At 40.5% G+C, this 144179-nt stretch overlaps 6 protein-coding genes across 8 annotated transcripts in view; 3 read left to right on the forward strand and 3 right to left on the reverse strand.

Annotated features, from left to right (window-relative positions):
• The first annotated feature begins 2905 nt into the window (after nt 1-2905).
• Nucleotides 2906-19186, forward strand: cntd1 (cyclin N-terminal domain containing 1). Its single transcript, XM_052038387.1, has 7 exons — nt 2906-3110; nt 3224-3299; nt 10093-10261; nt 10370-10532; nt 16609-16753; nt 18832-18928; nt 19079-19186. The coding sequence occupies exons 1-7, from the start codon at nt 2921-2923 to the stop codon at nt 19184-19186; spliced, it is 948 nt and encodes a 315-aa protein (XP_051894347.1). The 5' UTR covers nt 2906-2920.
• A 5659-nt stretch (nt 19187-24845) lies between these two features.
• On the reverse strand, nt 24846-50229 carry becn1 (beclin 1, autophagy related). 2 transcript variants are annotated; one of them, XM_052038568.1, is made up of 12 exons: nt 50123-50229; nt 45163-45291; nt 42953-43020; nt 41346-41404; nt 38529-38619; nt 34246-34382; nt 33195-33389; nt 31849-31995; nt 30203-30352; nt 27913-27973; nt 26512-26654; nt 24846-25614 (listed from the first exon to the last, which is right to left on the reverse strand). In XM_052038568.1, exons 2-12 carry the CDS (start codon nt 45287-45289, stop codon nt 25446-25448), a joined length of 1347 nt encoding a protein of 448 aa, XP_051894528.1. In that variant the 5' UTR covers nt 45290-45291; nt 50123-50229; the 3' UTR covers nt 24846-25445. The 2 variants fall into 2 exon arrangements, with proteins under 2 accessions (XP_051894528.1, XP_051894529.1); XM_052038569.1 differs by lacking the exon at nt 26512-26654 and having other exon boundaries at nt 25454-25614.
• Nucleotides 50230-50339: 110 nt separating this feature from the next.
• On the forward strand, nt 50340-81030 carry psme3 (proteasome activator subunit 3). Its single transcript, XM_052038570.1, has 11 exons — nt 50340-50424; nt 55262-55294; nt 56938-57000; nt 57879-57986; nt 64331-64379; nt 73170-73288; nt 75478-75546; nt 75866-75933; nt 76196-76250; nt 77829-77915; nt 80598-81030. The coding sequence occupies exons 1-11, from the start codon at nt 50383-50385 to the stop codon at nt 80676-80678; spliced, it is 774 nt and encodes a 257-aa protein (XP_051894530.1). The 5' UTR covers nt 50340-50382; the 3' UTR covers nt 80679-81030.
• A 12116-nt stretch (nt 81031-93146) lies between these two features.
• Nucleotides 93147-121532, forward strand: LOC127583024 (membrane primary amine oxidase-like). Of its 2 annotated transcripts, none has more exons than XM_052038722.1 (4): nt 93147-94877; nt 112308-112596; nt 113836-113965; nt 114706-121532. In XM_052038722.1, the coding sequence occupies exons 1-4, from the start codon at nt 93308-93310 to the stop codon at nt 114979-114981; spliced, it is 2265 nt and encodes a 754-aa protein (XP_051894682.1). In that variant the 5' UTR covers nt 93147-93307; the 3' UTR covers nt 114982-121532. The 2 variants fall into 2 exon arrangements, with proteins under 2 accessions (XP_051894682.1, XP_051894681.1); XM_052038721.1 differs by lacking the exon at nt 93147-94877 and adding an exon at nt 101998-105346.
• Nucleotides 121533-128112: 6580 nt separating this feature from the next.
• Nucleotides 128113-134596, reverse strand: LOC127582922 (glucose-6-phosphatase catalytic subunit 1-like). Its single transcript, XM_052038574.1, has 5 exons — nt 134293-134596; nt 132592-132701; nt 132370-132475; nt 130977-131092; nt 128113-130117 (listed from the first exon to the last, which is right to left on the reverse strand). Exons 1-5 carry the CDS (start codon nt 134520-134522, stop codon nt 129606-129608), a joined length of 1074 nt encoding a protein of 357 aa, XP_051894534.1. The 5' UTR covers nt 134523-134596; the 3' UTR covers nt 128113-129605.
• Nucleotides 134597-139786: 5190 nt separating this feature from the next.
• The window catches only part of LOC127583049 (glucose-6-phosphatase catalytic subunit 1-like), a 10036-nt gene continuing 5643 nt past the window's right edge, over nt 139787-144179 (reverse strand). The window contains exon 5 of the mRNA XM_052038767.1: nt 139787-141497. Coding sequence (XP_051894727.1) covers nt 140986-141497 — 512 coding nt within the window. The 3' untranslated portion in view covers nt 139787-140985. The remainder of the gene's footprint in view (nt 141498-144179) is intronic.

Raw genomic sequence — 144179 nt, forward strand, 5'->3', positions numbered from 1 at the left:
TTATTAGGCAAAGCCATTGTCTGGTATGTTTTATCATGCGCTGTGTATAATTGACAACACTTTCAACGTAAAACCTTTGGTTGTGTTCTGGACCGCAAGCATCTTAAGGTAAGAAATACTGTACACTTGAAAATATATCCACACAAGCAACTGAAATAATATTGTATCAATAACAATCAAATCTTAAATTAAAATGACAAAAGCATATATAATTCATTTTTTCAAGGTACTCACCTAATGATACAAGAGGTCTTGACAAGGTGAAAACATTCTCTTGTGGGTGAATCTAGAAATAGGGGTCAGTGTCTCAAGAGAAGGGGTCATCCACTTAAAGTGTCAAGAGTCTTTGGAGCTCTTTTCCTTAAAAGCCAGCAGAAGCAGAATCTTCTTTGAGGCAGATTCTTGATAAGCAAGGGAGTGGAATGTTATTGTAAGTAGGCAGGAGTGCAGAGTTGAGGTAGCAATCAAATCGGCCTTATTTTCCAACTTAACAATGTCTTGTAGATTTTCCACATTTTCCTCTGCACACCATTCATTGTTGCATGGGTTAGATCATCCCAAGAGACATTGATGTGGTCCATGGCTATCTTGACATTATACCTCTTCCAAATTTCCTGAATGATAGATTTGTCATTGCCACTTGATTCTGAAATTATATGCCTCACACAGCTACACCTGGAATTTCAATTTCCACTTGTTGCCAATATCAATATAATCTTTCTCTTCCCCCTACATTAAGGATTGTTTGTATTGACAAAAAAAATACTTTGTTAATCATGGGCTAAGCAGGCAATTCCTTCTTTAGCCATGATTAACAAATTTTTCACTAAAGCGAAAATTCATAAAGCAAGTGATCCCTGTATTAAACATAGACCTTGCCTTCCCTTTTAAGATAGACATGAAAGATCCTATTTTTAAAGAAGGGCTGACTAGATCTCTCCTGGCGTACATTTACACCCCTACCAAAATTGCTACATCTGATTACCTATTCACAGATTATCTGATTACAGGATCTTCCTGTGCAGAGACTCACTGTATTTGCTACATTTTAAACAGCAGCAATACTTCCAAGAAAAAGTATTTAATTGGGACCTGTTGCAGGGAGTGGCACTCTCATATCTGAGTTAAGTTTCATTACAGAGATTTGGTTATTAAATCTAATTTTAGATTCTCCTGTAGTTTTGACAGAGTGCTACATTAGTAGAAGTGTCATTCTTCTGGTGAGGCATTAACCAAGGCTCTTTCAGGGGGGATATAAAAGATCTAATGGTACTTCTTTGAAGAATAGTTGAAAATTATCCCTGGTGTCCTGGCCAGATGCTATCCCTCAATCAGAATAACTAAGCAATGATCTGATTATTATTGCATTTATCTTTGCTTAGGCCAAACTGTTTGCCATGTTTTCATTTATTCATTTATGGGATGTACCTCTGGTACCGCAAGCATTTATTACCTGTACCCAATTGCCCTAAAGATACTGTTTCATCCACTGCAGTATATATGATGATAGGACCCTCACATTGAGTAAAGTGCTATTGGATTTAGACCGAACGATAATGATGATCATGACGATGTGTGCCTTGTTGGGGATCCTGCAAGTGATTAATCCACTGCTTCCCTTGTTTTCTTGGTGTTCAATGTTGCAGGTTTGGGAGGTGCTGTATGAGTCACCTAGGCAAATAATGCAGACATTTCGTAGATGATATACAGGATAGTCAGAGTAAGCAGATGGTGAAATGAACAAATGTTTAGGTTGATCGATTATGTGGCAATCAAGTTGGCTCCTTTGTCTTGAGTTGAGTCAAACTTGTTGGAACTACATCCTCGATGAATATCATCACATTCCCGATGTTCCTTATGGATGATGGAAAGGCTTCAGTGTCAAAAGGTGAGTTAGTCTCATGACTGCTCTTGAAGTTGCAGAATTTATGTGGCTAGTCCAGTTGATATTCTGGGTCAATGATATTCCCAAGATGTTAATAGTGATGGAACTCAATGATGGTATTGCTATTGATGTAAGAAGACAGTTGGCAAGACTCTGTTTCATTAAAGATGGTCAATGTGCATTGTAAAATATTACTTCCCTATTTCTGAATGTTGTTGCACGCAGGCACAGGCTGCTTCATTTCCTAAAGGGTGGTGAATGGAATTGATCATCAATCAAAACATTCACACTTCTGACATGACAGAAGATCATTGATGAAGCAGTTCTGTAAATGACTTGGTGAAGGGACACTGCCTTGACGAATTCTGGGATGAGATGAGTTAACTTCCACCAATCATTCATTTGTTCACAAGCGATGACTCAAGCCAGTGAAGAGTTTCCTTCTTATCCCCTTAATCATAACAGGGGACTATATGAAATATATGAAAGTACTTTCATTGCTGCGAAGTGCTCTGGGACGTCCTGAAGATGCGAAAAGTGACAGCAATGGAAGTCATTTTCACCCAAGAGTTTTCTTGAAGTTCAATAAATAAATGTAAGTTTTTCTTCCTAAGTTCATGTTGTTCCTTCACCACTCCTTAGAAAGTAAGGTTAAAGACAGTTTGAGCGGACCTGCTGGATTTAATTTTAGGCAATGGTCCCAATGACGTTGGGCGCCAACCAACCGCTCGCGCGCGGCCGATTCAAACTGTTACCAGTTCCCGCCAACACTCCGTTTGCGCAGGCGACTTTGCGCGCACGGGATTGGGCAGCTGATCGGTACATGTGCGGTTGGGCGGGAGGTTTTGATCACGTGACCTCCAGCGTGAGGCGGGTGTGGCGCCATTTCAATCGCACCCCTCTCGGAGCGGAGAAAACCGTGTTGCGATTCCCCAGTTTGGAAAACACTTTACACCCCTCGTTGGTTGATCGAGGGAGTTACCCAAGAGTGTCCTGACACGCGGTTCTGGGCCTCGGTTCAAGAGCTGAAGGAGAATGACGAAGGTGGTAGTTGTGAAGGCGGAGGAGAGTCGGGCCTGCTCCCAGCAGTCGCCCGAGCTGGCGTTCATCGCCGCTTCCCCGGAGATGCTGGAAGAGTTTCTGGTCGATGTGGCGAAAGAGAATGAAAATAACCTGTTGAAACTCTCCCAGCATGCGGGAAGTTTCAAAAAGTTACGATTGATAGGTGAGGTCGGGACTGTGTGTGCCCTGTCGAGTCCTAAAGCGACTCTGTGTAAACTTCACTCGCAAGTAACTTTTCTCTCTCTTCCCCCCCCCCCCCCCCCCCCCGAATCACAGAATTTGTTTTCCTTCTCTGTGATCGACTGGGCCTTCATCAGGTAACCAGATACCAAGCAGTGGAAATTCTGGACAGGTAATGAGCACTATAATCAGCTAGCTGTGAATCCTTGGTGCCATTTTAAGTTTGATGACTGAGTTTATTATGTTAGTAGTGTTGAAAAAGGCCACTTCAAGCCCAACCTTGAATTACAATGCAGAAAACAGTTCAGTGGTTGATTATTAAACTCAGTTGGTTTCACCCTCACCTTTCAAGTGGTGATATATGAAAAAGCTCTGTACCATCACAAATTTTAATTTTGATGGTACTGTAGACCCAGTTGTTGTTTGGCTGCAGACTGTACTTTTTCATATATCTGTACAGTTACACAGGATGGAAACAAGCCCTATGGTCCAACTCATCCATGCTGACTAAAATGCCTGTCTAAGCTAATCCCATTTCCCTGCATTTGGCCTATATCCCTCAACATTTCCTATTCAAATGTTATTTAAAGGTTATAATTTTACCTGCCTCTACTACCTTCTGGCAGTTTGTTCCATATACCCACCACATTTGCAGACATATTTAATCTCTCCCTGCTTCAATCTCAGGTTTCCACCTGTTTTAAGAAGACCACTATCATCCCAGTACCTCAGAAAAACAGGGTAACATGCCTTGATGACTACCGACCGGTAGCTCTGACATCCACCATCGTGAAGTGCTTCGAGAAGCTGGTCATTGCATACATTCAGTCCAGCCTCCTGGAAAACCTTGATCCTCTGCAATTCACCTACCACAGAAACAGGTCTACAGTGGATGCCATCTCCCTGGCCCTACAGTCATCTCTGGAGCATCTGGACAGTAAAGGCACTTATGCTAAACTATTGTTTATTGACTACAGCACTGCCTTCAATACTATAATTCCAAGCAAACTCATCACCAAACTCTAAGACCTGGGACTCAACACCTCCCTCTGCAAATGGATCCTTGACTTCCTGACCAACAGACCGCAATCAGTGAGAGTTGTCAGCAACACCTCCAGCACAATTATTGTCAACATTGGTGCCCCACAAGGCTGCATCCTCAGCCCTCTATTCCCTATACACTCATGTCTGTGTGGCCAGATTCTGCTCTAACTCCATGTAAGAGTTTGCAGATGATACCTCTGTAGTAGGCTGTATCTCAAATAACGATGAATCAGAATACAGGAAGGAGATAGAGAACTTAGTGACATGGTGTCATGACACAACCTTTCCCTCAATGTCAGCAAAACAAAGAGCTGGTCATTAACTTCAGGAAGGGGGGGTGGTGTACATGTACCTCTCTACATCAATGGTGCTGAGGTGGAGGGGGTTGCAAGCTTCAAGTTTCATGGCATGAACATCACCAATAGCCTGTCCTGATCCAACCACGTAGACGCCATGGTCAAGAAAGCTCACCAGCACCTCTACTTTCTCAGGAGGCTAAAGAAATTTGGCATGCCCTCTTTGACACTCACCAACTTTTATCGATGCACCATAGAAAGCATCATGTGCGGATGAATCATGGCTTGGTATGACAACTACTTTGCCCGGGACCGCAAGAAGCTGCAGAGTTGTGGACACAGCACAGCACATCACGGAAACCAGCCTCCCCTCCATGGACTCTGTCTATACTGCTTGCTGCGTAGGTGAAGTAGCCAGCATAATCTAAGACCCCACCCACCTGCGTCATTCTCTCTTCTCCCCTCTCCCATCAGGAAGAAGATACAGGAGCCTGAGGGCACATAACACCAGGCTCAAGGATAGCTTCTATCCCACTGATATTAGACTATTGAACAGTTCCCTTATATGATGAGATGGACTCTTGACCTCATAATCTACCTTGTTATGACTTTGCACCCTATTGTCTCCTGCAATGTACGTTCCCATAGCTGTGACACTTCATTCTGTAGTCTGTTATTGTTTTTAGCCTGTACTACCTCAATACATTGTTAATTAATTGATCTGTATAAATGGCATGCAAGGCAAGCTTTTCACTATACCTCAGTACAAGTGACAATAATATACCAATACTCTCTGTGTGCCTCTCAGATCCCATTTAATTCTTTCCCCTTTCACCTTCAACTATGCTCTAATTTTACATCCCCCTACCCTGGGAAAAAGACTGTAATTCTCTATTCTATCTATGTCCCTTGTAATTTTATAAACTTATAAGGTCACCCCTCTGCCTCCTTTGTTACAGGGAAAACACTCCCAGCCTATCTGATCTTTCTTCATAATGTAAGCCCTCCAGTCCAGGCAGTGTCTTTATGAATCTTTTCTGCTTCCTCTTTAGCTTTATCTCTTAAATCAGGGGTTCCAATGTTTTAGACATGATACGTATTAAAGAGGGAGGGGTAGCATTACTCATGGGGGGGAAAATGTCACAGCAGTGCTCAGAGAAGACATACTGGAGGGCTTGTCTACTGAAGCAATGTGGGTGGAACTGAGGACTAAGAAAAGGGTGACCACATTAATGGGACTATTATAGACCTCTCAATAGTCAGCGGGATTTAGAGGAACAAATTTGTAGAGAAGTAGCAGACAGTTGCAAGAAAAATAAGGTTTTGATAGGTGATTTTTAACTTTCCACATATTGACTGGAACTCCCATACTGTAAAGGGATTGAATGGAATAGAATTTGTCAAATGTGATCAGGAAAGTTTCCTTAATATGTAGCAGCCCCAACTAGAGAGGCTGTGATACTGGATCTCCTCCTTGTGTTGGAGACAGGGCAGGTGACAAGTGTGTGTGGAGGAATGCTTTGGATCTAGTGATCATAATTCCATTAGTTTCAAGATAATTATGAAGAAGGATAGGACTGGTCCTTGGGTTGAGATTCTCAGTTGGAGTAAGGCCAATATTGGTGGCATCAGAAGGGATCTGGCAGGCGTGGATTGGGATAGGCTGTTTCCTGGCAAAGACATGCTTGGTAAGTGGGAGGCTTTCAAAATTGAAAAATTGAGAGTACAGATTCTGTATGTTCCTGTTAGAATAAAAGGCAAGGCTAACAGGTTTAGGGAACCTTGGTTATCGAGGGATATTGAGGCCCTGGTAAAGGAAAAGGAGGTGCATATCAGGTATAGGATCAAATGAGGCACTTGAGGAGCATAAGAAATGCAAGAGAATGCTTAAGAGAGAAATCAGGAGGGCAAAAAGAGGATATGACATTGCTTTGGCAGACAAGGTGAAAGAGAATCCCAAGGGTTTAGCTGTATAAAGAGCAAAGGGGTAGCAAGGGACATATTGGTCCTCTTGAAGATCAGCGTGGTCATCCATACATGGAGCTGAAAGATAGGGGAGATCAAAAATTTTTTTGCATCTATTTATTTTGAGGACAGACACAGAGACTATAGAACTGAGGCAAAAGAGTAGCGAGGTCATGGACTGTATCTGGATTACGGAAGAGGAGATGCTGGGTGTCTTGAGGCAAATAAAGGTGGATAAATCCCCAGGGCCTGACAAGGTGTCCCCTTGGACCTTGTGGGAGGCTAGTGCAGAAATTGCAAGGCCCTGGCAGAGATATTTAAAACATCCTTAGCCATGGGTGAGGTGCTAGAAGACTGGAGGATAGCTAATGATGTTCCGTTGTTCAAGAAAGGATCTAAGAATAAGCCAGAAAATTATCAGCCAGTGAGCTTGACGTCAGTCATGGGTAAATTATTGGAGGGTGTTGTAAGGGACAGGATGTATAAATATTTGGATAGACAGGGCCTGATTAAGGATAGTCAACATGGTTTTGTGCATGGTAGGTCACGTCAGACCAATCTTCTAGAGTTTCTCGAGAAGGTTACCAAGAACGTCAATGAGGGAAAGGTGGTGGACATTGTCTACATGGAGTTTAGCAAGGCCTTTGACAAAGTCCTGCTTGGGAGGCTGGTCCAAAAGGTTAGGTCACTTGGCATTCAAGGTGAATTAGCCATTTGGGTTCAATATTGGGTTAATGGGAGAAGCCAGAGAGTGGTAGTACAAGTTGTCTCTGTGACTGGAGGCCTGTGACTAGTGTTGTGCCACAGGGATCCGTTGTTTATCATCTATATTAATGATTTAAATGATAATGTGGTAAGCTGAATCAGCAAATTTGTGGATGACACAAAGATTTTGGGCATAGTGGACAACGAGGAAGGCTATCAAAGGCTACAGCGTAATCTTAACCAGCTAGGAAAATGGGCTGAAAATGGCTGATGGAATTTATTGCAGACAAGTGTGAGGTGTTGCATTTTGGGAGGACAAACCAGGATAGGACTTGCACAGTGAATGGTAGGGCTCTGAAGTGTGTGGTAGAACAGAAGGACCTGGGAATACAGGTCCATAGTTCCTTGAAAGTGACACCACAGGTAGGGTTCTAAAGAGAGCTTTTGGCACTTTAGCCTTCATAAATTAGAACATTGAGTACAGGAGTTAGCATGGTATGTTGAAGTTGTACAAGACGTTGGTGCAGCTAAATTTAGAGTCTGGTATGCAGTTCTGGTCATCTACCTACAGGAAAGATATCAATAAGCTTGAAAGAGTCAGAAAATTTACAAGGATGTTGCTGGGACTTGAGGACTTGAGTTATAGGGAAAGATTGAATAGGTTAGGACTTATCCTTGAAGTGCAGGAGAATGAAAGATCTTATAGAAGTATACAAAATTATGAGGGATATAGATAGGGTGGATGTATACAGGCTTTTTCCCCTTAGTTTGGGTGAGACTAGAACTGGAGGACAGTTTTAGGGTGAAAGGGGAATCTGAGAGGAAACTTCTTTACTCACAGGGTGGTGCAAGTGTAGAACGAGCTGCCAGCAGAAGTGGTAGATGCAAGTTCAATTGTAATACTTAAAAGAAGTTTGGATAGGTACATGGATGGGAGGGGTTTGGAGGAATATGGTCCGGGTGCAGGTAGATGGGACTAGGCAGAAGATCAGGTCGGTGTGGACTAGTTGGGCCGAAGGGCCTGTTTCTGTGCTGCAGTACTCTCTGAATCTATGATATTTTTCCTATATATGAAATGAAAATAAAATAAATGGGAGCAGTTGTGATGCCTAACAACATGTGCTCTTAAGAAGTGCCCACAGAGCCACAACAATTCACCCTTCATTATTTTACCAGCTTCCAAATCACACGTACCAGCAGAAGGTGCTTTGAAGTGGTAGTGTGTTTCATTTGGGCAGGTTTGGTTTATGGGATGGGGATGTGGAACAGATTAAAAGCTCAATGTGAGCATTGTGAATGTGTAGAGAAGAGGAAGGCGGTTGTGTAAATGCAGGAAATGTAGTAAGTGGCTTAAGAACAGTTTGAGAGAAAGAGAGCCAAAGACTAAAAACAGGAAATTAGCAGCAAAGGAATAGAGAAGAAAGCTGAGGACCAGCAAGAAAGACAAAAGGAACTGGATTAGCAACATCATTAGCAGAGGCAACAAACTAAGACTAATGTAGTGACAATGTGGAAATGTCAGAGAGAGAATAGAGATGGTCACATTCAAGAAGACCATGAAAAAGTTCTGAATCTGGAGTGGCTGGAATCAAAGAGTGCAGACGGAATTCCAATATGGACGAACACTCAAACCAAATAATAATGAAGCAAATGTTCTTGGATGCAAATGCCAACTGTGAGATGATCCCTTATTGAGTAATCTCCATGTTTAGTTTATAGGTTAGTGCAATGATTGCTGAAAACACCAAACCCTGAACCACCAACTCCCTGATATGTCACAGACAATGGTCAGTGGGTGGATCAGACTGTATGTGTCCATTTCCTCTTCTATCGTTCCTTTATCTCTGAAGTGAGACATATTGTTCAAAGTAGGATATATCCCATCTCACAAGATGATGCTTGTAGATTAGTCCTGGACTAATAGATTCCTGTTTCTGTTGTCTATGCCAAACTCAATGAAGTCCTGCCTACCACAGCTTATGTTAGATAATCATTATTTTGTGACTGGTGGCATTGGTATAAGAGAAGAAGCTGGCAGCTATGTGATGTTCCACTCACTTTTGATCTCCACTCTTTTGGAGGCAGCACCAGCAAAAGTTACTGGCTTATTAGGTGATTCTTGAAGATGATCCAGGTTTCACAGATGTGGAGAACAGTTGAGACTGTGAACTTTATTTGGGTCCTGATGTCATAGCCATTGAATACTCCATAATTCAGCCCACTAAAGATAAAACGAGCACTTCAGTTCCTGTACTGGTTGATGTTAGTCTTTCAGTGAGAGACGAAAGTATGCGAAGTGTTTTGCATTCAGTTTTAAAGCCAAATTGAAACCTCAATTGTTAATGAAGTTTGAAAATTACTGTTTCATTACCTTACTACGAAAACAAGAGTTACATTAGATTCAGTTTGTATCCAATAGCAGTCCCTTTTTCAAAGCAAACAGTAAACTTTAGTGAAAAATGTAGTTTGTAATCACGAAGTTTGTAAGGAAATAATACCCACCTAGGTATGAGTTCATCTTAGGGAAAAATAATATCCACTTGGGTATGAACAATCTGTAACTTATGAACTAAGCTAAGCTAAATGAATTAAACAGGACTATTTTGAATGGCAAAAGAGGAGGAGCAACTGAGAAGGTACAGAGAGCCCTGATGCCAGACTTCAATGGCAGACTTTTTTAAAAAAAATTGTTTAAAGAATAGCCTAACATTTGAGTCTGGTGATACAACAAATCTGCAGTACACCAAGGCCTAGAAATCATCAATAATAGTTTCTGTGATTGCCACATTAGTGATATAAAGAGAGGGAAAAGAAGGGGAGAAACATTGAAAAGTTAAGAGTTCATCTAACTAGTGTCAGCTTTCATACTGGTTTATAAAAGAATTACCAAGATTTTTTTTAAATATGACAAGGACAACTTAGAATAACATTTGCAATTTTCATTTTATTTTTCAGGTTTATGATTCAATACATTGATAAACTGTATTCATCTACATGCCCGGGTTCTGACAAAGACACAGAAAAATTTGACTGGACACTAATGCAGATTACAATCCAAGAACATTTTGTGCTACGAATCATGTCTTGTGTTCAAATAGCAAGCAAGATCTCATTCCATTACCAGGTAACATTTCCAGAATATTTTTATACAGTGTCATCAGGACATTCAGTACAAATTCTGTCTAGGTGGAACCCAAAATGTGATTTTTTTTTTATTGATCTCTTTCTCCAGATTGTTAATAATAGTATGGCCCTTAAATTTCTTCAGTCTCTTGGTTACTCATACAAAAGGGAAGATCTTCTGGATTCAGAGCTCCTTGTCCTCAAAACTCTGAGTTTTCGAGTCAATGTTCCCTCCCCTTTCACTCACACTGAACTACTATTAGAAGTCATGGGTGAGTCGAAAAATTGTAATTAATATTTACTAAACATGAGTTGTATTTTAATCAAATATTTAATCTATGGGAATAAATTTAATACAAATGCAAATTTAGTTTAGAAGAGGAGTCATCCCTTTTGTCCTGCCCAGTATTTATCACTCAAACAATAACACGGAATTAGATTATCAGGTCATGGTCACATTGCTATTTGTGGAATTTTCTGAGTCCAAGTTAGCTGCCTCATTTTTAACATTACAACATGGGTTATATTTCAAGATGTGCTCAGCAGCCAGCCTATATGAGTATGTCACCACCATCACGGACTTTATCAGCAAGTGTGTTGAGGACTGTGTACCAAAGAGGACAATCCAGGTGTTCCCAAACTGGAAACTATGGATGAACCAGGAGATCCACTCTCTACTGAAGTCTAGGACTACAGCATTCAAATCATGTGACCCTGACCTATACAAGAAATCGAGATGCGACCTCTGTAAAGCTATCAGGGATGCCAAGAAATGATACAAGTCCAAAATCGAGTCCCAAGCCGGCCATAAATTGTGGCAGGGTTTACATCCTATAATGGGCTACAAACCGAAGTCAGGCAGCATCGCTGACAACAGCGCATCCCTTCCCGATGAGCTTAACGCATTCTATGCAAGTTTTGAACAGAAGGGAATTGGAATGTCAGCACCCACCCTGACAGCCTCCAATGCACCTGAACTCACAGTCACCATTGCAGACTAAGATCAGTCTTCTAGAGAGTGAACCCGCAGAAAGCATCTGGCCTGAATGGTGATCCTTAGATCCTAATCCTGCGCAGAGCAGCTGCGGGGAGTACTTGCAGACATTTTTAATCTCTCCCTGCTTCAACCTAAGGTTCCCACCTGTTTAAAGAAGACCACTATCATCCCAGTACCTGTGAAAAACAAGGTAACGTGCCTTAATGACTACCGCTTGGTGGCTCTGACATCCACCATCATGAAGTGCTTCAAGAGGCTGGTCATGGCATGCATTAATTCCAGCCTACCAGACATTCTCGAACCACTGCAATTCGCCTACTGCTGAAACAAGTCTGTGGCAGGTGCCGTCTCCCTGGCCCTACACTTGTCTCTGGAGCATTTAGACAGTAAAGACACCTACGTTAGACTTTTGCTTATTGACTGCAGCTCCACCTTCAATACTGTAATTCCAAGCAAACTCATTTCCAAACTCCCATACCTGGGACTCAACACCTCCCTTTACAACTGGATCCTTGACTTCCTGGCCAACAGACTGCAATCAGTAAAGATAGGCAGCAACACCTTCACCACAATTATCCTCAGTGCTGGTGCCCCACATGTCCTCAGCCCCCTACTCTACTCCCTATACACCACGACTGCATGGCCAGATTCTGCTCTAACTCCATCTACAAGTTCGCAGACAATACCACCATAGTGGGCTGGATCTCAAATAACGATGAGTGGGAGTATAGGAAGGAGATAGAATGCCTAGTGACATGGTGTCCTGACCACAACCTTTCCCACGATGTCAGCAAAACAAATGAGCTGGTCATTAACTTCAGGAAGGGGGGCAGTGCACATGCTCCTGTTTATATCAATGGTGCTGAGGTTCAGGGGGTTGAGAGCTTCAAGCTCCTCGGGGTGAACATCATCAATAGCCTGTCTGGGTCCAACCACATTGATGCCATGGCCAAGAAAGCTCACTAGCACCTCTGCTTCCCCAGGAGGCTAAAGAAATTTGGCATGTTCCCTTTGACCCTCACCAATTTTTATAGATGCACCCCCTGTCTGGATGCATCGTGGCTTGGTATGGCAGCTGCTCTGCCGGTGACCACAAGAAACACAGAGAGCTGTGGATACAGCTCAGCACATCACGGAAACCAGCCTCCCTCCATAGACTCTGTTTACGCTTCTCACAGCCTCAGTAAAGCAGCCAGCATAATCAAAGACCCCACCCACCCCGGACATTCTCCCTTCTCCCCCCTCCCATCGGCAGAATATACAAAAGTCTAAAAGCACATACCACCAGACTCAAGGACAGCTTCTGTCCCACTGTTATAAGACTATTGAATGGTTCCACAGTAGGGTAAGATGGACTCTTGACCTCACAATCTACCTTGTTACGATCTTGCACCTTATTGTTTACCTGAACTGCATTTTCTCTGTAACTGTAACACTTTATTCTGTACTCTGTTATTTTACTCCTACCCCTCTTAGCCCCCCCCACCCTTCCTCCTCTGGCCCCAACTCTAACCCCTGCCAGGTCTTTACCATTTCCCCTGACATCCTTCTCTCTGAGGCTGAGCAGTCTGTTCTCAGCAAAGGCCTCACCTTTGTATCTCTACGCCTCCACCTCAACGAATTCTGAGCCCTTCATGATGCCGAGCTCTTTATCCACCGTCTCCAGCTTCATGCAGCCTTCTTTGGTAAGGAGTCCTCTTCCCCCTTCCGCTGACCTGTTCTCCTGCCTCCAGCCCTCTTCTTCCACCTGGACTGCCCTACCAGACCTGTTACCTTCCCTGGACCTATTCATAGCCAACTGTCAATGTGACATCAGCCGTCTTGACTTTTCTGCTCCGCTCACCTACTCCAACCTCACCCTTTCTGAACACTCTGCTCTTCACTCCCTCCGCACCAACTCTGACGTACTCATCAAACCATCCGACAAAGGTGGTGCCATGTAGTCTTGTGTACTGACATCTACCTTGCAGAGACCAGACGCCAACTCTTGTACACTTTCTCCTACCTACCCCTGAACCATGACCCCACCGAGGACCACCAGGACATTAGCTCCTGCACCATCACAGACCTCATCACTTTGGGAGATCTCTCCCCCCACAGCAACCGACATGATAGTCCCGCAACCGAGGACTACCTGCTTATAGAACACAGAAAAGCTACAGCACAATTCAGGCCCTTCAGCCCACAAAGCTGTGCCGAACATGTCCCTACCCTAGAAGTTACTAGGCTTACCCATAGCCCTCTATTTTACTCAGCTCCACGTAATCTAACACTCTCTTGAAAGACCCTATCGAATCCGCCTCCACCAACGTTTCTGGCAGCCCATTCCACGCACTCACCACTCTGAGTAAAAAACTTACCACGGATGCTGCCTGGCCTGCTGAGTTCCTCCAGCATTTTGTTGTTTCTTCATCTGGATTCCAGCATCTGCAGTCCTTTGTTTCTCTGTTATTTTAACCCTGTACTAACTTAATGCACTGTTGTAATGAATTGATTTGTATGAACGGTATGCAAGACAAGTTTTTCACTGTACCTCGGTACGTATGACAATAATAAAACAACTTACCAATTTGCTTATTAGGCTGCAGAGATCTTCAGGATTTCCTGAGCAAAACATGCCATATAAATGGAGGATTTTCTTCTTTGGGCAGATAAGGTCATTAAGTACATGTACAGGCACTTCTGTTTTTCTTTTACATGGCCTCCTGTCTTTATGAGGTTCGCCTTGGCCAAACTGTAGGTTTCCTTAACCACTTTTATTGCCATCAGGGACCTGTGTCTATGCTCTGCCTCTGCTTCTCCTCACTTGGCAAAATCTTACTACTTATTATGTAATCCCTTGATTTATTTATCCTCTGCTAATGCACTACAAATTATACTGTTTCTCAGAATTTCTTCCCCTGTATTTCTGTCATCAATGTTGCACTGATTTGTGGCTAGAGAGGACTGGAAAATGATGGTCAGAGCCTTCACTGTTTCCTTCCATGCCTTAGATGTATTCATTGAACCCGACAATTTATCTGTTTTTAATACTTCCGCTTTCTAATTTTTATTATATCCATTATTTCACAATTTTCATTATTAACAATAACATCTGTGATCTCTTCTGATACAAAATATTCAATTTGGACCATAACCATCTTTTCTACTTCCTCATACTGATTACCTTTTTTGATCTTCAACAAACCTTTTTGGTATTGCTTTGCCCTTGATGTATTTATAAAATGTCTTGGAGTTTTCTTGCTTGATAGTTTTTTTTATACCCCACTCAGTTTCATTTTTAATTTTATCCCTGTTTTCTATACTATAGGTTTTAAACTGAATTGACCTCTTGATTTGTGACACACATTTTTCTTTTTACCTTATCTTAGTCAAGATTCTTCCATAAGATAAAGATGCATGGAGTTGGAGGTAATGTATTAGCATGGATAGATGATTGGTTAATGAATAGAAGGCAGAGAGTTGGGATAAATGGGTGTTTGGTTTGGCAACTAATGGTGAGTGGAGTGCTGCAGCTGGGCCCGCAACTGTTCATGATATACATTAACGATTTGGAAGAGAGGACCGAGTGTAGTGTATCTAAGTTTGCTGATGACACTAAATTGAGTGGAAAAGCAAATTGTGCAGAGTCTGCAGAGAGATATAAATAGGTTAAGTGAGTGGGCAAGGGTCTGGCAGATGGAGTACAATGCTGGTAAATGTGAGGACATCCACTTTGGAGGGAGAAATATAAGATCAGATTATTATTTAAATGGTGAAAGATTGCATCATGCTGTGTGTAGAGGGACATGGGAGTGCCTGTGCATGAATCGCAAAAGGTTGGTTTGCAGGTACGACAGGTTATCAAGAAGTCAAATGGAATGTTGACCTTTATTGCTAGAGGGATTGAATTTAAGAATAGGGAGGTTATGCTGCAACTGTACAAGGTCCTGGTGAGGCCGCACTTAGAGTACTGCGTGCAGTTCTGGTCTCCTTACTTGAGGAAAGATATACTGGCTTTGGAGGCGGTACAGAGGAGGTTCGCTTGGTAGATTCCAGAGATGAGGGACTTAGCCTATGAGGAGAGATTGAGTCGCCTGGGACAATACTCGCTGGAATTCAGAAGAATGAGAGGGCATCTTATAGAAAATATAAAATTATGAAAGGGATAGATAAGATGGAGGCAGGAAGGTTGTTTCCCTGGTAGGTGAGTCTAGAACTAGGGGCATAGCCTCAAGATTCAGGGAATAGATTTAGGAAGGAGATGAGGAGAAACTACTTTTCCCAGAGAGTAGTGAATCTGTGGAATTCTATGCCCAGGGAAGCAGTAGAGGCTACCTCATTAAATATATTTAAGACATAGATAGATTTTTGCATAGCAGGGGAATTAAGGGTTATGGGGGAAAAGGCAGGAAGGTGGATCTGAGTCCACAGCCAGATCAGCCATGGTCTAATTGAATGGCAGAGCAGGCTCGATGCGCCAAATGGCCTACTTCTGCTCCTATTTCTTATGTTCACATTTCGTTCCTTTGCCATAATGCCAACTGAAATAAAAACTTCTGCTACATTAAGACTTTCATATTCATATAACACAGAAGGGAAATTGATATTAAACAATCTTTTGACTTGGGCATTAACAAAATTAATTCAGCATTGTTTTCCACAATATAATAAAGTTTTGTTAATTATGTTTAAATGACCAAGTAATACAAAAGTGTTACTTTGAAATAAAATGGATTTCATAATATGTGTCATTAGTTGATTGTATGAGTGTGAAAAGTCAGTACAAAGTCAGGCGTTGGAGAGGATGCAGAGGAGATTTACCAGCATGCTGCCTGGATTAGAGCGTATGGAATATGAGGAGAGGCTTAAGGTGCTAGGGCTTTATTCACTGGAAAGGAGGAGGATGAGAGGAGACATGATAGAGGTATATAAAATATTGAGAGGAATAGATAGAGTAGACAGTCAGCGCCTCCTTTCCAGGGCACCAATGCTCAAGACAAGAGGGCATGGCTTTAAGGTTATGGGTGGGAGGTTCAGGGGAGATGTCAGGGGGAGGTTTTTCACCTAGAGAGTGGTTGGTGCATGGAATGCACTGCCTGGGGTGGGGGTGGAGGCAGATACATTGGACAAGTTCAAGAGTTTGTTGGGTAGGCATATGGAGGAATGTGAGACAAAGGGATATGCAAGAGGAAAGGGTTAGATAGTATGAGGGTGGTTTGATGGATGGCACAACATGGTGGGCCGAAGGGCCTTTTTTGTGCTGTATAGTTCTATGGTTCTAAATAACTTTTTTTGATCAAGTTCTTAAACCATTCTTTACATTTAATTGATTTAATTGTTTTGAGCATAATTTAATGTTACTTTTATAGGGTATAATGATCCATCAGTTCCAGTTAAGCATCTGCACAGTATTTCTCTGAAGGTGCTAACATTTGTTTACCTAATGAGGAACACTATCTATGAAAACTTATTAAAAATTGCTATTGAAAATTCTACACCCACTGAACTCCAGAGGCAAGTACTTTTGTTTGTACATTAGAGTCAGTAATTTTGCTTAAACCTAATTTTTGGCTATATTTGGTATTTTTTATTCATAAACAAGGAATTCAGCATGATTGCAGTTCATGTAACAGAGTTAAAACTATGCTTTGTAGCAAAATAAAACAAATCCCCTAGTTGACTAGGATAATCATTTAATTAAAATGAGCCATAAATCGCAAACCTAATGCACAGTTTTCACTTAAACTGGCGTTATTTTGTTGCTTTTATATCTTTTTTCAAACTAGCTTTCCAGCTTTGATCCTTCTTTCCCATTAGGAATGTAAAACTGGAAGGTAAATAATAGTATAATTATTTTAATGAGTGGAAACGTATATAGCTCTGGCTGGCAGCAACCTCCTTACAGGACAACTAGTCTCTAACTTCCATGCTTGTATATTGAAGTATTGAAATTAGAGACCAGATGGATATTAGATGTTGCAGCTTTTGATCTCCCACTCAGCTATTAAACTCATTAGAATTCAGCAGCAGAGCACCGAAACACTGAGCTGAGGGACCAGATACAACTCAGTTTAGCAGCGGCATAAGTAGCAGAATCCCATACATTTGAATGTGGTCGCCAACTTTGATTAATAAAGATAAGTGCAGGTAAGTGTTTTGTTTTCTTTCTTTTACTGCTCATGGCCTGCTGTGCCATACAAGACAGCCACAGAATCCAGATCTACCAGTTGATCAATGGAGCTGCAAGTAGTAGGTGCAACTACAGGAAAATCATGGAGGCTGGGCTGGATCAAACACAATTCAGTCCAATAATATCTTGGTAATAAGAGGAATGTCTCTATTGGCAATTGAGAGTATTTCCATGAAGGAAGTCTTTATTGTCACATATCTTAAAGATGTATTTTTAAAATTTACGGGAATTTCTTGTGAAAACAGGAAAAAAATGTTTAAATAAATGTTTAAATAAGGACTATTTTGTGAAAAGTTTTTTAAAAAAATACATGGAACTAATTAATTATATTTCTACATTGTAATTATTTGGACATAACTTAAGTAGATTTGGAAAAATCAGTACATTTCAAATCACATTTTTGTATAAACCACATTGTAAACACAAATGGTTATCAGCTGTTACCCTCACTTACCCCTCACACCACCTCCCAGTGAATTCAAGAAGAAATTACTTTGTTTCCTATCTTTTGATTAGTCCAACTGGGATTGAGGGAAACTTACTTCCACTCCAAGTTTGTGGCTGCTAATGTGACCACTGTGGGAGCTGCAAACTCTTCCACAGATGATCCATGGGAGGGCAGGTCAGTGGTTTGTGAGGTAGCCTGTTCCTCCACCATCACATAGGGCCTCTTTATGCTCCTGATGCATTGCCTCAAGGTTTGCACTATCATCCTGCATGGTCCTTCTCTACTTTGAGCAGTTATGGAACAGAGATTTGCAGGAGTCAGTGGAGATTTTTTTTAGGAGGGCCAGGGGCAGTGGTGGATGGAGATGAAAAGGGAATGGTAAAGGGGTGAGAGAGCCAAAATGGAGGGATTGTGGAAGGGGGCTGAAAGGGGTGGGGGGGGGGGGGTGCTGAGGAAAGGGAATTAGGGAAAGGAGAGACTGCAGAAGAGAGTGGACTAGGGTTAAGAGATAGTGAGGAAGAAAGCCAAGGAAGAGAATGTGGGAGAAAGCACATGAGTTTGTGTCCACCCAACTATGTGATCAGAGTTGTGTGTGTGTTTGGTTGCAGGGGTGGGGGAGCAGTCTCCAATCACTTTAGGCTTCCTTGGCATTGGCCCAAGACCTTATTCTTTCATGACACATAGTAACTAGTATGCAAGGACCACTTCATGGTTTTAAAAAAAAAGGTTATGCACAAGCATCTTCCATTCCTCAAATGCTGGTGTGGAAGCAAGTTATCCTCAACTGTGAGGGACTTCCTCAGAGGAAGACTCATTCACTAAGCTATTTAAAGAGCAAACAGCCAATCAGTTGATATTATGTGCACCTGTAATTTGTTTGAGAGATTTATATGTTATAGTTGTTGTAAAATGTATCACAATCAAAAGACAAATAACATTTTAACTTTATCATAGAGCAAAATTTTTGTCCGTAAAGGAAGACTGCATGCTTCTAGCTGTTGGGGTTATTGGAACAAGTGCATTTATACTGAACTATACACCGTGGTGCAAGGTAGTAAACAATACATATGTAAAAATACTTCTGTACCAGAAATCAGTTAGTGAATTTTGTCCATTAGTCTCAAATAAATAACAATAATTATCTTTTAAAAGCAATGAATTGTTTCAAATATTATCTCAATTTTGTGTTTTTGTTTAAAAGGTTGTGCAGCAACTTGCCTCAATTAGTGGTGTAACAGAAGAAAGTATCTCGGAGTTTTCTCAAGTAATATTAAAACACATTTTTCCAGGAGCAAACAATTTGAAATAAGTATATTGTTGGCATTTATTGTATTCTGATAGTGTAGTGATGATAGTGAATTGGTAAATTCATAATTCACATTGCACATTTATGAGATATGCAATTAATTGGAAAACATTTTTAGTAAAGATTGTCATATGTTATTCAGTGTGGAAAATTAACATATGATTGAATTACACAAAGTGCACTGAATTAAATTTTTAGATCTAAATGCACAAGTGGAGATTTGCTTCAGTTTATGTACAATTTCCTTACAAGTATACACAAAAGTGGTTTATCAAGTGAATATTCGAATTTAAAGAACAAACTCCTCTACGTTTAGAGTTATAGAGTAATACTGCACGGAAACAGGCCCTTCGCCCGAACTGGTCTATGCTGACCTCAGCATCCTCCCAGCTAGTCCTAGTTGCCCGCGTTCATCCCATTACCCTCCAAGCCCCTCCCCTTCATGTACCTATCCAAATGCCTCTTAAATGCTGCATTTGTACCTGCCTCAATCACTTCCTCTGACAGCTCATTCCAGCTACTCACCGTTTTCTGTGTAAAGAAGTTACCTCTCAGATCTTTTTTAAATCTTGCCCCTCTTGTATCTGTGCCCTCTAGTTATGGACTCCCCAACCCTGGGGACAAGACTATGACCATCCACCTTATCCATACCCCTCATGATTTTATATGAGGTCACCCCTCATTCTCCTATGCTCCAAAGAATAAAGATCCAGTGTGGCCAACCTCTCCCTATAATTTAGATCTTCTAGTCCAGGCAGCATCTTCATAAGTCTCTTTTCCACTCTCTCCGGCTTGGCAATGTCTCTCCTGTAACAGGCTGACCAAAACTGCACACAATACTCCAAGTGCAGCCTCACTAACGACTTGTATTACTGCAACATAATGTCCCTACTCCTAAACTCCACACTGACCACAGCATTCTCCCTGCTAGTCCCAGTTGCCCATGTTCAACCCATAACCCTCCAAGCCCTTCTCCTCCCATCCAAGTGCCTCTTAAATGTTGCAGTTGTACCTGCCTCAACCACTTTCACTGGCAGCTCATTCCAGGTACTCACTACCCTCTGTGTAAAGAAGTTCTACACAGAGGGTAATGGGCTACACTTCTTCATTTTGCATGGCCACCCCCTACCCCCCACCAATACTGCCTTCCCATCTCATTATTGCTCGTGCAATTCCTACCCTCCCCATACCCATCAGTGCAGGATTTTGGTGATTCCTTCCAAGACACCTGCCCCAGCTGCATTAGCAAAGGACTCCAATATCATTCTACCACCCCACTCCCTACACATACTGCAGATGTACAAGGCTCCAATGACTCTATCAAACCACTGCACAGATAGAGCAGTTTGCTGGGCCGTCCATTTTTGTTCCCGTTTGATCTGTGGTGTAAGACTCCGAATTGGGTGAAAGGCAATTTCAACATCATCAGACAGGACCTGGCAGATGTAGACTGGGAGCAGCTAACTAGGTAAATTTACACCCAATAAGTGGGAACCTTTTAAAAGTGAAACAGTGAGGGTTCAGGTCCAATACATTACCACAGGGGTAAAAGACAAGAATAGTAAGTCCAGGGAACCCTGGAGGTCAAGGGACATAAGGTTTTATTTAAGGAAGTGTATGTTAGGCATGGAGGACTGTAAATAGGGGAGACCTTTCAGGAGTATAGCGAGTGTAGGTGGGGTTCTTCAGAATGAAATTAGGAGGGGAAAGACAAATAGCACTGACATCTGTTACGGACTCAGTGAAAGTCCCTTTAAGATAGAGAGTGGGTGTGTATGTGTGTGTGGGGCGTGCTTACGTCAATAGAAGATAAAGGACGCAATGACGTTGTTGAAGAAGTTAGAAGGAGAGAGAAGGGAGAGAGGCACCAGCCTGCTAGTTTTCTCTATCAATGGATGAGAAACAATAACTGTGTCTGCCACTGAAATCCATGTATGGAAGTTGGAAGTAATCCGGTGGAGTTCACTTTGTTGCTGACCTGTAGAAGGAAACAGGTATTTGTGTGTGTGTGGATGACCACGATTCGGATGCTTTTCGGGGTGAGGAAGTCACTACCGAGTAAAGTGTCGCTGGGGTTCCATCGTGGAACATTTGGATTTCGTATTTACTCTCTCTATGTTTCTCTACGTCTACGTCTTATCTTCAGACAACGGTGGTTGTTGAAGAAGCCCTTGCTCATGTTTCACCTTATGGCTTGCGGAACTGAACTTTAAGAACCATTCCTGAACTGGGAGTTTTGGACTTTGTCACACACACACACACACACGAAGAGTTTAGTTTTGGGGTTAACGTTCGAGGTTTAACATTTTTGAATTCTAACATACTAACATTTTTACTTTTATTTTATGTATTATCATAAGTAGTAATTAATAAAATAATTTTTAACACTGAATCATGCTCAGTGTGTTTCTTTTGTTGCTGGTTCATGACACATCTAAGATTAAAGAAAATCCTGAGGCATTTTATGAGTATATTTATAATAGGGTACACAGGGAGATAGTGGGGATCAAAGGGGCAGTCTGTGTGTGAAGCCACAGAAAGTGGGTGAGGTCTTAAGAGAATACATCTCTTCCATATTTGTTAAGAAAAAAAATTATACCTGAAAATTTCAGGGAGGTAGTGATATTCTAGATTATGTTATTAAAAAGATTTTGTGTCATAGCAGACAAGGCGAATTAATTCCCATCATGAGACAGGACCTGGCAAATGTGTGCAAAATTATGAGGGGCATAGATGGGGGGGGGGGGGGAAGCAGTAGTAAACTTTCCCCCCAAAGCAGAGCTGTCTATAACTAGAGAGCATAGGTTTAAGGATTAAGAGGAAGATACAAAGAAGAATTTTTCTCCTATAGGGTGGTTGAAGTTTGGAATTCACTGCATTTAAGCACTTGAATTGTCAAGATATAGAAGGCTACAGACCAAGTGCAGATATGGGATTACTATAGATATGTACTTGATAGTCGACATGGACAACGTTACCAAAGTTCTGACGGTGACAGATTATCAGGATTAAATATTTGAATAAATATTGCTCAAACAAATTTGCTCTTGTAGTGCAGTTTATGGATTACATTTGCATTGTACATAATATTTTGAAAATACATTAATCAAAGTTTTTTTGGTACTTTTTGTTTTGGACTTTTTTTTGGTGTTACTTGTAGTTGGAAAAATAGGTACACCCAGAAATTACATTGTAAAAAATATGGCTTACAATTAGAGAAGCTGCTGCATTTGATAAGTATTTATCCGTTTAAGTAGCCTTCCACAGGAACAGTCATGGACAAGGTCCTAGCGTCATACAGCACAGAAACAGGCCCTTTGGCTCATTGAGTTTGTGCTGACCATCAAGTGCCCATTTTACACTAATCCAATTTTATTCTCTCTACAGACCCATCAACTCCCCCAAATTCTATCAGTCACATACCCACTGTGGGAAATTTACAATGGCCAATGATTCTACCAACCTGCACACTTTTGGGTCACAAGGGGAAACTGGAACACCCAGGGGAAACTCATGCAGTCAGGGAGAAAACTCCATACAGACAGCAGTGGAGAACAGAATTGAAGCTGGTTCACTGGAGCTTCGAGGGAACACCTTATTAGCTGTACCAATCTCCCATTGCATTAGCCTTCTGAACTCATAACAGGGAGAAGATTAAGAAGCAGTTTTTGGTCAAGACAGTTCATCATTAAGTGGAGTTTGAAACTAGTAATTCTGAATTTTCTTAAACATAACTGAAAATGTCATTTGTTATAACCATTTCTTCTGAAATACTGGCTAACCATTGGAGGAAAGAGGCAAATACAAATAATTATACAAGCACTACATAGTAAGTCCAGCAATATTTCAATTTATGACATTTTATTACATATAGAAAGTGAATACTTTCATCATTGTAATGTTACAGTGCACTAAGATACAGTAATACACCGCACCAAGTGGCACCTATACAATTGTATATATTGAGAACATTCACACAAAGCTGCAGTTTCCAAAGTTGCAAATTCATCAACATAATGGCTGCAAAGGTTATGCAAAGTTCAATTGTTTTTTTTTACATAAAACAGCTGCTTCTCCATTTTGTTCAACAAAACTAATGTTTACTGAAGTCATCTTACTGATGCATAAAAGTACATGACTACAGCTGCTAGCATTTAAAGAATATAAAGCTTGCCAAAGAAATCAATTCTCAGCTCTTGAATTTTTCATCTTTAGTTTGTCCCATAAAATGGTACAAAATGTTAGTAAATATCTCATTGTAGCTCACATCCTTTAACCAAAAAAAAACTTGGCACTTTAAATTATATAGTTTATTATTAAATAGTTTCTGTTTTCTCAGATCCATCTTCAGATGATATGTAGCTGTAGATTTTAGGCATAAATGAATAAATCTAACATCATAACAGCAGTCTTCTCAATACACAAAACTCCAGCCCATTTATATGGACAATTGATACATTTAGAAACAGCTGGGCCATTAACAGATTTGGAAAGCAATTTACTGCAAGCAATACCTGATTATACAGTAGAGATGAAACAATGCTTAGAATATATTCAAAATGGTTGGATATCAACTGCAAAAGTTTCAATTTTTAACGGTATGTTACAACGTGGGAAAATCATACTTAATAAATCCATGTCAGAGTTTTCAGATGTTTTTCCAATGATGCCTTATTAAAACAGCCATTTATAACATTTCATATGGAAGACCAGGTGTATGCAAGGATAAGTAGACAAGCCTTCACTCAGAAATAATTACTTAATTTCACAGAAGCCCAATACATCCTTAGATTATAAATACCACTGTTATTTTACAGTACTCTATTGCAGAATAGATTCTGGAAATTACGCAATGATTACATTGTAAATTTAATCCTTTCGTGTGGATGTCATCATGCCTCATCTGATTAATGTATCCTGTCCAGTCAGCCATGACACCAGTGTATGTTCTACATCCAGCAGCACAACGCACTAAACTTAATTTGTTATAAATAAAACTGCAATATATACACATAATTACTAAGAAAGTGTGAGGGGATAGTTGCAACAGAAGTAATTTCACCTCATGGGTCAGATGACAACCTTGTTTTTGTGTTCAATGGCATTTCCCAAGTTGCTTTTAGTCTCTTGTGATCATTCCAACCCATTATGTAATATAGGGCAATATGTCCAGCTGAGTGATAACTTTTAAGTGCCTAACATTTATTTTAATGACATTTAAATGACTCAACACCAAAGCATATATCATTTATGAAAATTAGTTATAACTCAATCCAACATAATCTAAAGACCATACCACAAAAATTGTGGATTGGCACAGAAAAACTTTTGTATCTGTCCACTCGCTTGAAGTTTTATACCATCTTAATGATTTATTGCAAAACAAAGTTAAATTGAAGTTGTCCCTAACAATCAAACCTTTTCTCCAATCAATTCATATATATATATATATATATATAATATATATATATATATATATATATTATATATATATATATATATATTATATATATATATATATATATATATATATATATATATATATATATATATATATATATATATATATATATATAATATATATATATATATATATATATATATATATATATATATATATATATATATATATATATATAAATATATATATAGAAACCTATTGCATTAGTGCAGCACATATTAATTCAGTATACAATGCCCTAAAGGTCTAGCTGTACATCTCACTAAAAAAATTGCAAGTTATTTTGACCCTCCCTGTTTCTGTGCTTAAGGTAAAAGAGAGATCTTAATGCTGAGGAATAGATCTTTTATTTCGGGCACTCAGTCTCAGCATGACGTAATCTCAGGAAGGGTGCAGAGAAGAGGCATCTTCTCTTATGGTATGTCTGTATCAGAACAGAAACCCCTACTGCAGCAGGTGATATTCCTTCTTATGTCTCACACCAGTCACCCTGTGGCCAGCAATGAAAGAACTGGGGACAGCTTTGGGATGCAGCCTCATGCTTATTTAGGAACTGGACTAAAAGTACCTAAACCCATTTCACACAAATAGCCAACAGCTTCAACCATCTGATTTGGAACAGTGTCCAGAGATGAAAGATAAATCCACTGTGCCAGCCAGTTCTCCAATTCTTCCCACAATTGATGATGTGGATGATTCCTCCAGGAAAGCATAGAACTTTCTACAGGCAATAACAGGCTAAGTTAAGAAACGATGTACAGCAAAATCAGTGTAGATTCAGTAAGGAAATATAGTGTGTAATCATCTATTGTAGAACTGAGAAGACACCCAAGCCAGTCCCCATTTCAAATTGGTAAGCATAAATTTCAGTGCTTTAGTCCACTGTTCTTCAGAGTTGAACTGAGTTTTAATAGAATAAGATCCTCCACTTCCTCCCGTATCTTCAATCTTTCCTTTTTCCACATCCATCCTATATTGGAAAAGTAACAAAGTTACTGAAAGCAAAGTTAACTAATTACCTGTCATTATTCAACCAGCTGACATTTCTTCACTGGACTTGGCTCATTTTCAGTTATTACTTTGTCAGGTATGCTGAATTAATCATTGTATAAAAGTTCTGAAAATGCATTACTTTTCCTCCTTATGGGAATAAAGACGACAAAACTCTTGGTGGCTAATATATTGGTAATTAGCTGTACCTGTAAAACTGGGTCTATATATTTATACAAAACCTATTAAGTATTTTTAACTAAGGTTTTTATCATGCTTATTTGATTTGATTTTGTATACTCAAGTATCAATTCTGTATAGTAGTAAGCATGCAGTTTATATATTTAAACATGTGCAAAGTTGATAAATACTGCAAACAATTAAGTTATGGTTTTGATTCTTCATATTCTGTAGAAATAGCAGCATGCTGGTTCTTAGCCATTAGTGCTACAATACAAATGAAAAAAATACTATTTTCATAACTCAATGAAGTATCACAAGGAGGATTACAAAATCAATAGTAATGGAAAACAAAAGATCTCTTGCAAGGAATTTGCTTGGAATCAGTAGTTAGTATTTTTGTTTCCTTGGGGTTGGAAGTTTTTTTGGAAATGGATTGTGCTGCAGTGCATTAAATTCCATTCTCTTCCAAATAGAGAATGACTGACTGATTATGCAACAGGGGGCTTCATGTTTCTGCTTCTGTTCTGGATGCTGTCACCCTGAATAGATACACTCACTTCTATTGAACACTGGTTTCTATTTTGCTTTCTAAGTAGGTAAACTCAAGCGATGAATGCTGATAAACTCATTTGAATGGAAGTCTTGCATGATTTTTGACTTGGATTAGATTTGACCAGCTAACCAATCTAAATACCTGTATGGTAAACAGAAGCCAGTGTCACCTCTTTCTACCTCTTCCTTAAATTGTTGTACGCAGTCCAGAAAAGCTACCATAGCATGATCGAATTTATTATCCCAGAAGAATCGCAATCCCCCAGAACAATACAAGGGCAGCTCCTAAAACAGAAAATTAAATATCAAGTACAAAACTGAAAAACACAGATACCACCCCCTTCCCCCCCACACAGTACTTTGCTCAATTTCTTCTATATTTAATGATAGACACCCTCAGTTCTCCCATTCCTGGAATTAATATCTACCAAGAATGTGGAAAATGCAGAAGAGGCTAAGACTTTCACTTTCCACAAGGAAGTATAGGCCATCCCTGGGTTATGAACTCCCCGTACATACCAGCAAGTTCCTATAACGTTAGTAAATTCAAAAGTTCAAAGTATGTATGCATGTTCATTCCTACGAAGGGCAGAATTATTCTCCTTGCTCCACTTCTAGTAATTATTCCTTCATATCAGTCTTGTGTGCTTTTGATGCCAATCATTACAGTACTACGGAGATATTGTTATTATATCAAGTGATTTTCGTGTATTTTCTGACAAAATTGACTTATGGACATCTGAAAATGTAACCCTTTTGTTACCTGGGGACAGCCCATATGTGACCTCTCTTCAGTTCCTCCCCAAATGACACTGCTAGACTGGGAAGACAGTGGGATAAGAAAAAGCAAACTTGCATCCATCATTCCACTGGACCCATGTATGAACCCTGCACTTCCTTACCATCAAAATATTTTTGAAGATTAACCGTCATTTACCTAACAGGAAATGGTACCAACATGAACCAATGCCTGTAATACTCTTTTCAGTGAGAAAAGCCAAGTACAATATATGCATTTGCAAAGAACAAAAGTGATGATGTCATGGAAAAAAAAACTAATGGGAACGTTTCCATTGCTAATATTTAATGTCCCATGACATTGAACTGCACATTAAAACACTCCCACTCTCTGCCACACACACACAGCTTAATTGCAAGCTCAGAAGGCATGCATACAAAATCATTCTAATGGGAATTAGATGACAGGTGCTGTGGACATTGGCCCAACGGGTGTGGTTTGAGATTTTCCCAAATTCATTTAATTTATAGTCATGGAGTAATATCTTGGCAGTGGATTTTGACTTTCTTGTCAAGAGAAAGTATCTAACCTACTATTTTGCCCAGGTTTCTAATGCTACTGTTTTATTTCCCCTCTTCAAAACATATAACTTTTTGAAAACTAGTTCACTTTAAGCACATCATTCCATTTTCAAATTACAACGTTTAATTCCAAATTTATTAGCAGGAAATGAGAACATGTTCAAAGCATTTTTTTTAAATTAACTGAACAATTGAAAGATTATTTTATTCCCGAGGTACAGACCTTGGTTCTGTCTGTAAGTGATTCCAGGTATGAATGATTGCCGTAAGGAACAAGGCGATACCTACAAATAGAGATGCCTCATAAATAAAAGATTTGTGCATTTATTAAAGAAATTGCATTTTCAGACAAGTTTCATGCAATTTTATAGTAAATTGCTACTGACTGCAGAGGAAGTCTTAGCAGAATAATCTCTCGACATCAAAAAGTGCCACTAACATGGTCTTGCTTCTCTCTTCGAGGGACACTTCTCGACATGTCAGATCAGTTTCCACCACTGGCTAATTTACTACCAAGGGCACAATACCTGCCTTCAGCAAACTTGCTGCCCAGACAAGTGGGCTACGCTCACCTCGTTCCAAACTTACCTTTTGATTCACAACTGGAGAAACCTATGCAATTTCTCTCCTGTTCCCACTTTGTTAATTATGAAGCTGCCAAAAATTGATCCGTCACATGCGCTTATTTCTCATCTACATTTTGTGTCTTTCAACAGTATCTGAAAATCCAACTTCAGACTCTACAACTACACTGATATCATCCATTTCAACTTCACCATCACTCAATTCCTCCACTAGTTGCACTGTCTGACATCCAACCTGGATCAGCTCATTTCCTCATGGGGTTTTATTATAACAGTCTTCTGTCATGCCAGAAATGCCTTTTCTTATCAATTCTCTCTCTCTCTCTATCCACTATTTCAGGGTAAACCAGACTGCTTGAAACTTTGAAGTTCTATCTTACCCCAAGTGAACAATTATTCCTGTCTTCTCCTTGTTCTCGCATCTTCAACATTCTATAAACTTATCCAAGACTCTACTTATCCATAATCACAGCTCACATCAAGTCCCATTTACTCCCAAGGTCAGTGACCTACTACTCCTAGTTCAACACCTAGATTTTATAACTTTCTTTCACGAGTTTAAATCCCTTCAGGGTTCTCTCTTATAACTTTATGAATTCCAATCTGCCCTCTCTTGCATTCATCCATTCCTTATCCACTTTGCCATAATTTTAACTGTCTCAATCCCAAGCTCCAGAATTCCTTCCTTCCCTACACCAAGGCCTTTAAATTCATATAGATTTTTTGTTCATGCCCCAATATCTTTCCTGGCTCAATGTCAAATTTTGAATGAGGAGGCCCCTGTATCTTTTATTTCCTCACATCTCTAAATTAATTTTTTTTCAACAATCAGCTCACAGCAAGGCAGAAATGCTCAAGAATATTTGCAACAATGGCTACATTGTTTTTCATTGCCTCTTTTCAAGACATAAAGCTTAATGCTTCATCAGACAATCTTCCAGAGTGCCTCAGATGGGATGGCCTACAGCACGTCCTGTTGGAATAAATAAACAGGAAATAAAATCTGCAAAGCCAGTGACCCAAGTACTGCTTCAACTTTAAAAAGCATGACTCTTCATCGACTATATTCCTAGCTTGGGCCTTTTATTTGCCAAGCCCACACTCCTCATTGGGTTGGTCGTAGGCTGAACGATATTTAGGGTACTCAGTGCTCATATATGTAGCTGGGTACTCACTAAAGGCTTATAAATCCAGGAAACACCATCTCTGCCAATTGTTTTTTGCCAGTCACATTCAGTGCAGGGGCTGCCAATTACGTCCCAGTGCATAGTGGGGGATGAACTAGAAGAGGGAATGTCTTCACCAAGAACTGCCCTGTACATGTTCTATCAGGTAAAAATGTTGGCATAGGCATTGGCTATCCCCTTTTTGTTCATGCAGGCTGTACACCTGCTATACATTGCCCCTAGTTTGTCCATCACAGTGGTACAACTCCCCTGTTGCCAGGGTGTCAACACTTCACACGAATGTTTCCTCAGCTCAAATACATCTCAAGTACATGCAGAAACTTTGACTTGGGTGTATCTCAATCAAACTTGTGAATGTAGACCTAAGCATAGTGGAAGAGCAGAATTAATAACATAATCTCAGATAAATGCTAACTGCATTACTGTTAACTTACCAGTCTTGTATTCAATAGCCCCTTAGTTTCCAAATTACTTGGAAGTATTCTTTAAGCAAAAATGGTACAAATGAGGTGAGAGATGATAAATCTTGTTAAATGTATGCTGAGGGAAATATTCCATGTTCCCAAATTTCTTTCCTCCTACTTCAAATTATTAAAACTCAGATCAATTTTGTCCTTAATTTCTTCCAAAATGAATTATTCACCTAACTTTTAAGATACTTATCAGTTAGGGTACTTAAACATGTTCACTTAGAGATTCATAACTACATGTTTCACACGCCAAATGTAGTTTCAAAATGCACCTTTGAAATCGAAGTTCCATCTTGTTAGCCAGTGAATGCAGAAGTAGCACAGTCTGTCCCCAAGCTGCATTAATCTCATTCCACTCAACAGGAACACTTGGTAGACGCCCTAGTCTGAAGTTGTTGATAGTGCCAAACTGTCCACTGTGCCTGCAATTCAAATTGCTCAGTAATGAAAAATTACATCAAAGTAAAAATGCACAAATAATACATGATTCAGGTGTGACTAATAGTTTTTAATCTGGTTTGTTATAACTTATGTTAGTGAAGGTCAAGAAAATATTTGAAAGCACTGGCTTCTGTACATAAAAATAACTGTAAAGATGTGATATTATGCATACAATTAAGATGTTATTTACAATATCCCTTCCAATATCACATGAAACTTGCACACAAAATTAGCTATAATGACTTAAAATGTGACATATTCCCTGTAGCTTTACATACAGGGAATCACAATTAACCTGGTTTGGAGGAGAGGAGTAATTTGATGGGCTGGAAGAAATTTACAAGGAGTTTCATGTGATATTGGAAGGGACATTATAATTAACATTTTAATTATATGCATAATGCCACATCTTTAGTTATTTTTTGCATTCTTTGAAGTAAATAGTCATACAAATATCATATAACAGCAGGCATCTGTCCAATTTCTAATTACATGATTATTACTTCAACTAAAATAAACGATATAAAGACCATGATACTGGATTATTTAATTAGGAAATTCATGGTGTTGTTTTGCTTTTCTTTTTGACTTGAAAACCTGTATTTAATGTACATAGCAATGGATGCAGTCATCACAGAAATTTTATTATTCTCTTAAACCAAGAAAAAAAAAGCAGTAAATTTAAATGCAAACAGATTCATATTGCCAGGACTTTGAGAGTCAAATGGCAGAGACTAGGAGCCACAGTTGAATATCTTTGCTCTACTGCTTGGACATTCCAACACTAACAATCCCTGTAGAAAAAAAAACAAGATATTCTTGCAGGTTTTCTGTGATAATCCCAGAACAAAGCCCAGAATCTGGAGGTCACATCATTGTATCGCTACGAATTCGGTAGCTGCTGTAAATCCCACATCTCATATTCAGCATTGTGCCAAAAAATACCCCAAATGATAAGCTAGTCATAACCCATTGCATACATCAGAAAGTGATATTAAACATTTTACTGTATGCTGCTTTGTTTATTGAGTAGTGGTCTGAAGAACAGTGAGGTTAGGCCAGTACAAATTGTTAACTGTTTTATATTTGTAAACACTATTGTATAGCAGGAAAATCAAAACTCACTTTCCTTAATTCCAAACCCATCCTCACTAATTAAGAAAGAACGTAAAGCATGTTGTCTACATATCAAAAGCATCAGCCCTATGTTGAACAGTTTCTGCATGACTTTTGAGTGAATACAAAGCAACAGGTATGAAAGAATCCAGAACTGAGACAATGAGAATAAATTTACAATTGTCAATTTACTAGTGATGATACCAGTCTGTCAATATAGACTCATCTGCATCACAAATGTACATCATTAAATAGAGGAGAACATAAGCTTAACATGTCCATTAACACAAAAATCCACCGATGTCAACAGCAGCAATAAAAACTATCAGTTTAATACAGATATAGGGTTTCTGGTTCTTACCATATATGGAATGTAGCATTGAAAACGTTGGTTTTCTTGAGCTTGTCAAGCTGAATCTGAGCATATCGCATTTGATTGTCAACACTCTTTAACTCATCGTCAAGCTCCAATTGCTGTCTTTTAAATTCAGAATACTCTCTCTGGTACCTTTTACATAAACACAACACTCTGTTAATCTTAGAATGGTCACAGTCAGCAGTGGCTTTTGTTTACACAAGTTATAGGAATTACCTGAAAACAACAGAAAACTTTGTGTAACAAACTTTAAAAGTCTTTTATAGTTTATCGAAGGGTGCCAACAACACGTGCATGTTTATACCACTATGTATTTTTTTAGAAACAATAGGAACCAATGGATGTCAGTCAGGAAAGTAGAACAGAGGCAAAAGATCTTTCAAATGCTGGAGTAAGCTCAAGGGGCAGCATGGCCCACTCTTCCTAATTCTCATACAGTTCCCAATTTATGGCAAGGTTCCATTCCTATGAATCATACAAAATCAGAATTAGGTTTATTATCACTGACGTGTCGTGAAATTTGTTGTTTTGTGGCAGCAGTAGTGCAAAGACATAAAATCACTATAAATTACAAAGTAAATAGTGTAAAAAAAAGTGTTCATGGACCATTCAGAAATCTGATAGCAGAGGGAAAGAAGCTGTTCCTAAATCATTGAGTGTGGGTCTTCAGGTTCATATCCCAAAACAGTTTGCAAGTTGGAAGTAAAGCCGCGAACCAAGTTCCCAGGTTCAGAAGATGCCTGCAGCCCTGCAGCAACTGGCAAATCCACACCACTGGTCTCCCAAACACTCGGTCTTATGTACAGGCTCCAAGCAAGTCGGGCATTTGTAAGGAGGGGAGGACCTGTGTTTTTAATTTATAACTAGTGATTTTGCTCTGCAATGCTGATGGTAAATTTCTAGCAACAGGAAAAGGAGAATAGTGAGAAAATTCTGAATTGCTTCAGAATTTATGTAACACAATGTGACAAAAATAACATTCAATTTTCTTAGGGCTTTCTTGACAGAATCAATTTTTAGTTCCATCTCGTATAATTACATACCAGATCTTTCTCTCTACTTTCTTATTAATGAGAAGGATGTCATTCATTTAAATCAACATCAATTTATTTAGCAATTTTTGACTAGAGGTTGTGGGGAAGGGAGGGGAGGTCATTGTTTAACCATGCTACTTAATGTAAGGTTTTGCCTTTTTTTTCCTCTTTAGCATTAGGTATGGGATTCAAAAACCCAGGCCAGAAAGGAGAGTTTCATGTATACTTTTATTAGGCAGTAAATAAATATTATGGATTACTAGTTAGAAAGGATTACATTAACAGTTGTTTACTCACTGGGCTTCTTCTTGATTGAGTCTGTCAGTCTCTGCTCTGACCTTTGCCAAATCATCTGCTACCTTCTTCCGTTTCTCTTCTACATTTCCAAGTTCCTGGATCAGATGGTCCTCTTCGGAGTTCAGCATTTTTAGCTCTTCCAGAAGCTGCTCTTCATCTTCCTGACTCATTCGTTCAAGGATCTCTAAACAGTTCCTGCACCAAGAACACTTGAATCACTCTTTTTAGTTAAGTGCATTACATTCAACAAAAATACTGTAGGTTCAACAAAACCAACATAATTTTCAAGATGTTACTCTATAAAACATTAAAAAACATGGTAGCACAATCTTTCTCTTAGGAAATCCCTTGGAGTTCGGGATGATATGCTTCCATTACAGTTGGAGAGTGGAAGTGTTCTAGAGCAAAGAAGTGGTCTAGGCCATTCAGTCTTTTGAGTCTGCTATACAAACTGATACTGGAAATCAGAAATAAAAGCAGCCTCACTGTACGAACTGCAATGTCACAACAGGCAGCCCACTGCCTCCTTCTGAAGGGCAGTCAGGAATGGGCAATAAACGCTGGCCTCGTAAACAGCAGCAAATAAATAGGAAGACGAGTGGTACTGCCGTTGCACACTATAATTTTAGTGCAAGATATTCTTAAGAGATATTAGTTTCAAAAAATCAAAATTGAAATCAATCTATCCCCTAGAGTGACTGGGCAGATATAAGTTAAATCCTTCAGTTTACTGATTCAAGTTGATTCCGTGTGCACCATTTTGCTTCGGGAAGAGTCTGCCTGCTTCTCTCCTCGCTTGTCTCTGGATTCATAGGATTCGGATTCAATCCTTACATTGAGAGTTTAAGCTCAAAGCAGAAGCCGACGATCTAAAGCAGAACTGACTACACACTTAGGCCTGGTTAACAGCAATAGAACAGTATAACTTTGCGGTCTTGGTTAATAAGGTTAATAAGCTGAATAAGGATTTTTTCATTCTCCAGCTGAACTTGATCTGGATGATAAACAATGCATGACTTTAGAATACAGTAAACTAACATTAATGACCTACTTGTAATTCTGGCATTCGTTTTCTGTAACATTCAGCTGCTGGTCTAATTGATCCAGCAATGTGTCTGTACATTCTTCACAAAGAGGGTGGTCCACATCTGTCTGACCAGACATTATGTCAAACAGATCACTAGTCACCTATTTAAAAACAAGGACAGAATTCAGTAACATAAATCTTGCGTATGCCACATATTTCCTCTGTCACACTTATTTTCCAGAATAGGAAAAGAATTGATACTATTACACCCTGATATTATGCCATCATGGCAGAAATGAACCGAGCACTCCACCTGTCCAGGCCAAGAAAAATAAAATTTAGATCATTGAAGTGTCCTGGTTAACGAATCCATGCCATGAATCTCCAGTGGGGCCTTGCACCATTAAACCAAGAGAAACAAAGGACTGCAGATGCTGGAATCTAGATGAAAAAAACAACGAGATGCTGGAGGAACTCAGCAGGCCAGGCAGCTTCCGTGAAGAAAAGCAGATGTCAATGTTTCAGGTCAGGACCCTTCTTCGGGACTCCTGTGCTACTGTGCACCCCCAATGTCCACCAGGTGGCTGCATCTCATGACTGCATGGCCAGATTCTGCTCTAACTCCATCTACAAGTTTGCAGGTGACACCACCGTAGTGGGCCGTATCTCAAATAATAAGTTGGAGATAAAGAGTCTAGTGGCATGGTGTCATGACAACATCTTTTCCCTCAATGTCAGCAAAACAAAAGAGCCGGTCAGTGACTTCGGGAAGCAGAAGGGTGTACATACTCCTGTTTACATCAATGATGCTGAGGTTGAGAGCTTCACATTCCTAGGACTGAATATCACCAATAGCCTGTCCTGGCCTAACCACAGACGCCACAGCCAAGGCGGCTCGCTAGCATCGCTACTTCCTCAGGAAGCTAAAGAAATTTAGCATTTCCCCTTTGACCCTCACCAATTTTTATGGATGCACCATAAAAAGCATCCTATCTGGATGCATCACATCTTGGTATGGGAACTGCTCTGTCCAGGACCACAAGAAGCTGCAGAGTGTTGTGGACACAGCTCAGCACATCACGGAAACCAGCCTCCCCTCCACGGACTCTGTCTATAGTTCTCACTGCCTCAGTAAAGCAGCCAGCATAATCAAAGACCCCACCCACCCCAGACATTCTCTCTTCTCCCCCAACCCATCAGGCAGAAAATACAAAAGCCTGAAAGCAATTACCACCAAGCTCAAGCACAGCTTCTACTCTGCTGTTACAAGACTATTGAATGGTTCCCTTAGTACGATACGATGGACTCTTGACCTCACAATCTACCTCGTTATGGCCTTGTGCCTTATTGTCTACCTGCACTGCACTTTTTCTGTAACTATAATACTTCATTGTGTATTCTGTTATTGTTTTCCCTTGTACTACTTCAATATATTGATGTGATGAAATGATCTGTATGGATGGCATGCAAAACAAAGTTTTTCACTGCACCTCAGTACATGTGACAAGAATAAACCAATTTACCAACTTAATTTACTATCTTCTCCATTCAGAGCCATATCCCTTATATATTCCAACTATTGTCACAAGATCACAAGACAAGGGAGCAGAAGTAGGCCATTCGGCCCATCGAGTCTGCTCCAAAGAAAGGGAAAAAGAAAAAGAAAAAAGAAATGAGAAATTGGGGAATGTCCATGAGAAGGAAAAAAAACTATTCATTTCTAGCCCCAATTTCTGGCCTTATCCCCATATCCCTTGATACCTTGACTAATTAGATAACTATCTATCTCCCTCTTAAACGCCTCCAATGATTGGGCCTCCACTGTTGTACGTGGCAAAGAATTCCATAAATTCACTACCCTCTGGCTAAAGAAATTTCTCCTCAACTCTGCTTTAAACCTGTACCCTCTAATTCTAAGATTGTGCCCTCTGGTCCTGGACTCACCCACGAAGGGAAACAGCTTAGCCACATCTACTCTGTACAGTCCTTTCAACATTCTAAATGTTTCTATGAGGTCCCCTCTCATTCTTCTGTACTCCAGTGAGTACAGTCCAAGAGCCGACAAACGCTCGTTATATGTAAGACCTTTCATTCTGGGAATCAATCCTCGTAAATCTCCTCTGAAACCTCTCCAACATCAGCACATCCTTCCTAAGATATGGGGCCCAAAACTGCACACAGTATTCCAAATGAGGCCTCACTAGTGCCCTGTAGAGCCTCATCAACACCTCCCTACTTTTATACACTGTACCTCTCGAAAAGAATGCCAACATAGCATTCACTTTCCTTACTGCCGATCCGACCTGGTGGTTAACCTTTAGGGTATCCTGCACGAGTACGCCCAAGTCCCTTTGTACTTCTGTACTTTGAATTTTCTCCCCTTCTAGATAATAATCTGCCCGTTTATTTCTGTTTCCAAAGTGTACAACGGCACATTTCTCAACATTGAATCTCATCCGCCATTTCCTTGCCCATTCTCCTAAACTATCTAGGTCTCTCTGCAACCTTCCTGTCTCCTCAATGCTCCCTACTCCTCCACCTATCTTGGTGTTGTCTGCAAACTTAGCCACAAAACCATTTACTCCATCATCCAAATCGTTAATGTACAAAGTAAAAAGAAGCTGCCCCAACACCAACCCCTGCGGAACACCACTAGTAACCGGTAGCCAACTAGAACAGGATCCTTTTAGTCCCATCCTTTGCTTTCTGCCTACCAGCCAATGCTCCACCCATTCCAATATCCCACCTGTAACTCCATGACCCCCCATCTTATTAATCAGCCTCTTGTGCGGCACCTTGTCGAAGGCCTTTTGAAAGTCTAAATACACAACATCTACAGCTTCTCCCTTATCCACCCTACCTGAGATTTCCTCGAGAAACTCCAACAGGTTGGTCAGGCAGGATCTTCCCTTCACAAAAACATGCTGGCTTGGACCTATCCTGCCTTGCACCTCTAGGTATTCCATAACCTCATCCTTGAGGATCAATTCTAATAACTTTCCCACCACTGATGTCAAAATAATAGGTCTGTAATTTCCTTTATGCTGCCTCCCACCTTTCTTATACAGCGGAACTACATTTGCGACCCTCCAGAACCATGCCAGAGTCTATCGATTCCTGGAAAATTATCACCAGTGCTTCCGCAATCTCTAAAGCCACCTCCTTCAGAACCCGGGGATGCACCTCATCCGGTCCTGGAGACTTATCTGTCTTTAGTCCATTTAGCTTTCCTAGCACCTTCTCTCTAATAATTTTAACTGAACTCAGTTCCATTCCTTGAGACCCCTGACTATCCGGTATATTGCTGATGTCCTCCACATCAGCAATATTCTTCCCCTCTACCGCACCACCTCATTTCAGAATTCAGTACCAGGGTGAAGGGGTCACCATGGAATTCATGAACTTTTAATAAGATTAAGAATAAACAGGTTGAGAACTGCTGCTCCAGAGTCCCCTAATAAAGAAGTCAAGGTCACAGGGTGTCCTCATGAGGACCACACAGCACAATCATCTGCAGACCACATGCCACCCTTGAGGAAGGCCTGCAAAAATCAGCCTGAAGAATAAATACATTTCCTCCTGGATCATAGACTATAATTCAACATTAAACAAGGTTTTTATAAATACAAAACAGCTACTTAACATAGGAAATAAGAGTAAGCCATTCAGTCCTCAGGCTTCCTTCATTATTCAATATCATCATGGCTGGTCACCCACTTCAGTATCCTATTCACACTTTCAGCCCATATCTCTTGGTCTCTTTAATATTAATAGATAAACCTATCTTCTTCTTGATTACTTGGCCCTCACTTCCTTCTGATGTAGGTAATTCCAGAGGTTCACCACCCTCTGTGTGAAGAAGTTTCTACAGATTCCAGTCCCAAACAGCACATCCTGTACCCCTGGTTCTGCAGTTCCCAGCTACTGAGAAAATCTCTCTCCATCTAGTCTATCTAGATCCCTTTCATTCTTCTAAACTGCAATGAAGGTGGGACTAATTGACCCAATCTCCCCTCATTTAAATAAATAAAACAATACAGAGGATCTTACCTGAATACCATCTTTTAACTTAGTTTTAATAAATTCAGCCCTTTTAAAAAAAATATCCATGACTTATTGAAAGTCTTGAATATAATGTTCACTTCCCGTCAGCATTACTCCTTGTTACACTTTTTCATCTACGAGCAATTTCATAGGAGATTTGCTAATCTGTTTTATCAAAATGCACATTATCTCACTTTGGTATTTTTGTTTGTAAGTTTAAAATACTGGTTTTCATTACAAGTAAACGTTAAAGACAAACCTACCTTGAGCCTTCGACTTAGGTTTTCCATTGTCCCACCATCAGAAGCTTCTCCAATTAGTGTAAAACTATTGGCACTTTCTGTGGACAACATCCTACAAAAGATTATGATCCTATTAACAAATTCCTAATGCATGCGAGTGAGCTGAGGAAACTTTTCTTTAAGTTAAATAGATGTACAATTTCTCTAACATTTCACTTTGTATTATTTTCACTTATAACATAGAGAACCTGTGAAATATTTTACTAAATGAACCAGATTAAGAAAGAACCAAGTTTTTTAGTAGCTTGTTTATAGATGGAAATTTTAATTTTCACTTGTCTGAATAATTTCACTAATTCACTGCAAACTGTTATAATAAAATCTACTGATGCTTACATTAAACAGACTCCCCCTCATTACAGGCAATCATTGGAAGGGAGAAGTAATCATTTTCAGGGTGGGATAAAATTCCATTTTTTTTATATATACAGTGGCATGCAAAAGTTTGGGCACCCCTGGTCAAAATTTCTGTTACTGTGAATAGTTAAGTGAGTAGAAGATGAACTGATCTCCAAAAGTCATAAAGTTAAAAATGAAAAGTTCTTTTCAACATTTTAAGCAAGATTAGTGTATTATTTTTGTTTTGTACAATTTTAGAGTGAAAAAAGGAAAGGAGCACCATGCAAAAGTTTGGGCACCCCAAGAGATTTGAGCTCTCAGATAACTTTTACCAAGGTCTCAGACCCTCATCAGCTTGTTAGGGCTATGGCTTGTTCACAGTCATTGTTAGGAAAGGCCAGCTGATGCAAATTTCAAAGCTTTATAAATACCCTGACTCCTCAAACCTTGTCCCAACAATCAGCAGCATGGGCTCCTCTAAGCAGCTGCCTAGCACTCTGAAAACTAAAATAAATGATGCCCACAAAGCAGGAAAAGGCTATAAAAAGATAGCAAAGCATTTTCAGGTAGCCGTTTCCTCAGTTCCTAATGTAATTAAGAAATGGCAGTTAACAGGAACGGTGGAGGTCAAGTTGAGGTCTGGACAACCAAGAAAACTTTCCGAGAGAACTGCTCGTAACATTGTTAGAAAGGCAAATCAAAACCCCCATTTGACTGCAAAAGACCTTCAGGAAGGTTTAGCAGAATCTGGAGTGGTGGTGCACTGTTCTACTGTGCAGCAACACCTGCACAAATATGACCTTCATGGAAGAGTCATCAGAAGAAAACCTTTCCTGCATCCTCACCACAAAATTCAGCGTCAGAAGTTTGCAAAGGAACATCTAAACAAGCCTGATGCACTTTGGAAACAAGTCCTGTGGACCGATGAAGTTAAAATAGAACTTTTTGGCCGCAATGAGCAAAGGTATGTTTGGAGAAAAAAGGGTGCAGAATTTCATGAAAAGAACACCTTTCCAACTGTTAACCACGGGGGTGGATCGATCATGCTTTGGGCTTGTGTTGCAGCCAGTGGCACGGGGAACATTTCACTGGTAGAGGGAAGAATGAATTCAATTAAATACCAGCAAATTCTGGAAGCAAACATCACACCATCTATAAAAAAAGCTGAAGATGAAAAGAGGATGGCTTCTACAACAGGATAACGATCCTAAACACACCTCAAAATCCACAATGGTCTACCTCAAGAGGCACAAGCTGAAGGTTTTGCCATGGCCCTCACAGTCCCCCCGACCTAAACATAATAGAAAATCTGTGGATAGACCTCAAAAGAGCAGTGCATGCAAGACGGCCCAAGAATCTCACAGAACTAGAAGCCTTTTGCAAGGAAGAATGGGCAAAAATCCCCCAAACAAGAATTGAAAGACTCTTAGCTGGCTACAGAAAGTGTTTACAAGCTGTGATACTTGCCAAAGGGGGTGTTACTAAGTACTGACCATGCAGGGTGCCCAAACTTTTGCTTCAGGCCCTTTTCCTTTTTTGTTATTTTGAAACTGTAAAAGATGGAAATCAAAAAGTAACCTTGCTTAAAATATTAAAGAAATGTGTCATCTTTAACTTTATGCCTTTTGGAAATCAGGTCATCTTTTACTCGCTTAGCTATTCACAGTAACAGAAATTTTGACCGGGGTGCCCAAACTTTTGCATGCCAATACTTTTCTGAATGTGAAACACATCGAGATGCAAGGAACTGCAAGGTGCACTACAAACCTATTGGTGGTTTAAAATGATTAACTGGCTCGTCAATAGTAATTGGTATCACAGTAAAATACATCAGATCTTCAGCCCTTGCTTAAATACATTGTCATTTTCATCAGTGGCCATTGGATGAGTATCCCTTTTTGTATGTCAAACAACACCTCAGCTGGTATCTCACTCAACATCAGCATTGGTGTCAAACCTAGGACACCTTCCTGCTTTACACGGTTCAGCAATATAACATGCAAAAGAATTAGTTAAAATATATCAGCCTATTCTGAAAAAAAGAACTACCCACAGCAAATGCCAAGAAAAATCTGAGAAGTAAATGCAGAGTAATGCTCCACACTAATCTGTTCAATTTATTTTCCTTCCTCATATCACCATTATTTGGGCATTAAAAGCAGGAAGCCAAATGCCTTTATAACACTATGAAAAAGTATTACAAAACAAGCCAAGGGATCTGCTCTCCAATTTGCCATTCTTGACAGAAAAGCAGAGAAGAGTTTCTATCCAATAGTTACCTAGCAACAAGAGGAGTTTCTCCAAAATCAATCGCCCAACACATGGAACAAAATTTAGTTCATCAGCACTGAAGCTGTTGATTGATAAATGAATGGCCCTTTATATAGCCAAAAACAAAATTTTGCTAAATTAAAGAAAGATGAAATTGTTTGTCTTTACCGAGCTGGAGGGATGTATTTTCTGGATACACCGTCTGGCTTGTCTTCTGTACAAGTTTCCTGAAAAATAAAACGTTTTCAGTAAAAACAGATGAAAATGAATATCAACTTACAAGTCTTCTGAAATAAAATTAATAGAATTACCATTATAAAATCACATCCCTGCACTGGTAGTGAACTAGTATCCAGGATAGTGGTGGATGGGAAAGAAGAATTGTTTTTGCATCTCTCCTAAACACCAATGTCAAACATAACAAAACTTAACAAAATGAGCTACTTTGAAAGGCAGGTATGGCCATGTAGGTGAACAAATTTATACCAAGATTCTACTAAACACAAATGGATGAATGATTTATTAACCTGTCCTAGTGATAAAAGTAGTGGGTGAAATATAGTGCAGAGAGTAATACTTAACCTTTCTCAAGGGATCTGGACAATGAACTCCCACCTTAAATAACATCTCTGACAACATAACACTTGCTCATCTGCTGTTTTTATTTGGAAAAGCAGCAAAAACTTCCTCTTAAACCGAGCTTGTTTTGTATTTTTCCAGCTATTCTGTAACTTGAGACCAACTCTCTAAATGGAAAACGAATACTGTGCCTCTTCAGAAAGTGTGATGCTGACATTGGTCCGGATTATAAAAGCCAGCAGCTCCATTAAGACTTGTTGGCTTTTACGCACTCAACTGGGTTGATTCCAAGGACACCCAACCTCAGGCTAAAGTCCAGCCTTACATTCAGCTAAATGCTAACATGAAAATACTTGTATTGCTCTGATGGACTCCAAGTTAAATGGAGCAAATCAAACTTATTGACTGAAATCTGCCCATTGAGCCCATTCGAAGACAGGCCTGGCACAATTCCAGCAGGCCCATTGAAATTAGTAAGGCTAAACAAAGAATGGCAAGTTAATTTCCTACCCATTTGATTTAATTTAAACAATCAATCACTTTTATATATGTGCTGTTTTTTTTAAGAATAGTTTTTTAAAAAAATGAACATACAAGATCTGGAGTAGGCCACTCAGCCCCTCAGGCCTATTCTGCTACCTAATAAGATCTGCCTGCAACCTGAGCTTCACATTTCCATCTACCCACCACAACCTTTCACCCCCTTGCTTATCAAGTGTGTCTGCCTTAAAGATGTTCAAAGATACTGCTTCTATTAACCTTTGAGGAAGAGAGAGTTCTAAAGACTCATAACTCAGTTTTTTTTTTCAAATAGATTTGTTTGAAACAATGCCCATATGTTTTTTGCATGTAGGCATATGCCAAAGACAGCAATACCAGGTACATATGCTCAATGATGCCCAGTGTCCACAAGAAGATTCCATCCTCACCACCCACCCTACCACACTCAATCCACCATTATATTTGTTTATACCATAAAGCTGCAGAACTGAATCAAACCAATGTAATGTCCCCATTGCCCATTTCAAATAATAGGATCAATAAACACTACCACCTCCTGGATTACACCAGACCACAATACTGTACCAAGCACAAACAACAATCCAGGATAGAGTTAACAATTAAACAGTGGTCAGGTGCCCCGGAAGCACGATTGGTGTTCAATGAAATTAATGGATATTTAATTAAATTCTTACCTCTGGGAAGCTGCCATCTTCCACCCTGCCTTCTTCTGGTTTCACAGGAGTAACTGTAACTAAAGGAGCTGAAAAAAAGATTCAACTTAATTTCTTCTTGCTGATCTTTTAACATTTATAAGTATTGATTTTGACTTCAATGTGCTATAAACATCAATAAGCCACAATGTTAACTAGAACCTGACCTTTGTAACCTGCTGCTCCTCCACAACCACATGCCACTCCAAATAGAATCTACCCCAATGCCAGTCAATTGTGAAAATAAAAAAACTGCAGATGCTTGAAATTTGAAATAAAAACAGAAATGACAGAAATACTCAGCAGGTCAGGCAGCATCTGTGGAAACAGAAACAGTTAATATTTCAAGTCAAGGACCCTTCATCAGTTGCTTGTGTCTCTGTCATCTCACTTTATCTACCATTGTCATCAACCACTGGGCACATGGCAGCCCATTACCACTCTTGGACCCAGCACCGAATTAAACAATTTCAGATAATCAACAATTCCAGACATTGTATTGAATGTTTCCAGCATTCTATTTTTGTCCTAGATTTTATTCATCTTCTCCCATCTACATGTCTACTTTGTGTTATTCACTATTAGATTTACCAACCCCTCTCATCTAGCTCCATCACTGCTTTTTGTCATTGAGTCTCTCCCTTCTCCCACTATAACAGATAACCTGCCTCCCCCAGGTTTACCTGTGCAAGAAACCTTGCTCTCAGACTTTTCCCTTTTGTGATCAACTCTCTCCAAATGCCGCCTCAGCTGCTGAGCACTTACAGCATTGGCACTATTTTGTTTATGCCCACAACTGCCTTGACTCTCAGATTTTTTAGTCCAACCATCTCCCTCTTTGCCTCAGTGTTATCCAGCTGTAATTAATCTCTCTACGGCTCACTTTTCCTTGTACTTCTGTGAAGACCCTAGGAGCATTTTTCTGTGTTCAAAACACTTTATAAATCTACTGTTCCTACTACATGGGTAACATTATTTAGTGTTTTAAGTAAAACTTCTGACTTTGGGGCTGAGAAATACCTTTCTACAATGAGATGAGTTGAATAGGATAAACTTACGGATTAGCAGCTCCCTTTCTCACCTGTGCCCCCCCCCCCCCCCCCCCACATTCTCTCCTCTCTGCGTTTCCCCCAACATTCTTTCATCCAAAGGTTTACTTCATTTTTGCCACCCAGGCTTTTATACCTTCAGCTAGCAATTCTTTGATCTCTGCTCCAAGGCTTACACTCCTTCCCAACTATACTCGTGTCCTGACACAGCAATTTTCACACCTGCCATAACAGTAAAGAACAGTAAAGTCTCAACCACCAGTCCAGAGCAGACCAGGAGCCCTCAACACTTCAGTTCAATTCTGCTCAAGATTCATTCCTGCCTCAGTGGCATAAACATAAAGACCAGGAGTGAGCATGGGCATCGCCACAAGACTAAAACCATCACCAACACAAAAGCTGAAAACTGATCAAATCCTACAACTTTATGTTGCTTTGAGAAGCATATTAGCATATAAATAACAGGGTACATTGTTTCTAACCACGGTGCTGTGTATTAAGTTTGGCCAAGTTTACACAGACAACATTTAGTCCAACGCATGTTTGGCTATAAGAGGAAGTTATTAAAAAATATACCCGGTACATTATTACCATATTCACACAGTATCATATTATTAGTTCTAGGTTAACACTTAGAACAAAAAACTAAATTATTTTAAATTGAAGTCAACAATGAATTAGTCTTTGAAATTATGTAGTACCTTTCTTGACCGCCCAAAACTCTTGATAGCTAAATAAGTATTTCTTGAGATGTAGTCACTGGTTTAAGAAACAGAACAGACAATCTGCACACAGCAAGATCCAAAACAAAAAAAAATGTAATAACGACAGGAAAAAAATAGTTTGAAGTTGATCAAGAGATTGATATTGGGTAGGACACTGGGGAAAACTCCAAACACTTAACAACTTACTGTCCCTCGGGGTCTGTTCCATCCACCTATGAGAGGAGATGAGGACCTCACTTACTAACTCATCCAAAAACTGCGTCTCGAACAGTTCAGCACTTGCTCACTACTACCTGGATTCTTGTGCCCTCGCTTTGCTGGACTCCAACCTGCACCATTTGACTGAAGAGAAGGGTGTACTACTAATACAGCCACAAATGACAAAAACAAAAATATTACATTTATTGAAACCTCATACCTGTGAGCTCCTGAATTGTGACTTTATCCAAGACATTGAACGATGTATCCAGCTTGAGAGGTTGACTGCAACGCTGGCACACAAAGCTCACTTGCATGGTAGAACCCGAAGTCTTTGACCCTTCCATTTCTACAAGATGGGAAAATATGCAATAAGACAATGGAGACACCAGAGATGGCAGATGCTGGAATCTGGAGAAACAAACTCAGCAGCATCTGTGGGAGGAAAGGAATTAAAGGTCCTGATGCAGGATTTCAACCTGAAATATCAACAATTCCTTTCCTCCCACAGATGCTGCTCGACCTGCTGAGTTCCTCCAGCAGACTGTTTGTTATGCAAAAGACAATATTATTTGATCTAATACACCCCCCATCCCTTCCACAGGTCATGGATTCTCACTGACCAAATAAATTGGTTAAAAAATTCAAAATAAATCCTTTCCTAATTTAAAAAAAACATGCAACAGAATTTATTCATAAAGCAGAAGGAAAATGTGAAAGGTATATATTTGGAAAGTACTAGAAGCGATCAAGATGTCAACCTAATACCTGTGGATGAGGGAGGGAGGGGGAAGAAGGGGGTACGTTAACCCTTCTTCAGAACCAAGAGATTACAGATGCAATGTTTAAAAATAATATAAAATTAATATTATGTTCAAAACTAGAGAATCATTACCATAGAATAAATTTGTAAGTTATTCTGATAGCATTCTTTATGTTGGGTGCACTATATAAAGTCAAAGAGCTTAAATTAAAGGTAGATAGTTAAATGAATGAATTGATTCAAGGTGAGACAATAAGAGCCATGGCGAGATAAAAAGGTCATTTGAGTCATACAGAGTATACGAACAGCTCAGACAGCTGGGAGGAAAGCAAACAGAAGTGGGCTAAACTGTAAAGCAAAGCAGGGTCAAAATCCTAAGGGAACTGGGACACCATCCACCCCCCCCCCCCGCCACCAGGTCATTAAGTTTTCGATGATTCCATGTGAATAATGGGAAGAAATAGCTATGAAGCACATAATGGGTGAAATATATTGCAGCCCATTAAAAGCAGCTAGAGAGGATATTACAGAGGATCTGACCATCATTTTCCAATACTTCCCAAACAGTGCAAGAATTAGAGTGCAAATGTTGTACTATTGTTTAAAAAAACGAGGAAGGATCAAACTAAGTAATTACAAGCCAGTTAGTTTAACTTCATTGGTAGCCAAATTATTGAAATCAATTCTGAGGGGCAGTACAAAGCCTCGGTTAGCAAAGCACAAATTAATCAGGGTCAGTAACTGTAGAGTAATTAAAGGAAGATTACATTGCACTAACTTGATTTAATTTTTTTCAGAAGATACCAAGGGTCGATGAGGACAGTGCCTTTAATGTAGTCTTCACGATTTTTTTTAAACAGTATTTTTGATTAAATCCCACATGGGAGGCTGGTCAAAAATGCCAATGTGATCCAGAGGGAGAGTGGCAAATTGGATCCAGCAATGGATCGGTGCAGGAAGAAAAGCATTAGGGTAGACAGACATTTTTGTTACTGTAGAACACTACCAGTGGGGTTTCACGGGATTCAGTCCCTTCCTCTTTGCAATATATATTAATTACTTAGACTGAAAAGTTGAGGGATGATGAAGTAGTTTGCAGATGTTACAAAAATTGGCTGCATGCTTGATACTAAGCAGTAAAGCTTTAGATGACGAAGTTATAAATAGTCTGGTCAGTGGGGCAGAAAAGTGGCAAATGGAATTCAAAACAGAAGTATGAGGTTATGAATTTAGGAGATGCGTAACAAGGCAAGATAATAAATAGGATACTGAATGATGTGGAGGAACAAGAGGAACTTTGGAATGTCTGTCCTTTGATCTTTATAGGTAGCAGACCAAGTTGATAAGCTATATAAAAAGGCTTAGAGATGTTTGCTTTTTAAACAAGGCATAAAAGGAAGATAACATTAGAACTATACAACATTAGTTAGACCACAGCTAATAGAATCACGTCTCGTTCTGGTCACTACATTACAGGAAATATGCGATTCAGAGATTTGAGGATATTGCCAGAATTTTAGCAACAAGAGATGATTGTATATGTTGAGGTTGTCTTCTTTGGAACAGAGAAGACTGAAGGAAGATTTAATGGAGGTGTATAACATTTTGAGGGGTCTAGATAAAGTAAATTAAAAGGACATTTCCACTTAGCAAAGCATTAAAGACTAGAGAGCATAGATTTATAGCAATTGTGAGATTAGCAGGAGGCAAAGAAAATGATTTTCACCCAGAAGATGGGAGAAGTCTGGAACTCAGTTTCTGAAAGGATGACAGAGGCAGAAAACCTCATCACATTTAGAAAGTACTTGGACATGCACTTGAAAAGCCGTGACATGCAGGGTGGGAGAACAAGTGCAAGAAGGTGGGATAATGTTTTGGGCAGCTCTCCCTCAACCAGCATGGACAAAATGGGAAAAGTGGTGTCAGGCTTACTGGTGTAAATTTTCTCTGACACTATACCATACCATTCTATACTCTTCAATCTCCTTATAGAAAAGCAAAAATGAAAAATAGTGGAAATGTATAATTGTGTCAACATGTAACCAGTGTTAAGCTAACTCGTCACATTTGACAGACTAACATGAGAAACAGAAGCAGTCTATTTGGCTCCTTATGCAGTTGCTTGAGTAATGGAGTCATGCATCACAGAAACAGGCTCTTCAGCTCACCACATCTATGCCAACTATCAAGGACCTATCTACTCAAATCCCATTTACCAGCACTTGATCCATAGGCTCCTGTGCCTTTAGCGATTCAAGAGCTCCTCCAGATGCTTCCTATATCTGAGAATACCTCCTTCTGCCACCATCTCAAGCACTGCAACCCAGACTTCAACAGCCCTCTTGGATAAAAATGTTCTTCCCCAGAACTCCACTAAACCTCTTCACTTTAAAAGCTATGCCTTCTGGTCTTTAACATGTCTGCCATGGGAAAAGGTTTCCTACATTCCTATTAATGCCTTTCATAACTTTATAAAATTCTATCTGGTCCCCATTCAGCCTCTTCTGCTCCTAGGAAAACAAACCCAACCTATCCAGTCTCTTCATAAATTAAATGTTCCATCCCAAGCAACATCCTGGTGCATCTTCTCTGCACCCTACCCAGTGCAATCACATCCCTATTATAGTGGTGAAAAAAAACTGCACACAGTATCTCAGCTGTGGCCCAACTAATGTTCTATAAAGTTGCAGCATTACCCCCCTGCTCTCATGTTCTAAACCCCAGTTAATGAAGGCAAGTATTGCATTTGCCTTCTTCACCAGCCGATCTACCTGTGCCGCCACCTTCAGGGATCCTTGTTCCTCAATACCCCCCAGGGCCCCATCATTCATTTGCCCTCCATAAGGCATCACTTTACACTTGTCAGGATTAAACTCCATTTGTCATTGCTCTGCCCAATTTGTCAGATGATCGATATCATGTTGGAACCCTAGACTACCCTCCTCACTATAACAACACCAAATCTCTGTCATCTGCAAACTTACTAATCACACCTCCTACAGTCACAGCTAAGTTGTTAACATACAAACAGCAAGGGTTCTAGCACTGATACCCGAGATACAGCGCTGGTCAGACTTGCAATCACAAAAGCAACTCTTCACCATAATCCTCTGCCTCCCATTACCAAGCCAAATTTAATCAATTTATTAACATTCTTTTTATCTCATGGCTCTAACTTTTTGTACCAGACTTGCCTGAGGGACCTCGCCAAAGGACTGAAGTCCATGTAAACAATCCTCTTGTCTAATGAAAGATCCCACCAAAAATACTGACAATTTCAGAGCTGGCAATTTTCCTTCACAATTAAACCATTACCTTCTCATTCCACCCATTCATCACAGAGGACACGATGCTAAAACTACCTGCTTCCTCCAGATCCTTACATAATGACCGAACATGAAGCAGAAAACAAAGAGAACCGTTACAATTATGAACAGAGGTAAAAACTGTAGGTACAGGAAATTAAAAAACACAGAAAATACCAAAGGACTCAGATCAGCCAGCAGTGGAGAAATAAATAGTCAATGTTTCAGGTCAATAGTCTTTCAAATATTACTGCACAACTTCCATTTTGAACCACAGTCATAAAGCACCGCTTTCCTGAGCTAATTATAACAAATACACAGACAAATTAAAGGAACATGGAAGAACAGAGCACTTCAACCCCCCCCCACCCAAAAAGCCATGAATCACAGTCACCCCCTCCCAGCCCCTCCAACACCCCCATCCCAGCCCCTCCAACACCCCCATCCCAGCCCCTCCAACACCCCCATCCCAGCCCCTCCAACACCCCCCTCCCAGCCCCTCCAACACCCCCCTCCCAGCCCCTCCAACACCCCCATCCCAGCCCCTCCAACACCCCCATCCCAGCCCCTCCAACACCCCCTCCCAGCCCCTCCAACACCCCCATCCCAGCCCCTCCAACACCCCCATCCCAGCCCCTCCAACACCCCCTCCCAGCCCCTCCAACACCCCCTCCCAGCCCCTCCAACACCCCCATCCCAGCCCCTCCAACACCCCCCAACACCCCCTCCCAGCCCCTCCAACACCCCCTCCCAGCCCCTCCAACACCCCCTCCCAGCCCCTCCAACACCCCCATCCCAGCCCCTCCAACACCCCCATCCCAGCCCCTCCAACACCCCCTCCCAGCCCCTCCAACACCCCCTCCCAGCCCCTCCAACACCCCCATCCCAGCCCCTCCAACGTCCCCATCCCAGCCCCTCCAACGTCCCCATCCCAGCCCCTCCAACGTCCCCATCCCAGCCCCTCCAACGTCCCCATCCCAGCCCCTCCAACGTCCCCATCCCAGCCCCTCCAACGTCCCCTCCCTGCCCCATCAAACCCCATCCCAGCCCCTCCAACACCCCCCTCCCTGCCCCTCCCAGGGAAACCGACGACCAGAAGCGCACACACACACCTATCCAATCCCTGCTGCCGACCGCTCAGCCCATCACCCTTCCCCCGTCCCCCGCGGCAGCGCCAGAACAACAGACTCCCGGCTCGGTTTCCGCCTCCGGACTCTCCTCTGGCCCCCCCCCCACCGCTCCCGCAGGGCGGAAGTGACGCAGGTTCCGGCGCCATTGATACTTTTTTTGCTACACGAAGCCAGCCAATGGGAGGACGGTGTGCGTGACGTCAGCCGCCCGCGCCCGCCGGCAGGATCGCGGCGTTTGCAACATGTCGGGTCTGCTGAAGCTGGACAATGCGCTCAGGACCAAGGTAACGGCCCGGGGCCCGGGGGCCCGCCCTCACCCGGTAACGGCCCGGGGGCTGGGGGGCTGCCCTCACCCGGCACCAGTAACGGCCTGGGGGCTGGGGGGCCGCCCTCACCCGGCACCGGTAACGGCCCGGGGGACCGCCCTCACCCGGTAACGGCACCGGGGGGGCCGCCCTCACCCGGCACCGGTAATGGCCCGGGCTACAGCAGGCGGCTGGGGGTCCGCTGGCCTGTGGCGGGCTCTTGAGACCCCCCCCCCCCCCCCCACCCCGGCCTAGCCCGGCCCGGCCGTGCTTAGTTTAAACTTAATTCCCATGCGTTTGGTTGGCGATGGCCCGGGCCGGCCTCGGCAGGTGAAAGCTGCTGGGCTGGCCCGGCCCGGCCCTCCTCCGTCCACCTGGGTTCCCATCAGCGAGCGGCAGCGGCCTGTCCCTGTGGGCCATCTGACATGTGCCTCCGGTTTAATCAGACATCTCTAAAATTGTTGGCTAATTTGTCCCAGCACAACTTTAGTGTGTTATTTTATTGTGCTTATCCGGGCCAGCCTACTTACTGTCAGCTTGTTCTTGAGATTAAATGTGGCACTTGGTGATCCAATACTGCCCTAAATGCACCGAAGCCTCATTTGAATAAGACCTTTTCAATTTTCTTTCCCCTTCACTAACTCGATCTCCCTACGTTCAGAGTTCCTGAGGCGTTTCCTGCTCATTGCAACACTCATCCCCCGTGTAAAGTTTGTTAAATCATATCCATAAACGTTAAGTTGTTGCATCTTTCAGGCTCGAAGGGATTGGTAGTTTTGACTTCTTGCTGAGACATCCATACAATGGATCGAAAACTAATTGCTGGAAATACAGAGCAGGTCAGTCAGCATCTGTGGAGGATGGAACAGAGTTTTGGGTGGGTGCTAGTTCATCAGAACTGGAAAATTTAAGTAGAGTAAAGGGGAAAAAGAAAGCGAAATAAATGATCAATGATAGTGATGGCAGGAGTAACATAGGCAGGAGGTCAGAGGTGTTATTGAGTTAGGTATCTGCTAATATTTATCTGAAAGGTAAATTTCTGGTGGAATACAAAGTTTGATGTATGGTTTGGCAAATGAACAGCACACCATTGCGATAATTGATGGGTCTGTTGCTTATTGATTAGGTGATGTTGACGGAGTACTGTGTGTTGAATGGAATAAGCTAAAGGATAAGTTAGGAATTGTTCAAAGTGAAAGCAGTAGGGGGTATAGATAAATACAAAATTGTGCCTAATAATTCCCATAGTGAATTTACTGAGACCATAAATAAACTTAGGGGAACATTAACACAAGTGCATTGAGAAATGAACAAAGTATCTGCTGGTGGAGTTAGATAAGACGTGATGGGAGGAGACTCATGGGCATTTTCTGGTTGGGCTTAATGGCCTGTCTCTGGTTATAAATTGTATAACTTTAATTACAGTTAACTACAATTACTGTGCATAGCATATTTGATTCCAGAATAATTACTTAGATGGTTGGCATTGGACTGGGTGAGATAAAGGTCCTGTTTCTGTGCACTATCACTCTGACTCTAACATACTGTGTTCTTTGCATTTATTTCCAATGTATGGGATCAGTGGCACCATAATATTTGTCATGGTGCAGCAGCTTGATCACATCTGGCCTGAAGATTACCATCTTCATTATAGTGAGTACAGCCATACAGCCAGGATTGGTTTGCTCAGGAATTTCAGCAAAACAAAATCTTACCATGTGTACATAAGTCTTGATTTTTTTTGGACAAATGAATGAAGTATAGTGAGATCCAAGTGCTCTTATACAGGCAGGTGCAGGAAATGGTTAGGGAGACAGATGACATACTGGCCTTTATTGCAAGGGGCTTGGAATTTAGAAATAAGGAAGTATTTTTACAGTGTACAGGGTGTTGGTAAGGCCACACCTGGAGTATTGTGCACCGTTTTGGTCCTCTAGGAAAGGATATTCTAGTATTGGAGGCAATCCAAAAGAGCTGGCCTATTTCCAGGAAGGGTAGGATTGACCTATCATGAGCAGCTAAAGAAATTGAAAATGTATTCTTTGAGTTTAGAAGAATGTGGGATGATCTTACCAAATCATAAGTCCAAAGGGGACTTGACAGGGTACGTGTTGAAATGCAGTGGGAGAGTCTCAAAAAATGGGTCATAGGTACAAGATTAGGGGACAATCATTTAAGACCAAGGTGTGTAAGCATATCTTCTTGCAGAGGATGGTGAATCTCTGGAATTCTCCACCCTGGTGGGTTGTGGAGGCTAAACCACTGGAGATAGTTAAAGAGGAAATTTTTGAATGCTCTAAGAATTGACAGTTATGGGGAACTGGCACAGAAGAGGAGTTGAAGCCTGGTCATTTTGATCATATTGAATGGCGGGACATGTTTGAGGTGCCTGCTTCTGTTTTCCTCTGATTTTTTTTTTAAGCTAATCTTAGTAAAGATGAGCACAAAACTATTGTCATAAAACCTGATCAGGTTCACTAATGTTCTTAGGGAGAGGAGATCTACCACCCTGCTTGAGCCTATATGTGACTTCAGACCCATATCAATGTCATCTGAAATGGATTCAGGATTTTTAGGGATAGGCAATAAATGCTGGCTTTGCCAGCAATGCCCAAATCACCAAATAAATATAAAACAAATAATATCCTTTCTAGTATCCTACAAAAATATGAATTTGCACAATGTTTGTTTGCATTCAGTTTTGTTTAGTATGATGCTGTTATTCACAAGTCTCTGGAAAATATAGTTATTAAATATATTTAAGATGAAAATTATCTAGGATGTAGAGACAAGTTTTTGCAGACCTATTTATGAGGAGCTTGGAGTTTCATTCTCTTTATTTCATAAGAAGGCAACTCCCAATACGATGTTGGTTGTTACCAAAGAAGCAAAGCAACGAATAATCGTGATCTTGTGAATTATTTGTGTTAGTGTTTCTAAAACAAAAGGCATAATAGAGGATTTGCAATGGGCTTGTTCTCAGACTGCAAAAGGAAGTGTGCAAAAGATATTCTGTGGTTTTCTTCTCCCAATATTCAAAGAATCAAACATTTGCAACACAGTTGCCATTCAGCCCATCAACAAAGAGCTATCCAAGCTAATTCCTGCACTTGGTTCATAGCCCCAGAAGTCACAATTCATGTGAACATCCAAATATTTTCAAGCAGTGAGGAAACAAACTGTCTTGATGAGGGCAGTGTGGTTGGTGTAGTCTAAATCAACTTCAGTAAGGCATTTAAAAAAGATCCCATGTAAGAAACTGGTGGATCCCAAAAAGTTAAAGCCCATGGGATCTAAAGCAAGTTGGCAAATTGGATCCAAAGTTGGCTTGGTATTAGGAGACAGAGGGTGATGGTAGAGGGTTCTTTTTATGATTGGAAGCCTGTTTCCAGTGGTGTGCTACAGAGATCAGTGCCGGACTCTTACAGTTTGATATCCAAATTGTTACTGTATATAACAATGTAGGAAGTATGATGAGTAAGTTTGTACTTGGCATAGAAATTGGTGGTGTTGATGGTAGGGAAGATACTCGTAGACTACAGTGTGATATTGTTTGGTTAATAAGATGGGCAGAGCAAAGGCAAATGGACTTGTATCCTGCTGCGTGCAAGGTAAGTGAGTAAGAAGTTTAAAGGGGATTGAGGAAGAAATTTTTCACTCGGTGGGTGGTTGGAATCTTGGACGTGCTGCCTGAGTGCGGTGGAGGCACATTTGAGATGTTCCAGACAAGCACTTGAATTGCCAAGACATGGGCTATGGACCAAGTGCTATGAAATGGAAGTAGTACTGTTAGGTACTCGATGGCCAGCACAGCCATGGTGGGCTAATGGGCCTGGCTCGTTGCTGCATGGCTCTATGTTCCCCAGCAACTACTGGCTAGAAAAAAATTCCTCATCTCCCAATGTCTCGCATTTTTAAAGCGCCATTCATGATTAACCCAAAGGAGAAACCAGACTGCAGGTGCTGGAATCTGAAGCAAAAAAACAAACAGCTGGAGGAACATCTGTGGAGCCAAGGGGATGGTCAACATTTCGGGTCAAAACCCTGCATCAGGACAGGACTTTGTATCATTTACCCAAAGAATTTTTAATCTTTTGTTGACTTGCTTGCTTTAATGTTCCTTTTAAAAAAAAAACTTCTTTTGTCAATACTTCGTTGTCACTGGCATCATTCTGTTGCTTTACAGTTAGCCTTTGTAATCAAACTGGATTGTATTATGTAAACTTACGCAAGTATTTAATATCCTGAAGTAATGTAACAACTGTTTGGTCAATTGATGCTTTTCCAATGGACTGTGATTCATAAAATGCTTCAGTTTTCTTTGGGAAGTCATTTAGGCTTGCTGTAGAACTAGCTCCATCTTGTGTTCTAAGTGTAGTGCCTTCCATGTTCTGATGTTGTGAGATTTATTATATTTTGTGGTATAGCAGTGACAGTTTTTAGTTTCTACATGTGCTTGTGTTTTCAGATCTTGTGTGGTTAATCCACTGGCAAAGTTTGAATCTCCAGCTCCCTCCTCACCGCCCCTCCCACAGCACTCCCTCCTCACCTCACCCCTCGACAGTGCGGAACTCCCTCTTCACCACCCCTCCTGCAGCACGGCGCTCCTGTGCTCCTTTCTGAAAGGTATTGTCACCCAAGTGAAGGGTAAAACTAATAAATTTTCCCGCCAGATCCAAAAAGAGTTGATGCCAGATTGACAGAAATTTGATAGAAATCTGATCAAAGGTCTCCTGTTTGAAAATATGGACAATACTGTGAAATGATTTACAGATTAGTTATTATAAAATATCTCTTTTTTTTGTTCCCTGTTTAGGTTGATGCTTTTAGGGAGCGAGTCACTGCTGAAGTAAGTAAGCAATTTGGTTTACATATCGGCATCTGTTTTGGAAGCACTAATCGCAGAACTGTTTGGTTATATTCTATTCCAGTACCATTTACTCCCAAGCAAGGTGATAACCAACTACCAGGTCTCCGCTTTAAGCTTCCAAGTAGGCATATGAAATTAGTTAAAGATGACATGCTCACTGATTTTTTTTTAAATGTGCATGAGCCAATTGATAGTTGCAATAAATGTGAGGGCAATTGTGAAGCAAGGAACTGCAGATGTTGGAAATCTGAAATAAAAGCATAGAGTGCTGGAAATGCTCAGCAGGTTAAGGAGTATATGTGGGGAGAGAAACAAGAGTTAATGCTTCACATCTCAGTCTTTCTTAGTTACAGATAATGAGAAGGTCCTTTTAGAGAAATACTAACTACATGCCAGACACCTCCCAGTGGAGAGAGGAAACTGAATGATTGTCCAGTGACTGTCAGCTACTGTCTTGTGAATTTTCAGGGAAAAAGTAGTGCAAGATTATGTTTAATTGAGTATAAGAGCTGAGATGTCATGTCGCAGTTGTGCAAAACATTGTGTACAGTTTTGGTTGCCACACTACAGAATGAATGTAGTAGGGATAGAGAGAGTGCAGAAGAGATTCATCAGGATGCTGCCTGGAATGGAGGGCTGTAGTTACAAGGAAAGATTGGATGGGCTGAATTTATTCTCACTTAAACATAGGAGGCTGAAGGGTGGCCCTATGGAGGTTTATAAAATTGAGGGGCATAGATAGGATAGATAGTTAGTATCGTTTTCCCAGGGCAGAGGAGTCCAGACTTAGAGGGCACAAGTTTAAGGTGAGATGGGAAGAATTTGAAGGAGATCTGAGGGTTAAGCTTTTCCACAGAGAGGGCAGTGAATATCTAGAATGAGGAGATGGTGCAGGCCGATACAATGTTTAAAAGATGTATGAACAGGTACTCTAATAGGAAAGGCATAGAGGGATACGGGTTTATTACAGGCAAATGGGATTAACGTAGATAGGCATCATGGTTGGCTACTATGGCCCGTTGCTATACCATGTGCTTCAAGGCCACTGCCCCAGTGCAGATGGTGTGTAGTCCAAAATTACTAGCTATCAAAAAGAAGGCTTTGTGGTGTTTCCCAAAATAAAAACTGGCTTGACAGTTCTTTCTTGCTGTCCTTGTAAGGAAGTGATCTTGTCTTCTCTCAGCATCTAGGTGCCAAAAAGTAATTTTAATTTTCCCCTTCATATTGTGGCCAAAGGTTATGATTATGTTGGGAGTATTTGATATTTGCAATGAAATCGATTTAATTATTTGTTTAACATTTCTGTACTATGAATTTTTAATTCGTATTTATAAAGTTGCTTGTCTCCTGCCTTAGGGTTTCACATATTCCATCTGTTGAACCACAACTACCATATTAAATACTAAACCATCTGAGTATGTTGGCCTGTTACAGTTATTGTAGCTGTAAGTGAATGAACTGAGCTCAATTTTTTAATGTAAATCCGATTTTTATTTAAAAGGCTATAGAATTGATTATGTCTATTGTGGGTTGGAGGTGCATTGATCATATAGTATTGTACTTATGGAAACAGTCAATTTCATGTTTTTTTTTCTTATTTACATTTTAAATGTGCACTTCAGGCAGAAGACTTGGTTGCAAGTTTCTTTCCAAAGAAGCTCTTGGAACTAGATTCTTTTCTCAAGGTATGATTCACAAATGTTTGTCGGGTGTGTGAGTCTTTGATTTTAAGACAACACTTAAAAAGGGATTTGGGCTACAGTATTGTAGATCTGAATCTAATCTATGTTCACTTTATGTGACTTATTCCTGGGATTAAGAAATTGGTTACTTTTTGCTTTGTGTGACAGTTGTTGTCCTTGTATGACAAATTTGGGTTTTAAACCCCTCCGATACAAGCTCCACTTCTGGTGCTTGTTGAAATGTAGGCTGAAGTTTTAGTGCTTTATTGTGAAAGTACTGCATTGTTAAAGGCAATCACTGTGAAATGAAATCAAGGCTCCATCTGCTCACTCTCTCTTGGTTTGAAAGATCCATAAACACAGTTCCACAGAAAAGTATGGGAATTGCTTTGAGGACATTGAAGAAAAGATTTATTTCAACCACTGCCACTTTAAAAAAAACATATTTCATTTTCACTTTGCTACTTGTAGGTCATTGCAGTGTGAATATTGGTCACTGTGTTTGCTGCATTACATTTGTGACTGCACTTTAAAGTACTTGGAATTGTGAATGTGCTGTAGAAATCCAATCTCCTTTATTTCCTGTTAGTTTTCAGTTGAAATTTTTGTTAATTTGTGAAGAGATTATCCATCTTCCCACCCCTCACTTTGTTTATTTGTGTGCTATAATTATGCAATAATTTCAATTGGGCAATGTAACTAATCCAGGAAAGTGTTAAATTTAACTATTTGAAGTCCTTAGTTTTTGCACACAGTGTTGTGTGGAGCCCTTGAATTTGATAAAATAAGATATCTTTATTAGTCACCTGTACATCAAGACACATCTTTTGAGTAGAGTGTTCAAGTATCATTTGACTAACTATGAGGTACATCCTTTCTAGGAACCCCTCTCGAATATTTCAGATTTGGCAACCATCCACTCAGATCTCAACTTGCCTGTGCCAGAACCTATAATGCTCACCAACAGCCACGATGGCTTGGACAGTACAGTGAGTACTTCAGTAAAAGAAAGCATGAGATATCTTCAGGTTGTGACTGCCAATGTGTAAATCGCAACTGATCTTGAAAGCTTGCAAAATTAATATGTAATATTTTAGTTGTATTTTGAAGGCAAAGCAATGCTGTATTAATTTTGTAGTTGAAAATTTATACGTCTTTTTAGAGTCTAACTGGTAACTAGTTATGTCTGGCGTAGCCGAGCTGGATATATACAAAAAGAATGTTTTATTTGCACCAGGATATAAATGTTGGCTGCCGAACAAAGTGAATAAGTATTTCTTGTTGTCTCCACTAATAGCACCAGTTTATATCAACATCTGCAGCTTTCCTGTAATTTCTGCCCACTATGTCTGTAAATCTTATAGAATTCCTTATGAACTACATGAGTTAAAGCTGGTACACTGATCCAGATCTACCATTTGGGATGTGAGCTGTACTTTTAAAAGTAATGTTGTAACTTAAAGATTCTTTTTGTATTGAACAACTTGGTTTCAAAGTAAAACCAACATCAGAGGTAATGTGCTTCATGGGTCTATATTTAATACGAGATAAGCAGGAACTTTGAAACCAAAGCACCTCAAGATGTATGACCCTTGTGCTGTGCTGCTTTTTGGAATCTCTCCTGAGCCATACTTTTCAACTATTATCATTATATGCAATGTTTTACTGATAAGAAAACTGTAACAGCCAAATTTTGAACGGAAATAAAAACCAAAAATACTCCACAGGTCAGGCTGTACCTGTGGGAAGCAGAACAGAGCTAACATTTTGGGTTGAAGTCTCTTCGTCAGAGCTGGGAAGGAGACTAAAAGGAGCTTGTTAAGCTGCAGGGAGGGTGGAAGAGGGGTTGTCTCTGGGGGGTAAAACCAGGATGACAAGGGAATAAGATATCTGGTCATTGAGCGAATGGGAGCAGTTAGAGAGTGAGAATGTTGACAAAGGAAGCAAGACAAAGGAACGTAAGAGTTGGAATATGTAAAGCAGGGGGACGAGCCTGGCAAATTGGGCTGGATGTGTCCTCTATTTCCAGGGGGGAAATAAAGGGGGTGGGGGGGTGAGACAGGAAGCAACAAACAAGTTGAGCCAATGTCACAGATGGATGACTGATACAAACAGAAATAAATTTACCCAAAGTTGTAGAATTCAATATTAAGTCCAGAAGGCTGCAACATTCCCAGATGGAAGATGAGGTGCTGTTCCTCAAACTTGCATTGGGCCTCATTGTAACAGTAAAGGAGGCCATAGACCGATAGGTCAGTGTGGGAATGGGATGAGGAATTAAAATGGCAAGCAGTGAGATGCTCGGTTGCCGCTGCAGACTGAACGCAGATGTTCCACAAAGTAATCACTCAATCTGTGTTTGGTTTCTCTGATGTAGAGGAGACCACACTGTGAACACGGAATGCAGTGCACTAGAGTTCAACTGATGCAGTCTTCAAAGAAGAGCTCGAATAAATATTTCTATTGCTTATTGTTCCTTTTGAAACACTTTAGAATGTTAAGAATGCTTTAACATAATTCTGGGTGAGGTGTAATGGAAACTAAAACTATTCATTGTTTCAACAAGCTTCAGAGCAGCTCTTTGGATTTGCCAGCCATCAGTGAAAAAAATATTTTATCCCCTCATTTGTGTTGGAACCAAGCACATTTCTATCAACATTGGGGTCTAGATTCAGTACCACATGGAAGCCAAGATATTCCACACAATTCTAGAGCAAAATTAAGAAAATGTACCAAACAAATTGCAGAAGTGGATTTGTATTTCCAAACAATTTGGGAATGTAAATTCTTCTAAGGACACAAAGTATCATAATATGGTAATCTGCCTCAAAGTGTGCTTTGCTGTTACTTGTGTTACTAACTATAAGAAATCGCATTTATACACTGTTCCTCACATTGGGAACCTTTCTCCTGCTGTCTGAATGGAAGAGCTTTTCTAAGTCAAGCAGGAAAGAAGAATAAGTAGAATAAAATTGAGATAACAGAATAACTGGAAACAAAAATCAATAGAAGGCTGTAACAAACGGGAGGTAATTGATTAGGCAGAGGGATATGTGAGGAGTAAGGGGGTGATACTGAAAGTGCATCTGTCCATAATGGATAGTAGAATGGGATGAGGGGCAAGTAGCAGTAGTGCATGGGATAAGATTATGGAGTCACTTGAAGATAGGAGCGAAGATACTGAAATTGATGTGAAGAAACATTTGGAGCCTAGCAACAACTGAACATTTACCATTCCAGTCATAAACTTGGCAATATTCACAAGCATTTTAGAAGTCTGACACAAGTTTCCATTTATCATTGCCAAAACTATTGGATTTACTAAAGCTGAGAGGTTTAATCTGACAGATGTGCCTTTGTGTTAATTTAATTATCCCTTTTATAGTCCAAACTGTGAAACAATTAGCTGGTGCTGGACATAAATTACACTTTGTTTAAACAATTTTAGTGTTACAGTTTAAGAACTGTTTAAAATAATTTTCAGTAACTGTTTACTTTTATATTGGCCTGAATAATAACTTGCAGCAGGCAATAAATTTGATTGAGCAAGAAATTACTTCAATAGGGAACTGTGACATAGGAGTGCATTTGGAATTGGCTGTTCAGTGAGTGAAATGAGTATTTTGCTTTTGAGTAAATCCTGGAATTATCCAGTGTATCCCAATGCAGACTACTGGATTTAGATAATGCCAGATGTGTGTTTTAATGTATAATATGGGAATCAAATTCTTAGCATATTAAAACCAATTCTTGGTGAAGATTGTAAATTAGTAAGGCAACACCTTCCTAAATTGCCACAGTTCATTTATCTTGGCTGTTAGAATAAATAATACTATTCAGAAACATTTAATCCTTAATCATACGACCATTTTAGGAGTTAGGAAGAACTAGGGGGGAGAACAAAATGATCTGAGATGTATGTTTAAGACTATCAGGAGCTTAAAATGGTAGTTGGGCTAGATAGGGATAAAATGTAGCAAGAGTTACTAAAACCGTTTTAAAGTTAGAAAAGAGTGAGCATTATTGGTGGGGCTGTATGTAGAATTTTGAAAGGTACTGGAGTGGAATTTTCTCTAACAAAGCTTAAACATTGTTGAAAAGACGGAATTAGGGATTGGTATAAAACTTCACGGGATTCTTCCTGGTAAATAAAAACGAGAAAAAAAGTAGCACAAGAATGCTGCCTGTCATATAAGAAAAAGTTGTTTCTGCTGTAATAAAGTCTCAGTTGAATCTTCCTTTTTAAGGCAAGCATTTTCATTTGAAGCATCTGCAAGCAGTCTTTAATGAAGATCTTTAGGAGTCTTTCCTTCAGACAGCAAACAGGCAAACCACAGGAGGAAGATGATATTGAGCTTGCTCCAAACAAGAAGCAATCAGTCAGACAAATGGAAGTTCAGGGATATTTCCTGTATGGTTGAATCTGAGTCAGATTTATTATTACTGACATGTGTCATGAAATTTGTTGTTTTGCAGCAGCAGTACAGTGCAAGACATAAAAATTGCTGTAAGTTACAAAAATAAGTCAATAGTGCAAAAGAGGAATAAACAGATAGTGTTCATGAACTGTTCAGAAATCTGATGGCGGAGGGGAGGAAGCTGTTCCTAAAATGTTGAGTGTGGGTCTTCAGGTTCCTGTACCACCTCCCTGATGGTAGTAACGTGAAGAAGGCATGTCCCAGATAGTGAAGGTGCTTAATGATGGATACCACCTCTTAAAGATATCCTTGATGGTGGGGAGGGTTGTGCCCATAATGGAGCTGGCTGAGTCTACAACCCTCTGCAACCTCTTACCATCCTGTAAATTAGAGCCTCCATACCAGGCAGTGATTCAACCAGTCAGAATGCTCCCCACCGTACATCTGTAGAAATTTGCAAGAGTTTCTACATATCAAATCTCCTCAAACTCTTGATGAAATAGACCCGCTGGTGTGCCCTCTTTGTGATTGCATCAATGTGTTGGTCCCAAGATGGATCCTCTGAGATGTTTACGCCCAGGAACTTGAAGTTGCTCACTCTTTCCACCGCTGACCCCTCAATGAGGACTGGGGACTGGTGTGTGTTCTCCCGACTTCCCCTACCTGACGTCCACAATCAGTTTTGTTAACCTTTAGGCTTGAATTGACTGAAGAGGTTTTGTTTTTAGTAATAAGTGCAGAAAATTTCCAGCACATGCAGTGGCATCCACAGAGAGAGAAACAGAAACTTGTTCAGAATCTTTTCAAAAATGTGATGTTGGGTAGGGCTTTAAGGGATGAAGTTCTGGGTGAAAGACTTGAAAGTGGGTGAACTAGTTACTGCTTGCTGAGACAATGCAAGTTTTTGGGATAATTTTTAACATTTGAAGAGGTCTAATTTCTTATATGGGTTAAGGGCAGAGCATGTGAACAGCAAGACATAGATGACAAATGAATTCATGGAAAGACTTTTTGGCAGGGGTGGGGCAAGCATTTAGTGATGGTGTCCTCCTTGACTTTGTATGATATGGTCTCCTTCAATCAGATAATGGATCTCTGCAGTGAGAGAGTCTGACATTGCCAGAGATGCTGTCTTTTAAATGAGATTTAACTGAAGCCCTGTTCAGTTTCCGTTGGTGGATATACTAGATAGTATGCCTCTATTCATAAAAAAGGAAGAGGGTTCTTTCATTATCCCGGTCAAGGGCAGGTCACACAATACAAAAATGGATGCCTGGTGTTTGCTCCCTGTGCAGCCATGCAGTGTGTGCACATGTGAAGTATTTGTTAGTCTTGCAACAGTAATTGCTCTTCAGAGAGTACTGCATTGGCTGAAATTGCACAAAAAATGGCCAACTGGCCCATTTTGTCTATCCTGTGTACATTTGAAGTTTATGCATTGCAATTGAAGCATCCTGTGCAAAAGATTTTGTGATACCGTTGATTCATGGAAAGTGTCATGTAAATATAAGTTTGATCATTATATTCAAAACTACAAGAGAAGACTAGAATGCAAGGACATTTGGAATGAGCTGAGAAAAGCCAAGAGCCAGATGGTAAGGTAAAATGGATTTGAGGATCTGTAAAAGACAATTACAATACATTAAAAAAGAACAATCTAGTTTTTATTTTCCAGTTTGCCTGTTGTTCATTTCATTATTTTGTTACCTCTATTTTGGCTAATCTATTCCCAAAAGCTGTTCATTGTTTTGTAACCTTTAAGGCTTGTCTGTGCCTGACTTTTTCCCTTGTCCTTTTGGCCATGAGCTTAAGGTCATCCAGAGAAAACCCATGTCCAAACTTGCTCCAGTTCCTGCTTTCCCACCACTTCTGTGACTCCTAATCCACATTGGTTCCCAGTTAACTAAGGCCTCTCTTCAAATTCTCAGTGTTGTTTTCGGATCCCTCCATGATTTGCCCTTCTCTCTAACCTAGAAATCTACTGAGTAGTCTTTGCCCCTCCACTTCTGGCCTCTTGCTCAACTGTAAATTTATATGCAATCCCACTGGCAACTGCCATGGCCTTAAGCTGTGGAATTTTTTTTTCTTCAAACTTTTGCCTATCTCACTTTTCAAAGGACTCCTTAAAACTTGCCTTTTGGACCAGACCATGTGGCCATCTGCCCCAATCTCTCCTTTTGTGGCTCAGTCTCAGATTTTGTTTGATTATGTTCTCATGAACCTTCTTGTGGTGGTTTTCTGAATTAAATGTGCTATTTAGGATATAATTATTAGAGGAAGCGCACTGAAGGTTCGCCAGAGTAGTTCCTGGTGTGGCAGGTCTGTTGCATAATGAGAAACAGTAGGAAAGGACTCTATTCTTCAGAGGTTAAAAGAATGACAAGTAATCTCATGGAAATGGACAAAACTGAGGCTTGACAGGGTAGTTATGGGGAAGATGTTTCCTTTGGTTGAGGATGTCTAGAGCCAGGATCTACGGTCTTAGAAAAAGATTTAGGCTGTTTAGGAGTGAAATGAGGAAAAATGTGTTCAAGGGTAGTAAATCTGTAGTCATTGATTGTATTCAAAAAAGATCAATAGATGTCTGGAAATTAGAGGAATCAAGGGATGTGGAGCATGGAAATGGTGTTGAGGTTCAAGATTAGTCATCATATTGAGTAAGCTTCAGAATCTGAATGGCCTGGTGCTGTTCCTATTTTTCATAATCTCATTTAAAGGAAAACTGTTATGTCTGCATGCTCTTTTTTTGTTTCATTATATTTTTTTAAATAATTCACCCATAACTTTTAGGTCACTAAAGCATTTGTTTCAAGTCCCATAGCTTTGTTAACTGTAATGTTCTTTAGCTTCACTTCCTACTTAATCCTTCCCGGATCTTGGAATTTGACTTAAAATATTTATTTAACTAATTTCAGTGCAACATTAAGAAGAGAAAACTGGAAGATGGTGAAACTAACTGCCCAGGTACTGGAGACTTGTATGTAAGATATAGGTGTTTTCTTTTGATTCATTTTGTGATGCTGTTCTTATAAATGGTTATATTTTTAAGAATCCAAATTTTCAGCTGTACTGAAATTAAAGAGTGATAATGCTGATTATAATAACAAGCAAAGATGGAGCCTAAAATTGTCTTTTTCCAGGGGTTCCTCAAGCTTCTGCAAAAGCAAAATCTACCGTGTTTCACGTTTTGATGAAAGTTCATTATTGACCTGACCTGTTAGCCCTCTCTCTTCAGCCTGACACTGATTTCTCCAGTACTTTGTTTTTCAGTCCTCAAACTTCTGCTTCATATCTCCCCCACCACACACATACAGTGTCTTTACTGCTTTCTGTGTTAAAGACTAGGTAGCTTGCATAAACTGCATTGAGGGAAGTTAAGGCAGAAATGTTTGTCCTTGCATTGCCCATGAATGCAACAGGCAAAAATACATTGGCCTGGGAATTCTATTTCATTACTCAATGGTTTTGTGCACAATGCAGTAGAATTTTTTTGTAAACCCAATCACCAATTGAGATTTGGTACTAGGTGCATCAATAGCATGTTTACATATTTTTGACCTTTGTTCTTTGGAAATGGACGCGGGATATGTGAACAGCATGTGTGTTGCCCACTAAAATGGGCCTTGGGGTTGGGGCCTCCTTCGGTGTTTGTGAAGGGGGCTGACAGTCCTGTCCCCCACCTTGCCCACCAAATCTGCCCAACTAACTTCCTCCATGAGTTCTGCTGTCCACAATAGGGGAAGTTTTTGTGTGTGGTTCAGTGGACAAGGTCAGTTCTGTTGCACATGATGCCTCAAGCAAGAGCAAGTATAGCTAAGTACATAATTTCTATTCCTACTAACCAGGAATAGAAAATGTTATATTTTTGGGAACAACATGTAGTGCAAGAGAGAAGACGCATGTTACAAAAAGGACTAGTGCTGACAATTTGGGGAGGAAAACTTCAGTCAGTTAATAGTTAAGAGATCAAAGATAAAGGGTGTTTATTTAATTATTCTAACTCCATGGGATGAAAACTGAATAAATCTACAAACAGATCAGAGAGAGGTGCAGAAACAGCAGAATTATTCTGGCATATTTTAATTCCATCCACTCTATTGATTGGGGCAGGATGGGGGTAAATCGGTTCATTATTATCACATATACAGTGAATAACTTTCTTGCATACCATCCATGCAGATCATTTTATCACATCAATACATCGAGGTAGTACAAGAGAAAATCAATAACTGAATGCAGAGTATAGTGTTACAGTAACAGAGAAAAGGACATTGTTAGTAATTAGTCTTAGAATTTAGGTTTAAGAGTAAAATAATTATAAGAGAAGTAACAAAGATATGCAGAGAACAGCTTGCAATGAGTCACCACATTCCGGCGCCATCTTGAAACATGAGAAAGAAAGTAATGGGGCCAATAAGATGATCAAATATTGACGGATTTCTCACTATAGTGTATCGGGGTGGCTGCAGGGTGAAACGGCAACTAAATGTGGGTGAGCTTCTTGGGAATGATGGCCATAAATGGATGTTGTGCTTTATAAAAAGTACCAAATTCTTAACATTCGCAATGTTAGTACAGGACCCTTACACAGCACCAGAAAATGTTACCATTTCTGACTCATTGTGTCTTTGATTTGCTGGATCAGGGCATCCTGGTGGATTGACAAGAATTTGGTGTGTTTTATTAACATCATGTGCATCATTTGTTTTCGTATCTTTAGCTCACCCACATTTAGTTCCCTTCTCGTCTTGTAGCCATCCTAACATGCTTTCTTGAGGATCCTGTCAATATTTGATCGTGTATTCTCATCCTATTTCTTTCTTTCACCTAATTATTCCTATCTTGTCCCAATCCAATGAGTGGATTATTAAAATCTCTCAGAATTTTGTTGTTCCTGCGTATCTCTCTGATCTGCTTGTAGATTTCTTCTGTTGTGCTCATATGAATTGAGATCATTTTAATAGTCCCTATTTATCTTTGAACTATTAACTGAGGGAACTTGGACTTGTTGGGCCAGAAGGGCCTGTTACCACGCTGTAAATAAAATTTTTAAAGAATTTAAAAAAAAAACTGAGGGGACTTCTTTTAATTAACAGCGTTGGGCTTTTTTGTAGCATACATCTCCTCCTCTTGCATAACATGTCTTTCCCAAGATTATTTTCTATTCCTGCTTAGTTTGCAGCCAAAATTGTTTGTGTTAAATCCATGTCATGCTGAGATATGTTTCTAATTTCTTGATTATCTGGGCATAATAATATATTTTGTACATATTTCCATGTCCTGACCTCAGTTACACCTATCATTTTATGTTGGAATTTTCCTGCATATTACTCACCGTACTTTTTCCTTTACTGAACAGTTTTTAAATTTTTAATTGTTAACCTAGTCTATTTCTACCCCTTTCGTTACTCCATTTCACGGTTAATTATAATTTCATCTGCCTGCCTCATCTCAGTTCAAATAGTACTTCAGTTTCCTATTCATCCATTTTCCTAGTTCTTCTTCTCAGATCCTATTTATCCTTCTGGATTAACTCCCATCTTTAGAACTGGTACTCGTGCCTCAAACTTATAATTCTTTTCCTGTTACTCATCTTCTTGATTTCCCTAAAGTAGCATTTTGTCTCAGATTGTCAGCCTTGAACTTCCATCCCACAAGATTCCTACTCTGCCTTGAGGAATAACCACACAGTAATGTGTGCGCACTACATGTGTGGAGTTCTTAATTACGCCTTTAGCACATGGTCAATGAAGACCGAACATTGGCCAGTTAAGTAGTATTCATTCTACTATTGGCAGTCTACTAGGCCGATTAAATCCTTGTTTGAAATCTTTTCCTTTTGTTGGAACACTTTGTAGCCTACAAGGACCACTCAATATTTAATATTAAACATTCCCCTCTCCCATGAGATTTCTTTCACCTCCTTGGTGTGGTGCATTCAATGATTGAGTGCAGCCTCCAGTACTGGCCACTGTGAATGATGGCAAGCTTTTCAAAAGTGTTCATGTTGTAATTGTTTTCCTTTAATGCCTCTGACCCTAATCACTGAATTACAGTCCAAAATTAAATGACTTGTGAGTGCTGATGCTATTTGTCTTTGCTGCTTAATATGTTTTTTTTAAATACAATACATGCCTTCCTGATGGTAAACTATTAACATACAAGAAAATTATATAGTTTTAAGGAATCAAACTATTAAAGCAGTGTCAACATTTTGAATGGTTTTATCTTTCACTAAAAAGTGTCATTGTGCTCAAAAGGGTGTCATTGTGTGAAGCCATGTTGTAAAATCAGTTAATAGTTCTGTGTTGTGAAGCAGCTGTTAATAAACATCTTGACATGTTTATTCAGCAATTGTAGATTTACTACTGTTTGGAAAGAGGGATTACTTATGTAGTTTTTCTGTAGAATCTTGGCCCAAGCTAGCATTTTTTTGGGGGGTCTGTAAGCAAGCCTTGTATATACTTTCATGTAGATGTACGGTAGCCTGGTAGTTAAATTACTGGACTAGCAGCCAGAGTTCCGGACAATTGATCCAGGCACATGTGTTCAAATCCCACAAAGGCAGCTGTGGAATTTAAATTCAAGTAAATAAATCTGGATTTTGTTTTTAAAAGCTAATCTCCATAATAGTAACTGTGAAATGACTGGTTTGTTGTTTTAAAAAAAAATCCATCTGGCTCTCTACTATACTTCAAGGAAGGCTAGTTTCAGTTACAATGACTGAAACCACCAGATTGTTGTAATAACTCGTCAGTTTCACTAACACCTTTCTGGGGACAAAATCTGTCCTTGTTCGTTCCAGCTTGTATGTGACCACAACCCACCAATGTGGTTGATTACCTCCTCGGTTCTGGGGCATTTGGGGATAAACAACAATGGCCAGCCATACCCAAATTCTTTAAAAGCAAATCATACAGCTGTACAATGGCAGAGAAAGAGGCCGTTCAGCCCATCATGTCCATGTCAGCTTTACTAGAACACCTTGCTACTTCCCCAGCCCAGCCCTTTCTCCATAGCCTTGCAAAAGTTTCTTCACTGTTTATTGTCCAATTTTCCCTTGAAGGCCACAATGGAGCCTGCCACCACATTTGCAAGCAGTGCATTCAAGGTTTCAGCCAGACATTGCCTTTTAAAAAAAATATACACTTTTCTCTGGCCTGCCTTAGTTCTCTTCCCCTTTTATTTTATGCTTGTGATCTCTGGTCCTTGACCCTTCTATCAAAGGGAACAGTAGCACACTTTCCAAACTGTCCAGAGCCCTCATAGTTTTATCTATTTCTGTCAAATATCCTCTCAGCCTTCTCTTCCCTTGAAAAACCCATCCCAGCTTCTCTAATCAGTCCTTATAACTGTTCTGTCATCCCAGGAAACATTGTCATAAATCTTTTCTGGCCCCTCTAATGCCCTTGCAATCTTCCTTTTAATGAAGCAACTAGAGTTAAAAACAATATTCCATCTGAGGCTGCAACATCATTTTATAAAGATTCAGCTTAATTTTCCAGCTTTTACACAGTGTCTCTATGAATAAAGCCCAAAATTGTGTGTGCTGTCCTCAACTTGCTCTGCCACTTTCAATAATTTGTGCGCACGTACCTCCAGTTCCCTCTGCTCCTGCCTCCCTTTTACAATGGTATTCTTTATTTAAAATTGTCCCTCCTCATTCTTCCTACCAAAATGTACCAACTCCAATTTCTCCATATTAAATTTTATCTGCCATCTTCCTTCCCAGTCCACCAGCCTGTCTGTATCCTGCAGCAATCCATCACTATCCTCCACACATTTCACAATACTGCCAAATCTATGTCATTAAAGTAGTTTAAACAAAAGACAATAGTTCCATCATCAATATCTGGGGAGTGTTACTATTCACCTTTCCACAGTCCAAAACAAACAACAGTTCAGCATGACTGTTTCTTTTACTTAGCCAAGTTCTTATCCATTGCTATCAATGTCTCGTTTATGCCATGAGCTTCAACTTTTCTGATAAGCCAATGGAAGTCCATGTCCATCACATTGTCTACATGTCCTCATTGGCCCTCCCTGTTACCTTATCACAAAAATGCCACCAAATTGAATAAACCATGCTGGCTTGTCTTAGTTAATCCATGTAGTTGCTGGACCAGTGCCTCTGATTTCTTCCCATCCTTCCCTTAAAATCCTAAGATTAGGATCCTGGTGACTTATCTACTTTAAAGTTTGGCCAACTTTTCTAATATCTCAATTATTAACTGAGCTAGTATTTCAACTATCTTCCCTAATATTATTTTGGAAATATCTGATCATGAAGGCAGATGCAAAGTGTCCATTTAGTGACTTAATAGTGCCTCAGTATCCATGAGCAAGTTCCCATTTTGTTCATTTCTCCATGAACTACCTTTTTTTTTAACTATCTATATGCCTTTAGATGACTTTTGTATTCTGCTTTACATTGGCATATTCTTTGTTTTTCCTATTTTCACTTTTCTGGTTCTTGTTGAAAGTTACAACCCAACACTTGTCCTGAGCAGCTTTTATTTGCTTTAATATTCTCTCTATCTCTTCTGTCAGCCAGGGAGTTCTGTTCATCAACAGCAACTGAATCATCTCTTCCTTAAAGGCAGTGAGTTGTTCTGTTACAGTTTTGCCTTCCAGCTTTTATTTCCAATTTACTTGGATGAGATCCACTCTCTTCCATTGAAATCGGGCATTCTCCAATACATAAATATGTTTTAAAACACAGCATTCAATAATTTCTTTGCTATATTCCTCCCATCCTTGGCTTCACTTAGCTGAGTTGTAATTTGCAAACTAGACTTTACAATTGTGTAAAATTGATAACTCCCTCAGGGTTTGCTCCAGGAGATAATGAAGGTGAGATTGATAGTACTATAAAGTTGTGAAATAAATCCTAAATACTAAGTTGAAAGACTTGAGACATTGTTCTTTTAAGTTCTGTCCAGTTCCATTGCAGATTGTTTTGGGTACAATTGAGATGAGAATGCTTTATCTATGTAGAGTCCATATTACCTACCATGTGAACAATGCTGCCCATTGTCTGTAATAAGGTTTGACTTTATGGCCATGTTATCTAGTTAGGATTGGATGATGGTGGCCAGTTACATATAACAATGGCGGTTAGACGTTCTCCATGACTTGAGAATTAAAGTGATTCACACTTACAGAATATTGAGCATAAACAGTACAGCACAGGAACAGGCCCTTCGGCCCATGAGGTCTGTGCTAAACACTTACATCTCAATTCCTGCAGACTTGTATAAGTATTAGTTCAAAAAGTTGCAGCCCACCAAACTTCAGATGTAAGAAAGAATGTACAGGTCCTCCCCAGGTTATGGCACAGTTCCGTTGCTATGAACTGTTTGTAACCCGGAGAGTTCACAAGTCGGAAATGTGGCCGTGTACAGAGTTCCCAAGCAGCAGAAGATGCCAGCAGCAGCCAGCAAATCCATCCTGCCGGTCTCCCAAACACTCGTTCATATGTACAGGCTGTACATAAGTTTGGTGTTCATAACCCAGGAGGGACCTGTATCCACTGAAACAATTAAGGCTGTATCACAAACCCAATGTCCAAAATCCTGCTGTCCAAAAGTTGTACATTTCTGAAAGTTCAGATGGCTGCTTGTTAGTCATAGTCATACAGCATGGAGCCAGGCTCTTTACCCACCAAACCCACTCTGGCCATCAACCACCCATTTACACTCATCCGACATTAATCCGTTTTTTTTCCTCCCCACATTCTCATCGACTACCCCTGGACTCTACCACTTGCCTACACATTAAAGGCAATTTAGTGGCCAACTAACCTACAAACCAGTGCGAGGAATTTGGAGCACCTGGAGGAAACCCACTCAGTCACAGGGAGAACATGCAAACTCCACATGGACAGCACCTGGGGTCAGGATTGAATCTGGTCCTCTGCTTCTGTGAGGCAATGGCTCTATTATCTGTGCCACCCACGATTACCTCTTTAGTGAACCATGTTGTCTGGCTTTGCAACTTTGTTTGTAGTGGCATGGTGGTACAGTTCTAGAGCTCAGATATGACACAGCCTGAAGCACCCAATGTCACTTTGAAAGCAAATAACTTGAATATTTGATAAGTACCAAATAAAACTGAATTTACTTTTGTTTCCAAACTTCATTTTCACATTGTCCAACATTTGAAATACCGCATAGTCTCTGATCCAAGGATGATAGATTTTGGATCACAGACCAAAATAAAAACAAAATGCTGAAAATACTCAGCAGATCAGGCAACATCTGTGGAGAGGAGCAAAGCTAACACTTCAGGTCAATGTCTTTCATCATCTATTCATTTGAAATATTGTCCTCAGCCTTGGGTCAAAGGAACAGGTTTTAAGGTTAAAGACAGAAGGAGTTCAGTTGGATATCTCATCATGGCCAGCATCAAGGCTGTGACTAGAACTTAAATTACTGTCGTGATAGGATTGAGAAATAGTGGCATTATTTCATTGCTGCAAGCTGGATTTGAAAGCAAGTCATATTTAGTGGAGACTGCCATATCTGGCAGTTTCAAAATTCTAATGCAGAAAGGTGTTTAAACAGACTTCATCCAATCCCATATAGATTGAAGAATCATAAATTTGCAACTTCAAAGCACCAGATGGAAGGTTGAGGGGTGGACATTTCTTCTATTCACCCAGGATTTGGACTTCTGTCCAAAATTTTTTTGTGATATAATGCTGCACTCCTGTGCTTCAGATGAAAAGTTCCCACCAGTCTGACACAGCGTCCACTTGCTGGTCAGTGGACAAACCTGAGGAAGTGGTGTTTTGGATCTAGAGTTTGAGATGTAAAGCTTGGAGTGTTTCCTGCTGGTAGTCAGATGGTTGCTGGGCAGTGAAATATCTTGCCTTGATGAGGGCAGCAAGAAAGTTGCTGAAATCATAGATGTGCAATATACCATTCATGTTGCAATTTGTCTCCAAGAGCCAATGCATACATTTTGACAATTTTTGTTCAAAAGTGGTTGCATGGTCAAACCTTGTATATTCAGCTTTTAAAAAAAAATGCAGATAAAGCTTTCATGTTACAATTCTTAATTAAGCCTTTGTTCTAATTAGTGAAAAGATGTAGCCTTTCTGACGTGTGAAAGTTAAAACATGCAATTGCTTTCCCAGATTGGTTCTTGGAATCTATTCAGTTTTCCAGAGAAACATTAATATACAATAAACCAAGCTGTGTAAATACTTGGAAGAGAATATGGTGGGCATCAAACACTTGATCATCCTTAATGTACGTAATGTTATTTTAATCAAAAGTACATTCTTTTATATTTGGCCAGTGTGTGACTGTTTCAACTATATCCCAACGAGAAAACACAACTGAAGTTGCTCATATTTGGGGATTTGTAATTCCTATTGTTGGACTTCGGGTACTACAGATAAATTGAACTGCTTGTTTTGAGAATTAAATGTGCAAAATGCTGAAAGTATTCAGTGAATCTGTCAGATGATCATCTGTTAATGTTGCTGCCACCTGAACTGTTTTGGTATAAGTCCAGTGTTCAAATGTGAGCCTGGATTTTGTTTTTAAAGGCTTTTGAATTTACTGTGTATTTCCAGCAACTTCTGTTTGCATTGTTGGGAATCAGCAACTATGTTAATAGTTTTACAGTACTGCATTTTTTTGAAATACATTCAACAGAACATGCTTAGGTTTTATATTAAAAGTCTACACCACGCCCTGATGAGAGATTTTTCTACTCAAACTAATAGTCTTCTTAACTTTACAGTTACAGGTACAAAGGTGTTTATAATGCCAAATGGAATGCTAAAGAGCAACCAGCAACTCGTTGAGATGATTGAGAAAATAAAACCAGAAATCAGGACACTTATGGAGAAGTGCAATACAGTAAGTGATGTATTTTGAGACTGTCCTTGTGGGTTGCATTTGGGGCAAGCGCTTTGTGGCATTGGTCTGCACTCCAGCGCTTCAGGTGAAATTGAGCACAACCCCACTAGTGTGAATATCTCACCAGTCGGGTGTATCCTGCACTTGCTGGTCAGTGGATAAATGATACTGCAAACTCCAGAGAAAGAAAAGTGATAAAGATTTTACTTATTGTCTATTTGGCCTCCTAGAAGACTGCTCTACTTTAGAATTGGAAAAGCTAATCAGAACTTGTACAGTGCAAGCTTTGCCTAAACTTCCACATTTTGCAAATAGTCCTGAAGAGGCCCAGGTATTTCTGTATGAGACTGTAAAGTAGAAAAACAAGTGAGATTCTGGCATGTATTTGGAAACTGACCTTCATAAAGCATGTCCCTGCAAATTCCTTATTTTCCAAGTATGAATCATTGGTAATTGGTTTATTGTCACATATACTGAGATACAGAGAAAAACTTTGTTTTGCATGCCATCCATACAGATCATTCCAAAACATTGGTACAAATAGACAGTACAAAGGGAAAGGCAATAACAGAATGCAGAATATAGTGTTACAGTTGGCAATCCTGTCCACGTGCCCATTTCTGAATTTAGTACTGGTGTCCTTCAGCTGTGAAGCTTCTAAATTCTGAGTTCCACTCTTTTTATATGTTAACCAAAGAACAAGAATTGCCTTGTTCTGAAGATCCTCTGGATTGATTGAAAAGGTTCTATTTGCACATACTTGTAGTTGAAATCTAATGTGGATGACATTTGAGGTGTCATAATTCTACACGAACAACTTGATGAGTGTAACACAGGAAACAAAAGTATGAGTAGCCCATTCAGCTCCTTGCACCTGCTTACATTTGATAAGGTTGGGGCTGATCATTACCTCCAAGCCACCTTCCTGCACAAATCCTTACAGTGCAAAAATCTATCTCTGACTTGACCATACTCCAAACCTAAGCCTCCTGTGTGCTGAAGATTTGCAAAGTTCACCACCCTTCTGTGTGAATAAACTTCTTCCCTTGTTAGTCCTGAACAGCCAACCTATTACTTTGAGACTGAGAACCTCTGGTTCTGGGCACCGCGGCCAGCATCATCCCTGATTCTGCCCTGTGAGGATTTGTACGTTTCAATGATGTCACCTATCATTCTTCTAAACTCTGGAGGTTATAGCTTCTTTAATTAGCTCAAAGTATTTACAGTGAAGGCAACTGCATAAACAAATCAATAGCATTAACAGAAAAAAGAAAAAGATTTATACTTACACCTTCTCATGGGATGTGAGCATTACTGACAAAGTCAGCATTTGTTCTCCATCCCTAGTTGCCTTTGAGAAGGTGGCAATGAGGTACCATAAAGGGGTGCAGTCGTTGTAGAGGTACTTCCACTGCTCAGGAGTATGAAGGTTCTGATTTGACAATGAAGCAACTGTCATATACTTCTAAATCGAAATGTTATAACTCTCAGGAGATGTTACAGAGAGTGGTGTTCTCATACAAAAAAAAGGTCACAGTTGGGGATGTGTTGAAGAAGCCTTGACAAGTTGCTTCATTTCATCTTTTGGTACATACTCCAGCTGCAGTGCAGGAATGTTGAAGGGCATGAGCATTCAAAGGTGTATGTGGCAGGCCGATCAAATGGGCTGCCTTGTCCTGGGTGGTGTTGAGCTTCTTGGAGAGTCATTCACTGCAGTTTACCCGTGACTATTGTCTTCTTGTAGCCATGTTATTTAGGTATCTGGTTTCTGGGAGTAGTCACCCTCGACGTTCACGTTGGTGATTTGGCAATGAATGTGTGTTTGTACACTGAGAGCTGGTGGTTAAACTTCCACATTAGAGATGGTCATCATCCAGCAAGTGTGGTGGAGTAATGAATAAAACTTATTAAGCTGATCACAAAAAGTCCTCATTGCCTGGTCCTTTCCTCAGTTCTAACTATATTAAAAACCATAGACCAGCTGTTGATAAATAATAAGTCAGCAAAGCCAAGTGAACATTTTGTTCCATTTTCTTCCTGTACACTCTCACAAGCCATATCGTATTACTACACAGTACACAAAAAAAAATCAGTGCTCCAGCTGGGGGTGACCATTTCTTTTTTTATTATTGTTATTTGAACTTCCTGTAACTACAGCTATATAATATCCATTTTATTAATCGATGTAGGTTAAAATGTGGGTTCAACTGTTGATACCGAGGATAGAAGATGGCAACAATTTTGGTGTTTCTATTCAGGTAATATATTTCATTGTGTCTTATACTTCAGAAAATCTAAAACTCTAAAGCCTTGTTTAGTTTGCACTTTGCTTTTTGTGGTGAGTTTTTTTGGCTCGTGGACCTGGAAATTGTCAGCTGGGATTGGAGGACCTTATCTTGGAACAGTGGACAGGATAATATACTCAACCTTCCAGTTTGAAATGAAGCTTTTCTCAGTAAATCAATAGTGACCACAACTTCAAAACAGCATTAGATAACTGGCAAACTGAGATGCTTTTCTTCCATAATATCTTAGTCATTGATACCTTGTTTTATTCTTTCTCACATACAATTACAGGAAGAGACGGTTGCAGAACTTCGAACAGTTGAAAGTGAAGCTGCTTCCTACTTGGATCAGATCTCCAGGTAAATACACATCTTGATGTAAAGATCATTACCTGAATTTATCCATTAGTCTATTTTAGCTCAAACATGTCAGATCACAAACTTAAACTGAATATATGGAAAGCTATTTTTTTTGAATCTTGACTTTTTACTTAAATTTCAGCACTACAGGTAATATTAATGTTTTAAATATAACTAAAATTACCTTTAAAATTTAATGGAAGTAAATCATGCACAGCTTTCTGATTCTTTAAGCCCATAAAACATGGTGTTTTTCTTCCAGATATTACATAACAAGAGCAAAATTGGTGTCCAAAGTAGCCAAGTATCCCCATGTGGTAAGTGGAATGAACTTGTATTTTAACTTGAGTCACCAAAGTTAACACAAGGTACAGAGCACAGAATGGGCTCTGAAGGAGTATAGATATTTTCTGTTGTAACAATGTGAATGAAATACATGGTGTTCTGTTGAGAAAAGTCTGTTTTACAAATGTATTTTAAAAAAATCTATAGTGGTCATAAATAAAATTCAGACAGGTATACACTATTAGAGAGGAAAAGACTAATTAATTGCAAGTTTCTGATCTTGGCCTTTCTAGGATCCCTAAATTTGAAAGAGTGGTGCATGTGGCTTTTGGTTTTAAAAGAAAATGGGTTTATAAGTATATTGAACCTTTAACTTCTTGCAATAAGAGGGGCTACTTAAGATGCTTGACGGGGTAGATGTGGAATTGATATTTCCCATGGTTGCCATGTCTAGAACCATGGGTCATAGTCTTCAAGTAAGAGGCTAGTCATTCAGAATGATTAAAAAAAATTCTTTGCCCAGAGATTGGGTGAATCTTGAGAATTCACTGCCCAAGAGATCTGTGGATGCTCAGTTGCTGTGAATTTTCAAGAAAGACCAATAGATTTTTAGATTTATGTAGGTCGTGGGGCTAGTTCAGGAAAGTGACACTGAGGGAAAGGATTAAACAAGGTCTTAGATGATGAGATGAAGAAGTAGATGCAAGGAAAGAATATCCTACTTCGGTTTGTAGCGGAGGCAATTTAACAGCACCTAAAGCTAAAATAGTTGTTGTACTAATCTTAACTGTTGAATACTTAACTATGCTTTGGGAAAAATGTTTGGTAAGGCGATTATATTAGCTCATACTAATGTTCCCTTGGTGAACTCTGAGGAAGTGGCTTATTGGAAACTTTACAACTTGGGTGCATATTTACCCTGGACTAATTAATGGGAATATGTTTTGCCAATTTTCAGTTTGTTCCCCAAATACAATTGAGAATCTGCTGTCATCCTACTTTGGGCATCCACAGTGTTCTTCCAAAATTGGAACTAAATCAGTGTTGGAGAAGACTAAACGTGACATTACTTCAAGTCTAATTCATCATGTGGCCAACAGCACAAAATTCACCAAAACTGTTATCACTGATTTGCATTCACCCTTATTAAATAAACATTTCTTCATAATCACAGTGATAATTTACTAATATTTTCCTTGAATTAAAGTTTTTATCTCTTTGACTTTCTACTAGCATGTAGATCAACAAAGTAAGTTTTACAGCACAATTTGTCAGCTTGTTCGTCTCCTGCCTGCTTAAATATTCTTTCCTCCTGGGTGTAGTTTTTCCTTGCAAGATGTCCTCACGGCAATTTACCCAAGTTGATTAATCTAAGTGCCGATTGTTTCCTGAAATCAATATTGCAAATTTTGTGCTCCCAAAACTGTTTCTGAGTTTCCCCTTTACACTAAGAATAGTGTCAATGGCATTTTTGCAGTTGCAAAGCTGGCTGTGTATGTCCAGTTTTGACTACTAATCATTGTGGATACATAAGGACTAACCACAGTTTTGAACATTGGCGAATGCTTTAACTAAAACTAAAGCAGTAATTTGCCTGTTTTTGATTTTAGGAAGATTATCGTCGCACGGTGTCAGAAATTGATGAAAAGGAATACATCAGTCTTCGGTTAATTGTTTCTGAGCTGAGAAATCAATATGTAAGTATAAATTCAGTCCAAAGAAGCAATGATCCTGTGAAAAATCTATTATCCTCACTTACGGCTTTCAGAAGTGCATTGTTTTCAGCTTAAGATGGGCCTCTTGCTATTTCACTTTTGCCAAAAAGACATCTGTTACATAAACAGCATTTTTTTTAAATTCCTGGACTTCCCGTGTGGGCATTGAAGTGAACTTGTTACTTCCTTTCAATGTGAATTTTTGGAGATGAAATTCAGCAGTCTAATTCCCAGTTTTGAGGAATGTGGGGAGGTCCAATATGTTTTTTCCATAATGATTAAGAAAACAAAGTTAATCAGCTTCTTGAGTGCTTTACTAACAACAGTGTCACTCCTTTCCTTTTCATATTTTGAAATAATTATGTGGCTATTAATGGTGTAGTGGGATAGGCCGCCTTCTACCCTTCTGGTCTGTATTTGCATTTAACCAAGATTAATTGATTGGATGAATATCCCTTCTCTGTTGGTTATGATAGAGGCACAATGGGTTGCTGCAGTCTGAGAGAGCTTCCTAGGATGATTGGTCTGCAAAATCATAAATTCATATTGGCAGATTGTAAGGTGGCTCGTAGAGAAAGTTGGGGGAAAGTCATATGGTTGGGTGTGGTGCAAATTAAGCCTTGCATCCAAATGTGCAAATTACTATTCTTTCTGCTATTCACAGTCTATTGATTAGCAGCTCTCTTCCAAGGGGAAAGAGGTCTCTTTTTTAATTAAATGACTTCAAAACCCAGCACATGCCAGTGGAAGTATAGAACAGAAGTTTGACCTCTTGGGCAATATCCAAGAACAGCACATTCAAAAATCTCCAGGGTTCTGAGAAACATTCACTGAACCTGGCTTACCAGTCGATATTGGTTGATAAAACATGTTAGGATTCTTCCAATTTGGTTTCTGATGGCCATGACCAATAAAAGTAACTTGGCTCAGGAAAGAACAGGGAACTTAGGAGCTCTCTCTGAATGCTCATGCAATTTTTAAGATTGCAGCATTTATTTAGAGAGCCCAACTATGGTGTATCAACTTGTGTTCTGCTTCCTGGATTTGAATAAATGGTTTGCATACCAACAGGGAAAATTTGCAATCCAAACCAGATAAACACAAACTCTCTGTATATTCCTCAGCCTGGCTTGGAGCTTTCTAATTGTGCTAAGTTTTACCATATCTTATACTTAAAAGAAAATTTGTTCCTTGCAACTCTGCAAGTCCAAACCTCAAGGTTCTTTCTTAATTGAACCCTCCAATCCATTCTTTTCAAGATGCTGTTTGGCTTGCAAATCAGATAAAATGAGAGAGGGTCTGTGGAAAGTTAACTTTGTGTGGTGATCCTAAATTAATGTCCTGCCGCATGCTGATTAGAGTTGCTACCATTCCATTTGAGAAAAGCCCCCTTCATCTTAATGTGGATAAACCTTAATTTTAAATGTTTTAGATTTGATTAAGTCTGTGGGTATCAGAGCTAAGTTTGAGCACAAGAACACCATTTTGTTTTGCTGCAGAGCACTGTATGTATGAAGTTCCCTTGCATCACATTCCATAATTGATCCAAATTGAGCTTCAGAACTTGTGCACATTATGTTATTCAGTTTTGTTTAAAAACAACCTGACATTAAAAGCTTCATCAAGTAGAGTTTCGGTTGATTTACTCTCCAAAGCATGATGATGTAAAGCAACTTTCAACACGTAGCTCTGAAGATAAAATGCAGTGAGAAGCCCTTGCTTCCAAAAATAAGATCTTTATTAGTCACACGTACATCAAAACACACAGTGAAATGCATTTTTTGCGTAGTGTTCTGGGGGCAGCCCGCAAGTGTCACCATGCTTCCGGCGCCAACATAGCATGCCCTCAACTTCCTAACCTGTACATCTTTGGAATGTGGGAGGAAACCGGAGCACCCGGAGGAAACCCACGCAGACACAGGGAGAACGTACAAACTCCTTACAGACAGCGGCGGGAATCGAACCCGGGTCGCTGGCGCTGTAAAGCGTTACGCTAACCACTACATTACCATGCCTGCCCATATTGGTTTGTTCATTTGAATAAACAAAAGAACACTCTGATGGTAAGTCATTTTGTGGGTTACGCAGATTTTTCTTGGACCCTGAAAATCTCTGAATTGTTTTGCCATTTATTGGATATAATTTATGTAATTCCTTTGTGCCATTGAGATCCTAAAGCACCATTCCCAAGAGATGCCAGATCTTTTATAAGGTAATAGATGACAGATTGGTCTTAGACCATTTGTCATTTCAGGAACACACTAAAGACAAAATGAGTCTTTCTATGCAGATGGTTATCCTGGTATCTAGGCTCAGCAATAAGTTATCATTGGTCAGCAGATGGTATTCAAATGTCAATTTTATTTCAATAATGTGCCTTAACATTAAATACAAAGAAGTCTTCTGCTGCATCAGTATGAGCTATACAGTTTCTCACACTAGTATCTGTTTTGTCATCGTGTATGACAGCCAAACTATGAACCCTTTTGGTTTCAAGTTCACTTGATTGTAATTGTCCAATCATGTGTTGGCAGGCTTTTCATTCCAGTTTTGATTCAAGTCCAAGCCATGTGAATGAAGAGAGACAGACTTGCTTGTTCGTGCCTTCCTGGGGAAGAGTAGATTTGTAAATTTTACAACATCACATTTTTTTCCCCCTAACAGGTAACGTTACATGACATGATCCTCAAAAACATTGAAAAAATCAAACGACCCAGGAACAGCAATGCAGACGCACTGTATTAACATGCATGCCTCGTGAAATGGAATCTGACCTTGGTAACCCCAAATATAAGACCATGATTGCCTTGGCTTGTTGCGTGAGATTGGTCTTGCTGCAGTAGAAAGAATTTGGTTGGAAAATGAAGCACAGGGTTAGTTGCATTTTAGTGAAATAACTGATAAGGATTTCCATTCTTTTATTTTTGTGATGTATAAGAGGTTTTTTTAATCCTCAGGAATCTTCCCATTTTGCTCTACAGAATCTCTTTGTAATGTACAGTATTAGTGATCTTAGGAAGGAATTCTGTTTAAAAGCAGGTTTTATTTCAAAACGTAGTACTTTTCACATCCATTAAAATCTTCGTGATTCACGAAAGCTGATGTATAAAATATCCTGTAAATTCTGAATGATTATTCATGTACAACTTTTACGTACAGGGAACCACTCACAAAACTCGAGCCACTTGTTTGCAGGCTGCATATTATATAAAAAAAAAGAACAATTATTGCACCATATTTTACATTACATTTATTGTCTGTTCCTTTTCCCTATCCTAATCACCTGCACACATTGTTTCTCTTAGAAGGAAGTTATTTGAAAATGTTCTTTTAAAATAAAAAGTTGTGCCGTATTCTTTGTGTGAGCCTCCATAGTGGGGCTAAATGAAGTTGCAAATTCTACGTAAATTACGTATTTCTGTGATTGTTCTAACTGCCCTAAATTAGGATACTCTGCATTAGTTTCACCAGTTAAACTGTGCTTTCAGCTTTCTTTTACTTGTGAAGTTACCCCCAGTTTTTAATTCAATCTCTGCACTTTGCTAAGAACTGTCTTCTCACTTTTTTTCGTGCAAGATGTGTGAATGTTGTGCTCATTAGTCAAGGGTTTGGGTGGGTGGGGAGGGAGGGAACTTTGCAAGTCATAGAAATTTCTATTGAGCCCAACCTTCAGAACATGACAACTATAAAACTATATTTAAAAACGAATAAAACATGCCTCCTAGATACTTTGTGTTGAGGTCTGTGTATGATAATCTGTCCGGTAACTTTGATTTTTTTTATATATATAAGTATAAAAAATCTGTTTACATAACACAATGTTACAGGAGAATTACATTAAAGACTACAGAACAAAACATGCTTTAATACAGATCGATATAATGGTGTTATTGCTGTGTTTATAGAACCAAATTAATATGAAACATTTTTTAAAGAACAGTTTCTTTATAAGCTTAGAAACAAAATACTACAGAATCTGGAAAGCTGAAATAAGAGGAGGAAATGTTGGAAATACTCAGCATGTGTAGAGGAAAAACAATTAACCTTTTAAGTCAATGACCTGTCATCAGAAATATCTATTTCACTCTTACTCTTTATAGATCCTGCCTGATGTGTAGGTATTACAGCATGTTAAATCTTATTTAAAAATACCACTCATTAGTTTGATTCATCTAATTTTGCCTCCTTTAATTTTGTTGTTTTCTTTCCTCATTACCTTTATCCTTCCTTTGCACCAGTATTAACTGGATATCTGGATAATCAAAACCAGTGAAGTATGGCAGTGGCTATGAAACCTGTTTGTTAGTAACCTGTACTCTGATTTCTTAAAGAAGTATAAACATTTCCAGCAAAGCATAATGTGTTTGGTGCTGCCGTTACAAGGATTAAACTCAAGGTAACCTGCATATGATGATCTAAATATATTTGTTTCAAGAAGCTATGGAACTGTTACTGCTGAAGTGGGATTTATTTCTGCACATTCTGCACAGATCTTCAATTCTGACACTTGGAAATAATTAGTGTGGTTGGCGCTCGCAAAACAGCAGCAAAAGGTTTTGTTAAAATTGTCTCCTGCTGTGTTTTATATTGAACAATAAGAACGTTATGCTGATTTAAAATTACTTCTAGTTTGAGATCACTTCACGACAGAGTACTTTCCCAAAAAACACTCTGCAGACTCTTACATAAATGGTTGCAGTAAAACCTTTTTTTTTCTTGTAAATATATGAGCCAAAGCAACATTGTGCACCTCCCTGCGGTTAATCCGGTGTTCTAATCTGGAGCTTTCCAGTGGATACTGAATTCTGCCACTCTCGTCTGGGTAACAGGGGCCTCTGGTATTCTGACACTAATTTCCAGTATGGTGCCAGAAGGAATGTCTGCAGAATAATTACTTGGGGTCTGGTGTTCATTATGGAGCAGCAAATTTTAAATAAATAATTGAACCATGGACTCTCACCCAAGTTAAGAAAACACACACTACAAATGAGTGTTTCTATTTTCTATTACTTGTCCAAGGGGAGCAAAAGCTACAATTTATTCAGCAGATTGTCAACCTTGACCTGCAAACTTGATTTATGTGTAGCCATTCCAATTGTTTGCAGTTTTGTATCACTCTGGAAATATATATTCTCTAGTGTACAGAGGGAAGCAAATAATACTGTGAATTGAGCAAAAAAACAAGCTGCTGGAGGAACTCAGTGGGTCAGACAGCATCTGTGGAGGGAAGTGGACAGTCGACGTTTTGGGTCACGGCCCTTCACCTGGACTGAGAGTAGAGGGGAGATGGGGGGGGCAGGGGTGTTGGGCAAGAGCTGGCAAGCGATAGGGGGATCTGGGTGAGGAGGGGTTGATCTGTAGATGGAGTCAGATGGGAGAGGGAAGGGTGGAGAAAGGGACGGGCTACAAAGGGCTGCAGATTATTGAATCTGATAAAGGAATGTAAACAATGGAACCAAATAAAGGAGGGAATGTGGGCAGATAGGAACAGTGGAGGAGATAGGAACTCATCTCGTCTCCCCTCTACTCTTTCAGCCCAGATGAAGGGCCGTGACCCAAAACGTCAACTGTCCATTTCCCTCCACAGATGCTGCCTGACCCACTGAGTTCCTCCAGCAGCTCGTTTTTTGCTCCATTCGTAATATTATTTGCTTCCCTTTGTACACTAATGTGTGGGTAGTGGGCAGTTGGAGTAGGTGGGTGAGCGGAAAGATACTGGGTGATCGGGGTGGGGGGGGGGGGGGGAAGAGATTGGAAAGAAGTGGGGGGTGAGAGGACCTGGGTATATCAGAAGGAAAGAGGGACAGTGGGAGCAGGTTACCTGAAACTGCAGAATTTGTTGCTCATGCTGTTGTGTTGTAGGCTACCCATGTGGAATATGAGGTGCTGTTCTTCTGGTTTACATTTGGCCTCACCCTGCTGGTGGAGGAGGCTGAGGACAGACAGGTCTGTTTTAACAAAAACTTACACATTTTACCTTTGCAGGTGTTTCAGGTCATTCTGGTAGTGGTGAAGACTGGTTATATTTGGAAATCTAGGAGCAGGCCATTCAGCCCTTTGATCCTGACCAACCATTCAATATGGTACAGACTGATCATCTACCTCAATACTATATTCCCACTCTTTCTGCGTACTCCTTGATGCCTTTTGTGTCTGGAAATTTGTCTACGTCCTTTAATGTATTCTTGTGACTTGGCTTCCTCTGCCTTCTGGGATAAAGGATTCCATTGTTCACTGCCCTCTAAATAAATTTCTTCTCATCTCAGTCCTAAATATACTACTCTGGACCCTAAGATTCGTCTGCGAGACCACTCAGCCAGGGGAAACGTTCTCCACAGATCCATTCAGTCTCGAAGAGACACAAAAGGCTGCCTTCTACCTTTTTATACTGACTATCTCCCTTCTATCTTTCAGTCCAGATGAAGGGTCTCAACCCGAAACATCAACTGTCCATTTGCCTCCATAGATGCTGCCTGACCTGTTGAGTTCCTCCAGCGTTTGTGTGTTGCTTCATTCAGTCTCGCCCTGTCACAGTTTTGTATGTTTCAATATGATCCTCTCCTATTCTCCTAAATACAAGCCTAGTCAACCCAGTCATTTTTCATGTAATTTATTGTTATCCCTTTGCTGCAATTAGATAAGGAGATCAAAACTGGAAAGGTGTAGCCCCACCAGGGTCCTGTAAAATTGTAATAAGGCATCTTGCTCCTATACTCAAAACCTTTTAATGAAGGCCAACATATTGTTTGGCACTTAAACTGTTGGTTGCACCTACATGTCTGCTTTGTGATTGGTGTACAAGAACACCCAGTATCCTGTACATCAACCCAATCTCTCACCATTTAAGTAAGTGCCTTTCCTACCAAAGTGGATACTTTCACTTTTACGATGCATCTGCCATGTATGTGCCCATTTGCCCAACTTGTCTAAATTGACTCATTGCATTTTTGTCATAACTCAATCTTTGTTTTGCATTATTGACAAACATAGAAATATACATTTGGTTACCTCAACCAAGTCATTGATGTATATTGTGACTAGCTGAGGCTCCACTAGCTACCGCCTGCCATCCAAGAGCCCTGCCTCGCTTCCTGTCTGTTAACTAATTTTCATTCCATTCCATTACCACTAATCCCATGTTCTTGTCTCACTAATGTCTTATGGTGGGACTTTATCTAATGCCTGAACACCCCATATCTAAACCACTAGTTAGATCATCAGGAAACTCCAGTAGGTTTGTCAAACATAACTTCCCCTTCCTAAATCCATTTTAACTTTGTCTGATGTCATTGATATTTTCTGTGTGTCCTGTTATTGCATCTTTTATGATGGATTAGCATTTTCTGCACTGCTTGTGTTAGGCTAATCAGCCTGTAGTCCCCTGTTCCTCTTTTTCAAATACAGGTCCTCCCCAATTTACAAGCACTTGACATGTACAGCCTGTACATATGACCAAGGGAAACTGATGGGATGGATTTACCAGCTGCTGGCAGGGCTACAGGCAACTCATGCTGCGTGGGAACTCGGTTCATGGTAATACCTGAATGGTTGAGTTTAACTACACATTGCCATTGGTTGGGTGTTTTTATTTACATATATAGCCAGGTGGCTGCATTTCCCATCTGTGAACTGATTGGGTTACGAATAGTTAGGAATGGAACCCTGCTGTAACCTGGGGAGGATCTGTATTGGGATGAGATTTGCAACCCTCCAATCTGTAGTATTTAGGAAGATGGCAATCAGTGCATCCATTATTTCCAAGCGTAGCTCTTTCAATACTCTGGACTGCAGGTTATCAGGCCATGGATTTATCAGCTTTCATTGCCATTGATTTCTCCAGCACTTTTGTTTTACTTGTAGTAATTTCCTTTAATTCAGTTAATTCTTGGTTCACCAGCATTTCTGGGAAGTTAATTGTGTCCTTTTCTGTGGTGACAGAACCAAAGTATGTCATGACACAAGAGATTAGCTGGACAGTATAGTAGGTGGCTCTGAGGGCAAAAGAATCCAATCCCCATCTTTAGAACATACAGTAGAACACTACAGCACAGTACAGGCCCTTTGGCCCACAATGTTGTGCCAACATTTTATCCTGCTCTAAGATCTATCCAACCCTTCCCTCCCACATAGACACATAAATGATAGAAAAATAGGGGGCTATCTAAGAGTTTCTTAGATGTCCCTAATGTATCTGCCCCCACAACCTCTCCTGGCAGTGCGTTCCACACACCCACCACTCTGAGTAAAAAAACTTAATCCTGACAACCCCCTTATACCTTCCTCCAATCACCTTAAAATTATGTCCCTTCATGTTAGCCATTGTCGCACTGGGGAAAAAGTCTCTGACTGTCCATTCAATCTATGCCTCTTATCATTCATTTCAGTATCTTGCAGCATAAGGATGACAGCTTCAGAATCAGCTGGTGCTTGGTTATTTGCCATTCAGTTAATGCAGTGCAACAATAGACATTAGGTGGGGGCTGGTGGAATAAATACCCTTTCAGTTACCATAAGGAAATTGCTTGATGGTGCTACATGGGACCCATTTACTTCTCCCTACATTGTGATAAATCATGCTATATGGTAAAATTTGAGTGGATGAGCCTGTTTTGTTGTGGCAAACAGGATGCCCCTCACTAGCTACCTAATATAGAAGACATGTTTTGGATGTCATCTGTGCCCACACTGGAATGGTAGAGAAGTGTGATGCAGTGGCAACTTTTAGTGCTCTGTGTGGATCTGTAGACAAAGCCATTGAAAGCATGTCACATTCCGCTTCAAAAATATTTTGAGGTATTAGTAGCTCCTTGCTGAGTGGTAGATGGGTGCCCTCCTAACTGTGTAACTTTTATTACAATGTGTGTCTGCATTAAACAAACTCAGGGATTCATTCAAGTGACAGGATTTCAAATATAATGTTACCACATATAATATGGGAAAACCCTCTGCAGAGAAAGGCATGCTAACTCATGTTTCACACACAGGTTGTATTAGGAGGTATTGTTTTCACTGGCCATGGTTCATTCATGAGGTTGGAAGCTCCCTAGATATTGGGCCTGGTGCCACATTTCAGTACTGAAGGCAAAGCACAAAGAGCCCGCTGATGGGAAGAAGTCCATTTTGGACTGCAATAAGCATCCTGCAGGTAAGTGCTCTTGGCTTTCGGAGCCTGCATCAGGGATTGAATTGGGAGTTGTGGTTCATGGATTGGGATGGAAAGCCCGAGTCCATGGTTAGAAATTGCAGGGAGGTATCAATGACAGTGGCAAGTTCAGTACTAGGCCAAGAGGAGGTTGTGACTGGCAATTGTTGAAGTCGATAACAGTGATTGCAACTATCTGGAAAAGAGGAGCAATTGGGACCATGACTTGTGGTTTGTGTAATCACCTTTCATGTGAATTTAGACAATGCATTCTTTTTACATATTGGCTGCACATTCAGTAATTCACCTTCGTCGCACTCAAGTTCTGGGACCTGTTTCCTTGAGTGCACTTCCACTAATTAAGAACTGCATTAGAGCAAACTAGTCTTACAGAGAGGATGCTCAAATAGCTTTTAGATTCTTTGGAAATGCAAATAATGGGCTTAAGGCTTTAGCTAATATAGAAACTGCTGTGTTTATGTGTCTAACCTCCCATGCTGGAGCATTGCCAGATGTAACATTAATCTTTGACAATTCTTATCTGCCATTGCAAATTTATAAATTGAACCAACAGAGAGCAAGTGGGGGTGGAAACTTGGATAGCATCTAAAATTATTTGGAATGAGGAATGTCTGTGGACCTTTTTTTGCCCCCTACGTGTAAATACCATTTACTTCCAAGTGTTTCAATGTTACTCCACGCTGCTTGTTTTCAACCTTTATTTCCATTTCACTCAGTTCAAATTTTGTTATTTTGGAAACCTAATTTGTGAAATATTTTAGAGTGTGTTTACACAGCGATTGAAGATAGCCAAATGCTAGACAGAATACTGAGGGAAATGGTTAATAAACATATTCCAAAGTTAAATTACTGGACAAACAAACTTGCCAAATTGAATTGCATTTCCAACTTTGGCTGACTGTCAAAAAGCAAAGTTCAGAGTCACAACAACACTATGTACTAAAGCGCAATAATAATTGCACTGATTAACATTTTCATGAGATATTAGAAGGATGATATTTTAGCCCATCAAATCCATGTCAAATCATAGAGTAATCCTATTACCCCACTAATTTTCCCTGTAACCTAACATTCCCATTAACTCCCTCCACTTGCTTGCAGACTAGTAGCAATTTACAGTGGCCATTTAAACTCATCTTGCATGTCTTTGAAAGATGGGAAGAAACCAGAGTACCCAAAGGAAACCCATGTGTTCATAGGGAAAATGCGAAAACTTCACACAGACAGCATGGAGTTCAGGATCAAATCCAGGCTGCTGGATCTGTGTACCAGTAACTCTACTAGCTACATCAGTGCCACCCTCCCAAAGCAAAAGCAATGTATCCTGAAGAGATCCGGAGAGGGTTTTGGATCTAACTATTAGTCAAATCTTTAACCCATGAAAGGGTCTGCAATATGTTTAGCTAATTGTGAATTCTGGATGTAGACATGCAACATCTCCTCTTAGGCAATCCTTCAGAACTGAGACATTTTGCTTCCACTCGACGTTTGTGAGTTCTGTGGTGATTGTTGAGGCCAATGTAGAAACTGTAGACTCTTCTTGTAAATGGAGCCAGAGATGCTTGATGGGGTTGGACTGGGCCGGTCAAGAGTTTGTGAGGTGGTGTGCTGCTTCAGCTATTTATATAGGGCTTCTGCATGCTCCTGGTACATTGACGAGGTTCTCAATAACATCCTGAATGCTGTTCCACTTTGAGTGGTTGTGTACAAGGATCAGTGGGGATGCTTTATTTTTTTGTTTGCAAGGAAGCTCTGGGAGCATTCATGAACCTTTCCCTCGCTTTGGCTGGTAATCTCTTCTTGTGACAGAGTTTTGGGTAGAGTAGGTTTCTTGGGAGTCTGTTGTTAGGCATGGACAAAGTGTAATTAGGACCTCAGTGCTGGGGATGTTAGCCTGGGAGAGGACACTAACATCGATTCTTTAAAACTTTATAATTTATACAGCACGGTAACATACCCAACAAGCCTGTGCCGCCCAATTACACCCATGTTAACCTACTGATCCATACGTATTTGGAATGTGGGAGGAAACCAGAGCACCCGGAGGAAACTCACGCAGTCACGGGGGGAATGTACAAACTCCTCACAGATCAACTTATCCTTCTGGTGAATATGATGGATTCTGGAGCTCCAAAATTACAGTATATCACCATTGTTCCAACAGTAAAAGGGGATCATTATACCTCCAAACCAAAACTAATGGACCCCAAGCTTCTACTACATTTATTTTTATTGCTCAGTGACAATGTTGCACTTATTTAAAGAGAATCAGGGAAGATATTAGAGTCACACTGCACAGAAACTGGGCCTTTAGCTAGCCATGTCCATGTTGTCCACGAAACCACCCACCCCAGGTCATTCCTGTCGCATCAGACAGAAGATACAGGAGCCTGAGGGCATATACCACCAGACTCAAGGACAGCTTCTATCCCACAGTGATAAGACTATTGAATGGTTCCCTTATACGATGAGATGACTCTTGACGTCACAATCTACCTTGTTTGACCTTGCACCCCATTGTCTACCTGTAATGCACTTCCCTGTTGCTGTGACACTTTACTCTGCATTCTGTTATTGTTTTTGCCCTTTACTACCTCAATGCACTGTGTAATGAATTGATCTGTATGAATGGTATGCAAGACAAGTTTTTCGCTGTACCTCAGTACAAGTAACAATAATAAACCAATATCAATACTTTATTAATCCCATTTGCCAGCAATGTGGCTTGAAGCTTACTATGCTTTGGTGATGCAAGTGCTCGACTAAATACTTATTAAATATTGTGAAAGTATTCACTATGCATCAGGCAGTGCTTTTCAGATACCAACCACCACTGGGTCAAAAGTTCATCCTCGCATCTCTTTAAACCTCCTTCCCCTTATGAAAAACTTATGCTCTTTTGCTGACGATACCTCTGCTATGGGGAAGTTTCCTATTACTACTCTATGTTCCTCATCATTTTGTTTACCTGTCAGGTCCCCTCAACCCAAGTAAAACACAAAAAGGCCTAACCTCTCCAGTCTCTCTTCATAACTAAAATGGTCCATCTTGGCAATGTCCTGGTGAATCTCCTCTGCAGTGTTATCACATCTTTCTTACAATGTGGTGAAGAGAACTACATACAGTGCTCCAGCAATGTTTTTGTACATAAAGTTGGATCATAACCTCCCTCCTCGTATATAATGCCCTAACTTATGAAGGCCAGTATCCCATAAACTTAACTGTTATCCACCTGTGCTGCCACCTTCAAGGATCTTTGGATTTGCACATCAAAGTGTTTCTGTTCCTCAGTACTGACTAGGACCTTATCTCCTAGCCTCATTGGTATCCCTAAAATGCATCACCTCATATTTATCAGGAGTAAATTCCATCTGTCATTTCTCAGCCCATTTCACCATCACATCAATATTGCCCTCTAGCCTAAGACTAACCTCCGCACGGTTAACAACTCCACTAAGCAGTGATATCCATCAAATAGAAGCCCTTCAGGAATCAAACGCTAGAAGAGCATTTTTTTAAATTTATTCTTGGGATCTGGATAGTGCTAGTAACTCATCAGTTAATATCTCTGCATCTGAAAATTATTGACAACTGAGGATATTTGAATCTAGGACACTGGCCTGAGGAACACCTGTAATGATGTGCTGGGTTTGGGTTAATTGACATCTCCTGACCACAATTATTTTCCTTTGTGCTCGCTAAGATTCTGCCTTCCTTTTGATGTCCGATGGTTTCAGATTTACCAGAGTGCCTTGATCCACATCAGGTCAAATTCTGCTTTGACGTCAAGGGCAGTTTTTCTCCCCTAATCTCGGAAGTCAACTCTTTGGTCCATATTTGGTCCACGTCTGTGATACATCTGCAACTGAACAGCCCTGGCAAAATCCAAACTGGGCGTCAGTGAGTAGGTTATTGGTGAGTAAGTTCCACTTGGTAGCACAGTTGATGACGTCTTCCATCACTTTATTGATGATTGAGAGTAGATTGATCAGGCGCTATGCTAATTAGTTAGATTGCAGTTGTCCTGCTTTTTGTGATCAGGACAGATGCCAGTGTGGTAACTGTACTGGAACAGCTTGGCTACGTGTGGTTCTGGTGGAGGTCTTCAGTGCTGCAACCATAGTGTTGACCTTTTCTGAATCCAGTGCTCTCAGCCACTTGATATAAGCTGGGGTGGCTGCTGTTGGCTGTACACTGACTTGTGTGATGGTGGGAATCTCACAGGAAACGGATCATCAATTCCGCACATCTAGCTGAACGTGGCTGTGAATCCTTTGGCCGTTTCTTTAGCCCTCCTCGCATGCTGGTCCCTCACCGTTATTGTGCGGCGAACGATTTCCCATGTTGATACAGACAGCACAGCACATGGAAAAAGACCAGGCAGATGTAGAATATCAATCAACTATAACAAAGGACGGTAGATGGTTCAAAGTTCTTTTAATGTTGCATTGTTGTATATGTTAAGAAAAAAATATTTTATAAAAGAAAAGTTGAAGTATTGGTTTATTATTGTCACTTGTACCGAGGTGCAGTGAAAAACTTGTCTTGCATACCGATCAATTCATTACAGAGTAGTTACTTTGAGTTAGTACAGAGCGCTTTGAGGTAGTACAAGTAAAATTACATCAAATTGATGAATGATTGTTAATGAAATATTACAATTCGTTAAATTAACAACGTCCACAGCACATTTAACTCACCAAAATATTACTCGTGCATTACACGAGCATTATATGGAAAATATGACTTCGCGCCACATAAGGAGTTATTGGAACGGATGACCTAAAGCCAAATAACGAGAGCGATTTTAAGCAAGAACACAAGGGCCAAATGAAGGATTTGCACAGCTTCAGTGGCTGAACACATTGCTATCAATGATAGGGTGATTGAAATCCGCGACGAGAAGAAGGGTACAAATTGAGAAGCATGGATAACTCAGGCCGTGAGGGACCGGACGAGGTTACAAGGATAATGAGGGGTAAAACTGTGAACAGATTGGGACAGACGTCTGTGAGATCAAGGCATTGCTTAACTGGAACCAGCATGGTCAATGATGATCGAATCAGGCGTAGTCTGAGCAATAGTGTTCTGGATGACAAATTTAGAAAAGACGAAGGCGTTGAGATAACCAAGTCGAGGTGATAAGAGTCGCTGAGGCAGAGGCAGAGTTAGACCAGGGTTTGACTGGGGCTAGTACATCAAAGTTGCAAACAGATTAATTCAGCTTCAGATATTGAGAGACCTGGAGCTGATTTGTCAGATCAGCAAAAGGTCAATGTACACACGACTATTCTTTACCCTTGAAGTAGAAGAGGGAATTCTGTTTGTGTGTGGATGACATTGTGGTTTCGACTAGTGGGACTCTGGAGTTTTTCTCTCTTTGTGATTGGACATGCGGCCATCGCTGGCAATTATGACATTTCTAGCTCTTCCCCGATTGACCCTGGGGAGTTGGTGGTGATCCGTCCACACAGTGGACAAATGACTGCCGCGTTTTCTGCAATAACAGTAGGTCAAATGTACTCAGCCAGTTGCGAAGCGTCTTCAGAGATCTTGAGTTCACCAAGGTGCGGTACAGACTGTTTCAGCTCATAAATTCCTTCATGAAACCTCGCCGTTTGTCTACCTCTCACAAGAACCACATTAAGACCTAACTGATTGGCCATGTCGGACAATAACCCTAAAACCTTTTATGGTTCTGTTTAACAATGTTCCGGTGACAAGCCTTGAGTAATTTTTCACTTGTGCTTTCCTCCTTTCATTGTACCTGATCCCCACTGCGCTGATGTGACCCTGCAAATTATTTAACCGTTGAAAGCATTTAGTGAAATATGGGACAGGAGGATCGTAAATATTGGAAGAATTATTTACCTATACTCTGTCCGAACATAGTGGATAAGGGGAAACCGTTGAAAAGTATATATTTTTGGCAATCCCAAATTTACTTGTCTCTCTGTCTAACACTAATACCACAAACTTAAATTGAAGTTTATTCACAAGTTTGGATTTTCAGAAAGTACAAATCAAACTGAGGAGGCGCGTAAGGAGTTAAAATTTACAGAACAATTTGGGATTTGAACAGTCCAACGTCAACGTCGTTTGAGCCGATCGTAAACAGTGATCTGCCCCAGAGAGAAGACATCTGCGGCTTCACTGCTCAAAGGTGAAAACTAAACGGCCGCTTCAGGCGTTGCCGGCACCTGGGCTCATCATGAATCTGAAGGTTTTGTTCGCTGTCTTGGCGGTCGCTTTGGTAGCGATCATCGCTCTGAACTGGATCCTACTGGTGGCGATGTCGAGGACGGCGGCTTGTGAGAACCCCGACACCGAGGACGAGATCAGTGAGATGTGGGAGCAGCGCGATCACAAGAAGATGTTTGCAGATCTCAGTTCCCAGGAGCTGATGCAGGTCGTGCGGTACCTGAAGCACAACCTGGCCGTGACCCTGGTGAATTGCACGCAGGCCCTGCCCTCCGATAACTTCATCTACATGGTCGAGTTACAGCTTCCCCGCAAAGCGGACGCCTTGAGGTTCTTAGACCAGGGAGGGGACGCACCAAACAGGGAAGCCAGAGCCGTGGTGGTGTTTGGGGCACAGAGCAAGCCAAATATCACCGAGTACACCGTGGGACCTCTCCCCACCCCGACCTACCATGTGGACGTCACTTCTCGCAATTACAACAGCCTTCACTTTAACTCCAGACCAACAACTCTTTTGGAATATAAAACGATCAGATCAATCATGGGATTGGAAAAAGTTTCGGAACTTCTCAGGGAAAGTTACGGCTCGGACTGGAAGGTTGTGATACCTTTAGACTCAGCTCCTCGTGGGTTTAAATTGGGCGACAGAGAAACTTGGTTCCCGTTCACGAAAAACCTGAGCGGTACATTTCTGCATCCGCTGGGGTTTAATGTGCTGGTGGATCACAGCAGCACCAATATCTCGGAGTGGGGCGTGAAGCAAGTCTTTTACAACGGCCAGTACTTTGGCAGCATCGAGGAGCTGGTGGCCCAGTACAACAAGGGAACTGTGCAGAAGACTAACCTCCAAGGAAAGGATTCGGATCCCAACTACGCCTCGCTGAAACCCCGTAAGCAATTTCAAAGCTTCGGCCCTTTTCAGCACGAGCCTCAGGGACAACGATACCGCGTTTTAAATAATCACGTTAGCTACTTTGATTGGGAGTTGGCATTCCGACACAGCGCTGCGAGCGGCTTACAGTTGTTTGACATCCGATTCAAGAAGGAACGGCTGGTTTATGAATTGAGCATCCAAGAGCTGTCTTCTGTCTATGGAGGGGAGACGCCAGCTTTAATGAGAACCAAGTTCTTAGACCGTCATTATGGAATTGGGACAAGTTCCAATGAGCTGGTGAAGGGCGTGGACTGCCCCTACACCGCGACATTTGTCGACACCTTACACTTCATGGGCACCGATGAACCGCAGCGGATAATAAACTCCATCTGCATTTTTGAACAAAATCGAGCAATTCCTCTCAGACGCCACTACTCGAGTTGGTACAGTCCCCTCTCTTATGGGGGGTTACTCGACAACGTGCTGATCATCAGATCAGTAACAACTGCGGGCAACTATGATTACATCTTTGATTTCGTGTTCCACAACAACGGGGTGATTGAGACCAAAGTATTTCCGTCAGGGTATGCCCTAACCTCGTTTATTTCGGAAGAAAAAACTAATTACGGAGCCAAACTTGAAGAGAACGTTCTGGGCAACATTCACACTCACTTCTTGCACTTCAAGGCTGACTTGGATATCATGGGTAGGTATCAGTGAGTTTCATCGTTCTTGTGTTCGTGTGTTCTTTTGATGTTAACTTTGCCTCCATTGCGAGAGGTTATATCTGTGATTTCTGTACTGTCTCCGATCTTTGTTCGGTAGGGAATTTTGCAAAAGTCTGCGTGGCGCTCTGGTGTTGATGCGCTAGTGCCATTGTTGTTGAACAGAGGGTCTCTGGAAAAAAAGATTTCTAAATGGTGGGTGGACTTGCATCTGTCGTTAAGAAACGTGCCTCCTCCTGGAAGCGTCTGTGATGTGTCACGATAGTGGCCAAAATTCAACAGTTGTTAAAACCAATTCACTGCTCAGTTATACAATTCATTGCCGGACAGTCCATAATGGCGACAGTGTCACAAAAGCAATCAACTCATCGAAGCGTTTTTTAAACTCGTGTAGCCCACCCAGAATGACGTTTCTGTTCGACACCAGGAAACATTTCTGAAATAAATCCCTGATCACCTAAAAATATTTACTTCACGCGGTGAATTCTCCGGTTCCCTTCACCCCGTGTGCTTTCCCCGAGCACCTTGCATGCTTGAACTTGGTATTTTATCTGCATTCGATCGTCAGTATTTCCCCCTCCCCCCCCCCCCCCCCCCCCCCCCCCGTTACTCATGAACTCGCTCAGCCTCCTCTCCCAGTTCTGGGGGAGCTCTTTCTCCAACTCTTGGTTTGGTTCATCTCCTCTTCCCCAGCTGTCTGAGAATGAATCTGACTGTTAATTTTATTTCACCAGTGGGGCTAATTTCTACGCTAAGAGCATCAATTGGTTCCAGCCTACCTTGGTTCCTCTGCTGCTGAAAACCTGTCCATGTCTTTGTTTTGTCCAGAAGTGGTTATTCCACTGCCGCCTTCAACAGTGTCCCATCTTCTACCCATGTCCTGCCATTCAATATTAGCCTAGCTGATCATTCGGATTCGGTGCCCTGTTCCTGCTGTGTTCCCTACCTCTTGGTCCCTTTAGTCATAGAGCAACACAGCACAGGAAACAGGCCCTTCAGCCCAACTTGTCCATGCTGACCAATGCACCCATCTAAGCTAGGCCCATTTGCCTCAGATTTGGCCCATATCCCTCTAAACCTTTCCTATCCATGCGCCTGTCCAAGTGTTTTTTTAAATGTTGTTATTGTACCTGCCTCAACCACTTCCTCTGACAGCTCATTCCATATACATACCACCCTCTGTGCGAAGAAGTTTCCCCTCAGGTCCCTTTCAAATCTGCCCCCCCCCCCCCAACCTTAAACCTATGCCCTCCAGTTTTTGATGCCCTTTCCCTGGGAAAAAGACCGCGTGTGTCCACCCTATCTATGCCCTAAGAAAACTATCTGAATCCTTCTTGAAGATATTTAATGATTTGGATTTAACTGCTTTCTGTGATGGAAAATTCTGCAGGTTCACCAATATCAGGAGAAGTCATTTCTCCTTATCTAGGTCTTTAAAGGCTTACCTCTTATCCTTAGCAATCTTGCCTCTGTCTCTCCACTAGTAAGCTCCTATCCTTGTCAGTGTTAGTTTTCAAATGGTACACCTGTATTGGCAACTGTCTTTCACTGAAGTACGGTTTTCACTTGGTCTAATGACCATGAACAGTTTCATCTAACATAAATGATATCTTGCACAAAGGAAATGCTGGGAATACTCAGCCTGTCAGACAACATCCGTGGAAAGAGAAACAGACTTTTCAGATCAATGGAATAGTTAGAAATTAGATACATTTTAAGTGGCAGGGAAGTTTGAGGTAAGGGAGAACAAAGGAAATATCTGTGAGAGAGACAAAACCAAGACAGACCAAATGTTCAACACCAGGAAACATTTCTGAAATAAATCCCTAATCATCTAAAAATATTCACTTCACGTGGTGAATTCTCCAGTTCCCTTCACCTGTGACCTTTCCCTGAGGACTTAGCATACCAATATCAGAAATGCTGGTGGTTCTGAAGGGGAGAGAGTGAGGAAGTCTTGTTAATTGCAGTCAAACTGTCTGCAGGTGTTGGAGATTGGCCGGGGAAAGTATAGAGGGATAGGGATCTAATGCAGGAAAATGGAATTAATGTAGATAGGCATCACTGTCAGCATGGACAATGTGTACCGAGAGGGTCGTTTCTGTGCTGTTTCTATGTTTGTCTGATTCTATGATGGAGATGAATGAGAAGAGAGGCGAATGCAAAAAAAAAACTGAGATATAAAACACTGCAGTTGCTGGAAATCTGAAATAAAAAAGAATGCTGGAAATCAGAAGATCAGGCAGCATCTGTGGAGAGAGAAACAGAGTTAACATTAATGGTTGATGACACTTCAACAGAACTGGCCAGTTCTAACACAAACAGGAGAGGCTGGTTATCTGAAATTGAAGAATTCACTGTTGAGTCCTGAGGTCTTTAGTGTGCCAAAGATAAGGTATTGTTCATCAAACTAACATTGGGCTTTGGAACAGTGTAAGAGGCCAGAGATATTAGAACTCAGGGTAGAGTAGGAAAGACAATAAAAATGAATTAAAGTGATTTTATTTCAAAGTTTCAACATTTGCAGTTCTTTGGTTTTCAAAGAAAGATGATTGTGGATAGAGGTCACCGCAGCCTTAGAATATCCTCAGGGCAGTATTGTAGGATCAACTATCTTCAGCTGTTTCATTAATGATCTTCCTTCTATCACAGTGGTACAAGAGGGGGTGTTGATTCATAAGTGCACAATGTTCAATTCCATGTATAGCTCCTCAGAAAGTGAAGCAGTCAATGACTGCATGCAGCATGACTTAGGCAAATTTCAAGCATGGACTGATAGGCAGTAAGTAATATCTATACCACTAAAGTGGCTTGTGGTTAAACCCTGTGTCCAACAAAATAGAGTCTAACCACCTACTCCTGACGTTCAAGTCATTTACCTTTGCTGAATTCCCACCTATCCTAGGAGTCACCATTCAACAGAAAATCAACTAGACTGCCACATAAATACTCAGGCTACAGGTAGTTCAGAGGCTGGGTATTCTGTGGTGATTAATTCTCCTCCTGACACCTGTGATGTTTTCCACCATCCACAAATCACAAGTAAGAAGTGCGATGGAATCCTCTTCACTTGCCTGGATGAGTGCTGCTCCAACAACACTCAAGACACTTGATATCACCCAGGACAAAGCATCCTTCTTGGTTGGCAGCCCATCCAGGACCTTAAATGTTCATTGCTTCCACCTCAGTAATACTGCAGCTGTAGTGCATACCTTCTACAAAATACAAAGCAGTTACTTGCCGACACCACTCTGACAACATCTCCAAAATTGCAACCTCTGCCATCAAGAAAGACCAGGGGTGTTCTTGTACACCACCACCTGCAGATTCCCCTCCAAATTGCACACCACCCTGACTTTGAAATATATCCCTTGTCCATCATTTTTCTCAAGCCTAAATCCTGAATCTCCTACCCAACAGGTTTGTAGGAGCACTTCAACAGGACTGGAGCAGTTCAAGTTGATGGCTCACCACCATCTTATAAAGGACAGTTCAGTCCTGGGTTTTCCAGCAACACCTGCATCCCAAAATGAAATTAAAAGGTTACTAGATGTTAAAAAGGTGACAAAACAAATGGATGAAATTAGAGCAGTGGAAGAGGTGTACATGGATTTTAGTAAGGCATTTGATAAGATTCCCCATGGTAGGCTCATCCAGAAAGTCATGAGGCATGAGATCCATCAAAACTTGGCTGTGTGGATTCGGAATTGGTTTGCCAACACAAGGCAAAGGGTGGTAGTAGATGGAGTGTATTCCGCCTGGAGCTTGGTGACTGGTGATGTTCCGCAGGGACTTGTTCTGGGACCCCTGCTTTTGTGATTTTTTTTTTATAAATGACTTGCATGAGGAAGTGGAGGGATGAGTTAGTAAGTTTGCAGATGACACGAAGTTTAGATGTGTTTTGGATAGTGTAGAGGGTTGTCATAGGTTACAACAGGATATAGACAGGATGCAGAGTTCAGCAGAGAAACAGCAGATGGAGTTCAATCCAGAAAAGTGTGAAGTGATATACTTTGGAAGATTGAACTTGAAGGTGGAGTCCAAGGTTAATGGCAGGATTCTTAGCAGTGTGGACAAACAGAGGGATCTTGGGGTCCAAGTCCATAGATCCCTCAAAGTTGCCATGCAAATTGATAGGGTGGTTAAGAAGGTGTATGGTGTGCTGGCCTTCATTATTTAGGGTATTGAGTTCAAGAGCCACAAGGTCATGTTGCAGCTCTATAAAACTCTGGTTAGACCACACTTGGAGTATTGTGTTCAGTTCTGGTCACCTCATTATAGGAAGGATGTGGAAGCTTTACAGAGGGTGCAGAGGAGATTCACTAGGATGCTGCCTGGATTGGAGGGTATGTCTTATGAGGATAGGTTGAGTGAGCTAGGGATTTTCTCTTTGAAGAGAAGGAGGATGAGAGGTGACTTGATAGAGGTGTACAAGACAATAAGAGGCATTGATTGAGTGGACAGTCAGAGACTTTTTCCCAGGGTGAAAATGGCTAACACAAGGGGGCATAATTATAACATGATTTGATAGGGGGGATGTCAGGGGTAAGTTTTTTTACACAGAGAGTGGTGGGTGCATGGAACGCACTGCCGGCAGAGTTTGTGGGGCAGATACATTAGGGACGTTTAAGAGACTCTTAGATAGCCACAAGAATGATAGAGAAATGGAGGGCTATGTGGGAGGGCAGGGTTAGTTGAATATTAGAGCAGGATAAAATGTCGGCACAACATCATGGACTGAAGGACCTGTACTGTGTGTTATGTTCTATGATATTTACCAGGATACTACCTGGATTACATAACAGGTCTCATGAGGAAAGGTTGAGCGAGCTAGGACTTTTCTCTTTGGAGCGATGGAGGATTAGAGGAGACTTGATAGAGCTGTATACGATTAGAGAGGCACAGATAATGCAGACGGCCAGTACCTTTTTCCCAGGGCAGCAATGACCAATACCAGAGGACATCCTTTTAAGGTGAGTGGCTGAAAGTTTAGGGGTGTGTCCAAGGTAGTTTTTTGTTACGTAAAGAGTGGTGGGTGCCTGGAACACTCTGCCAGGGATGGTGGTAGAGGCTGATACAATGGGGACATTTAAAAGACTCTTAGATAGGCACATGGATGTAAGAAAAATGGAGGCTTATGCGCTATGTAGGAAGGAAGGGTTAGATTGATTGTGAAGTAGGTTTGCATAGGTCAGCACAACATTGTGGGCCGAAGGGCCTGTACTGTGCTCTACTGTTCTGTGTTCTAAACCCTAGAAATAGGGATTTCCATGGACATGCTGCAGGAGTGGAAACAGCCTCCCCTCCACGGACTCTGTCTTTACCTCTCTGCCTTGGTGAAGCAGCCAACATAATCAAAGACCCCACCCACCCAGGTCATTCTCTCTTCTCCCCTCTCCCATCAGGCAGAAGATACAGGAGCCTGAGGGCACATACCACCAGGCTTAAGGACAGCTTCTATCCCACTGCGATAAGACTATTGAACGGTTCCCTTATACGATGAGATGGACTCTGACCTCACAATCTACCATGTTGTGACCTTGCACCTTATTGTCTACCTGCACTGCACTTCCTCTGTAGCTGTGACACTTTACTCTGTACTGTTATTGTTTTTACCTGTACTACCTCAATGCACTCTGTACTAACTCAATGTAATTGCACTGTGTAATGAATTGACCTGTATGATCGGTATGCAAGACAAGTTTTTCACTGTACCTCAGTACAAGTGACAATAATAAACCAATAGCAATACCAATAAAGGGCATATAGAAAATTGCATTAATATGCATACTTTTTGTCCAAAATATTCCTCCTTTAGTCATGATGCAACATGGGAGTGCTGAAGCAACATACAATAAAATTTAATTCATTGTCCAACTTTCCAGAAGTCTTGATTGTTTAGCATCTGGACCACCAGGTGATGTTTGGTCCCTTCTGACTCAGTGGGGCACCGGTTTCTGCACTCCCTTCTGAATCTCCAGGGCCCTGGTTCCCTTACCCTCATGAAACAGATAACTTATTGTAACTCTGGGAGCTGCACAGAACCTGTTGCTTTACTGAAAAACACACAGAGGAGAAAGCCAGTGAGAGAGAATGTGTGTATGAGGGAGCTAAGAAGAGAGAGAAGGAACAAAGAATCACCTGATGCCCTTTACATGAGAAGTCCCAGAATGAGAATGTCAACAAATTGCAAACATGTACCTTGTGTCATGTCACATCTTTTCCCCTTAAAAGGTATGATATGTGATTCATGTTAATCCTTACTGGGAGAGGTTCTTTTAGGAGATAGTGTTATTTTATTTGGTACCACTTCCCCCTAGTGGTCAGTTAGTGCCAGAAGATAAAAGGGTTCTGCACAAAGCAAAGCATGTGATTAAAAACTGCTGAACTTGTGTGTGTTATTTTCACCATAACATATTGTTTTGGCACTGTCAAATTAATCAAACATTTGATTGATATATTTGGTAATTTAAGTAAAATGCATAAGAAAAAAGCACTTGCTTGTTAAACAAACCCAATAAAAACAGAAAATGCTGGAAATACTCAGCCGGTCAGGTTGAAGACGTTTATTCAGAACCTTCATCAGGCTTTTGACCTGAAAAGTTCACTCTGTTTCTCTTCCCACAGGTTCGGCCTCACCTGCTGAGTATTTCCAACATTTGGTGTTTTTAGTTTGGATTTCCAGCATCTGCAGTTGTTTTGTGATTTTCACCAATAAATTACAAGAAGTTATTCTTCGGCTGCCTTTGAGTTTCTTCAGGTAACTGGGGAAAAAATGCTAAATACAACTGAAAACAATTAATTGTCACTTTAAAAAGGCTTCAACATTTTTCTACAATAAGTATTCAAAAAATTTTAAGTAACATTGTAAAGGGCTCCCTCCTTAAAGTAGAAGAGAAGTTCTTTAACTTTTAACCTTTGTTTGGCTATCATGTTGATTTATTTTCTTATCTTACAAAACTTCTGTGTAGAAGGAGTCAATCCAAATATCTAGTTCAGGCTTGTTGTACTTGAATTAAATTGCACTTAACTGAATAGTCAAATTCATCTTAAACAATGTTATGCATTTTAATTTAGACTGCTTGAAACAAAAGCTATTTCTTAACTGCCAAATTAAAAGAGTTCTAATTTCAACTTCAAGGCCACACCAGCTCTCAAGTTCACCCCAGCTGTCGAGAAATCCTATCATTAAAAGATAACATGCCAACATCTACAATCAAAATCTTTCATTTTTTGTTCAACATAGACTGGTCACATTGTGAACACTGAATGCAGTACACTCAGTACAGTAAATTGGAAGAGGTGCAAGTAAATGGGCAAAACAAGTTAAGACCAAACATCATACCTCTTGCATCAGTTAAAGACCAAAAACATGACACAAGTGTCTCACAAAAGAATCTATGTTTGCAGAAAATGAACACTTCCAAAAACAAAGACAGAACAACTAAGGGTCAGCAGCTTTAACTTATGAGCAGATACTGAGCACTGAGCAAAATCTTTTTAAAGATAAGATAAATGTACATCGAAACACAATGAAATGCATCTTTTTGCGTAGAGTGTTCTGGGGCAGCCCACAAGTGTCGCCACGCTTCTGGCGCCAACATAGCATGCCCACAACTTCCTAACCTGTTATGTCTTTGGAATGTGGGAGGAAACTGGAGCACCCAGAGGAAATCCATGCAGACACGGGGAGAACGTTCAGACTCCTTACAAACAGTGGCCGGATTTGAAACTGGGTCGCTGGTACTGTAAGGCATTACACTAACTGCTACACTACCGTCCCTGCCCTAGACAGGGATTGCCCAGGATGTGTTCAGAACCATTGAAATACTCTCCACCAGCAGAACATAGTAGCTGCAGTGTGCATAGCTTCTAAAAAATGCACTGCAGTTGCTCACCCAGGCTTCTCTAACAGCATCTCTCCTGAACCCACAACCTTTACCAACAAGCACAGCCAGTGCACAGAAACACTACCGCCTGTGGACCCCATCCAAACCACACACCACCCTGACTCACTGGTGCTTCACTGTCACTGGGTCTAAATTCTGGAACTCCCAATCCAACAACTTCACCAGAAGGAGTGTAGCGGTTCACAAAGGCAGCTCACCACCACTTTCTCAAGGACATTTAGTAATGGGCAATAAGTGTTGCCCTTACCTGATGCCCAGATCCCTGAAATTTAAAAAAAAACTCCCTAGTGTTAGGGGCATTGTTTTTCACTGTTTGGAATGACATGTTTTCTTATAACCTGTAACTCTGAATGTTGGTTGGCTGGTCTTCTCTTCAGTGCTCACTTGATTTTTTTTAACTACATCCATCTCTCTCAATAACCCAATTTTCTCTCTCAGGGAACTTTTGGAAGGGTAATTGAAACATGGTGAGTTAGGAAGAACTGGAGAGAGAGTAGGAGTATCAGTGAACTTGACTACCTCAATGCACTCTGTACTAACTCAATGTAACTGCACTGTGTAATGAATTGACCTGTACGATCGGTATGCAAGACAAGTTTTTCACTGTACCTCGGTACAAGTGACAATAATAGACCAATACCAATTCTCTGTCAGTTTTCCACGCTAACCACGCTCAATCCCAGCTCAGATCAATTAGGGCCGGTTTGAGTTGAATTTCATCTTCCAGAGTCTTATTTCAACTGCACAGGGTAAAGTTGGCAACCCGCCAACTTCGTCCTTCTGTCCAGAAACAGTTAAATCCTCCAAAACCATTCCCTACATCCTTGAGCATTCTGGGACGTACATTCCGGGCACACAGTTGTGGAGTCGGCGGAGCCCGCGCAGTTACAACGTGGGCGAGGAGAAATTGCTTTAGAAATAAGCACGAAAACATCCAACACTTCAGGCGTTGCCGGCGCCTGGGCTCATCATGAATCTGAAGGTTTTGTTCGCTGTCTTGGCGGTCGCTTTGGTAGCGATCATCGCTCTGAACTGGATCCTACTGGTGGCGATGTCGAGGACGGCGGCTTGTGAGAACCCCGACACCGAGGACGAGATCAGTGAGATGTGGGAGCAGCGCGATCACAAGAAGATGTTTGCAGATCTCAGTTCCCAGGAGCTGATGCAGGTCGTGCGGTACCTGAAGCACAACCTGGCCGTGACCCTGGTGAATTGCACGCAGGCCCTGCCCTCCGATAACTTCATCTACATGGTCGAGTTACAGCTTCCCCGCAAAGCGGACGCCTTGAGGTTCTTAGACCAGGGAGGGGACGCACCAAACAGGGAAGCCAGAGCCGTGGTGGTGTTTGGGGCACAGAGCAAGCCAAATATCACCGAGTACACCGTGGGACCTCTCCCCACCCCGACCTACCATGTGGACGTCACTTCTCGCAATTACAACAGCCTTCACTTTAACTCCAGACCAACAACTCTTTTGGAATATAAAACGATCAGATCAATCATGGGATTGGAAAAAGTTTCGGAACTTCTCAGGGAAAGTTACGGCTCGGACTGGAAGGTTGTGATACCTTTAGACTCAGCTCCTCGTGGGTTTAAATTGGGCGACAGAGAAACTTGGTTCCCGTTCACGAAAAACCTGAGCGGTACATTTCTGCATCCGCTGGGGTTTAATGTGCTGGTGGATCACAGCAGCACCAATATCTCGGAGTGGGGCGTGAAGCAAGTCTTTTACAACGGCCAGTACTTTGGCAGCATCGAGGAGCTGGTGGCCCAGTACAACAAGGGAACTGTGCAGAAGACTAACCTCCAAGGAAAGGATTCGGATCCCAACTACGCCTCGCTGAAACCCCGTAAGCAATTTCAAAGCTTCGGCCCTTTTCAGCACGAGCCTCAGGGACAACGATACCGCGTTTTAAATAATCACGTTAGCTACTTTGATTGGGAGTTGGCATTCCGACACAGCGCTGCGAGCGGCTTACAGTTGTTTGACATCCGATTCAAGAAGGAACGGCTGGTTTATGAATTGAGCATCCAAGAGCTGTCTTCTGTCTATGGAGGGGAGACGCCAGCTTTAATGAGAACCAAGTTCTTAGACCGTCATTATGGAATTGGGACAAGTTCCAATGAGCTGGTGAAGGGCGTGGACTGCCCCTACACCGCGACATTTGTCGACACCTTACACTTCATGGGCACCGATGAACCGCAGCGGATAATAAACTCCATCTGCATTTTTGAACAAAATCGAGCAATTCCTCTCAGACGCCACTACTCGAGTTGGTACAGTCCCCTCTCTTATGGGGGGTTACTCGACAACGTGCTGATCATCAGATCAGTAACAACTGCGGGCAACTATGATTACATCTTTGATTTCGTGTTCCACAACAACGGGGTGATTGAGACCAAAGTATTTCCGTCAGGGTATGCCCTAACCTCGTTTATTTCGGAAGAAAAAACTAATTACGGAGCCAAACTTGAAGAGAACGTTCTGGGCAACATTCACACTCACTTCTTGCACTTCAAGGCTGACTTGGATATCATGGGTAGGTGTCAGTGAGTTTCATCGTTCTTGTGTTCGTGTGTTCTTTTGATGTTAACTTTGCCTCCATTGCGAGAGGTTATATCTAAAGAATTCTACCCTTCTAATGAAAATTAGAAAAATCCAGTTGCTGGCAACCTGAAGTAAAAACTTGACCTGACGAATTTTTCCCGCATTTTCTATTTTTACTCACCTGCCTTTTGTGATATCTCTGGATATTTTCTCATGTTAATTTCCTAAAGTCTGCCTCTGTCTCTGATCTCAGAACGTTAATGTCATTGTTAATGAGCATATATCGTGTCTCTGACCACAAGAGATTTCTAAATAATGGGTGACCGTGCATCAGTGATAAAGAAAAATGTTTTTTTTACGGAAACAATGGTGACACATTAAGTTATGAGGGGCATAGGTAGGGTGGACAAGCAATATCGTTCTCCCATTATTGAGGGATCCAATACCAGAGGGCATGCATTTAATGTGAGAGGGTGGTAGGTTCAGAACAGACATGAGGGGTATGTTTTTTACTGAGAGAGTGGTGGATGCCTCGAATGCGTTGCCTGATAGGGTGGTGGAGGCAAACTCATTGGGTGCTTTCAAGAATGGCTTGGATGGGCACATGAATGAGAGGAAAATAGAGGGATATGGGCATTCTGTAGGTAGGAGGGATTAGCTATGTCGGCACAACATTGTGGGCCAAAGGGCCTGTTCTGTGCTGTACTGTTCTATGTTCTATAACAAGGCAGGTAATAATGGTGACCGACTTTCCCGGGTTGTTGAACAGAATTCACTGTCGTCACAAAATTGTTTTGATTACCGACTAGTCAATGTCACTTAACATCACAAAAGCAATCAACTCATTGAAATATTGTTTTTAAATACCGATGCTGGCCCACCCCTAGAGTCATAGAGCAATACAGCACGGATAAAAGCCCTTCGGCCCAACCAGTCCATGCCGACCACGGTGCTCACCCAGCTAGTCCTAATTTCCTACGTTTGGCCCATATCTCTCTAAGCTCCGCCCCTCCATGTACCTATCCAAGTGCTTCTTAAATGATACTATCGTATCTGCCTCAATCACTTCTTCTGGCAGCTTGTTCCATATACTTACCACCCTCTGTGTGAAAAAGTTGCCCCTCAGGTCCCTTTTAAAATCTTTCCCCTCTCACCCTAAATCTATGCCCCCTGGTTATGGACTCCCCTACCCTGGGGAAAAGACTGCTACTGTCAACCTTATCAATGCCTCTCATAATTTTAAACATTTCTATAAGATTGCCCCTCATTCTCCTACCTTGCAAGAACTAAAGACCTGGCCTGACCAACCTGTCCCTATAACTCAGGCCCTCTAGTTAATATCATTTATTAACTTCCTTTATGGAAGAAAATCTGACACTGGTATTTAACTCCAGACTCACAGCAATGCAGTTTACACTAACTAATTAATCTCTGAAAAGGCCAAGCATTCCACTCAGATGCCTCAGAATCATGAAAGAAATCTTTAAACATCTACAAAATATTCATTCCACGCTGTGAATTCTCCAGTTACCTTCACCCCATGTCCTTTCCCCAAGGACTTTGCATGTTTGAACATGGTATTTTAAGTGTATTTGGTTGTCAGTATTCTCCCAGCCTGTAAATCACTCAGCCTCCTCTCCCAGTTCTGCAGGAACTCTTCCCCAGCTGTTGACGCCATTCCTCTTCCAACTGCTGTTTCAGAGTGAATCAGGTTGTTAACAATTTTATATAACCTGTGCTGCTTATTTCTAGCTTTACATTTCCACTGGTTCCAACCTACCTTGGTTCCTCTGCTGTTGAAAACCTATCTGTTATCTTCAGATGTCATTATTCCAATGCACACTTCAACAGCATCCCATCAAGAACATCTCAGACCCTGCACGGTCTTATTTATCATCACCAACCCCTTCTCATGCTCACCGGGGACATTGTACCTCAATTTCAAAAGTCTTATCCACATTTGCAAACACTCCAAGGCCTTGGCCTTCTCTATAAGCTGCTTTAGTCTTGCAGTCCAATGAAATCCTGCAGTTTCCACTTCTGACTTTTTTCTCATTTAAAATATTAATTGCTCCACCACCGAGCCTTCACCAGCTATGTGCCTCTACTCCGGAATTTCTTCCCTAAGTTTATTGACTTCTCCCCCTCTTTTTGTTATTCAGCAACAATGGCATTAATGCTCTGAGATCAGAGAACCAAGCAGAGTTTTAGAAAATTCACTAATGAAAAAAAAAATCCAGAGATATCGCTAAAAGGTACACAAATAAAGCCATAAAGTGCTGGAAACACTCAGCAGACTGGGAGTTGATTTCAGATTTCCCATCTGCACTTTTATGATCTTCACTAAAAAAGGGTCAAAACTGTGACCCGTCGACCCAGGTTTTGGCATCTGTTCTAATGCTTCCTTATGTGGCTTGGTATCAGATTTATTATCTCCCATGCCAAGTGTCTTGAGACATTTTACTACCCAAATAGTGCATTAAACTTACAAGTTGTTATTGTGACTTGTTCAGCAGGAAGTCTTTGGTGAAACACAATTCAGATTTATAGTTGGTACCAACAGCAGCATCTTGTTATACTCCATCTTAATGTCACTTGGCTCTGCAGTGGTCTGGGATTTCTGGGCTGGGATGAGCCATGGGGTGGTGATGAGATGGTGAGGCAGCAGGTGATGAGATCTGGATGGTTTTTCATCACGTAGGGAAGGTGCTGCCAGTCTCCAGCAATGGGCATACTTAGGGTGCAGTCCGGAGCCCCACTGCTCAGAACAGAACGGCCACTCCTCCCAGCCCAGCCTGTCCAACACCAGCCATTGTAAGCCGCCTCTCCTCATTAAGCAGCAGGTTCCTAGTACAGCATCACACAGAAACATTGGAGGCATGTGAGAGGGGCAGAGGTTTGCACCAAGTTGCCAGTACAGCAAAGCAATCAGTCATGCTTCTCTATATATGCTATAATGAGTCCTTTTCATACTGATTCAGTTAGTGCTCTTCTTCCTGGAACTGAATCAAGCACGCTAAGCAATAAACGAATGTATTTGGTGCCCACTTTCCTCCAGTGCTCAGAGAGCAAAGTAAGATTTCCACTGAGAGCACCTCCATGCCTGAATATTTCTTCCGAAGAATGAAGAAAATTACTGGGGAGCAGGCAATATTGGTCAAGCTGCACCAGAGGTACCACATCATTCCTACACTAGGGTGAATTACTGAGTGTCGTGGAAGTTCTATCTAATCTACAATAAAGACGATTACTCAGAGTCTCGTTCCAAGGCTTTATTCATGCATGGCACCATGGAGAGCAGGCGGCGATCTCCACCGTCACCCAGACTCTAACATACAGCTGGTTACAAGTTTATTTTATGCATTGAGATAACAGCTTATCATGTGACTGTTTCAGTTACAGTTGCAACATACTTAATCATTCGTCAATGTGTTACAAAGATTAGAACAGAACAGTTCCCCTTCTCAGCGCACCTAAGGCTGAACCCACATTCTGTTTATTGCGAAAAGTCTAGTTTCAGCATTTTCTGCAGAACTGATGGCCCAGTTCCATTATACAATGTCAAATATCTCATCAGTCCCAGCATAGTCAAAGAAGGCAATTTTATTCCTCCGCACCAAGTCTACCTGCTTTGGTTCAGGATGTGCTTAGTATTTATTTTGTAAGCATTAAGTGAAACAAAAAGGCAAGAATTCACAAAGAATGACAGCATATTCTATAATGCTCTTTGAAACATGATAATAAACAGAATGTTAGGCAAACCATTTAGAATGTACAAAGGTTTGTAAGGCTCTATATAAAAGCATTTTCTTGCTTATGTGTTATTCATGTGAGCTCTTAGCTCCATAGTACACAGGCCAATGTAGCAACTAAATATTATAGTCTGCAGGGAAAATTAGTGTGAAAATGGAATTGCTCTGTAGGCCAGCATAGATTTGTTGGACTGAATGGCCAACTTGTTTGTATTAATGCCATGTGCAGAACAGTTTCATGAGTACATGAGTACCCATCACTGATTGCTTCTGAAATATATAACTTTCGAAGAGTCCCTTTCTGTTTGCAAGACAGCATACTAAATAAAAACAACTCAAGTTGGAGGAGAAGTCAGAAGCTCCCAGTACCTGAGTCCCTTTTGAGAAGACCACTGTGGAGGTAAGGGTAGGGGAACCAAAGGCTCACTCTCCATTTAGCCCCATTCTCTTCTTGTCATGTTAACAACTTACTCATTCATTGACATTCACTTTTCCACAGAGGCATCAGCTCTAGTACATTGCAATGCATATACTAGTTGATGAAGCCTTTTGGAGCTTGCATTAAGCCTGGATAAATAGGATGCAAGCACTTCTTGTGAAAGGCCCCACCCCCCAGAAACCTGTGACACTCTTATCTACTGTCTCAAGCTTTAGTTGGAACACACTCTCTGTAAAACATAAATAATGAACTTGAGATGATACAGTAAATAATAGGACCCTCAGGAGCATTGATGTACAGAGGGATCTTGGGGTGCAAATCCATAGCTCCCTGAAAGTTGCAACACAAGTAGATAGGGTGGAAAAGACAGCGTATGGCATATGTGCCTTCATCAGTTGGGGTGTTGAGTATAAGAGTTGGGAAGTCATGATACACCTGTATAGAACTTTGGTTAGGCCACATTTGGAGTATTGTGTGCAGTTCTGGTCAGCACAATGCAGGAAGGATGTGGGAGCTTTGGAGAGGATGCAGAAAAGGTTCACCAGGATGTTGCCTGGATTAGAGAGTATTATTTATAAGGAGAGGTTGGACAAACTTGCATTGTTTTCTCTGGAGCATTGGAGACTGAGGAGTGACCTGATAGGTGTATATAAAATTATGAGAGGGATAGATAGGGTAGATGGTCAGAATCTTTTTCACAGGGTGGAAATGTCAAATACTAGAGAGCATAGCTTTAAGGTAAGAGGGGTACAGTTTAAAGGAGATTTGTGAGGCAACTTTTCTACAGAGAGAGTGGTAGGTGCCTGGAACATGCTTCCAGGGGAAGTGATAGAAACAGATACAGTAGCAATGTTGAAGAGGCAGTTAGACAGGCACATGAACAAGCGGGGAATGGAGGGATATAGATCCAGTGAAGGCAGATGTGCAGTTTAAATAGGCCTTGTGGCTGGAACAGACATCGTGGGCCAAAGCGCCTGTTCCTATGCTGTACTGTTCTATGTTCTATCAGTTGAGTCAAAACATATGGTTGAGGTGAAGCAAGTGGCAGCAATGGATTCCTTTCTCAGCTTTAAATTTGGGTATTCAGACCTGTCAGAACTTACTTATAGAAGGTGATTGTTATTTGACCAAGGCTTCACACTGACAGCTACAGTATTTCTACGCTTGATATATGTGACGGCAGGTCATCCAGTTTAACAAACTTGGTATGACTTAGTCTTCCTGATGGGAGCCAACCATTCCTATCAGAGAGAAAAGTAGCACAAGATCAAACAAGTGGATTAAAAATTCACAGCAGTGCATTTATACTATTTGGTTTTCACCAGGATAATTCAGTACTTCATGCTGACTGTGAGATTAGTTGTGGTTCTGGTAGGAGATAATTGTAACTGAAAACAATCTCAATGATCTAAACAAACGACCACAGAAAGAAAGTCGAACTTTTAAGCATTATGGAAAGGATTCCAGAGTTCAAGTACATGAATCAGATGTTTTGTCCAAAGAAAGTTGATAGCTTCACTTCAGGAATCAAAATCATGTCTGTACTCAATTCAGTTTTCTGGTAGAAGTGATACCATTATTGTTTGACAACTTTACAGGACCAAACTAGCTGTAGATAATTGCTTGCAGGTCACAGTGATAAATAATACACCAAGCAAAGATGTTCTGGCATGCTTCTCTTGAAAGAACGGTTTCAGAGACTGAAAAGTGATACAATACAAAATTGTCAGTCCTTGATGGACTGCTGCCAAATGTTAATTCATTATTCCTGACTGAACTGGAAGAGATTTGAACAAAGAATTGTCATTTATAAATTAATCGTAACCATTGCATTTACAGTTTAAGTTGCTTTGTGATCATTATGTGTTGATAAAAGAAAGTTCAGAGTATTCTGAACATGTTTGAAAGCAATGCTGGTCAAGGCTGATCCCATGTTTAATATATCTTCCTCTCAAGAAGTCAATTCTGTAAGAAATTGGTGGTATGTTCACAATGAAGAACTTATGTATTCTTGAAATATTGATTTGTGGTTAAATTGAGGAAGAGTCAACTGGAGATAAACTGTTATGAGGCCTCAGACCAAACCTGTGGGTAAAGCAATCGATGTTCATGTGAAGCAAACTGGAACTAATAAAACTATCTTCACTGGAAGTCAAAAGTGGAAATCTTGAATACACTGCATGGTCAGAAGATCAGTGATTAAAATATCCTCTGGTCCTCGAGAGTTAATGGAGAGTTTTATAGGTGTCAGTACCCTGCATTTAGATAAATAGAACAAGTCTGGTTTGGAAATAATTTCACTGTGGCGTATAATACAATGAAGCAGTAAAAGAAAAGAAGCAATTGAGCCAATGGAAACAGAGAAACGATGTCAGGTACACATACTCTAGTCAGGAAATGTAGGGTTTGAGAACTACTGCTCTAAAAGAGTGCTGCTAATTCTAATGGACGAAAACTATTTCAGGCTTTTATTAATCCAATAACTCTTCATTTGAAGACAGCCAGTGGAACTGACAACTGTAGTAATTTTACCTTTGCAATAATGCATAATATGCAGGTTGACTGCAGCCAGTATGCATTTCAACTTTGCACTGGTTTGAATATAACAGCAAGTAATGGTTCAAAGCATCCTCAACATGATGAATACATATTCCAAGACCAGCTTTAGTCTGGAATATCTGGAAAATGAAGATCTGGTGCACTGATGTTTTTTTCACATTCTGCGTAATCATCCATTTAAAATTTACCTTTGTCAACTTTAGGTACATCTAACTCTTTTGAAACGAAAGACATAGAATATCAACTCAAATCTGTCCCATGGAAAACTGACCAGAAGGTACATGTACCCACTGTGAAAAGGAGGATTTTGGAGACAGAGAATGAAGCAGCCTTCAGAACTGGAATGAAAATGCCCAGTTACCTGAATTTTGTAAATTTGGCTCAGAAAAATAAGTGGGGCCATCCTCGAGGTTACAGGATTCAAGTGGTAAGCTTCAACCCTGAGAGTGTGCCAGAAGATAGTCCAGATGAAAAAGGCATCTCCTGGCAAAGGTATAACATCTTTACCTCTTACTCATTGAGTCTTCTTGCTTTGCCAGATTATAACAGCAATGCAAACTGTTATTAAAGTAATAAACCATATTGGGGTCTGGTTATTGTTTGAAGTCTTGTAAATAAACACCCTGTTTTCATTAGTTCTATAATAAGATTTAACACATTGGAGATGCACTAATATAGGAAAATGTGGTTAATTTGCACCTCGCTGCTTATACACAATTCCACTTCTTCAAACAATTTATAATTCTGTTGGAGTTGCCATTTGATAGGAATGATACTGAGGTTTATTAGAAGGACAAAAGAAAAAGAAAATACCATGTAAACGAGGTTATGAAAAATATTACCTTATGGTCTTCCTTCTGCTCTTTCTGGTTGTCTATCACTCACTGTCACTTTTAATGTTTCTTTCTATTTGCAATGCATTCTTTGTTCTCCTTCTTTTCCCACTATATGCCTGTCTCTTGCTTCCATTGCCCTGGCTGTGGTCTGTTATTCACTTCCATTTGTGTAAGCTGTGATTTGGCTTTTTTCCCCTCTTCACTTTAGCTTGTCTTATTTTTCCCATGTTTCCTCCACATTTTCTTTCTGCATGTATCATCAACAATCGTTGTGCACCTTTCCAGACTGAGCACCTATTTCTCTGCATTGCCATCTTCTTTTCTGCTTCAACCTTTCCTTTTTGCTTGACATGGCAAGAAAAGGTCAGACTCTGATTTACAAACCTAGTTTCAGATGTTATCACACATCTCTACTGGAACAGAAGCCAATGGGTCTTGCCATCTTATTGATTTCGTACATTGGACAGTGGAGAGGCTGCAGACCACCAGATGATTCCATCTCTGCCAGCAGCCTGACAGATAGAAGGCTTATAGTAATACTAGTAGATTGGGATAGGCGACGAAGCATAGGAATGTGAGACCTTCTACCTCCACTTATGAGACTAGAGTTGTGATGCTAACACAGAGAGAAATTTGTTTTGCATCTGCTCTGTGTCAAAGCAGATGTGGAGATATTTAGGTGCAATGTGGAAAAATGCTATATAACCCCTTATCTAGTAGGAGAGGATGGGTGGTTGCATCTTTGCAGATATCTGTCCACTGGACAGTAACATTTTCCCAAGAGACAAAAACATACAGAAGAGTTACAAGGAAGAAACAAAGAGCACACCAGCATTTGAATGTGTACAAATTCTAGGGATAACTCAAGTTAATAATGTTGTTTTATCTATCATAGGTACCAGCTGGCAGTGACAAAACACAAAGATCAAGAGCAAAAGAGCAGCAGCATCTACCATCAGAATAGCATGTGGAAGCCTCCTGTTTATTTTGATGAGTTTATTAATGGCGAAAGCATTAAGAATGAGGTTTGCTCATGTATTTTAATATAACAGCTTGTCCTTGACATGCAGAACATGGATTATAAACGTGATTCCCCACAGAAAGTGAGGAAAGGTGGGGGTTTAAAACCCAGACATCTGATGGGTAATGCGATGTTGCCCATCATGGTAAACCTTACTGACAAAAGGCTCTCTGTTGATTTAGCTAACTTCAGCCAGGGCAAGTTCTTGAGATGCTATAATTGGTGCTATAGCCTTTGGCTAAAGAGGACATTTTTTTTTAGGCCCCCATAGAGTCATAGAGACATACAGTACAGATAATGCCTTTTGGCCCACTGAGTGCACACAGATCATCAAGCACCCACTTGCACTAATCCTACACGAATCCCACATTATTCTCCCTACATTCCCATTAACCCCACTCACCTACACACTGAGGACAATTTACAGTGGCCAGTTAACCTATCAACCTGCATATCTTTGGTATGTAGGAGGAAAGTGACACGGTCACAGAGAGAACATATAAACTCCCCACAGACAACACTGTAGGTTAGGACTGAACATGCTGCTGTATCGAACTCTGTAGAAACATGCCCATGAATTAGATTAGGACTCAATACCTTTCTTGTTGAATCCTTCTGTCCACAAGGAATAATCCCAATTAGCTGAGGGATTAATATTGCAAAGGTAAAAGGGAATATTAATATGATTTTATTTTCTTAACATTTTAAACAATTAGTAACAGCACACCTATTGTTTTTAAACAGGACCTGGTAGCCTGGATAACAGCTGGATTTCTCCACATCCCCCATGCAGAAGATGTTCCTAATACTGCCACACCTGGAAATGGAGTTGGCTTCTTTCTGAAACCACTCAACTATTTTAACAATGATCCTTCAGTTTACTCTCCAGATGCAGTTTACATCGATCTTACCAAAGAAACAGATGGATGTGAGGATAATCCCATGGCATGTATGTCAGAAGTTGCATCCTGTATACCGAACCTCCCAGATTTTACCTATGGAAAAGACGTTAAATATTAACTGTGTATAGACAACATGACTTCATTACAGTGAGTGGCAACCTGTTACTGACCACTACTTTCAACAAAGCATTGAAAAATAATTTTTATAGACCCTATGGACTATGTGAATTAATTTTATATCTCAGTAGTCTTTTAGTTTTAATGGTGTAATTAATCTGAGCATGACAGAGGAAATAAAGGGGTAGCTTTTACAAATTCCTGCTCTTGAGGCTTGTGCACACCAAATGGAGACTCCCAGTGGCTGCATAATGTTTCTATCTATTAAATTTTAATTGCCAGGAAATTCTCCTAGGGCTGCAACACTAGTGTATTTTTAAAAAATCTACCCATGGGTGAACTTTGCTTGAAAACATTTCATGTTCCCTAGTTCACCAGGCCACTGGGATGTACCCCAGTCTGACATAACCAATTACTTAAATGAGAAGTTGGCACTTGGAGGAGTTTTGTAAAAATGTTTATTCTCATTACAAGGTTGCAGCATTGCAGATGGTAGTTTGACACAGTCATTGAGAAATGCTTCACAAAATTGTTTATCATTGGGCTTAATGGTTTCTAACAGCAAATTATATTTTTGATGCAAGAGATTTTTGAATCTTCCCAAAATCTTTTCTGGTATTTTGAGGATTGAATTCTATTACTCTGTTCACTTATTCTTCTTAAGAAGGCATTAATCCATTAGCAAGTTACAGCAAGCTTCACAATAGAAAATATCTGCAAAGAAACTGGACCACTTTGCACCATTTTTTCTATTTGTAATATGTTCTCTCCACCCCTGTACATAGATTTTATATGTAAAAAGTATCTCCTGAAACTTTTATGTAAAAAAAGAAATATGCCGGCAGTCATTAAATAAAGATTGTGGAGTCATTGAACTTGTAATTGCAGCTCATGGACCCATCAATCTGTGACCCCAGTGTTGCTGCAGATTGCGGAGACGAGGGATGACCTTTAATGACAGGGCACATAGTTGGAGGAGGGGAGAACCAAGCCATTGCCCTCCTCACACTGCCACTTTGCCCCTCTTCTACCTCCTCCCCACCATTTTCTGTGATTGCCACACCCCAGCTACATTTTGACTTTGTTTTCCGTGCTGCCACTGCTGTAGAGATCTTTTTACTATCACTGGCCCACTTCCCATGGATCAGCTGGCAGACAATGCTATCTAACAAGGTCCTGACATCTGTGAAACATGCAGGTTGGATTTAATGTTCTTTAAAGGGAGGAAACAACTTCTTAAAGCAAGATTGTCTTGATTTTACAATTTTTTTTGTGACGTCTGATGAGGCCATATCTACATGGCTCACCAAAAATGTCTGAAGTCCAAATTCTGGGCAATCATTCTCACTGCGGGTTTAAATTTCCACTTACATTTTTATAACTTCACTTCAAAATATATTTGTATATTTTACACTACGTGCATGCCAACATGAAAAACACTTCAAGAAAGTATAATTATTTATTAATATAAACAGAGGGGAAGATAAATGTAATCTTCAGGATATGTGTGTTTTGCAAAAATTGGATAAATTTGGTATATGCCAACGTGTTGTATATTTTATTTCCACTTCAAATAATGCAGTTATGACCCTCTGCATCTAGGTTCATGTGATGTTGGAGGCTGAGGTGGTCCCATGTGTGGTGGTGACCACTGCTGCAAAGTGGGAAGTGTCTTTGTTACCTCTGATGTTACAGCAGCAGAGAAGTTAGCCACAACAATAATTTGATCTGTGTGTTGAAAGTTCCTGATAATTAGCAAGAACAGGGTCTACATTTGGATCTGTGCTTGCCTCAGCTGGCCCTATGAAAAAAAAACAAACCATTTACTGGAGGAAAGGTAATCTCTGTAAAAATGCATTGTGGACTGGATTGATTTCCATTGGCAGGATAATATGATACAGTCAGTTTGGCTCTTTTGTTTCATGAGCAAAAGAGGTCCTGTTTCTTTTCTGCATGCAGAAACAGCTTCTTACCTACCTGATATGGTAGAAAATGGAGAGTCTGTGGAACAGCATGTTGTTTCTTGCTATGGATATCATGGACCTTCTGACCACTAGTCATGAAATGCTTGGTTAGGTAGTGTTATGGAGCTCTGACCTACCTGTTGTCATGGTCACTAGTGTTGGTCATAAATGATGATGTCTTGCAACGTGATATGACATATTTTCTATTCAAATAGTTTCTATTCAAATATACCATGCACAGTATTGAAACTGTTATGAGCCCTCTAATAAAAATGAAATGGGATCTTGGGAGCTATTATTAATATTCAAAACTGCACTACAATGTTGGGTAATATCACTCTCGCAACACCCTAGTGCAGCAAGAGCATATGATCGCCGCACAAGACTTCATCATTGTACAAGAACCAAAGGGAAGAAAACAATTCATAAACTCACCTTTTTAAAAATTGGATGTCTGTTCTTCAGCTGCTAACATAATTAACAACATGAGATAACCACATGATATCTACCTGTGGATCCAGACAAGTCCTAATGTTTGGGAGATTAGACATGTCAAAAACCACACCATTAAGGGACACAATAGCATAAGTGTTTACGCTAACAATCCAGAGACCTGGCCCACTAATGAGATCAAACCTATTATGGCAGCTGGGGAGCTTGAATTGAGTTAATTAAGTAAGAATGAAAAGCTGGTGACCATGAAGCTACCAGATACTGTAAAACCTCATCTGGCTCACCAATGGTTTTTGGGGGAAGGAAATCTCTCCTTACTCTTTCTGGCCTATATGTGTCTCATTTGAGGAACAGCTCCTTACCTAGGCGTGTTGTAACTTTCTGGACTCAATATTGAATAGTTTCAGATAACCTGCTTTTCCTGTTTGTGTCAATGAGGTTATCCACCTTATCTCCATTTTTTCTCTCCGCAGATGCTGCCTGATCTGCCGGGCAGTTCCAGCATTCTCCTTTGTTTCAGATTTACAGCAACCTCTCTGTTCTGCCTCTCACAGCTCCAACATGTTCTTTTGTATTTTGATTCTCTCTCTAACTGCCTTTATTCGTCCATGAACTAGACAGCTCTGAAACCATTGGGTCCCTTAGACAACCTTGGTCTCTACTCTATCATAGACATTCCTTCATTTCTGTCCACCCCTCCTGTTTTCTCACTTCTCTGATCCATTGACCAGAAACCTTGACTCTGTTTCTTTCTCCACAGGATGTTGCCTGACCTTATGTGTATTTCCAGCATTTTCTGTCTTTATTCCAGCAATGTATGGCTCTCTTTTATAAACTCTAAAATGACTAAACACTCCACTATGGTAAGAAGAAGGCAATTCACTACTTGCTTCTCAAAGGTAAATAGGAATAGGCAATAAATACTGGTCTTGCCAGAGGTGCCTATATCCTGTGAATGAATAAAAAGCGTAGCTGAAAGAGAGCTTTGTATTTTTTCCATCAAAGTATTATTTAGCACAGCAAAACATCCCAAGATGTTGAACATTAGTTTCATCAAAATATCTCATAAACTACATGCAGAAATATTGGGGGAAATAGCCAAAGATTTGGTCAAAGTGGTATATGTTGAGCATTGTCTTAAAGGAGGGCAGGTAATAGAAAGAAAGATGGAGAGGTGATGAAGTTTAGGGAGAAAATTCTGGGACTCTACGCCTCAGTAACCGAAGACATGACCATTAATAGTGAAGTGATTCAAGAGTCCGGAATTGAAGGTACCCAGCTATCTTGGAGGTCTAAAGGACTAGATGTTACTACAAAGCTGGAGGACAGCAAGGATAAGAAGGGAATTGAAATGGTGGGTTGTGATTTTAAAGGTGAACTATTGTTTAACTGAGAGATAATAGCATAAATAAAAACTGACTTTGTAGTCTTACCTTTCAATTATAGCTGAAGAAGACATCACAATAAAGGGTTTATAACAACGCCTATCAGATTGGCCAAGCACAACAGTGTTTACACCATATAGAAAATATGTCAGGACATTGGTTTTTGGTTATTACCCAAAGAGAATACTGGGAAATGTGCTCGTGAAGCTATTAGGTATATATGGGACTAGATAATTCTACCCCATCTTAAATCAGCCAGAATAGTTCAAAAATATAGTCACTGTAAAAGCCAATTCGATTTGCCATCATTGAGTTGCATCTTCAGCACAATCTCATTTACTGTTACGACAGCAATCATTCTCTTCAGAAGGTGGCACTGTTCTGTAACCTCACTGTAGTTCACCTGTTTGCAATGAGCATTACAGAGTGACTGAAGAATGAGTCTGGGCAGACACCAGAAGACTGTCTGATGCTGAGCTATTAGGTACAATTTAAACCTGGAAATAAAGTGAGCAAAGCAATCACATGAAGGCTGAGCACAAAATTGCTCTCTGCCATTTTAATGGCAATGGTCTATTTTAAATGAAATAGTGGTTGCCTAAAGGGAGTGATTTGATGTCATAAGGCTAAGTATTCACATTGTGTAATTTTCAGATTTTATTCTCAACTAGCTGCTACACCCGTCATTGCCCGGGGTATTATGCTGGCAATCATGATATTTGCATTTATTTCCTCACAATAAGCTTTTATAACTCTTCTTGTAAATGAAATAAAATCTAACTTAAATACAATATATAATTACTCCATAGATAATATACTTAAGGGGTTAAAATTATGTAGTTTAACTAAAGTTATCAATAACAAATACACAATGAAAATAAATATGTATGCAAAAATTACATTTAATATAGTTCTCATTAAGTAAGTATGTACCTATGCATAATGTGTAAATTTAACTTGATCTCAATGTTGAAGTGTATAAGAATACTTTGAATCTGGTGTGAAAATGTATAGATTATTTTCATCTCCAACTCTGGAGCAACCAACATAGATGGTGGGAAAAGTATTGAGTCCCAAGGTTAAGGCCAAAAGCTTTTAGTGATTGTCCGTGCTCCTTGTTAATGTTCATAGCAAAACTAAGTTGAACAGGTCACTTGAATTGAAAAGGTAGGTCAGATGGGATAATTGCTATCCGAGGGATGAAGATATTTTCCCCAACAGCATTACCGGTAATTATTGTTGCCTCAGTTACATGTGGCAGTCATTTTTGATTATCGGATGAACTGATAATCTTGTGCCATTGCATAGTACTGGTGGATCCAAATTCCTGAGTAGCATGATTAGAACAACTTCTTTTAGTTCAAGATTATGTGATGCCACACCAGGTGATGAGAGAATTTAAAAATTCAACAGAAGAATGTACAGCCTTATCGATGTCTGTCACACTGTCAATAGATTTATATTGCACAGGTTGTCTGGGATGTTTCGAAAAATGTCTTTATTCATGGGCTGCACTGTGTCATTTTTTTGGTGCTAAAATTGCTCTTTCACACAACCATTGGTAACTCAAATAGTGTTGAGTGACATTTGAGAAAACAACTTGCATCAGATTGTGAAGTGATGTAACAATTCGGCCCAATGCTTTCATCGAAATCATTCCTGTTGAGTCTTCATTTTTAATTTCCCCATTTCCTAATTTGAGTAAATTTAAACAAACTCTCTCACAGATGGATCATCTGTCAAATGGGATTCCATATTGCATTTCAAGTGTAATCATTCAACACTTTCCCAAATATATGATGCTTTAATACAGGCTTTCAATTCATTGGCTTTTGTATAGTATTTGACGAAACACCAGCTGGCACTGAAGTAAATCCTCCCATTAATTTATTATTGTGCCTCAGACCTTGCAATGTTCGATCTAATGCTCGGTGGCTGCCTTGTGAGCCATTGTACATTCATCCCAGACAATAAGTTTACAAAGAATTCTTTCCCTTGCAGTTCCCTGACCAATGTTACATGTTGGAGTCTCCACAACTGTCAAATTTAAAAAGGAGTTTAAAAGCCAAATGTCCAGTTTTCCCTCTTGTCAAATGAGTTGAAGCAATGCCTGAATCATGTTTTGCCTTCAAACTTTAGCCAAAAGTAGATTAATAAGGAAAGCCTTCCTATTCCACCAGAAGTAGCAAAAAATATGATTCCTTGTTTACTGTAATAGTATCTTGTCCCATGTAATAGTATCTAAGGCATTTCTTTGGTATCTCACTAAACTAGGTTCTTTCTCTCAGATATATTCGTCTAACTGGTTTAAATGGTAGCTAGTCTCCCACAGAAACTAGGTGCACAAACTTTTATTTCTCTGTGATTCAGGAAGACCAAAGTTACTCACATCATATCCACCAAAATATTTAGTATCTCAAAAATAGATCAGAGAAAGATCTCATCAATTTTCAATGGGGAAAATTAAAATCAGGCCCCTTTGGACTCTGGAGGGCCTCCTATGGGGGAAGTTTTAGAAAAACTAAGAGTGCAGTGAACATCCTTTTGCTAAACCTAACATACACAAAACTTCAGATTTCTAGGTTGTTTCGATACTGAGCTATGCGTGGGACACACGGACTTTCTATTATTATATATCTTTTGATTAACTATTATATGTGTAACTACTCATGTCAGTGTAATTTACTGTATAACAGGCTTATGACAATATAATGTTTCTTTTCTCAATAAAAGATATAATGTATGGTGAGGTGGAGTTTCCTTATTTCTGGAGATGGGCACTGATTAGTGAGGTACGAGTAGCTTGATGCATAGGGTAAAGTCATTAGGGGTTAGAATCCAGCAAGTTTCCATCCAAGTCATTTTTCAAAGTTTTTCTCCATGTAACGAATGACACAGATATCACTCAGCACCAAAGAAACATTAGAGTGCTTGTTCTATGTGATAAATTTTGCTTCATAAACCATACTCTGTCCCAGCACAGTCTAAATCAACAAAAAAAAATCAAGGCCTGACCTAAATTGTGATGTTGCAGAAACTGCAAGTTGCTCAACATCAGTGGATCAAATCACTTGACCCATTCCTGCCTCTGGAGTCTCTGACATTCCTCTTTGCCATCTGCCCACATAATCCTAGACTTCAGTCTCACTTGTATCTGCAACAGGACTGTAAACCAAGCCAGTCTTGTCCTTGAACCAGAGCAATGAACCACTGTGCAACAAGTGATATGTATTGATAACAAAACATTGTTACTAAGATTTAACACTCTTTCTAAGATTTAACACTGGTTTAAAGGAACAATTGAAATGTTTTAAACAAATTACAGACTTTTTAAGTAATTTCATTCCACAGAAAGAAATACACCAATTTTCTTCTGCAAATTACCTCATTTAATGAAAGTAAATAACTCTTCTCTGTCTGGTCAGCAATTCAGCTACAGGGGTTTGAATTTCATGCCACAATTTAGGTGGTCCTTGCTACAAATGCAAAACATGAAACATCAAACCTCTGACAAGTTCAGAGTGCCAGTTTTTGACAGATGTTCACATTGGAAAGCTGCGCAAACAATTGTTGGAAGCATTTACCATGAAAACAAAGTATCTACTGTTGCTGTTAATGTCTCTCAGTGGGAGAGCATTTTGGAGATAGTGATCATAATTCTATCTCCTTTACAATAGCATTGGAGAGAGACAGAAACAGATAAGTTACAAAGCATTTAATTGGAGTAAGCGGAATTATGAGGCTCTCAGGCAGGAAATTGGAAGCTTAAATTGGGAACAGATGTTCTCAGGGAAAAGTACAAAAGAAATGTAGCAAGTGTTTAGGGGATAGTTCTGCGTAGGTACGCCCCAATGAGACAGGGAAGTTATGGTAGGGTACAGGAACCGTGGTGTACAAAGGCTGTAATAAATCTAGTCAAGAAGAACAGAAAAGCTTACAAAAGGTTCAGGGAGCTGGGTAATGTTAGAGATCTGGAAGATTACAAGGCCAACAGGAATGAGCTTAAGAAGGAAATTTGGAGAGCCAGAAGGGGCCATGAGAAGGCCTTGCTGGGCAGGATTAAGGAAAACCCCAAGGCATTCTACAGGTATATGAAGAGCAAGAGAATGAGACGTGAAAGAATAGGACTCATCAAGTGTAACAGTGGGAAAGTGTGTGTGGATCAGGAGGAAATGGCAGAGGTACTTAATGAGTATTTTACTTCAGTATTCACTATGGAAAAGGATCTTGGTGATTGTAGTGATGACTTGCAGCAGACTGAAAAGCTTGAGCATGTAGATATTAAGAAAGAGGATGTGCTGGAGCTTTAGGAAAGCATCGTTGGATAAGTCACTGGGACCGGATGAGATGTACCCCACGCTACTGTGGGAGGCAAGGGAGGAGATTGCTGAGCCTCTGGCGATGATCTTTGCATCATCAATGGGGACGGGAGAGGTTCCAGAGGATTGGAGGGTTACAGATGTTGTTCCTTTATTCAAGAAAGGGAGTAGAGATAGCCCAGGAAATTATAGACCAGTGAGTCTTACTTCAGTGGTTGGTAAGTTGATGGAGAAGATCCTGAGAGGCAGGATTTATGAACATTTGGAGAGGTATAATATGATTAGAAATAGTCAGCATGGCTTTGTCAAGGGCAGGTCCTGCCTTACGAGCCTGATTGAATTTTTTGAGGATGTGACTAAACACATTGATGAAGGAAGAGCAGTAGATGTAGTGTATATGGATTTCAGCAAGGCATTTGATAAGGTACCCCATGCAAGACTTATTGAGAAAGTAAGGAGGCATGGGATCCAAGGGGACATTGCTCTGTGGATCCAGAATTGGCTTGCCCACTGAAGGCAAAGGGTGGTTGTTGACGGGTCATATTCTGCATGGAGGTCGGTGACCAGTGGTGTGACTCAGGGATCTGTTCTGGGACCCTTACTCTTTGTGATTTTTATAAATGACCTGGCTGAGGAAGTGGAAGGATGGGTTAGTAAGTTTGTGGATGACACAAAGGTTGGGGGTGTTGTGGATAGTGTGGAGGGCTGTCATGGGTTACAGCGGGACATAGATAGGATGCAAAACTGGGCTGAGGAGTGGCAGATGTTCAACCCAGATAAGTGTGAAGTGGTTCATTTGGGTAGGTCAAATATGATGGCAGAATATAGTATTAATGGTAAGACTCTTTGCAGTGTGGAGGATCAGAGGAATCTTGGGGTCTGAGTCCATAGGGCGCTCAAAGAAGCTGCACAGGTTGACTCTGTGGTTAAGAAGGAATACGGTGTATTGTCCTTCATCAATCATGGGATTGAATTTAGGAGCTGAGGGGTAATGTTGCAGCTATATAGGACGCTGGTCAGACCCCACTTGGAGTACTGTGCTCAGTTCTGGTCACCTCACTACAGGAAGGATGTGGAAGCCATTGAAATGGTGCAGAAGAGATTTTAAAAGATGTTGCCTGGACTGGGGAGCATGCCTTATGAAAACAGGTTGAGTGAACTCGACCTTTTCTCCTTGGAGGATGAGAGGTGACCTGATAGAGGTGTATAAGATGATAAGAGGCATTGATCGTGTGGATAGTCAGAGGCTTTTTCCCAGGGCTGAAATGGTTGCCACAAGAGGACACAGATTTAAGGTGCTGGGGAGTAGGTACAGAGGAGATGTCAGGGGTAAGTTTTTTTTGCTCAGAGAGTGGTGAGTGTGGAATGGGCTGCCAGCAACAGTGGTGGAGGCAGATATGATAGGGTTTTTTAAGAGACTTTTTGACAGGTATATGGAGCTTAGAAAAATAGAGGACTATGTGTAAGCCTAGTAATTTCTAAGGTAGGGACATGTTTGGCACAACTTTGTGGGCCGAAGGACTTGTATTCTGCTGTAGGTTTTCTATGTTTCTATGTTTCTAAGTAGAGATGATGCTGTTGAATCAGGCTGTGGCTGCACATTTTAAACAATTAGAACAGAAATACTTAACAAAGGCAACATAAAGTTGTAATAACATTGGAGAAGTTGCAGTTGTGTAAAATCTTGTGAAAACAGATATTGCACTGTTGACTCAGCTACTCAGTGAAAGAAGACAGATTAGTACACCATCAGACTACCATCCTGAAAAGTTAACTCTGTTCTTCACTCCTCAACTGCTGCTGATCTGCTAAAAGTTTCCAGATTTTTTAAGTTAATGCTTTAGCTGTAAACATTAAGATATTAACCCGACTTTCAGAAATCCATGCTCCATGTGATATCAAACAGCAGTTAATGAGTTCCAGTTCCTGACCATATTTACTACTGGGAAATTGAATGTCCTGCACCTTTCCCATACCCCATTGCCTGTTTCCTACCACTTTCAAATGATATTAATCCATTAACATAAATATATCTGTATGAGGTGATATAAGGCATGTGGTGCAAGGAGCAGGATGATGCATGAAGTTTGTAACTTGGTAACACCACTGAAGTTTCAGTGTTTCAGGATATCTAGAAAGTGATGTAGACGCTCCCATTGGCTGTGGCTGCTTGTTGCTACCTGGCAACTGCAACTTGCCTGGCAACAGATAGCAGAGCTCTGCTCTTGGAACCATTGGCCATAATGACAATTCCTGAATTCACTGCCAAACTGCTCCATCAATGGCAGCAGTCCAGCAAAAACTGCCTTCTGATCTTCGATTGTTAATTTATTAAAGGGCCACTGAAAACATAAAGTTTTGTGGGCAATTTTGGTTAATCAGACCCTCAATTATCTTATTCAAGCCATTATTGAGATAAATATTGCTCCCATGTATGGACTCTTGGGATGTGGACAATGTTGACCAGGCTGAATTATGGCCCTTGGAAGGTGCTGATGCAGTGCAATAAATGTTGGTTAACCCACATTAGTACTAAACAAGCTATTTTAGAGTCTGAATCAATTAGAACAAAGAAACAGCAATACCTGTCCAGTGGTTAGAATGCAAGAAAACTTGGAAGCTGTGAGTTGGTGTGGGCATGTTATCATGTCTGTTTGTGCATGATTAATAACTTTCAGCATCCCTTTCATTTAAAGTGTTAAAGTTTAAAAGTCTTCTTGAAATGTTTATGATTGTGTCTTCAGTTCCTTGTCCATTTAACCCTTGAGAGTAAGTCATTTTATAAACAGGTTTAAAGAGCATGATACCCTGAGTTTTAAAATGTTGCATCTGCTATATAACTTGTAAAAAATCAAAAGAACTGCAGATGCTGGAAATCTGAAATAAAAACAGAAAATGCTGCAAACATTCAGCCAGTCAGGCAGCATCTATAGAAAGAGAAAGAGCGTGAACATTTCAGGTCAGGGACCCTTCATTAGAACTGGGAAAGAGAGATGAAAAAAGCTTAAGTTACAGAGGACACACTGGGAAGAATTGACAGGACAAAGGGAATATCCTGTCCTGTTTCCTATCCATTTCTTCCACCACAATCACTGCAATTTAAAATGACCTTTATTTATCACCCTTCTCCAGGATGCTGGATTAGACAGTCTGAGCTATAAGGAGGAGTAAAGACGACAGATTTTCTTCCCTGAAGAACATTAATCAACAAGTTGGATTATATGAGAAACCAGTAGTTTCATGGTGACCATTACTGATAGTAGCTTTTAAATTCCAAACTTAATTAACTGAACTTAACATTGCAGGGATTGCCCCACTGCAGGGATGGAAATCTATCCCTCCTGATTAGTTCATACCCCTCAATAACTAGCCCAGTAATGTAAATACTATGGCTCCACTTCCTATTTAGGAAGTTTATTGTGTGTAAATCTAATGACCTATTGTTTGCAGTGCCAGCGCAATGACAATGAAGGATAAGGTATAAATGGAGAAGTATTGCCCTTAAATAGAACTGTCCATAAATTAAAAATATTTTACTGATAACTTCCGATGACTTACCTAAGGACAGTTCATTCAGGGCAACATGAATAAAACTGACTAGGGTTTAAATTTTAGCATGAAAATTTAAGATCTCCTGCATTTGAATTTGCTTTTAAAAGATCTAAGGTTTATGAATTTGTAACGAGAAGCACATCTGCAATTCTTTAGTCGGAGTTAATGTAAATAATGTTACAAACTAAGTGAGTCATTTTCCTTATTTACAGCCTATTCTATTTAGTATAAGCCCTGAGTTCCAAACACATGCTGGGTAATAGTTGATGAACAAGCCAACATATTCCTACAGGTCATTATTTATGTCATGCTGATGTATGTTGAATTTCCTAAGCCCAAATGTTTGGAGAATTCTTACCCTGGCACCAGGTTATTTAACATTTCTAGATTGGTAGAGTACCAGAGGGATTTTCATAGGAATCTTGAATGCACTCAATTAGGATTCAAAGGAATGGTTATGCAGACTGTCACTTGGTGCCCCAAACTTAACAATTTAAATCTAGTTCCTGTTTTGCAAATATCCTGAACATTAGTCCCAATGCTACAATCCTTGTCCGTAGATCAATGTCTCTTCTTGAAATCAGCTCCTTTGGATTTTTTGTTTGCAAAATTCAAGGAAATTAGTAGTTGACATTTAAACTCTCAATATTTAGAGAACAATGTTACCCAATCAGACAGGGAGTTTTTAAGACACCCACGTTACAGAACATATGACCTCCTGTTCACTGACAATCTGAACCACAGCCAACAAAAAAACCTTTAACCAAAGTAAATCCAAATTTAAAGAGATTTGTATTAGATACTATATAAATATTTGTACGTTAACTTGATTCAAATCCCACTCAAAGCCTTACCCAGTTTCAAACATTTTGATGCATAGGCAGGATTCCTTATAAAATACAATGAGCTTCAAAATATTCAACTGATGATGGTGCATTAATATGCTGTAGCTTAGAAAATGAAAGCATAGTATTGTTTGTATCCATTTGTAACAGTATAACTGTCATCATTTTTATGAGAGAGCTCTGGAAGAGGTAAATAATTTGTACGTCCCATATATTGGAAGTCCATAACACTTCAGATAATGACATTAAAATATTCAACTTCCTGGCAGATAAAAGATCCTTTTAAAAAAAAGGCAGTCATTTCTTTCTTTTTCGTCATCTCTGACCTTGTAGTTAATCTTTTATTGAACTTGCTCCTACACACAGCCATCAGTCAGACGTTAAAGGATCCAACTTGACCAAAGCAACAGAATAATCCATGTCACATCACGCAGCAGATGGATCCTTTCTCTGCAATGATTCTGTAACTGGACTATAAATGGACTGTCAGTGCATCCCCCCCCCCCCCCCCATTGCACTCAATGTGGAGCACCACAGATGGTGCTCCTGGTCCATAGTGACCAATAAAACAAACTCCACAGCAGGAGAAGCACAAACGTTTGTTAAGTATTTTATTGGAAAATTTTCATAATAAAATATAACCAAATGTTACAACTTACACAATGACAAGGAACTTAATCACCACCAATTTTTTCAAGTACATTTTATTCATTTCATACTTTTCCCTCCCAAAAAAAATCAATAAAAAAATAAATAACACTCCATATTTTAAATCCATGAAACTGCCCAAATTTTCTTACCAATAAAAATGAACCTCAGAGATTGCAAGAACAATCTCTTATCTTTTAAAAAGGCAGATCACTCTCTAGGGCTAGTCTTTGGGAATAGGTTGGGAACCATTTCCTGTTGTATGTTGCAAATGACACATATACATTACTGCTGCTCCAGTCCCCTAAGAGGCAAGGGCACAACACCTCATCATTGCCTTTCACATTCAGTTATGAGTCTGAATGGATGAACCCAATCATACCATGGGCACAAAGGTTTTGATTTTAATTCTAGCAAGGAATTGCTCGGGTAGGGACTCAGGTCCAGTCCTCAAAAAGAATAACATCTCCTTGAGTGAGAATTGAGTGAGAAATAGCGGACTAGAGTCAAATGTTGCAGGATGGGACAGAGATTGGAAGGAGAAACCTCAGAAGGAATAGGACAGTTGAGGAAGGCTGGTGAAGTCCAGAGCTGAGGAGGTGCCAAGACAAGCAAGAGTCCTGCTGTGGACACAAGAAACCATGAAACAATCTTTTTGAAGTGAATCTGCCGGTTTGCCCATGGCCTCCAGTTTCTGCTGCTGGGTACGGGGCTGCAGGCCAAGGTTGAACCTGCAGTTAAAATTGTGTGTGTCCCAATGACAACATTAGGTTGTGGCTTTGCTATTTAAATGAGGAGGTGGTCTGTCCATGCCTGAATTCTGGCAGGTTAAGATGAGATTTAAAGTGCCAAAGCTATGAAAGCTAATGTCCCCTCATTCCACCTTTCTCCATCCATACTAGCCACCAGCCAAGAGGCAGTTAATTAAAATTATTTAATCAGTTTCCCATTGATGTGTGGACAAAACGTCTGGTGAGTTAGCAGTTGTAATATACTGTGGAAACAACACTGTGATCTGCTTTCAACAACAGAAAAAGTTAAAATGATCCAATTTCCTTAAATTTTATAGTTTAAAGCTAATAAAAATTTTACGATATATTTAGAGCATTTGTCCGTCAGGTAGTTTAATAGTGGTGTTAATTTATTTTTAAAAATGCTCCAGTATCTCTATGATTGTAACGGAGAGAGCTATCGTGCAAAAGGATTAATCTTTTGTCTCTTGCTATTACTGGCAGTCACCTCCAGATAACACATTGTTGAAACAGCTCCTTGCAAACTTCAACCAGACTTTGCTTCACTTGTTTTTCCGACACGGAAGTGTTAAAAAAATATTTAAAGTGAGCTTTGAGTAGAAAATCGCCACATTTCTGGTGCAACGTACATAAACCTGTTAGCAGTAGGCTGATTCCTCCTCTGACACTACACCCTATCACCTGCAATTATGTTTCACTTCAGAAATCTACAAAACCTTCTTCTCCTGTCTGTTTACAACCTGTAACACACAGAATGGGATAAAAGCTGCAGCTGCCAGAGGCACGGTGGCACTTTTGCAGAAGGACAGGAAATAAAACAGGAATTCCCTTTGCGTTGGAGGCTTCACAGAGTCAAAGAGGTGCAGGATGATTAGTGAGGCCACAATGCAGATGAATCTGAAGCTGAACTGCTGGCTTCTCTTTCCCTTGCAGCTCTCGGCATAAATGGGTGAGTTCAGAGCTAATCCCAATCCGAACAAGGCTCCCGTGTTCCTGACCAGCCCAGCGAAGGGAGTGGTGTCAATGTGGATCCACTCTGCTCGGGCGCACCATCTCTGGGCTTTCTCCACTGACCACAGCAGGTCGGCTCCCAGCGCTTTCAACAGCAGGTAGAAGCCCAGAGCGAAGGAGGACAGGAAGAGAGTGATCTGCAGATACTTCTTGAGGCTTGCATTGTAGATTGCATTAAGCCGGCCAAACATCTCCGCCACAACCATTCCTGAACACGAAACAGGACAAAAGTTTTCACTGAGGAACATCAGTGAAGATCCTCAAATACACACAAAGAGCAAAATACAGCCTCATTCATGAATAAACCTGAAAAGATTTCATTGTGCTTTTGCATAAATTAGAATCCCTTTCTGGAAATTTTAGGAAATTGCCTTTATTGAATTTAATATATACTTAGCTATTCCCCTTTAAGCTAGAGCCAATAAAGAAAAGAATCAATTCAAATTCTGATACATTATCTTTTCTTGAATGTCAGCATTTGAATGTGAAATCTATTATGTTTGTTTAAATTACTTCCATGATTTTGAAGCACATTAACAAAGTATGTCATGAAATTCAACTTCCATCTGAAATGTCAGCCAAATCACCAGAGTGAAAGCCTCCACAAATTTTGTCTTAATTTCCGCTGGCGAAGTGGGAACAGCCGCGTCAATGCAGCCTCCAAATGGAAAAGTTAGGACATCAGGAAGTTTGCATTAGGTTGGGTCTGGGGGTGGTGGAAGTGTTAGGTGGGGATGGGGAAGGTGGAGATGAGACTGAGGAACTTTGGATGCAATGTCAATGGGCCATTTTGTGGGACTGTTTCAGTGACCAGCTTTAGCCAAACCGTATTGCATTTTCTATTAAGTGAAATCAAAAAAATATAACCACCAATGACAACTAATTTTACTCAACACGAACCACACTAGGATCTTAAAATAACAGTAATAGTGTATGCATGGCATGGTTATTCATAACCTACAACATCCAGTTGATCAAAATAAAATCCGTTTTTTTGCTTATACAAATTTTAAGAACCATTACTTCTTTCAATGAATTTTGCAATCGGTAAGTAGTAGGTGACTGACCTGAAAGGACTCCTAGGAAGACTTGATGAGGGAAGTGTGTGGCCACAAACACTCTAGATAAGCAGACACAGAACTGAATCACCCAGAATATTGTCCAAAGTCCAGCATGAACACATCTGTAACATAAGGGAATAACTTAGGGTAAAGAAATCCAGAGTGTCAGCACTTAACTAAATGTTTTGGTTCAATTTTAACCCCAGAACAGTTTTGGGCAGGTCAGTTTAGAACCCATCCCCACTCTATTTCCCACTTCCCACTCTGCTCTAGAAATGAGGCCTGAGTACTCTCAAGCTTTGACCTAACACTCAGCTTCTGTAGATATAGCCCCAGGTTTGGATGCCTTTACAAGTCAAATCATCCATTGCAACTGCAAAGATTCTGGTCAGTTAAGTATGGTGGTGGAGCATTTAGTGCTGCTGCCTCACAGCTCCAGGGACCCGAGTTCAGTTCTGACCTTGAGTGCTCTCTGTGTGGGATTTGTGTGTTCTGTCCATGACCTCTAATGGCAAAAAGAATCTGAGAGGAGTTGACGACTATGCATAAGAGGGGATAAGTCGCAGGAGGACAGGTAAATAAGGAAATGGGAATCTGTCTTCGGGAAAATGGGATTGCTCTCCTGGGAGATGACATGAACCCATTGGGCTGAATGGACTCCTTCTGTGTCATTTTACATACGCAATCCTGGAGTACTGTGAAATTTATACACTGGTGTATAATTTTTCTCACCTCCCCAAGAATGCCCACCCCCAACCTGCCAGACCCCACCCATTTGTGGATTTCAATTTTAGGCAAACACTTTTCACAAGTTTAAAATACATTTAACCTTTCCCCTTTAACCTTGAGTCAATTATGAAAAAAATGATTCAAGTTTTGAAAATATTTCTATACCATTTAATAATGCACTGTTATGTTTTACAATTTCCCTGCTTCAAGTTTTAGTAAAATATAAACAAATATGAAAAATAAATGTTGAATTTGATCAAGATGAATTTTGTTAGTTGAATACATCATACTGGTGTAAAGGATGCTTCCTCCCACCCACCTTCCCTGCCCCCTTATTTGCCCCTTCCAAAAAGTCTCAGAAAGTTGACTTATATTCCAGTTTTGACAGCAAATAGGAAGCCGGGGAAATGTAATAAAGCAGAGCAGGCATCACCAGAAAGAGCGAGGCAATGGCCAGGGCACATACTTCTCCCTTTAACATGATTCTTATTTATACATTTAGATGCTCACGGTATCTAGAACTGCGATTAAGCTACAGTGTGCATGTCAATTGATATTCTCAATTAAATTAAGACAACAGTTATCATTTTACTAATTCTGACCATGGTTTTGTAAAGCCTGAGATTGCAACAGATCTCAAGCACCAACAGACACTGAATGTGAGACTCACCTACTTTGGACCCAATGCTGCTTTTCCTGAAGCACAGAGGCCAACAGTGCTGTCACCATTACATACCAAACCCCAGCTGATCCCATAGCATGACCTGAGGGGCTTCCTGGAACAGACAAGATTTGGGGTCAACTTTCCTCAAACAGAAACAGTGAAGAAGAAGAACTGAATCACTAAGGTCCAGAGCTGTTATTAATTGGAGGTGCAATGATCTTTCAATACCTGGTCCAGTTTCACAGGTGATGGGGTACTGCTCTAGAACAGGAACAGATGAGTTGCCATAGTATGAAGTTTCATGAACCCACCAGTAAGGTCTCTGACCAAATAATATCCTGCAGAGGAGAAGAGGGACAAAGTTTCAGAGGTGAGATGAGGAGGATTTGTCTTGCTCCGCTGAATTGCTGTGACTTGGATTATATTGGAAGTGCAAGCAGGTTCAAGAGAGATTGCAATAGAGATTGCTGTGTCAATTTGAAAAAGAATAATTTGTAGCTTGATGGGGAAATAATGGCTCTGAATGGACAGCTCTTCTGCTAAGCTGTGTTACTCTAGGATTCTTTGGCACTTTGTGGTAATGCCAGTAATAAAAAGTAATTGTCATCAATTTTTTCACTAAAGCTGATGTTCATGCTGGAACATTGTTGCTCAATCTGTAGGAGGATATGGTAATATAGTGGTTAAGTTACTGGGCTAGATAGCACTGATCCAGGCTCAAGAGTCTGAATCCCATTAGCAGCAGCTGGGGAATTGAAATGCAAGTACTTAAAGAAGTCTGGAATTTTAAAAAAATGAGTCCTGAAATGACTGGGTTGTAAAACCCATCTGGTTCATTATCATTTCTTTCCTCCAGGATGGCTCCTTCTGCTACCCTTATCCGGTCTGGCCTATTAATGACTCCAGATGCACCAATGTGCTTTACTCTTAACTGCCTCCTCAGTTCAGAGGCAATTAGGGATGGACAACAAATGCTGGCAAGACCAAAGACATCCATTTCCCATGAGCAAATATATGTGAAAATGTGGTCGCATGTGAACTTCACCAATGAGTATCCAAAGGCTGTTACTATATGGAGACTCACATCTGAGCTTACATTTTGAATTCACCACACAACCATACTTCTGGTACATTCACAAAGCATTCTGTGCAAGGATATTTTGGGTAGGGGGCAAATTGTTGTAGATTATTTCTGTGGAATTCGCTCCAGCTAACTCCTAACCTCATAAAAATAAGTTGAAGTGTTTCTGGCCATGCTTTTGTCAGTGCTCTCTGAGCTGAACTGATGGGGTTCTGCAAGATTTATTTGAATTATTGATGGGGCCTGCACCTGAAACAGGCAGTGCTTCAGGCACCTTGGATTAGGAGATGTCCCTTTCAAGATGGTACCCTTTGGTGCCAATTGGCCCCAGGCAATACCAGTTAAAGTGGATCCTTTGAATTTATAAATTTCATAAACATAAATCCTGATTTGTCATTCTAGATTTGAGCATGTTTCTCAGAATACCTTGCCATCTGAACTCCTGCTATGGTAGAAGAGGGACTATTGATTAACATTACACCTGATTCTTAACTTCTCGTATGAATGTGTTTGATATGGAGGGGGGAGCACCTAAGGCATGAACACACTGAAACTGAGGGAGATTCTTTGAGACACTAATAATGGATAGCGAACATAACTTGCATTTGACAATAGGGAAACTTGTAACCAGGATGGTAAAAAAAAGACCTGACATTTTAATCAGTGACTTGGGCAAACTGTTAACAGAGGAAACTGAGGCAATAACAATAATTTCCCAGAAAAACAACGTTGTCAAATGTGACTATACATGAGCACTGCATATTTGTCCTGTCCATTCAGTGCTGTTTGGCTGTCAATGCTTAGAATTCTTTTGAAGGCATTCAAAAATAATTTGGCATAATACTTACCATTTAAAGATGAGGTTGAGCCAATCTCCGATGACAGCCACCCAGATGAGTTTGATGCCCACTGCCTCACACAGGTGGAACCAGATGGGGAAGAAAACATAGAAAGTATTTCTTAGATCAGCAGCAATGGAGATAAAAGTGAACCAGCTCTGGGAGTCCCTGTAATTCAGCTGTAGATACTGCACCAGTTCCACCCCAGAGCTGTGGAGCAGGTCCATCCCAGCATCCATGCTCTGTGTGTTCAGAAGCGATTAAAGAAGTGGCCTGTCTCTCCCTGACTTTCACCACCTTTCAATTTGTTGTCGAAAACTCAGACGGTCTGTTATATTCAATCACCAGCCAAACAACCCAAGTACATTGAGCAATCTTTGCACTAGCAAATTTGACCCAAAGTCAACAAGCAGTGTAACATCATTTTCGAACTGACGCAAATGGGTTTAAAACATTCGCATTGAATTGCCTTCAGTATCTGGCTTATTGATTCATCAAACAAGCTTTGAAATTGAACAATAACAGTTGATTTAGGATTCTTTAACTCACTCAATTCAGGGTAATTGTTTAATCATAGTTCTATTTTCTGCATTATTTGGCTTTAAAATATTAAATTGGCTTTAATATTAACTACAAACATGATAGGTCTGAACCATTTACACTTGAGTATCTGGTAACTTTGTTAGTGGCTCCTTTTGTGATCTTGCTCTGATCTCCATTGTTCTGTAGTTGCCATTCAGTCTCAAACCAGATAAGTTAATGAGGCAGGTCCGTTATTGAAGTTGGCAGGTTTAGCAGTAACGAGGCTTCATTGTGCAATGTTTCCACTAGCACTAGAAACCCCAGAATCATCCTCCATTCTTGTCAGGTTTCTGTCCAGCTCTGTCTCCCCATGACCTCTTTTGACACTTTCTATGTTGTTAAGCTATTATTGCTGCCTCTCTGACACCCAACACTAGGCCTGTGATCTAGGCCACTGATCCAGAGGGATGAGTTTGAATCCCACCATGTGAAACTCACATAAATAAATAAAAATATGAAATTAAAGCTAATCTTAAAATCAGTAACCATGAAACTAATAGGTTGTTGTTAAACTGTTAACAAAGAAACTTGGAGCAATAATAATAATGATTTCCAAGAAATAAGCATGATCAAATGTGACTAAGCATGGACACTGCATATCTGTCCTATCCATTCAGTGCTGCTTGGCAGTCAATGCCTAAAATTCATTCAAAAACAACTTAAGATAATTTAGTATTAAAAGGTTGTTCAGGGAAAGAAATCTGCCATTCTTACTTGGTCTAGGCTATGTGTGACTCCAGACCTACATAGTGTTTAGCACAATGTTTTACAGCGCCAGCGACCCGGGTTCAAATCCGGCCACTGTCTGTAAGGAGTTTGTACGTTCTCCCTGTGTCTGTGTGGGTTTCCTCCAGGAGCTCCGATTTCCTCCCACATTCCAAAGACGTACAGGTTAGGAAGTTATGGGCATGCTATGTTGGGGCCAGAAGCGTGGCAACACTTGCGGGCTGCCCCCCAAAATCACTACACAAAAGATGTATTTCACTGTGTTTCGATGTACGTGTGACTAATAAAGATCTTATCTTATCTTATGACTGAGTCTGAGCTGCTTCTTTCATTCAGGCACAGTTAAGGATGTGCAACTTACATCAGCCCTTGTCAGTGACAACCACAATCAACAAATCAATAAGTAAAAGTAGAAACTTTCTCAAACTAAATATTAGTAAGACTGAACTAGTAATCCAGAGACCTGGACCAACAATCCAGAGACATGAGGTCAAATTCCTCCAAGGCATCTTTCTTAAATATGGAGACCAAAATCTAGGTGTGGTCTCATTAGCACACTATAAATTTGCATCAATATTTCCCTAATTTTACATTCCATACCCATTACAATAAGGGCCAACATTCCATTAACCTTCCGAATTACTTGTTATGCTTGTATCCCAACCCTTCATTTTTCCTGAACTGGATTCATTTAGTAGTTTCAGTAAGTAGTGATTTATTTTTATTTCATAGACAGTCAGAGGCTTTTCCCCAGGGCTGAATTGGTGACCACAAGAGGAAATAGGTTTAAGATGCTGGGGAGTAGATATAGAGGAGATGTCAGGGGTAAGTTTTTTACTCAGAGAGTGGTGAGTGCGTGGAATGGGCTGCCGGAAGTGGTGGTGGAGGCTGATACGATAGGGTCTTCCAAGAGACTGTTAGATCAGTATATGGAGCTGAGTAAAATAGAGGGCTATGGGTAAGCCTAGTAATTTCTAGGGTAGGGACATGTTCAGCACAGCTTTGTGGTCTGAAGGGCCTGAATTATGCTGTAATTGTTCTATGTTCTATGTTCTATGTTCCATCTCTTTACAATTTGCTAAGCCATCTATCTTTATATCATCAGCAAATATTGCACCGGTACAGTTGGTCCCTTCATCTATGTCATTTATATAGATTAGAAATAGTTGAACGCGACCAATGATCCCTGTGGCACCCACTAACTACAGACTGCCAATACAAAATTGAGCAATTTATCCCACCTCTCTGCTTAGCCATATCAATGCTAATATATTACCCCAACCCCATGCATGCCTAACTTCTGAAAAAACTTTTTATGAGGCAGCTTATTGAATGCCTTCTGGAAATCCAAATACATTATATCTATCGATACCATTTTATCAATCCTATTTGTTAGCTCCTCAAAATAACTCTAGCAAATTTGTCAAACATGATTTCCCTTTCATAAAACCATATTGACTCTGCCTGATTATCTTATAACTTTCTAAATACCATGCTATTACTTCTTCAATAACGAAATCCAACATTTTCCCAATGATAGTCTAACTAGTCTAGAGTTTCCTGCTCTCTGTCTCTCTCTTGACCAGTAATGTTATATATGTGGTTTTCCCAGCTTTGGTCATCCTGCAGCCACATTTTTGCAATGGCCATTTATAACTCTTGTGCCTTAAATCATCCACATTGTTGTGGATTCAGGATGTATTCAGGTATAGCACCTTTAAATTTGACCTTTTAATTTTTTTCTAAACTCTGGCACTACCTACCATTTTCTTTTTCTCACTCCTCTCCCTTGGGGTCTCATCTCCCTGTAGTTTAAAGGTAGGTAAAACCCTCCCCAAAAGGACTAGACCCCCTCTTGCGAGAACTCCGATGAAGTGTAAGCCTTCTGACTTGGACATGACCCAGAAAATTTAAATATAAGCATGATTTTGAACACTTCCAGTTGTGATTGAAGGTGCATTTTGTTAACCTAACATACAGCCACTTCAATTCTGTTTCCTGCCTTTCTAGTATCTTCACTAATTTTTCATATTAATGGGTCTGCAGTCACACACAGACCTGACTGGCTGAGGGTAACAAATTTCTTTCATTGAAGTCTATGAGAGAAACAGATAGTTTTTATGACAATGTACTAGTTTCTTGGTCACCATTACTGAATTTATATTCCCTAGCACCTTGCGGGAATTCAAACTTGTGCTTCTGGATCAGTGGTCCAGTTCTCTGGATCTCTTGCCAGGAATAATCATAATGCAACCATATTCTCTCATGATTTTACATCCAGTCACACATGTTTTCCAGAAGGTTTCAAATGGAATAGGAGCTTTCGTGAAATATCCTCCTCCTCATCTCTGTTCTCAATTGTTCCCAATACTCTCTGCTTTGAAGAAAGAAAAGTTCAACACAGGAAGTGGTCAGATCAGTGCTTCCTTCAGTCTGAACTCCGTACAGAGTATTTGCCAAATAACCTATTATGTATCTCACTAAAGAGATGTTTTGGTTATGAACTGGGTGAGATGCTTATCCGATCACTATTGAGGGTACTCTAAGGCTCTGATAACTTGAATTAGCCTGAAATAATAGATTCCCCATTAGAAATGAGAAGAATGCATTTTCTTTTGACAGAAGAACAATGATGGTTTGTGTGTATTAGGCACCTTTAGCATTATGAAATGTATTTCACAGGACTATTTAAAAAAAACTGTCATTGTGCCACTGGTTAAGTGATGAAACAGTTGGTCAAAGAGATAAAATTCTGGGATTTGTGTGGTTACATCTCTAAGAAGTAGAATAAGGATTGTTGATGTGGCATGATGATGTGCTTACATTGGGTGTTACAATATGAACATTGTACAGCAGATGGCTCATTCTTCCAAATCAATGAGAGAGAGCATCATAAATGAAGAGCATGCACAATAGGCCACTTCATCTGTACTGGAAAGGTGTTGCAAAGCTGCAGTTCAACTCTCCTCAGAGATCAGTATTTTCTTTCATTTATTGTTATATATGCATTATTAATGCAAGTTGTCATTGCAGACAGTAGGTTTACTTTGTGAAATGGTTCTGAATTGTTTATCTTTGCTTTCTCATTATATTATATCAAGTACGTTTGAATACAATCCAGAGGTCACTGGTTGCCAACTGCTGCTTGATGAGGCCATCAGCAGATTTTCTCTTTCATGGGCTTTTATGCCTCCATGCAATCTAATAGAATCATAAACACTTACAACACAAGAAGGAGACCATACTTCATCTGGGACTCATGATGTATCCATCTTCAAAGATGATACATCCCATAATACTCTTCCTTTTACCTCATCCAATATTGTACCACAAAGTCACAAGATGTCAAGAGACCCCCTAAGATTCAGCCCCAAGCCGCAATCCCCCAAGACCATGAGGTTTCCACCAACTGTCCTCCACCCCTAACTATCCGACTGGACCAGGCCCTGGCCCAGTGATCCCCCAAGACCTTAAATGGAGGTCCAGAACATCATCTGCCCACTCACTGGATCGCTGCTACTATCTCTGAGTCCCACTTCTCAGAAGGCCCTTCCCATCTTCCAGGGGCTTACCTTCCTTGGTAATCCAGGCCCTGAACCCTCCTGTAGCCACCAGCCCTCTCTCACCACCCCCTGGAGACAACTGACAGACATCCTCAGTCTGAATGAAACCACTGTAACTCATTGCATTTGTAGTGCATTTGAGGTAAGTGAGAACTGGCAGCTGGAAATACCATGCAGTGTGTAGGTAAGCGGTAAAACCTGGGGCAAATTAATGAGAATATGGGGAGAATAAAATGGGATTAGTGCAGAAGTAGTACAAATGGATACTTGAGGTCAGCATGGCTGAAGAGCTGTTTCTGTGCTGTAGGGCTCTATGAGTCTGCATCAGCATGACCTAGGGAGCTAGTGAAAATTGAAGCAGTGTGTCCATGAAAAAAATTGTTGTTGGAGCCCAGCTGCAACACCCATCCAGCCCATCCATTTGGGATCATGGGAATATCAAGTCAATCCCATGGAAAATAGTTTTCCTAATCTACTTTCATTGATCCCCCAGCAATTCACTGCAAAATGGGATTAACAGAGGCCTTGGAACTGTTCTACTTGGAGCTGGGGCTGTATATGGGGCCAAGAATTTAATGAAACAAACAAAAATATGGAAACAAATAAAAATATATGGAAAATAAATCAGTATCTTTCCTTTCAAAATATTTATTACAATAAAAACTTCCATACAAATTATTCAAAGAAGCACATAATGAAAAAGAACAAAACGGTGACATTTTTCATCCAGCTATGATGAAAGATCTATCAGTCTGAAGCACTAACTCTGTTTCAGTCTCCACAGATATTCCCTGACCTACTGTTACCATCATTTACTATTTTCATTTCAGATTTCCAGCATCTGCAGTATTTTGCTAATTGTTCTTCTGAAGCACCTAACAGATTTCTCTATCTCTATGATAAAAACCACCCGCATACAATAAATAACCATCCATCCGGTCAGAAAAGAATTGCTTTATCCCATTGCATTCACAGTGCATTCGAGGTATGTACATTTTCAAGTCCTTGTTTACAGAACTAGCTTTGAAGAGGTGGGTCCCTATAGAACAGCAGCTCTTTACCAGCAGTATACAGCGATGAGCAGAGTTCCCTTTATCTTATCACTCATGCCAAACAAAGAAATATACACATTAAAAGCAACACCATTTTTCTCTCTCTTTCTTACTCCAACTCCCCAGAGAACAATGTGCCTCTGATTGGCCTTTTCTTCATGTGTAAGCATTTTGATTAAGTATTGGCAGAATAGTCCACCACAGACTGACTCACACTGTTCTTGTTCCGCAGAGACTAACAGTAAGGAGTTGGAGCTCTGACCCAGGTAACCCTGACAAAAGCAATTGACTCAATAGAGAAGAAAAGATTGTTTTGCAACACATCATGCCCACAGATTCCCACTGGGTGATCAGGAGGCTTCAACATTTCCTTTCAACAAATAGCCTAATTGACCAGGAGCCCAGGGAATGCAAAACACCAGTGTCCAAAACATAACCTTTTTCTTGCTCATGATGTGCAGGGTGATAGTATGATTCAGACAATATGTAATTTAACAGAAGAACCAGATTACAAAAACAGATTGCAATTAAAAATGCAAATGTCAATCTATGTTGTAAATTCATTCTCAGGACACCTCTGCTGCGTAGATTTTTTTCTGGATCATCTGGTTATATTACATGTTAAACAAGACCACTCTGTTCAATGCAAACCTGCTGCCCTTGTATCTTTGACAAGCTGAGTTTAAATTCTGTCTCAAAGTACAACTAGCCAAAGTCAAACTGATTTGATTTGGCGAGTGGCTTCTGTATTAATGGGCAAATATTTGAGTTGCAGACACCTAGAGCACTTTTTTCTCTTGTTGGTTCATAACTTGCGACACTGAGAAGGGAATGATTGCCACAGCTGCCAGAGGCACGGCAGCACTTTTGCAGAAGGACAGGAAATAAAACAAAAGTTCCTTCTGTGCTGGGGGCTTCACAGAGTCAAACAGGTGCAGGACAATCAGTGAGGCCACAATGCAACTTATCCGGAAGCAGAACTGCTGGCCTCTCTTTCCCTTGCAGCTCTCAGCATAAATGGGTGAGTTCAGAGCTAATCCCAATCCAAACAAGGCTCCCATGTTCCTGACCAGCCCAGCAAAGGGAGTGGTGTCAATGTGGATCCACTCTGCTCGGGCGCACCATCTCTGGGCTTTCTCCACTGACCACAGCAGGTCGACTCCCAGCACTTTCAACAGCAGGTAGAAGCCCAGAGCGAAGGAGAACAGGAAGAGAGTGATCTGCAGATACTTCTTGAGGCTTATATTGTAGATTGCATTAATCCGGCCAAACATCTCCGCCACAATCATTCCTGAACACGAAATAGGACAAAAGTTAGCACTGCAAAGGCCAAAAATCAATGTGAAGTTTTATTATTGAACATTATAATATTTACATGGAAACTCCTCTGGTGATTGACAATGATCCATGAAAGCAGCTGCTTACGGATCAAAATATTTGATGAGTTTTGCTGCATCCACTTGCTCTTGCATTAACAAATAATCTCATTCTAGTTCGTTTCTTTTCCCATCAGCCAATATGATCTCAAATGAAAATCAGAAAACTTAAATGCTGGAAATCTGAAATAAAAACAGAAAATGCTGGAAACATTCAGCAAGTCAGGCTGCATCTGTGGAAAGAGAAACAGTTAAGATTAAAGGTCTAAGACCCTTCATCAGAGCGGAAAAGCAATTGGATCAGTTTAAGAGGAGGATTAATCATTAATGGTTATTCTGTTCCTGTGCCCAGTTGGCTAAAAATAGTTGTTGGAATAAAAGTAATGAAAACATTTTGGGATATATATTGGTTTCATCACGTTTTGGGGCCAGAAAAATCTGCTACTAATCTTAGCAGATGAAAGATGTGGTCAGAATCCATCAGGGATTGTAATGGTCCGGAGAGCGTGGGCATGAGCTTGAAAGGTTAGCTGCCTACTTATAGGTTTTCTTAATAATAAGCAGGTGCAAAGTCAGAAGGTTAAGTCATGTGAAGGTAAACATTTCCACTTATAGACGTGTGGAGTAGTAATAGCAGATTACCATGAACGCTGCATTGTTTAGTGAGTTAAATCAATAGGTAACCCTCTCACATAAGCCAGGGTTGACAACCCTATTCACTTCCAAACTGTACTGAATTAGCTGATATCAGGTGGGATGCCACCTCTAAGCTATGCTGGGCTTCAGTGCCCAATGTTAGATGAGAGGTGACACAAGAGACTGCAGATGCTGGAATCTGGAGCAAGAAACAAGCTGCTGGAGGAACTCAGCGGGTCAGGCAGCATCTGTGGAGGGAAATGGACGGTCAATGTTTCAGGTCTGGACTGAAAGAGTAGAGGGTAGATAGCCAGTATAAAGAGGTGAGGGAGAGTAGCAAGAGCTGGCAAGCAATAGGTGGATCCAGGTGTGAGGAGTTATTTGCAGATGGAGGAGGGAAGAGAGGGAATAGTGACAGAGGCTGGGAGGTGATAGGTGGAGGTGACAAAGGGCTGCAGATTGTGGAATCTGATGAGAAAGGAAGCGAGGAACCAAATAAGGGGGGTGTAGTGAGAAGATGGGAACAGTGAGGGGAGTGTGGGGGAGGAAACTGGACAGAATTCCTGTCCTGGCCGTTCCCCAGCAATTCTGTCTGGTGAAAAACACGATGATGCTGGAGGAACTCAGCAGACCAGGCGGCATCTGTGGAGAAAAGCAGGCGGTCATCGTTTCAGGTCAGGACCCTTTCTCAGGATGAAGATAGGAAAAGGGGAAGCCCAATATATAGGGGGGAAAAGCAGAGCAGTGATAGGTGGACAGAAGAGGGGAGGCGGGGTGGGCACAAGGAGGTGATAGGTAGACGCAGGTAAGGGATAGTGATAGGCAGGTGCGGGGGAGGAGGGGAGAGCACCTGCCTATTACTATCTCTTACCTGCATCTACCTATCACCACCGGGGGATGGGTCAAAGGTAAGGAGAGAGAGGGAAGAATTGGTAGAAAAAAGGAGACTAGGAAAGGGAGGAAGAGAAGAAGCATGGTAGAGGGTGGGGGGGGGGCGCGGGTGTGGGGAAGGGGGGTGGGGATTACCTAAAGTGAGAGAATTCAATGTTCTGTCTGGTGCTTTGAAAGCTCACTGTGTGGCCTCATAAGAATGGACATTTAGGCTCTGTACCGTGAGGCAGGGATCCAGCATCTTCAGAGAAAGAAGAAATAGAATCCTGATGGAATTAAGAATGACACAAAGAAAGCAAGGCCCCATGCATTGGGCTAAGGCTCAGGATTAATACTTAGGCAGTTGTATATTCATATACGATACTGTAGCTTCATGTAAGCTTTCCAGCTATCTTTCCAGAAATGCTCATACATCACTTCTTTCTGTAAGCAATCACTCCAAAAATCTGAAATTTTCTTATTATTGGAATAGGATGTTGTGCAGTTGGATAAAAATATTCCATCCAAAAAATTGTTTGATGATTATGTGATAAATAGAACAAAGGAATATTACACAAGTACACTAAACAGAGCCTTCAAAAGAAGTTTAATGAATGCAAGCCCATAAGCTCTCATCTATATAGATGATGTTCCAACATCATGGAATTACAGACAGCACAATTATACATCTCTGTCTGTGATTCAAGGGAGACACAAGAAAATGCAGATGCTGGAACCTAAAGCAACAAACAACGTGCTGGAGGAACTCAAGACTCAAGCAGCATCTATTAGAGGAAAGAAACTGTCGACGTTTCAGATCAAAACCCTTCATCAGGACCTGATGCAGGGTTTCGACCTGAAATTTCAATAATTCCTTTCCTCCCACAGATGCTGCTCAACCTGCTGAGTTCCTCCAGCAGATTGTTGTTGTCTGTGATTCAAGAACAGCTTCCAAATAGTGCTGATTGCTAATTATACTTTGAAAGGCTGTGAAACATTTAGAGATATCATGTGGGTGTGATAATATACTAGATTTAATTTCTTAATTGTAGAAAGTGAAGTAATTCCAATTACAAATTTATTGCAATGGC

Source organism: Pristis pectinata, chromosome 25 (assembly GCF_009764475.1).
Source record: "Pristis pectinata isolate sPriPec2 chromosome 25, sPriPec2.1.pri, whole genome shotgun sequence".
NCBI lineage: Eukaryota > Metazoa > Chordata > Chondrichthyes > Rhinopristiformes > Pristidae > Pristis > Pristis pectinata.

Excerpts from the sequence above, each read along its gene's own strand:
- cntd1 (XM_052038387.1), top strand. The coding sequence starts at position 2,921 with ATGACGAAGGTGGTAGTTGTGAAGGCGGAGGAGAGTCGGGCCTGCTCC. Across the intron at positions 16,754-18,831 it reads ACACCCACTGAACTCCAGAG|AGCAAAATTTTTGTCCGTAA; the intron begins GCAAGTACTTTT and ends ACTTTATCATAG. Across the intron at positions 18,929-19,078 it reads ACTATACACCGTGGTGCAAG|GTTGTGCAGCAACTTGCCTC; the intron begins GTAGTAAACAAT and ends TTTGTTTAAAAG.
- becn1 (XM_052038568.1), bottom strand. The coding sequence starts at position 45,289 with ATGGAAGGGTCAAAGACTTCGGGTTCTACCATGCAAGTGAGCTTTGTG. Across the intron at positions 34,383-38,528 it reads ACCTAAGTCGAAGGCTCAAG|GTGACTAGTGATCTGTTTGA; the intron begins GTAGGTTTGTCT and ends GTTTTTAAATAG. Across the intron at positions 26,655-27,912 it reads CACTTACAGACAGAACCAAG|GAGCTGCCCTTGTATTGTTC; the intron begins GTCTGTACCTCG and ends TTTCTGTTTTAG.
- psme3 (XM_052038570.1), top strand. The coding sequence starts at position 50,383 with ATGTCGGGTCTGCTGAAGCTGGACAATGCGCTCAGGACCAAG. Across the intron at positions 55,295-56,937 it reads GGGAGCGAGTCACTGCTGAA|GCAGAAGACTTGGTTGCAAG; the intron begins GTAAGTAAGCAA and ends TGTGCACTTCAG. Across the intron at positions 57,987-64,330 it reads ACGATGGCTTGGACAGTACA|TGCAACATTAAGAAGAGAAA; the intron begins GTGAGTACTTCA and ends AACTAATTTCAG.
- LOC127583024 (XM_052038722.1), top strand. The coding sequence starts at position 93,308 with ATGAATCTGAAGGTTTTGTTCGCTGTCTTGGCGGTCGCTTTGGTAGCG. Across the intron at positions 94,878-112,307 it reads GGCTGACTTGGATATCATGG|GTACATCTAACTCTTTTGAA; the intron begins GTAGGTATCAGT and ends TGTCAACTTTAG. Across the intron at positions 112,597-113,835 it reads AAAGGCATCTCCTGGCAAAG|GTACCAGCTGGCAGTGACAA; the intron begins GTATAACATCTT and ends TATCTATCATAG.
- LOC127582922 (XM_052038574.1), bottom strand. The coding sequence starts at position 134,522 with ATGGATGCTGGGATGGACCTGCTCCACAGCTCTGGGGTGGAACTGGTG. Across the intron at positions 132,702-134,292 it reads CTCAACCTCATCTTTAAATG|GATATTATTTGGTCAGAGAC; the intron begins GTAAGTATTATG and ends TCTCCTCTGCAG. Across the intron at positions 132,476-132,591 it reads CACCTGTGAAACTGGACCAG|GAAGCCCCTCAGGTCATGCT; the intron begins GTATTGAAAGAT and ends TGTCTGTTCCAG.